Here is a 144,179-nt window from a genome sequence, read left to right as displayed (position 1 = left end):
GTTGTTTTCACTAACCATTTTCACAATGTCAGTCTCCGGATCGGCTGTGAAAGTGCATGTTCTTCCTCCACGTCGTGGTTCTCTTTCAGTCCTGCAAAATACAAATTAAGTGAGCACACTGTATTCTATTGATATCCAATATTTCAGTACACAAGGCAAATACAATTCATACCCGTACTCCATTCTAAAGTTTCTAATGATGGCAGCAACTGTGAAGCGACTGAGATTTGGTTGGACCCTCCGGCCAGCCTTCCTCATGCTCAAACCATGGTTGAGCACATGGTCAACCACGGTGGCCCGAATCTCAGTAGAGATCACCGTTCTCTTTCTTTCTCCTCCACCTCCTTCTTCTTCTCCCCTTCCTCCTCCTCCTCCTCCTCCTTGTCATCCTCTTCCTTGTCCTCTTCCTTGTCTTCTTCCTTGTTCTTTTCCTTGTCCTCCTCTTCCTCCTCTCACTCTTACCCCTCTCCTTCTCTGGTTGTTGATATGTTCTAAGTTCTCCATTGTTCACCAAACAAAATAGAGGCTCAAGGCCCTTTTTAAACTGCAGTCCTGATCGAAAATTGCTCACCAGACCTGAGTGTTTAGAGATTTGAGTAGTTGTGTGTTGTAGGTTGATGCTTTGAGACTTTACTGGAGAAGTGTGTGCAACAACTGAACATTGTGTGTGTTTTGACAACAAGGTGATGTGTAATTGACATAATTGTGTAAAAAAGGAAAGTCAGAGTATAATGCAGATAAGGGAGTGTAAAGTAGTGATAAATTGGGTCGAGCTATTGGTACATGACGTTAAGGTTGTGAAAATTGTGCCAAAGTTTTGCTTTTTGTGTGTTAGCAATTGTGAAAAACTGTAAGTGTTGATACTGATGCCACATAGAGAAACCCACTCCATTCTACGATGAATTCAGTAGTTAAACTGGAGTACACAGTAGTGGATGGAGTATTCAGTTGTATTATATCTTGGGCCTTATTAGATCAAAATGAAAGACAATAAAGATTGCTGTTCACAGTATTAAGCAGAAGTGCAGTGAAGAAAAAAGAGAACCCATAAATATCTTAATGCCTCCAGATTTTAACACAAGCCCAGCTTTGCATACACAACTGGTTACATCAGTAGCGTAGGCCTGCACAGCTCTTGTCTGTCAGCCCTAAACAGGAGGTGCAGCACTTAATATGTTCAGCATGGCAAAGTTATTCAGCATTATTTGCTTAGGCACATACTCACACTGACAGCTGCCAGAGTCCATCTAGTTCTGGTCTCTTAATGCCACTGAGAGGATGGAGGCACATAGGAAATATTAACAGTGACCTGTGTATACTGTAAAGGTTCACTCCAAGATTTTGAAAATTAAACTTGTTTCTGCATACTGGGAGTGTCGCATACACATGCTGAGAGTGTGTCAGGCTTTAACCTAGTTAACATTCACAGCCTTACAGAGTACATGGAAGAAGAGAGCATTTATTCCAAACAAGTTTGTTTTTCTTTGTAGTTTTACAACACAACTTTGGAAGTCTGTCATTGGAATCTAGGAATCTGAGAGAACATATTTTACACAAAAGGGAACATTAGATCAGTTCACCCTCTTCGCAATCAAAATTAGATGGACTGTTTTGATACTCATGTATAAAAATGCATACATGGTTGCATTGATATTATGATGTTAATGCAAAATAGGTGTGTGGTATTGGAAACCTTAGTTCTGTCATCATTATTTAATCATGTGTGTACATTGAGGGGTGTATGAAAATGCTGCAACTGAAAGTTCTATGCAGCACATAAATCTTCTCACAAAGTATTACACAGCTCTCTCCCTCCTTGCAGCTAATGCTAACTGGAGTCTGAAAGACCTCCATCCTCCAAACTCATATAAAGGGCAATATCCCGGAGAGACCTTTTGAATATGACTGACACTTATTAATACTATTAGTTGTATGTTGTATGTCTACATCTATAAAAACAATTGTACATGCAATATAAACACATAGCCAATCTTTATTGATGATAGGATGCTGTTACACAAAGCAGTACAACAGGAGGCAGGCTGGGTGTCCAGCTCCCTCTTGGTTCAGAGATATTGATGCGAGTGCCAACCAATCATAGTCGAATCACATAAACCACAGCTAAGCCCCAGCCAAGAGTAAAAGAGAGTGAAACTGAGCCCACCAAATGGTTGCTTTATGAATATAACGCTAGTTCACTGAATTTCAATGCAAATCTATCACAGGCTGATGTTTTATATTGTGAAATTCCCATATTATATTGCTTCATTTACATAAGGTTCCTGTTATATGGTCTTTGGCAAAAGAACGTTTTCATAAACATTTAATTATTGCTCTGTCTGGTACCAAATTCTACTTTAAATATTTTTAGGCTTATGTGGCAATGGCCAACAATCAAGCTAAATACAGATTCAAGCTTATCTGAGGCCACACAAATGACTTCTTATTCATTCCTAACTTTTGGTGCTGTTTCAAGAGTCTGGAAAGCTTATCTGAAGGGGTGCTGCCTGTAATGAATACATCTGCAGTCTACTAGTTCCCTCTTAACAAGAGCAGCCTTTGGCTCAGCATAGATATATTTCAGACAACAACTTTAAACCCCTTTTTACAGAAAAAGTCTTCATCTACATTTCTCTGACAAAGGATGAACACACCCATTATCTGACAAATAAATTACAAATGTGTTTTACATTACATTACATTTAGTCATTTAGCAGACACTCTTATCCAGAGCGACTAACAGTAAGTACAGGGACATTCTCCCCGAGGCAAGTAGGGTGAAGTGCCTTGCCCAAGGACACAACGTCATTTCAGCCAGGAATCGAACCAACAACCCTCTGATTAATAGCCCGACTCCCTAACCGCTCAGGCATCTGACCCCCCTAATTTTAAATTACATTTAGTTCAACGCTTATCAATTGTATTACTGTAACTTCAAGTTTGTTGGATATTGTTAAGACACATCTGTTGTGTAGTGTGTGAGTTATTTTCGATTGTGGTAAAAAAAGCCACAATAGACGATTTAAAATGAGTCAGTTGAGGGAAACTAACCCAGAATGCACACGTTAGCCCGTGTTGTGTCTCTGTTGTCTTTTATGAAAGGTGTTTTGTCATTTGTCAAAAGGGAGATTTGTCATTACATTACAAAACCAAGACACAATGTCACAATGATAGCAAATCCTAAATGTTAACTTCCCGCAAAAAGAGAAATATAGGTCCACACGCCACCTGATCTATTATCACACATTGTATTTTATACTGATAAACTGTTATTCCAAAAAAGAAAAAATCAATAGTTATCTTGTTTGTGTTATATATATTTTAACTTTAATATAGTTGAAGAACATGTGATACAGATCCATCCCTGTTATCATGGGCTGCGTATGCTACTGACTGGGTTTGCCACATCAACAGAAAACAGGCGCAATGACAGTGAATTGACCCATTGACCCAGTAAACATAAGTGTAAAGAATATTTTACTTATATTTACAGTACGATTTCATGCCTCTGTTTGAATAAAGCCCGTTGTGGATGAATAGAAGGCATGTGTTCTGTTAGAGTGAGTCACTATAATTGCGCTGTCTTGACAAAAGTCTGACAGAGTGGTTTAGGAGCAGGACTCCATGTGCCCAGCCAGTGTTGACATAACCACAAGCCTTTCACTTTACCAGGTTAGTTCTCACCCTCCGCTAAACAAACATGGATCTCCATCATGACTTCCATTGCTGTTAGCTGGATCCCAAGGAGACCATTATTCTGACCTCATGGTATTTCCTCTTGAATCTGCCCCTCCACATTCCTCTCATAATATTGTAATGGTTAATCTGGAAGCAATAAGGTATTTTTAGGGTGTGTTTTACTGCCATTACTAAACTTAAGGAGGGTCAGTGTTGTGGTAATTTGAAACACTAATGCCAACCATTAGAAAATTAAAAGTAACTTTAGAAGAAAAATAGGAGTAACTCTGATCTTGTGAACAATTAGCTTCTACATCATAATTCTGTGGTTCCAGAACACAGTTCTGTGTTTGTGATAAATATACCAATGTAATAATTGTTGTGTAAGAAAGATGTGTCAAAGGTTATGTTTTTCATACAAACTGTACTTCTGGACACTGTTTGCCTGAAAATAATGATAAACTCTACAGCTATATTACATTACAGAATACAATATTACAACAGTAAATAGTAAACGTAAAATATATAAACAATCATGATGATTCAAGTACATGACAATACTGATGTATTGACGCACCTTATTCCTAGCCGACATATGCTAAGAGTTGTGTACTTAATTGTTGAAATAACCGTCATAGATTACTTTATGTGTATAGTACCCTCAAGCAATTATTGTAGGTAGAGTGGTAATTTGCCAAAGGCTAAACATAGCTGAAGTCAGATTGAAGTCAAGTCAGTCAGTCAAATAAACTGCAGTAGGCGCAATAATGAGCCTTTGAGTGGATGCAGAATAACCAAACAGGCTGATGTCAACAGCAGAGGCACAGAGGAGCCCCGGCATGCTGATTGTTACAGCTTGAATAATGTGCTCCACTTGTCATGAGGGCTCATCTAACGTGGGCTTTTTACAAAAGCAGATTCCTGAGAAATTGCTACAATATCCCCAAAGAATGGATGTGGCCACAAATACCAGTAAGGGATGATGTCTTCTGAGGAGAAAAGACGGTGTCAGCGATCATTGTTCCAGAGTGGTTTGGGATTAAGGGTGGATTGACTGGGGGATGAATGATTATTTTTCACAGCTACAGTCGCAGGCACCTTACATTAGCTCTCCTCTCCAGTCCAAGACTTGTTTCACATTCAAGTACCAAACTACAAAACAAAGCATAGTCTACATTACTACAATCTGTCAAAGCTTCTGTTTAAATAAAGGATTGAAATTAGTTTACTCGTCAACACATACCAGAAATTGGATTGAAATTATGAGGTAGAATGTTCTCAGTTTCAGAGAATTACGATTTCAACCGGGTAATTTATTTATCCCAATTGCATTTTTCTTAGCTTCTCATCAACTTTGGTCATACTGGACCAAGGGAATTGAAACATGATGACAGATATAATCCTCACATTGTCACAAAAATTTCACATTTAAGGGAATTGGAAAACAAACAAACATACTCTTTCTTGCATACTTTTACTCTACTGTAATAAAAAGAAAACAATGAAGACTATTCCTGATAAGACAATATTGTATTTACTAAAGCATTTTAAAACATTTAATTAAACTATAAATAAAGTAACATATGGTCAGGTGTTCTGTGGTCTGGCATTCAGCCCAACTGCTTGCTATTCCCTTGGGTGTGTGTCCTTCTGCTTTACACTCTCTCATCTCTCACCAGCCCATTAGTTCCTGATCATTGCAAACGTGCAAGAATAACAATGGTTTTACATCTATGGTACAATTTATAGTGTTGGCTCCAAGCTGCAAACGCAGAATTCTTGGGATTGTTTATTTATCTTTTCACATCGTCAATTCTGTTCACCTCAACGTCACTAACAATGAGATAAAAAGAAAGATTTGTATTTCCACAAGGAAAACCCTGGTACCCAGACAATTTATACAATCTTTTTTTCCTAAATGTTTTTTCTACTTTTCGAAACTGTACTATGAAATAAAAAGATACTCACAGTTTATGTATGTATTTTTTTTTCAACCTTTCGAAAGAGGGAAGAGGAGAAGAAGCCTAAAACAGAGTACAGTAAAGCAGAGTAGAGTACAGTATAGTAGATACTCATCAAGTACTCATCAATGATGCAAATCATTTTAACTATCTGTACTGTCAACCGAGATCTAAATAGATGCTTGAAGTGCTTGTCTTTTTGTATGCAGGGCTCTCTTGCATAGCTTCTAACCTTGTTGGGCTCCTGCTGAAATAAAGGTGCTTGAAAATAAGAAATGGGGTAAGGAGTGTGAGCTTGCGAACTAAAAAAGCAATATGTTATAGTTCCGTGTTGCAAATCAAGACATGTTCTTGGTCCACCTTGTGCAATGTCTGAGTAGACTGTTTATTGCGAAATGCATTTGAGGGAGGGAGGGAACTGCTTCCACCACTATTGTTTTATCTTACATGAGGTTCTGATGATCCACATTATGCCACATCAATGGAATGTACAATGTTAATGATGTATTGTGTAAACCATGTTGGTATGCATTTATGTATGTACATTAAGTGTGTGTATACTGGTAGATCCCCAGAGTCAGAACCCCCCAGCCCCCCAGGCCCCCCCCAGCTCCCCCAGGCCTGCCTCAGGCCCCCCCCCCCAGCTCCCCCCAGGCCCCCCCAGCTCCCCCAGGCCCCCGGGGACAGTGGCCCGGGGACAGCGGCCCAGAGGGAGGGCGCAAGTGGGCGTCAAGCAACGGCACAAATACGATCATCCACTGATGTGAAGGATGGTTTGTGTGCCTCACCACAGACATGAGTGGCCCACCCACATGGAGTGAGGCTCCCCAGAAAATTCGCTTTTTGTTCATTGTTACTTCAGGTTCAATCAAAGAAGTTCACTTTCACTAGGCTCTGTCTCAGGCCCCACCTCAGCCGTCTGAAGCAATGTGGTTGCACAGTATGGATGCATGTAAGTATGGACATTTTATATTCACAACAGGAGTTGACAGATCGGACTTGAACCTCAACTGATTTAGTTGCATCATTTCACAATGAAGCAATATTTGGTACAGCCAAAAAATATATATTTTCACAACGTTTCACGAGGCAAAAAAATAATAATATTTAGTGTCAGACTTTTTTATTTTATACATTCTACTAAATTAAGATCCGTAAATGTTTTTTGTATGCACATTCCTGCCACAGTAAATTCGATGTTTGTGTAAACTTACATGGCAAAAAATCAAATTCTGATTTACCACAATGCTTTTCACATTAACATAATAATTGTTTTGTCTAGCTCACAAAGTAATCATTTCATCTTGACACCTTGAGTGAAGGAGTAAGAAACACACAGAGCGATGGGGGATGTTTGGCTAAAGTTACCAAAGCTGCTCTTGGAAAGAGATCAAAACTAAGTTCTGCAGCCCAAGTGGTCTTCATCATCATTCCTCTTCATCGTCATTCCTCCTCCCTGCTGCTGTTGTTATGGTTAGCTTTTAGATAAACTCCCATTTTGGAAGATGATCGGTTGCACTGGTTTAGTTTTATTTTCTCTCACATTTTTGAAAAGTAAAAAACTCTAAAGAGGCAGTGTGTAGATGAGTCAGGGTTAGGATTTGGATGAGTAATGGCGTACCACCATGGTGTACCACCCTAACCCTTTAGCTCATCCTCTAAAGAGGCAGTGTGTAGGTGAGTTTAGAGGTAGTGAAAACTTGTCATCCAGTGGTCCTGAAAGTAAAAAGAAAATAGTCATTGGAAGAAATGACTAGGGGGTTGAGGGGTCAGATGCCTGAGCGGTTAGGGAGTTGGGCTATTAATCAGAAGGTTGCCGGTTCGAATCCTGCCTGCGCAATGACATTGTGCCCTTGGGCAAGGCACTTCACCCTATCTGCCTCGGGGAGAATGTCCCTGTACTTACTGTAAGTCGCTCTGGATAGGAGCGTCTGCCAAATGACTAAATCTGAACATCTGCAGCTACACATTTACATTTAGTCATTGTGCTATGTGCCCTAGCTAACCCTAGCTATGTGCAGTGATCACAGTTCATGTGCTAAACCTACCCCTTCCTACCACCTGTACATGTGGCTTTGTGGAACAAAATAATCATCTTCCATCAAGCTAAGCATTGTGTTACAAAACTGCCAAGTCTTAAAATGAAGATTATATCCGATTGTTTGGGAAAGGCTCAGACTTAATCTGAGGTACAAATAATCACATTCCCCCACATTTGGAGTCCTCTGTCATTTAGAAGTAGGCATTGCATTCCAAATTATCATTGACCATATGCAATGTATACAGTCAAATGCAAGTTGGTTAATAATGAGACAGTTCTCTCATTCAGTACAGCAGTGTATGTGTCCACACTGTAAAAAGACTGCGATTTACACTTGTGTCAAGTGTCTGAAAAGACAGTTCTATCAAGGATTAAACATTATTTCAAACGTACATGTTCTACTCTGTGAAAGATCTACATATATTGAGGGTGATTTCAAGATTGATCTAAATGTATTTTTTATTTTTTAAATAGTAAAACTGTAAGTAGAAATATTTATTTATATTTATTCTGTAAGTGTCAAATTTGGCAGGACATCAGAAAATGTTAATTTAACTCGGCTGTAACTTTAATTTACAAACATGTGCTTCCCATTCAATTGACAAAAAATGCTAAACCATTTGAAACACAATGTCTCTGTGGGTCAAGAGTGCCATTTTAAAGATGATTGCCTGCTCCGTGCATTCCTTTCCCCAATCCATCCATTATGTAGTTAGCGTGTAAAAGGGCCAAAGTGAAACAGCGTGTTAGGGACAGCTTACAAACCATCATAGCATCTCATCATTCCAAAGGGTTCATACTCTATATATGTCTATATCTGTATTTATTTGTTGCTGTGTTATTTTAGAAGTTCTAGGTGTAGCCTAATGGTTGTTAAACGTGTTTATTATACGTTCATTTCTCAAGTTTGTAGCCAAGTCAAAGAGATGTATTTGTCATATGCACTGTATAATACAGGTCATTCTAGGTCTTGAAATTCTTATGACAAGGCAAGGCAACAGTCACGTAGTAAGTACAAAATATATATATCATAAAGTGTTGGAGTACCAATGGATATGTACATGAAGTAGGTTTGAAGTTTATGGTTGAGAAGCCTGATAGCCTGGGGGGGAAAAACTATTTGTGAGTCTGGCTGTCCAGAGATGCTTTTCTCGGACATTGTGTGTGGTAGATGCCTTGCACAGAGGGAACTGGCATGATGCGCTCATAACCAGGAAGTGATGCAGCCAGTGAGAATACTCACCTGTAGAAGTGGGAGAGACTTTTGACATGCCATGAGTCTCCTCAAGAAGTAGGGTAGTAATTTGGGCATATTTTACTGCCACCTTCGAATGCTTTGACTAGGAGAGGTCATCACTGATAAACACAACAAGGGACTTGAAGCAGAATTAACATTAATACAGGACAAAGTCTTCTTCTACAAGGATAAGTTGGAAGCTTCAGGCTCAGAATGGGCCAAACCCTAACCCCCAGGATAGTGGTTCCATTTCCCAAAGGTTCATAATGAAACGTTTTTCTATTTGAACAACCAGCAGGAGACTCCTTGGCCTCTGTTTTTGCAACAGCATATGTGTTTGTGGAGCCAAATATTGGAAATTTTGATACCACATCTCCTTCAATCCTGATATCTATTCATTTTGGCAGGAGTGCAAGGATTCTGAGGATGCTTTCCCGCATGTTTCTGAGTTCCTTCCAGCCACTGGTCTCAATGTTTTCTCTTGTGGGGGGGGTCACAGGGAAGACATTGTAATGCTCAGAGTGAAAGCCCCATCTCAAGTGTCTCAGAGGTTTTCAGAGAAAACATTACTCGGCTCTCTTTATTTGCAGGATTATCTCTCTCTGGCTACTCTTTGACTAATATGCAGTGGTCATGCACACTGTCTCCCATGGTCTGTATGTGCATGCCCCATGTTATCTCTGCTTCCCGCTAGTGTGAAACATCCCACTATCCTCCTCCAATTGATTTATCTAATGCTTCTCATGAGCTGTTATCTCTTACTGCTCTCTACTGTTCAGCCTCTAGTCCAGCTATACTCTCAACAATACAACATAGCTACTATTCAGTCTCTACCCTAGTTATACTTTCCACAACACAACATTTCTGTCTTCTCTCTCTTTCTAGTCACTCGTATCTGATGTGCAGTGCCTCCTTATGATACCCTCCCTAACTTGAGCTCACGGCTGCACAGAAGGAGAAGCAAACAAGTTGCAGAACAAATAAATGCCACAGACTATTTGCATTCAAACTTTCTGTGAATATTTTGTGTGTTAGGTGTCACAGTATATATCTGGCTGTGAGTCTGTATGTGCATTTCCCTCTGCATTCCATGTGTATATTTGCTTTGAGTGACCCCCCATTCTTGGCTCCCCGTTTCTTATCTCGTGGCTGGTGGCCTAATTAGATTTGAACCAGGCAAGCAACAGAAGCAAGGCAATCAATCACCCTGCATCATATGTCTCAAAATGAGAACTTTGCAGTTGTCCCCCCAGCTGCTCCCCTTGAACAGGCCAGTGGAAGCAGTAGGGGGGCCGTCCCTGCACCCCAGTGAAGCAGTAGGGGGCCGTCCCTGCACCCCAGTGGAAGCAGTAGGGGGGCCGTCCCTGCACCCCAGTGAAAGCAGTAGGGGGGTCGTCCCTGCACCCCAGTGAAGCAGTAGGGGGGTCGTCCCTGCACCCCAGTGGAAGCAGTAGGGGGGCCGTCCCTGCACCCCAGTGGAAGCAGTAGGGGGGTCGTCACTGCACCCCAGTGAAGCAGTAGGGGGGTCGTCCCTGCACCCCAGTGAAGCAGTAGGGGGGCCGTCCCTGCACCCCAGTGGAAGCAGTAGGGGGGTCGTCCCTGCACCCCGGTGAAGCAGTAGGGGGGTCGTCCCTGCACCCCAGTGGAAGCAGTAGGGGGGCCGTCCCTGCACCCCAGTGAAGCAGTAGGGGGGCCGTCCCTGCACCCCAGTGAAGCAGTAGGGGGGTCGTCCCTAACCCTAACCCTCCTGGAAGTTTCTCACCTATCCAGTCTGCTGTTTGTCCGACCTCAACCAACACAGCAGAGGACTTTGGTTTTCAAAGGGTCCTGCTGGGATAGACTGCAGATATTTTCCTCATAGTTAGGGCTTTTATTCTGTGACTATTCAAGAGAAGTATGAAAATAGATCAGTGATCATCTGTTGATATTTTTGGATGAATTTATGTATGTTAACAAATATTTGTTGGAATATGTGCAGTCAAACACAATTTAGCCAACATACTTCATGTAAGCAACAAATAACTTGTGAACTCTTTTGACATAGAAGCATCCCACTGACAACCCAAACATGGTCTCCTTGCAAGCCATTTGTATTGTGTTTTTTAGCAAAGTTGCAGCAGAACAGTTGGACAGTTTTAAGTCAATATGGCATCATCATCATAACACAATTATGAGGAGAAATAATATTGTTGCCTTGCCAGAAACTCACACACACACAGTAGGGTCCAATCACTAGGGTCCACCATAACCAACTGGTTTAATTTAATAATTTATGTAAAATGAGTTAAATATTGTAATCAGTTGATATGTAATACATTACTGATTACTGATTAACACTGAGACAAATAAAATTGTAGATACCTTTAGTTAAATCTTTGTGTCTCTGGGTAGGGCATGTAACATGCTGACTGACGCACACATGCAGCGTCTCTGGCTTGACTAATTTCTGCATGCTTTCCAGTCTCTTTCTCCCATACATGTACTGTCTATCTTTTAACTGTCACTGTCCAAAAAGGCAAAAAATATGTCTTTAAAAAGGAAATTTACAGCATATATCATTTCTGGTTCCTTTAGGGCTTTTACTACTTTAAGGACCTTTGAAAAAGCACATCAGTTGAAACTTTGCATGTCTTTTTCACACTTTTACATACAATGACCAGAAATGGTACATATACTTCATTACTATACTTCAGTAGATTTTCAGTGCTTTACTTTTTCTGACAACTTTTTACTTTCACTCCCAAAATTTATTACACAAATATCGGTACTTTCTACTTCTTACAAACCAGGCTCATTACTTTGGTCTGAATCTGTGTTTGGTGGCATGATCAATATTATTTACATTTACATTTATGCATTTAGCAAACACTTTTATCCAAAGCGAAATCCAAAGGAGAGCTATACAAAAATGCAGAGGTCACTGATCAAAACAACGAGATATCCCCAAACATTGCGGGTAGCCAAAACATGAAGCATACACTGTGAAAACTAATAAGTCCTAAAGGGAAGAACCATAACAGCAAGTTACAATTAAACAAATTAACAACATGAACCTCAAAAAAGAGCAAGGGTGTACTTGTGGAAAAAAGCAAGCAGCAAAAGTATGATACACAGCAAGTACAGTAGTTTTAAGTCAGTTACAACTAACCAACAAGAGCAACAAGTCTCTCAATAAGAGTCATTGTGATCCCGGAGGAAACATAAGGTCCAGCTTTTCATTCCTAAGTACCGTTGTACTCCCGGAACAAGTGCGTCTTGAGCCTTTTCTTGAAGGTGGGGAGACAGTCAGTGTCTCTGATGGAGGTGGGGAGTTGATTCCACCATTGGGTGCCAGACAGGAGAAGAGCTTGTGTTGGGACCGGGCGCTCTTGAGCGGTGGGACCACCAGACGGTTGTCAGAAGAAGACCGAAGGTGGTGGGTGGGGGAGTAAGGCTGAAACATAGACTTGATGTAGTCGGGTGCAGTCCCTTTCACCGCTCGGAAGGTCAGTACCAGGGTCTTGAATCCGATACGGGCCGTGATGGGTAGCCAGTGCAGGGAGATGAGGAGCGGGGTAACATGTGAGCGTCTGGGCAGATTGAAGACCAGGCGGGCTGCCGCATTCTGAATCCTCTGGAGATGGCGGGTTGCGCTGGCTGGGAGACCGGCGAGCACGAGTTACAGTAGTCCAACTTGGAGAGGACAAGTGCTTGGACTAGCAGCTGGGTGGAATGCTCAGACAGGTATCTCCTGATCTTCCGGATGTTGTAGAGGGTGAATCTACACGACTGGGAGACTGCAGCAATGTGGGCTGTGAAGGAGAGCATCATCATCCATGGTCATCCCGAGGTTCCTGGCAGAGGATGAGGGGGTCACCATCACAGATCCCAGGGTGATTGAGAGATCGTGGGAGATGTAGGGTTTGGCCGGGATGATAAAGAGTTCTGTTTTGGTCAGATTCAGCTGGAGGTGGTACTTGGTCATCCAGGCGTAGATGTCTGTGAGGCAGGCCTCGATCCTAACTAAGATCCCCGGATCATTCGGGGGGAACGACGGGTACAGCTGCGTGTCGTCAGCGTAGCAGTGGTAGGAGAAGCCATGGGAGGTGATGATTGGTCCAAGCGAATTGGTGTACAGGGAGAAGAGGAGGGGACCAAGGACGGAGCCCTGTGGAACACCAGTGGAGAGCAGGGGCCTGACACTTTGCCTCCCCAGGAAACCTGGTAGGATGAGACCCACTGAAGTGCAGTGCCAGTGATGCCCACCTCAGAAAGTTTGGCGAGCAGGATTTGATGGTTAACCGTATCAAGTGCTGCAGAAAGGTCCAGCAGAATGATGACGGATGACCTCGAAGCCGCTCTGGCAGACTGGAGGGCAGTGCTGACTGACAGGAGGGCGGTTTCTGTGGAGTGGCCAGTCTTGAAGCCCGATTGGTTGGGGTCAAGCAGGTTGTTCTGAGAGAGAAAGTTTTACAGTTGGTTAGATACAGCGCGTTCAATTGTTTTAGAAAAGAAGGGTAGAAGTGATCCGGTCTGTAGTTCTGGAGGGTTAGGGTTAGCTAACAGCTGGGTTAAGTGAGGCTTTTTTGGGTAGAGGACTAACTCTGGCCTGTTTGAAGGCAGAGGGAAAAGTGTCGGAAGTAAGAGAAGAGTTTAAGACATGGAAAAGAAATGTTATGATGGAGGGAGAGATGGTTTGAAAGAGAGGGGAGGGGACTGGGTCAAGGGGACAGGAAGTGGGGCGATGAGAGAGAATGAGGTCAGAGATCTCTGCCTCTGACAGGGGAGAGAAAGAGTTTAGACATTTAGTTGGGTCAGCCATAGAGGGTGAGTGGGTAGGAAAGGTGGGTTCAGGGAACCGACTGCTAATGTCAGCAACTTTTTTTCTCAAAGAAGGAGGAGACGTTGTCTCCTGTCAGGGTGGAGGGGGGTGGGATTGGGGAGGGGAGGGGGGTTAAGAAGGGTGGAGAAGGTGGAGAAAAGTTTGTGAGGGTTTGAGGCAGAGTTAATTTTTTTCAGAAAGTAGTGTGTTTCAGCATAGTTTCCTGTCATTGCGTGCCTTTTCCTATTTCCTGGCTACCACGCACAACAAACGTGAACCAGTCTATGAAGCTACCATGGAGCAAGGCAGAAGGCAACAATAAGAATGGCTAATGTTATGCAGGGCTCTCTTGTCACCGTGACACTTGCATTTCAACCACTTCTCACACTTACTGAGATGATAGCTGTCTCGAGTAATACAGAGTTAAATGGCAATCAGAAAACATCACAACACCACACTTTATTTTGGTAGTGATATACACAATTGTCATTGATGGGCAACCTACTTCTTAAAGCCATCCGATGCCAGGAAACCTTTTTGGGTCATAAGGTTAAACTGCTTAAACTGTTAAAATGTAAACTGTTGTACTTGCTGCGAAACATTTCATTTTAGGTTATCTTATTTTTTACTGTTGCTTGCTTTTCTACAGGTACACTTGCACTTATAGCGATTTATGTTGTTTGATTGTAACTTGCTTAACTTCATGCTCTTATGGTTCTTCCCTTTGGCACTTATTTTGGTTGTTCACAATATGTGCTTCATGTTTTGGCTACCCACAATGTTTTGGGGCTATCTTGTTGTTATCAGTGACCTATGCACTTGGTAAATCTATCTCTTGGAAGTCGCTTTGGATAAAAGCATCTGCTAAATGAATAAATGTAAATGTAAGGTGAATCAGCTCTTGGGAATTTTTGAATTCTACAGAATTAAATAATAAGAGTTTGGTCACAGCATTTTTGGAAACAGATTAGTGTGCACCCAAAGCTCCTTGAACACTGTGATGGAAATGTGAACAAGCAGCCATGTGCCTTTCTTTGCTTGCTCTCTCCATCTTCTGACTAAAAGCAGACTTGTCCAAGCTCTTAACTTGATGAAAAAAGAGGGTGGGAGAGGACTACCTCCTGACTCATATTATAGTATGAGGGTTAGGTGTGTGCCGTGACCAGAGATGGCAAAAGTACACACATCCTTCACTCAAGTAGAAGTACAGACTCTAAAATGTTTTCCAATTAAAGTAAAGAAGTTTGGGCTCTGACATATACTTAAGTAAAAAGTACCCATTACTACTACATGTTTTCATGTCATGCTGGTAACTGATGTTTTTTGTTTTTCTTTTGAAAAAAAAATCACACACAGTGAAAGAAGAGGAGAGAGGAGAACATTTCCATTTATTCATTTAGCAGACGCTTTTATCCAAAGCGACTTCCAAGAGAGAGCTTTACAAAAGTGCATAGGTCAATGATCATAAATCAAATCAAATCAAATTTATTTGTATAGCCCTTTTTACACGCAAGCATGTCACAGAGGGCTTCACATGCGCCCATAGAACTGCCCCTCAACCAACCTAAACCCTCAAGGAAGACAAGGAAAAACTCCCAGAAAAACTCCCACCGGGAGAAAAAATGGAAGAAACCTTGGGAGGAGCAATTCAGAGAGGGATCCCCTCCTCCAGAGACGGTTGGTAAGAGAGAGGAGCAGAACACAAGCTAAACATAGTCATACAGTGTCAATGGGTTTTGAAACACCAAAATCCATTGTTCGGCTTTATAGACGTTGGATGGGACCGGGAAACTCGCTGTTGGCCGTCATGGAGACTGGATTCCGGGTGACGACCTGGTTCAGCGTTGGCAGACCGACGACCAAGCAGGTCCTGACAGCTCAAACCCCCCACACCACAGGGAATGTGTGGGGGGGGGACAGAGAGGAGAGCAGGGATTAGAGAATGCCAGGAGCAGCTAACAGTTACAGTCAAAATAGAATGAGATCCCCACCGGTCAAGTGTGGACTAGTGCAGCAATTTAACAGAGCAAAAAGGGTATTTGATGCAGCCCCACACACCAAAACAACGACAGCCCCCCTCAGTTGGAACATGAAATCTGTTCCAGGGGAAAGAACTCTAAAGTAGGTTATACTTATACGAATAAGGATGAAAACAGCCAGTCCCCCGTTGTCTCCAACTAGTAATAAAAACTATAACAGTAACAATATACAGCAACGGAACTATAATAATAATAATACTAACAATATACAGTAACAGGTTTACTTTATTTGTAACATCTAGCTGGGCAATGTGAACATAAGCTATAATTAAAATTTAAAAGTTACATGTGATACACACATAGGCAAGCACACATCCCAGGTTTACATAGAAAGTACACACATACTTCCCTTTAACATCATAGAATTGACTAAACAAGAACGTTTTTAATCTAGTTTTAAATGTCGAGACAGTATCAGCTTCCTTAATTGAGATGGGTAATTTGTTCCAAAGAAGAGGTGCTCTATATGAGAACGCCCTACCTCCAGCAGTTTTTTTCTTAACTTTGGGTATTACCAGATAGCCGGCATTTTGAGATCTTAGAGACCTTGCGGGGCAATAGGGTGCAAGGAGACCGGAGAGGTACAGTGGTGCCAATCCATGCAGAGATTTGTAAGTTAGTAGTAGAACTTTGAAATCAGCTCTGGCTTGGATAGGGAGCCAGTGTAAAGAGGTAAGAGTCGATGTTATATGATCAAACTTTCTAGTTTTAGTCAATAGTCTAGCAGCAGCATTTTGCACCCGCTGTAAGTTTTTTAGGTAGGTAATTGGGAGGCCAGAGAACAACACATTGCAGTAGTCCAATCGGGACGTAACAAAAGCATGTATTAGTTTTTCAGCATCATCCTTTGAGAGGAATTTTCGTATTTTGGCAATATTACGTAGATGGAAAAATGCTGTTCTGGTGATTTGCTTAATATGGTACTCAAACGAAAGGTCTGGGTCCATTGTGACTCCCAGATTTTTTACCAGCTGGCTTTGAGATACTTTGACGCCGTCTAAGTCTAAGGTTAGATGGGATAAATTATTTCGGTGTTTTTTCGGACCAAAAATTTGAACCTCGGTTTTATCCGAATTAAGAAGAAGGAAATTTGCAGTCATCCAAGTTTTCAACCCGGAAACACAGGTTTCCATAGCATGTGGAAATTCTCCCGGCTTTATAGACATGTATAGCTGAGTATCATCTGCATAGCAGTGAAAATCTACCCCAAAACTTCTAATTATGTTTCCTAAAGGCAACATATAGAGTGAAAATAACAGAGGGCCTAAAACTGAACCCTGTGGTACTCCGTATTTTACAATGGAGCTCCTGGATGAGCAACCATCATAGTGGACATATTGTGATCTATCAGATAGATACGATCTGAACCACTGAAGTGAAGTACCAGAAATCCCAACATAGTTCTCCATACGTTCCAGGAGAATCTCATGATCTACAGTGTCAAAAGCTGCACTTAGGTCTAGAAGAACAAGGACAGAGCTAAAGCCCGCGTCAGAGGCTAATAATAGATCATTGACTACCTTGGCTAATGCAGTTTCAGTGCTGTGGTGAAGACGAAATCCAGACTGGAGAGGTTCATAGAGCTGATTTGAGGAGAGGTGCTCAGTGAGCTGTTTTGCCACAGCTTTTTCCAAAATTTTGGAGAGAGATGGCAAATTTGAAATGGGCCTGTAATTGCTAAGACAACCTGGATCCAGGTTTGGTTTTTTAAGAAGGGGCTTGATAATAGCTTGTTTGAAATCGTCAGGGACTTGTCCAGTTACAAGAGATTCATTAATAATACTAAGCATGGGCGGTCCAATAATATGGAGAAGTTCCCTACAAAGTTTGGCAGGGAGGGGATCGAGAAGGCAGCTAGTGGGTTTCGAGGAATCTATCAGCTTGATGAATGCTTCCATAGAAATAGGGTTAAAGTGAGTGAGAGTCTCAACATGCAGAATGCTGGGTACAGAGGGAAAATCAGTGTTGATGGCCACTCCTCCAGGACTAGTCTGTAGTTTGTCCCTTATTGCATAGATTTTTTGGTCAAAGAAATCTAAGAAATCATTGGGAGAGAGATCTGAACTAACACAGAGTGTACTTTTCTTAGTGAGTTTTGCAACAGTATCAAATAGGAACTTAGTGTTGTGTTTGTTCTTACTAATCAACTTAGAGAAATATTCTGATCTGGACCTGATGAGGACTTGCTTGTACTCTATTTGGCTGTCCTTCCAGGCCAGGCGGAAAACCTCCAATTTAGTGGTACGCCACTTACGCTCTAATTTTCTAGTGGACCTCTTGAGAGTGCGGGTTTCCTCTGAATACCATGGAGCCAGTTTCTTGTCTATTATTTTCCTTGGTTTGAGTGGAGCAACAGAATCTAGGGATTGCTGAAGAACCAAATTCAGATCCCTTGTTTTAGCATTTAATGATTTATTCGGGACATCAAGTGCTTCTAGTGCAGCGGGTAGAATACTAGCCAGTTCCAGAGCTGTATTTGGGGTTAAGCAGCGGCTAATAGAAATATTCTGGGTGCCTCCAAGGCTCTGGCAGAGATCCATTTTAAAGGTTACCAGGCAGTGGTCTGATAATATAGGATTGTGGGTATGAACAATGACATCACTAATCTTGATTCCCCGCGTGAGAACTAAATCCAATGTATGCGAGTGAAGATGGGTAGGTTTAGAAACCACCTGAGTGAGACCTGTGGAATCCATAAGAGCAGTAAAGGCCTTACTTAGAGGATCTTTTGGGTCATCGACATGAATGTTAAAATCACCCATAATTAAGATATTGTCAGTGTATGTCACAAGATCAGCACTAAAATCAGCAAATTCCTCAAGGAAGAGGGAGTATGGGCCAGGGGGCCGGTATAGAGTAACTATACAAAACGAAGGAGGGGGGGCAACAGTAGTAGAATTAGTCCTTTTTAAAGTAGTTGGTGGTTTCATACAAATTATCTCAAATGATTTAAAGGTATTGACAGATTTTAGGCTGAGGTTGAAGCTAGCTTTATATAACATAGCAACACCACCACCTTTCTTTGAAACACGAGGGATGTGTGAATACGCAAAATCAGGAGGCGAAGCTTCATTCAGGGGGAAATATTCATCAGGTTTTAGCCAGGTTTCGGTGAAACCAATCAGGTCCAGGCTGCAGTCAGACATCAGATCATTAATCAAAACGGCCTTTGTGGATAGAGATCTGATGTTTAGGAGCCCAACATTCCAGTATGGGTTTTTGGCAGCTTTAGACGTAGATAATACTTCTGAAAAGGTGGCACTGTTATCAAGAAACTGAGTTGGAAGAGCAACGGGTGAGCAAGGCTGAATATATATTAAATTGGTATAATTCCTAATAATTGAGGGCCGGAATTTGGAAAAAGGGCGGGGGGCCGACACCGTCTCAATGGGAAAAACAACATCAGCAACCACCCTGGCTACACTACAAGCTGAGCTATCGGGGCCCCAACAGCTCACAGCATGCCTATCAACATACCTATCAGACTCTCTAAGAGACTGTAGCCCGGCTTGTTCTAGTGAGTGTCAGGTCTGCTTTAGAATAGCTTCAATATTCCTAGACAAAAGAAAAGCACCTCTCCAGCTAGGATGGAGCCCGTCACTTTTCAACAAGCCAGGTTTGGCCCAGAAACGAGACCAATTATCTACAAATCCTAAACCCTGTTCTGAGCAAAAGCGAGCCAACCAGCGGTTGAGAGAGACAAGCCTGCTGTAGATCTCGTCAGTCCCCCTAGCAGGTAGTGGGCCAGAGACTATTACTCGATGCCGACTCATCTTTTGAGCAAGGTCACATGCCCGAGCAATATTAACCTTCGTGACCTCTGACTGCCTCAGCCTAACATCATTGGTGCCGACATGAATGACAATATTCTCATACCTATCATCAGTGCGTGCGCCATGTGCCTTAGCTTGGGCATTTGCCTTAGCCCTAGTGCTAGCCAGCACCCTAAGATTAGCTTCTATGTCGGTAGCTCTGGCCCCAGGTACACAGTAAACTGTCGCTGGTCCCTCCAATCTAATGTTACGAGTGATGGAGTCACCGATCACTAACGTCTGCGGAGTCCCACTCCCACCATGCTGCAAAGGTGAAACCGGTGGGGCTAAACTTGAGTCCTCACTCACGCTAGGACTCCCTGTCTGTGATGTTGCGCCAGTCGCATCTAAAGTTACTAGCATACGTTCTTCCTCAAGCGACTGAACGCGACTCTCTAATAGAGTCAACTTTTCGAACAAAATGACACATGTAGGACAATGTGAGTGGGTGTGAGACATTATAATTAACTTACGTTAATAGTTTATGCCAGCCAAGATAATTCGTCAGAACGTTGAATTGGCTAGTTCAACAGGAACAGTAGCGTCGAGCTCCAAGGAAAAAAGCCGTGCCGAGTAAACAAACGACGATCATAAACAACGAGATAGCCCCAAAAACATTGCGGGTAGCCAAAACATGAAGCACACATTGTGAAAAGCAAATAAGTGCCAATGGGAAGACACATAAGAGCATGTAGTTAAACAGATTACAAATTAAGCAACATGAACCTCAAAAGTGCAAGAGTGTACCTGTAGGAAATCCAGGAACCCTGGTCTTTAACTGAGGGTCAATTGCTCACTTCAGTGAGTTACCATACACACTCCCCATACAAAAAGTTTAGGTTTACATGTTTTTGCATACAGATGTTTCCCATTTAATGTGAGGGCCATTTGCAGAACGATATGTCTTGTTATGGTATATTGAATTGCAGTCCATGGTAGTGATTTTAAACCTTTCCTACCAGTCTATCAACAATCCTACCATACTTTTATTAATATCATATAAGTGATGGTGGAAGGTTGTTGCACCTAATACAGGTTTCTTTGTGTAGAATTGGTGTTAGGTAGGAACCAAAACAGTTTGTTCAGCTTTTTAATTTCCCAGCAAATAACAAATAGGCATCATCAAAGCACTGCCATGAAGGCTGGAAAACTGATTTATGAAATGGATTAAGAGCATATTAAAAATGATTGCCATTTTAGCCTTTGAAAGGTGTCCTATAAAAGTAATATATAGTAGATACATTTGAGCTCATTTGTCAAGTCAGTAATATTTGTTTTGAGCTGCACAACATCAACATGCACTAGTGGTTTTCATGCAGGCTGTGGCAGGGTAGGAGGGTGGCTGGGAGGATGAATAGGTGATCCTTACCTTTAACACATCCATGGACATCCATGCCCACCTCTGGCTGCAGGTGAGAAATGTCTTTCGGCCATTGTGTTTCTCTGAGACCCTCTAAGTTGAATGCCACGGAAGTGATTTTCATCAAGCTCTAAATTTACCTTCCTGGCTGGACCGAGCTCTGTTCTGTATTGGGGGATAAAGGGCATATTTGAGTGTCACACCAGTTTCCCTTTTCCGTGTAAGAGGAAACCAGGGCGGAGGTGACATGGTGGATGTGGTCCCTCTCGGCTCTGTGTCTGTCAGTCTATCATCCGCTCATCCTGCCGCCCTCTACCGCCCTCAGGCCACAAACACTCAACATGTTAGCATTTCCCCTACCGTCTACAGCATGTGACTTACACCTTCTCTCGCTGACCTCTACCTGACCTATCCCGAACCTCTCCCTAACTCCTCTCTGACCCCACGTACCAACCCCAGAGGAACATCCACTTAATCACACCATTTCGACAGAAGTTATGTATGACATCTCGCTTGGACATAGAGGATGTGACTGCTCACATATTACAATAATTTATTCGATTGTTCAGTTGGATGGCTGACGTCATGTTCTTTAAGGAAATGGTATTATTAAACATGACCTGATTAAGGTTACTTTCACTTTGGTAGAGGGTTTATAGGTTTGGAAAGAACAGTGTCAACAGTGTAGTCCAGTCTTTTGTTAAGATAATAAATCATGAATTGGGACGTCACAGTCAGTGTATTCAAGTTTCTTTCATTAAATAATTAACTCACGATAATATTGGCACAGAGTTAAATCGGTTTTAATTCCGGAGGGTACTAATGTGCATGGTTAGAAAGGACTCTTGTGTCGTCCTTGTACTCTCACATGCAGGTCACAGCAAACTGGCCAGCTGTCTCACACTGTCCGTGTCCCGGACAATCCCAGTGGAGCCAGGGAGATGTTGATGGACAGATGAGTTCCTGGCTTCTAGAGGAACGGTGAGCAACAAGGCTCTCCATCCTGTGAACTCTCTTTCCCCCTGGACGCTCTGTGGCCTTCCTACTGCAAAATTACTCAGATGACAAAATCCTGATAGTTGGAAGGATGTATTGTGACTACTTATTCTGCAAAGCCTAAATTACTATCAATCTCATCATCAGTTCTTCATTAGAAATGTCAGACAACAATGATGAGAAGTTCAACAGTTGTATGAATACAAAACCATGACAACAGACACTTGGCAAAATAAAGTGTGACACTTAAACAACTGACCCAAATGAATCTGTCCCAACACAGTTATGACACACTAGCACACTGTCATACACTTGCCAGCTTATACACGCATTAATTCAGACAGACCACAACTTAAAAAATGTCCTTGGCATCCCTTTTTGTAGACAGAAGGGAAATGGTCAGCAGGCCACCTTGACCTTGACCCTGCATGACCTTGCCAGAGTCTGCTTCACAGCTGTCTGGTCTCTGTGCTAGCCTCTACCACAATACGATATCACAACAACAGGTTATACATAACCTGTCAGTAGATTATATAAAGAGTGTCAAGTAGACCAAGGATTTGTGAGAGAGACAGTGTTTATAGCCATGTTGAAGCCTCTACAGTAATATTTGTTTTCAATTCAAAATGTAAATTGTGAAAAGGCCCACAGGTTCAATTGCATAATACCAATTAACCACAGCAAAATATTTACATTGCCACATGACAGACCATTACATCATATAAAAATACTTTTTTTGCGTGATAAGATAGGTGATGTAGAGCAAATATTTATGTAAAAACTAGAATGCAATTGTAGAATCGGTTTAGGGTCAAGATTGGTTAAATTGTATAGGGGTTTATAAAGAATAGGCGAGCATCTCCTACATACAAATTATTGTAGTTATATTAAATCTTTCATGTTGTTACAAGCATCAATTTGATGGTTTGGTTGTATGGTTTGGATGTATGCTACTTTACACTAGCCTGTCTAAAATGAATACACAAATATAAAAATATATATGCTAGAATAAATAACCTGGAGAAAACTGGGTAAAAAGCTTTCTGTGTAAATGGACCTACCTCTGTTGACTGACTTGTGTGACGTAGGTCAAGTTTATTAGACCGATGCCAGACATTGATTGACCACATGAATTGCAACTGCACATAGGGCTCCACACGTTGTTTCCCCACAGTGATGACCACAGCATCATGTTGAGTCTTCCTGATCAATAGCTTGTGAAACTATGAAATAGTGGGAAATTACGTAGGTACAGTGTGAAGAGTATAAATTCACCATTTTTTTATGGACACACAGGACACCCATTTCCTAACTACTGCATGTTGAAAACGTCTATATATATTTTTATCCAGCACACAGCTGTTAACCTGTTACAGCACAATGTAGCTATATTTATGCTTACATCATATACTCACCGTTGGAAAGTCTTCCCAGAAAAGAGAAGGCAGAGTGGAATGAGAGGTTCAACAAGCAGGTGTTTGTATACTGAATGCAGTCCACAAACTGTTGGCCACACAGTGTATCTTTCTCACATGCTTTCACATACAGGACACTTAACACTTCTGAAATGTCACAAAAACTTTCAAGCAAGGGATCCATATCAGCAAAATGTTTTTAATAATAAAATAAGGACATTTTTATTTTTGCTAATAAATCACAATTTAAAATATAACATGTATTTTGTTTAGAAAATGACTATTTATTTTTAAAATAAGGAATCCAGTGATATATGTAGATAATGAGTAATCAGCTTAAAGTGCAAAAATATAATTATGAAAAGATATCTGTACAAAAGTATCATTGGAATGTTTTTAGGAAGAAAAGGCAACTATGCCTGCATGGCTTTAACCGTTTTTTGTGCTGTTTACAAAAAATGCGTAAGACTTGACCATCTCTTTATGTTTGGATCAACACTTAGAATAAGCAGCTACAATAGTTCAATGGAGTTAAATGTTGTGTATAAGCAATAGATCCAGGGTTTTCCAAAGTCCATAAATAAGAACATCTTACAGGTGAGACACAGTGGTGTTCTTTTCACTGTAACATATTTTAGCATCACACTCTGTGTTGGAAAGATACTGTATTTAGAAGACTTCTGACACTTGAGCTTGAAAACATCTTCAGTTGTGTTCTGATTTGGTCCTTCACAGTGCCTCCTGTTATTTGTCTTATTTATTTAATCCTGGGGGGTTTCATTTGAACTTTGGTGTCTTTAATTCTTTGACCTGCATGTGTAATGTTTTGTGGACAGCCAGAGTCCTTGACTGACAAAATCCCTTTCCACACTCTTGACACTTAAAGGGTTTCTCTTTGGAGTGAATGTACCTAGGAGAGACAGAGACAGAGAGAGACAAAGATATAGCAGCACATTTAAATCTAAAACATCCCTTCGCAAGTAAAATGAAATCACCCTATTATGTCATCCAATAAAAAAACGACTTGAATTCAGAAACATTCAGTGTTATTACCAGATAACTTCTGATCTCTTTAAAGGTTGTCTCACACATACCACCGCTATGGGGTATGTGTGTCTACATAACTGGAAACTGCAGCACATGTTTCCAAGTTACTATACAGTACAATACTATTTATAGTACTTTGCTATTAGTTTTGAGATTGTCTTGTATATAGGACTGTCTGTTAGGCTACGTGAAGGTTTTTAAGAACTAAAGATTATACGGAATAACCCGTATTGTTGTCCATGCACAACTAAATTCCAAATATTTTTAAACTGCATAAAAATACAGCATTTCTTATTGAAGAATGAATCCTCCCACCTGTGATCCCGGAGATGGTCCTGCCTCCGGAAGGCTTTGTGGCAGATGTCGCAGGTGTAGGGCCTCTCGTCGGTGTGTGTTCGCTCGTGGATCAGCAGATTGTAAGACTTGGTGAAGTGTCGGCCACAGAACTTGCACACAAACTCCTTTTTCGTCTTTGATGGCAGCCGTCCTCGACTGGGCTTGCGCTCAGGGGAGCAGAGCTTGGCTGCATCCAGGAGACAGCCCCCTGCAGCCGCATGGCCAGGCGATGCTGCCAACACCCCGGTAAGGCTCAGGTCCTTAAGAGGGTCTTCCTGGGTGGCAGCTGTTGCCAGGTTGGCAAAGTCAAAGCGAGGCTTGTTCTTCAAGCCCTGAAGCAAACCCACTGTTGTTGTGGCAGAGGCATAGTCCAGCTTGGGATGGAGCAGGTGGGGGAAGATGGGAATGGGGGATAAACAGCCATCCATGAGGGCAGGCAGCTTGGAGAAAGTGCCACGGGGCAGGGTGAAGGGCTGGTAGCCTAGAGTCCATTGATGGAGGTGGATGGCATGAAGGGCACTGAAGCTGTAGATGCCAGGGGTCTGCTCCATGGGGAGCTGGATGCCAGTGGAGGACTGGAGAAAGGAGTAGTTGGCCAGCTGTAGGGGGGGGTGGAGCGGGACTGGGGATGGAAGAGTCTTGCTTCCCATGGTTGGTTGCCCCTGGAATATGAAAGAAAATAATCAGAATCAGAATCAGAATGGGATTTATTCGCCATGAAAGTTTGCACAGACAAGGAATTTACTTTGCCAGTTTACTAAGTTTAAAGTTGAGTAAAAACAAACTAACATGTTTATCATGCAACTCCTATTTTTTATGTTGTATGCTGCTGTTGTGAAGACACTTACACACAATTACACTTTGAATGTGATTAGCTAATGCTAATGTCATCCCCCAATACACATATGGACACACATTCCATGCCACACCTCAATTCACAAAAAGTCAATACACAAGAAGTCCAGCTAGATGATCAAGAGACCTCATTATCAACAGATTAAAGTGGTGCATGTCCCCCACCAAAAGCACTACTGTAGACAACAAAGGAATACATTTATCTCAGGAGCTGATTTTGTCAGAGCTTTGTTGCATCTGAGAGTGTTAAAATGTGCCTCCACCAGTCATTTCTGCCATTGGAGCCTCCAGCTCACAGCACTGGCCCTGATGACACAATGGAATTAAATACACACGATGAACGACATGACATGACAAGTGTGTATGTGTGTGTGTGTGTGTGTATGCGTGTGTGTGTCAAGCATGTGTCAGGGAATGCACACACAAATCAATCCACAGTACTGACACATCCAGACACAGACAGACTCAAACCCATACAACCCTTGTGTTTGGTGTGGGTGTTTCCTCTTCCCAGAAAACATGCCTGGGACTGCTCATCTCAGGTGAATATAATGACACCATTCACAGAGCAAAATACCTCCATGACTGTTTGATAAGAGAAAAAGACAATGAACAATAATGCCTCTTTGTTTTACAATACTTAGGATGGATAGGATCCATGGCAGTCATATCTTCCGTCACAGTTTAATCACATGACCAATGCCACACCTAAGGAGTGTGACACAATTTGGAAGTCAATAGAAAAAGCATTAGCGGTAATCCATTTTGTTAGTCTTTGTTTGGTTATATATGTGTCATAAGATGCAAGTCATCTTAGGTTTTTCAAATAAAACTGTCATAACCTCACTGCTGGTTTATACTTTATTATGGAAACCTAGACTGACAGCAGTTTGAACTTATAATAATAATAATAATAATAGTATTTGTAATGCACTTTATATTTAGCTAAATCTCAAAGTGCTATAGGTTAAAAACAAGAAAGGGCGCAAATAAAACATATATATCTTCCTATCCCAAAATGAAATAAAACATGATAGTAATAATGCAACTTGAAGACTATAGTATCCTACTATTCATCACACTGAAGAAATGCATGAACTTCGGGTGGATAAAATTTGGTTCTGTAGAGTGAGAACTGGCCTGAAGCAGTACATGAAGTTAAAATGGTCTAATTACAACGGCTGAAGCTCAAAACCTCCCCTGTGGATCGCTCCTTTCTGATCATGACGCAGAAGTAATTGACTTTTACTTAGGAGGTCATTAGGGGAGATCAGCGGTTACTCCCGAGCAGTCTCGTATCCTTAACCCTTTGATGTCAACATACCGTCACAACGACTCAACAATCAAGCGACACTACTGCCTCCCGCTCTTTTGGTGTCAGCTGTCAGACTCCACACCTCAGAAAGCCAATGTGTGGAATGAGACGCCGCTTAATTTAGTTAATTGTCTAATTACTTTACAGTGAGGAAACAAGTGCTTCGTTTATCTGGAAATGTTTCAAAACATTTGCGATCAAATTATGGTTCAATTTAACATATTGTGCTCTGTGCCATTAGATAGGCTACATTAATTACACACTGCAATGTTACAGCATTTTGCATAAGCTTTAGCAAAAAGTCAAATCCATTTCAATTTTGGGGAAGGTCTACTCACAAAATATTATTTTGTTCATCTTAGAAGAGTTGCTGAAAAAGGTTAGGGGGGTGCCTTTGTTTTGTAATTAGTTTTCTTTAAATTGGTTTAGGACCTATTTATGTCTGTTCTTCTAATCATTTGAGATTAGCTTGTAACATTGTGTTGTCTTGTAAATAGGTACAGAATTGTACAGCACATCATGCATTCAATCAAAAGGGTTTACTGGGTTATTGGACCCAATAAAAAATGCAATGCCAAAATATTACTTCAATTCATTTGTTTGAATCTGATCCTTGAACTTGCACATGGATTACAGTACAGAGTACTCTATACTCTGAAAAATGTAAAAGATATAGGCACTTATTTAGCGACATTAGAATGTTAAGTAATGTGTGCCTTCACTTTTTCCCTCATTTGTCAAGAAAAATATGTTTAATAACTAGAGTACTAGACTATATTTCCTTAAGAAAGTTAGGCCTACAGTTCTACCAATGTGCAATAAGGATCTGCGCAAAAACGACTTATTTTAGCATTATACAATAAAGAGAAATCGAATACTGATGTCACCTAACAAACCTCGAAAAGCATGATTCATTGAATATTTTGAAAATTCTTAAAAATAAAGATAATATTATAGAAAATAACAGATAATAAATGTTGGATGTGTCATGACAAAATAGTTTTCCATGACATTGAATAATCTTAAACGATCAAAGGTTGAGCCAACCTTGATATCCTGAATGGTAAGGTGCAAACTACTGTAGAAAATTGCAAGGCATGCCAAATATTAAAATTGTTAAGTCTTAATAATAAAGTCTCGATTTAGCTATAGTATAAATAGTAGGCCTACGCTATTTTTCTTTTGAATTTTGGTCAGTGTTTTATCAAATGGTCACTCATTTATAAAATCCCTTTCCATCATAGAGAAACAATTACCAAACCGTGTATTTGTGATGATATTTGCATATCATTTTTGTTGTTGTTAAGTCAACAGTAAGCAACAAAAAACTATCAATCGAATTTAAACCATTCTAAATGATACAAAGAAAGATCCCACCTGTCGCCCGCCCGCGCAAGACACAGAACTCACTGGACCATTTGGACCATTTTACACAAATGTTATACTTTTCCAGTTTTAGTTATCCAAGTGTGTAAGGGTAGATGGCATTTCTGTTCATTTTAATTTTGAAAAAACGCGAGGCTATGCTAGATTATCAGAAATGTTGCGAATAAAAAGCTATCTCACTATTTTGTCATTAGGGTCTGCATTCTGCGTTTTTAGCGAAAGAACTTCCAGATCCTCTCTTGCAAGTGACGTCTATACTGCTTTCCCACATAGCTATACAGTAAAATAACGTAAAATAATATAATTTACCTGGTCAAATGTAAGGTCAGTCCTTCAGAATTCCAAGAGATCCTGTAGAAAGGTCTGCGAACTGATACAATATGACAGAAAGTGTGTAGGCTAAGAGTTTAGAAATAGTTTCGGCAGTGATACTACACCTTAGTTAACATGTTCACTTCAGCTTTACTAAGTAGGTGTACGCATACAGAATTCTATAACTTCTGTCTCAAACCACCGTGGCACGCGTTCTGAAATCAACTAGTTGAGACGTCTTCAGTAACTTCAGTCTGTGGTCTGCATTCAAACCACCTCTTATTGCAGCCAAACCTCCTCTTATTGCAGCCAAACCCTTTACATCAAACCGTTCGCACATGCGCGCCATATAGCCAACCCCTTTATATCCACTCTACATTAATTAGTTGTCTTGTGGATATAGCTGAGTTTTAAACGTGCCTGAGTTAATGAGCTTACACTTCATTAGCAATTAAACAGTCATCAAATCCACTAAACATTTAGATGTTTTGTAAAATTTGAACAGATTTGTTCAGACTGACCGTACCTATAGTTTACTAACTCCCAATTTCAAATCGAATTAAACTTTCTTAATGAATGGTTTGTATATATGTTTGTGTTTTTCAAACATATCTATATTCTACATTTTCACCATCAAGAAATCATATTAGTTCAAATTGGAAATTAAACCTTTACATTCATCTGAGTTTGGTATCAGGTGAGAAAACAAAGACAATCGCCGCGTTTCCCAAGAATATCACATCTTTCGAAAATAGATCAACAACTCAGCAGATCACAATTTGAGATTAGGAGTTAATGGAGAGGCACATGTAAAGATCCATTTATCCCTGCAGCGATGGTTAATAAGACAGTCCTACAGCCTGTATTTAATTATTACAAGACCTATTAAATGGTCATAAGAAACTAGGTGAGGGTTTTGTAACAATATAGTCTCAACCTGGATCAGAAAGTTTATTCATTTAGAACATTAAAGTGATTTGGGCAGCTGAGAAAAAACACAACAATAATAACTAAATGTCATATTTAAAACATATTTTTTCCTGAAAGTGTAAACGTAGTAGTGTGTATGCCAACATAATAGTATAATATATAAAATGAACATCTATGGTTTCTTTTCATAAAAGCTTTCTTGTTGGAATATCCAAACTTTATCTGACCCTATAATATTATATTGCACTCTGCTGCACTTGTTCACATGATTGTTAATCTGTGTTCTCAACAGTGCATAGTTACATTAACAGAGATGTTAGATCAGCAGTGCATAGTTACAGTAACAGAGATAATAGTTCAACAATGCATAGTTACAGTAACAGAGATGTTAGTTCAACAGCAACTTGTGACTGAAACAGAGTTCCAGTCTAACCTGCCACCTAGTGGATACCTTTTTTTCTGAAGTTCTCTATGTTCCTATGGAATGGGATTTCTTTGCCATGAAAGTTTGCACAGACAAGGAATTTGCTTTGGCAGGAAGGTGCATACAGTAAACATATAGGAATCTTAAATTTAAATATGTGGTCTAACTATACTAAGGATACATAAACTAGCAATACTAAGTGGAATACAATTAAAATAAAATATACAATAAGTAAAATATAAGTTGCCAATGTACAATATAAAATACAATAGTTTTTTTTTTTTTTTTTTTTTTTCTTTTTTTGTGTATTAGGGTTAGTATAGCGTACTATTTATTGTTATCTGTAATTTAGGAAGTTTTAGTGTTAGGGTTAGTATAGTCGTTTATTTATTGCTATCTGTATATTTAGGAAGTTCACTTATCTAAGCTCAGCATAGATGTAAATTTGTTCTGTGTACTTATATGTTATGTTATGCCAAGTGCTTGCGTTGTCTTGTCTTAAGAATTTCAGTGCCCAGTCTAACCTTGTGTTGCTCTGTGCACCTGACAAATAAAAGACTTGAACAACATAAAATACAAATGACAATGACAATATAAAACCAATGTCACCTTACAGTAATTCATTTTGAGTGTCAGTGTTTGAAAAGGAAATGTCAAACAGAGCGAAGATTCAATTTCCTAGATTCAACTCAATAATATAAGGAAGGCGGACAGAGGGTTAAACATTTGGCAGCGCAAGGTACTGTATATACACACTGTTTATACTCTCTCAAAACTTTAATACACTTAAAACTTACATCCATTACACTGATGGACATGTTGACAAATACTGTTTTATGACACAACTGCAGAGTAGATGTTAGAGTACCTCCAACAGCCTTCAGGTCACCTAAATCAGAACCAGTTAAAACACCAGGAAACATTAAACTCAACTCTTGATCACCTCTGTTTTCCAGTTATATGAAGGTCAATTCTCCTTGCGGTCCAAATGCAATGAACAGTCCTTACTTGTAAGAGTTAATTATAATTAAGTAGCTTTTGTTTTTTGATAACTACTGAAGTGTTCTTAAATGCCTGTAGTTCTATACTGATTAATCTAATGTCCACACCCATTTCCAGGAGTTGTGTAGCAAGTTACATTCACTAAATATAGTATTTCAACTTCATTAAAAGTGTCTATCATCGGCTATTGGTATAAGACCAAGATTCTTTACTGAAATGTAATCTTTTTAGCAATATATTTGTTTGTGTTCTAACATCATTGTACCATGTCATGTTAGTGTCAGTTGGTCCCATGCTACAGCCAATCATCAGAGGGCCTTCAAGACATTTGTTCTGAGAGAGATTGTCCCCTCTGATCAACAGTCAAGCTATATCACAACAACAGATTACTGGAACTATAGATAGTGCATAGTGCCCATGATAGAATTGGTGGCACATATACACAGATTCCTAAATTATAGATTATATAATTATAGATAGGGCACAATGCCAGCGATTATGTCGGCGACACACACAGATTTCTGGAATGAAAGATAGATAGTGCAGTGCTCATGATGCAGTGATGACAGTTCTTCTCAGTGGTTTTGGTACCTATATTTCTCAGATCACAATTGAAGTTCTTGAAGTACTTGTTCAACCTCCACATCGTCTATTCTAGTCAAATTGCCAATGCAGTGTTAGCCTACAATCATGCAAATGATTATGTAGCCTTCATTTGTCTGCTGTTTCCTAAGTAATAAATTGCTTATGTTATGTTAATCAAAATGTTTGTTCTCTGTTAAATTGTCTTGCAACCACAAACATGTAAACATTTAGTTAATAACAGAAGTCATTACATGCACAATGGTTGAGCCAGTTGTCATAATTGTAGGCTTAATTCACCAGACAGTGCTTGCAGCAGCAGCTTCCTCCACAGGCTCTAAGCTGATGGCAACAAAGTGCATTGGCTGTTTCTAAAATGTCCCAGTGTGAAATAAAATTCGAAAGCAAAAACCAGCGTGTACACAAATCACAAATATATGACTTTCAAAGAACAGTCTACACGCACACAAAAATCATGACAACATGCAGTGCTACCGCAGTGCAAAATAATACTTTTAAAGGCTGGCTGTGGTCGCAGGTTAGGCACTGTCTTCATTTAAATTCTGAAAATACAGGAAATAAAGGGGGAGGGGCATTCCATGACTGACTGTGACGAACCCTTCCACTGTGCAGGGGAAACCCCATTTATTGCATCATTACTTGAAATATTCAGTTAATACTAATCACTCAGTCAAACTTATAACAGTCCAAAATATTGTTCTAAAATGCCATCATTTCTTCATTCAGATTACAATACTTAAGGTTCCAGAAGATTGTGGGAGGATTTTCTATTTTTTGGAGGCATATGACTATACTACATTTACATTTACATTTATTCATTTAGCCGACGCTTTTATCCAAAGCGACTTCCAAGAGAGAGCTTTACAAAAGTGGTCGGGTGCAGTCCCATTCACCACTCGAAAGGTCAGTACCAGGGTCTTGAATCTGATACCGGCTGTGATGGGTAGCCAGTGGAGGGAGATGAGGAGCGGGGTAACATGGGAGCGTCTGGGTAGGTTGAAAACCAGGCGGGCTGCTGCATTCTGAATCCTCTGGAGAGGGTGGGTTGCTCATGCGGAATGCCCAGACAGGTATTTCCTGATGTTACGGATGTTGTAGAGGGTGAATCTACACGACCGGGAGACTGCAGCAATGTGGGCTGTGAGGGAGAACTCGTCATCCATGGTAACCCCCAGGTTCCTGGCAGAGGATGAAGGGGTCACAGTCGCAGATCCCAGGGTGATTGAGAGATCGTGGGAGATGGAGGGTTAGGCCGGGATGATGAGAAGTTCACATATAGTTCTTCAATTTAGATGAAAAAGTGTTACCAAGCGCCTGACTACCCATCGCTAAAGACATGCATTCAGGATCAGATTTATTCTATTTCTGTTTTTGTAAAATAAAAAAATCTTTCTTTAAAACTTTTACAAAGTATTTTTAAAGAATATTTAAACTCTTTTAAAGGAATAGCCATGTTAAAGAATGGATTTGGCCTAATGTGCTGATGACAATATTCAGCTATCTCAAGAGAACTGAGAGCCCCATATAGTTTGCCAGAGAGTAACCCTAACCCAGAGAGTACTGTTAGTCTGCCAGAGAGTACTGTTAGGGTTAGGGTTTGTACTGTTAGGTGAGGTTCAATCTGTTGTACTGTTGGATGAGGTTCCATGGGTTGTACTGTTGGCTGAGGTTCGATCTAATCAGAGTTTTGACATCTCTAAATGATGTTTTAGTAGAGGTGGGCTTTTAGAGGCATTTACTTCTTGAAATGTAACATTTCAACAACAGATTTCTCTCAGGGGTGACTACACAATAAGTAACATGACGTCATGCAGGCTCTTTACAAAGACACATGTTCGATCATACTTTAGCTATCAATTAACAGAATGATGTTTAATTGTGAGGTATCCAATGGTGCCATTGCATCAAATAAGAAATGTCTTATTTTGGCAAAAATAAATAAAAATAACTTTGGGGTTTGGAACCACATGAAGCTGATTCATGTGCCACATTAGAAGAGCTGCAGATATATGTTTTTATGATATTGTAGCATATTTCTATATCTGCAACAATGCAAGCAATAAAGCGTTCAGATAAAACCCTTGAAGACGCTTGTGAAACCGTGTCAAGAATGAAGGAATGGATGTCAGTTATCCCTGGCCAAGATCCACCAGGAGCAGTTCAAATGAGCTATACTGTATCTCTGTGCAATAGATGTATTAATAAAGCAATAGTAACCTGGAGGTGGAGAAAGGATGGGGGGTAGAAGGAGGGGTGTGAGGAGGAGAGGCAATATTTTCACCTCCCGAACCTCAGGTAATGCCTTTATGTTGTTGATATTTCACTGCAATGATATTTAACAATGATTTTAGAGCACTTGTGTTGATATATGCCAACGCTCGATGATGGAATGTATGATTTTATGGCCATATGAAAGCATAAAAGGTGTTTGGCAGTAGACTGGTACCCTCACATAAGAAGTATTTGTGGTCGGGTCTGTTTTTAATTAGAAAACTAATAGTTCTGCATGCAGGTGCGTACACACAAACAAAATACACACTCACAAAAAGTTCCCCTGAGCTCACTGGAACCCCCATTGAGACCAAATACAGGCTGTAAATGAAACAGCAGGACCAGTATGCCATGTGAGACTGTTAACCGTAAATTTATGAGCACATCTGACAAGATGGTAATGGTACACACACTGCTTTTAACAGCTGAGAAGGAATGAATCATGAGTTGTCTGATAGATGTTGTGCAATAATGTTCTGATGAAGAAGCATGGACAGTGCATTTACTTGAGTTTACAAATCTCCAGGACAATTAAGTCATTCAACAACAGTCATAGTCAACAACAACAGTCATAGTGCAGACTGCTAGACAAAATATGACAGAAAACCCCACAAAAAATTCATGTGAATCATCCTTCAACTATGAGGTTGAAAGACTCATTGCACAAACTATATTTGCCAAAACTTAATACCCTAAAACATACAAAGCTCCTAAAGCCTCAAAAGTAAAACTCAAAGGTATATCATGAAATTAATCACACGCTTTACAGTTTGTCTGAGAGGCTTTTCATGGGGAACATAATAAATGATTAGTGTTCAACCATAGCAGGTATTATAAATTATGAAGAGCCTGGATGCACTGTGTCTTGTTACCAGACCAAGAAATGAAAGTATGGGGGCTCGGTGATATATCAAGTTTGGCCTTAAGTCTTGGATTGGCTGACTTTCTCCTACCCAGTCAGCCTATCCCTGTTCTCCTTCTGCCTTGAATAAAAGCTATACAACTACAATGTACCAGACAGAAGCATTGGGCTACAATGGACAACGTGTACTACTTATGTTTCCCTATAATATTTCCCCAGTCAGGTAATGAAATCCACATGTGAAGAGGGGCTTCAGTAGTAGCTAAGCCTAAGTCAAGATTGAGTTAGCCAGTCATGTAAGAACATAATTAAAAGTGTGTGTATGAGTGACTTTCAAGCGCCTATGTGAATATGTTTCCTCACAAAAGAGAATATGGATCAGAAACTCTAAAGTGGTCATATATGTTTGAAATGGGCCACATCATTATTCCTTGACTTGAGTGATTCTTCCCTGCACAGAAGCAGTGTGTCGAACATAGGGTGATTGCTTCTGGAAAGAGAGATTTCTTTAATATTTATTCAACATACCTCTGTCAAGACCAGACATTTGCAAATATGAAAATGACAATAATTTAGAAGGACTTTTAAATTTATTATCTGTGAACTGCAACGTACCCAGAGCCAATTCAAGCCAATGCAATAAGTAGCAGCTAACATAAACAGTTTGATACCACATGGGCTCTGAAGAGATGACTGATGGCTACAACGATCCACTGAAACATTCTTGGTTTATGCAGAAGCCCAAGAGAACCATATTCATGCTGAACGCATTCCAATGCAGCCACGCATCCCAGCACCAAATACATGTATCCAAAACAGTCTCCACCCGTGGTCTCTAAGTCCTGCTTCTACTCACATTGCTACTTGTATCCATTTCTGAAAAGTTCATGTACTGTGTGTTGTGACCCTACACACAGGCATGCATGTATGCACACACACACACACACACACAGCTACAAATCTGCTTCTAAAAAGTATCTACATGTCCCAATGTGGCAGGTGCCCATTTTGAGTCCCCTGACATCTATTATAACTCAAGGATGGGTTAGTTGTGCCCCATATCCTCCATGTACAATTCACACTCAGTACTGGATGATATAACATCTTCCCCTTCCATAAAATATATTATGGGCAATATCTGTTTTTCTTCAGCCAAGCCTTGTAAATGTTTTTTGGACATGGGAAAAGACAAGGTTTTTACACGGCAAATAAATATGCATAACCCTAGTGCAAAACACATGATTCATATTTTGGCACTTTTTGGTTTGGAATCCTCAAATGCTTTCATTTCTAGGGAAAAATGGGACCGCTGAAACGTTTATCATTGGCGTGGTCTGTCCAAAGCATTGGTTAAGAAATGTCTGAATATCTGCAGTGAATCACTACACCCTTTACTACTGTTCCTTGGGCAGAAGTCCAGTCTTGTGCAAGAGGTTACATATTGTCCTGTGAAATTGAGAACAGATGTAACAAATTCTGCTGCTGAATCTTTTGTTTTAAATTCTTTACAAAGTTAGGTCATAGATAATGTTGGTAATGCATCCTCAATTTGTGTGTGGCAGAACATTTCACACTAAGTGCTTCTAAAGGATTGTCTGATTGCTACATACTGTATGTATTGTGTAAAGAGCTTGTTTTATTGATGTGTATACAGTAAACACTGCAATGGGGAACATTTACATGATATAAGTTATTGTTGAGTGTTTGAAGATACGCTGTGTGTGAGGTTAAGCAGCACATGTATGTTCATAGGATGGCATGTGCTGGATGTAGTACATGGATAGGTCGGCAGGGCTTGTAATCCATAGGTTCCAGTTAAGGAACTAGACATGTAAACGAAATACACATGTTTGAATAGCTTAAGAATTCAAACATTTTGCTCATGCTGGCATTTCAATGTATGTTGATAAACAAAAGTACTTGCATTCCAGTGTTGTGCTTTATCAGTAGCATTTAAAATGACCGGTAAAATCAAAGCAGCTATAAATGGTCAGTTGTTTCTTGTATGCACATTAAATGACTAAATGTAAATGTATGCCTACTCACGTACAGCCTAAGAACAGCCAATGCTTTCTCAACAGTGCTGCATTGAGCGAAACAAGAGCAAAAATAAGTCATATCTTTATTTATGAGCCTTTCCTGTTGGATCCATATGTTTTCAGTTGCACTTGGCAGAGATATTGTGGATTCCCAACTCTGGTAATAAGAAAGACTTATGTAAACAGCATTAAGATGCAACTTTCACTATTGCACAGTACACACACCTGATCAGGCCCAGCATGGAAAGATAGAACCACTGTCAGCAAACTAATTGTTGAGTTGACAAATTCTCACTGTTGTCTTTCATACCTTTTCCACTTTAATTTTAGCTCTGATGACCTGCCTGTAAGAATGTTTGTCAGGAATGTGTTTTAATTTTTCTCTGAAATTACCAACTTCTCCAAATATTTTTGTCATACATTTTAAGTTATTGTGTCATGACAGTATTATGAAATCTTATTCTTGAAAATAACAGCATGCATGCTGTTTGTTCTAGATCTCTCTGGGATGAATACAAATGTCCAATATGTGCTGAAGATCTTCTTCAATGTCACACATCAGAGGTGAAATCAGTTTAGATTTTTTAAATATAAACATAGTAAAGTTACATCAAAAGCTTTATAATGGATGTCTAAGATATTCCCCTGAAAAGGGAGGTTGAAGAAAGGGTCATGTCAAGACATAGTTATCAAGCATTGCTCAAGACAGATCATAAAACTATTATCCATTCCATGTGAATTTGGTGGTGCCAGGAAATTCCTGTACATAATATGCTGTCCAGAATGTGTCAACGGCTACCGTGGGAGGTTGTGACACAGTAAGTTGTCTCATCTTTGTCAATTAGCAGATCTAGACTGTCAATTGTCATTGTCCCACAAGACATATTTAATCACTGACATTTTAAATTGCTGGTTTAGCAAGTTTCTGTCGACCTTTTAACTGTTGCAGGTGGTCTGGCTTGAGAAGCGTAGTCAGGAAACTCCAAAGCATGCATGTGAAAACTGGTACACAGACAAGTCAACCAGTTCCAAGCCAGCTGGGTTTGGGATCTGTGTGCATAAAGCAGAGCAGAGGAGTTTTTTTGAGATATAATACCTCAGAGGAGAGAACAAGAAAATCTGTTAAGAAGGAGGACTGTGTTGCATTCGTGATACAGACTGTGTTGCATTAAGGCTCCCAAACACAAGTCCAAACACCCCAGACCCAAGTGGTAATTTTTTTCTTTATTGTTTTCTCACTAGTTACCTGCCATATCAACATGATTGTGTATCTTAAAGGCCATATAGCAGGTTTATTTTTCCAACGAATTTCCGCTATTTGCTTGTTGGTAATAAACATTTAAAACTGTTATCCATTGTATTTGATGTTGTTGGGTGTCACAAAATGGAATATAACACAAAAAAGTGGCTACTTTTTGCAATGATTCTTCTTTCCCCCACAATGCATTGCATGATGTCACGTTGGGGAGACGACAGACCAAAGCCCGCTTAGAGACCATTGAAATCAATTAGAGATAAACACTAGGCTAGTACCAGAGAATGTCTAAAATGGTCTCTGCTAGTACCATCAAAACGTGGGACATCTAATTGGAAATGCGTTTACAACGTCAGGGAAAATATTTAATTAGGGATGATCTCGGGGGATTTCTAGGTGGGACTGCCAAGTTAGCCCATAGCTAGCCCATAGCTAGGATGATGTCTTCTATTTCTAGATCTAGATAGTTAAGTTTACCGGTAGTACTAGTGTACTTATCTGAACTACAGCTAACAATATGAAGTGTCTGGGACAAGTGGATTTTTTGTAGGGCAAGTGGAAGAGAAATGTACTTGCCCCACTGGACAAGTTTAAACAAGGGTTAGTGGAATGTAAGGCACAATCTTAACCGGATGTGACTTTAGTGCATGGAAAAGTGAAGCGTAAATGTAGGCTACTTGGCTCCAATGGACAAGTGCCTCAAAAAGTTAATGTAAGGCCCTGAATGATCACTGTCACTATTTATAAAGAAAACATTGACTTTCACTTGGTGCTATACACTGACAGTAAAAAATAATAATTGTATATGTGCACTACTGTTCGTAGACTAGCTCCAGAGCTTGTTGCTGCTAAATGATAGCAACTCACCAGGACACTTCACCAACTCTCCGCTCATTCTCCCATCCATTTAAATGGCTTTGACGGCCATCAGGTCTCGGCAATTCCTTATTTGCCCTCTCATGTCTACTTGGTTAAAAATTATAGGGCATAATACACATAGGTGGTTTTTGCTTCCTCTTCTTCATCCCAGTCAGTCGCCATAGTTCTAGTACTAGGCTGAGGCTACTCACCTCCACGACTCCCCAACGTGACTTCATCTCCAAATTGCTAATGCTAACACCAAAAACGACTAAAACTGGTCTTTAACACCATTTGGGGACACCATTTTGAGATATTTTTAATTGTATACATATCTTGAGGGCTTCATGTACCCATTCAGGGCCGGCCCAAGGCATAAGCCAACTAAGCAGCTGCTTAGGGCCCCTGTGGCTACCAGAGGGCCCCCAAGAGCAAATGAAATTACAGTTTAATGTATTATGTAAAAATGTATCAGGGCTGCCAAATTTTTCAAAAACTTTGGCATGAGATTTGGTAGCACCCCCCCCCCCCCCGGGGCGACCTTTCGCAAGCTTCACCCCCCCCCCCCCCCCCCCCCCCCCCCGACGAGGTTTTGCGAGCTTCACTCCCCCCAAAGGCGAGTTTACACGGCTGTTTGCGCGTCAATGTTGCTTCACTCGGTTAACCTGCGTGTCATCCGTTACTGTTTACAATGTTTGCTTGTCTACTTGTTTGGCATTGCCTTTTCAGCGTGAGATACACAAGGTGTGGCGTGAGAGCGTGAGAAATGGTTGAAATGCGTGTCACACGGCGAAACCGTGAGAGTTGGCAGCTCTGATGTATATATATTCTTTTTTTTTTCGGGAACGATAAGCTAAGCGACGCCGAGGGGCACCCAAATACATTTTGCTTAAGGCCCCATAAAGGCTTGGGCCGGCCCTGTACCCATTTATCAACGGTAGTGTTTAACCTGCCATATGGGGAGTCAGGTGGCTGAGCGGTTAGGGAATCGGGCCAGTAATCAGAAGGTTGCTGGTTCGATTCTCGGCTGTGCCAAATAACGTTGTGTCCTTGGGCAAGGCACTTCATTCTACTTGCCTCAGGGGAAATGTCCCTGTACTTACTGTAAGTCGCTCTGGATAAGAGTGTCTGCTAAATGTAAATATGGCCTTTAACAGTAATACTTGATCTTGTCCAATATGCTCTGATAATGCTCATTATTGTTACTGTGGACATCTTACAACATGCAACATCTTGCAACTTCACATGAGTCAATCACATGAGACCAATACTTGTATTATCAGTTAACAATCAGTTTAGGCATGCATAGCAATGGGTTAGGATTAGGCATGATAATTATTTTACAAAACTTTGCATTGAGGTTACATTAATTACCATAACTACCATAGTAACTGATTCACTCTATCATGGTTTAACGATATGGAAGAGGCACCTCCCCCAGAACAAAGTTTATAGACATGTGATATTAAATAACTGTCCAGACATCCAATAGATGTGTACGGGGTTAAATATTGGCCAAACAACCTTAACTTATTCCCCTATGGTTTAAAGGAAGATGGGAAACTGAACAGTGTATTAGCAAATTATGCCAATACCAAAGGAGTAACAGTTATTTGACTCTATGGGTTATCAGAGCGAAAATAATCAAAGTAAGGTTAAAATGAAATATACATTTACATTTAGTAATTTACATTTAATAACATTGCCAATGAATGAAATCAATTACAAGGCAAACATGTTACAAAATGAAGGTTAACTCTTACATACTCTACCATGATTATTGTAAATCAGAGAGACAGCAAGAGGTGAGCAAGGAAAATGAGTACAAGGACAAGCCACAGCTGAGGAGAAGTTCTCAGGAGATCAAGAATCCCCAGAACAATGCATCACAATTCCTTTTATATACAAGAACAACCAATCAGACCACATCTTGACCCTTACTTATCAAGATATAACTAGCAATGCTACAGTTAATTACACAATGGGGTGTGAGAGCCATCAAGTTCAGACCCTGTCGAGCAACTCCCAGATTTTAGTATATGAGAGGTGGGGGCAGGTTGACACCCAGCCTTACAGATGTAACCATCGCATCCATCAAACAACTTTGCATCCATAAAAGTACATAATTTCAGCATAATGTTGCACAAAATATTATGCCTATAAAACATCAATAAATAGATACATCCCCAAACATGAACCTGAGTGTGTGCACAGAAGAGAGAAGTTATATTTTAATCATGCAGCTGAGGAAAGGAGGTGGAGCCCCAATGATGTCATTTCCTGAGTGGAGCTCAAAGAGTAATGATTGTCCAACACAGCATGAAGGTCCAAAAACATTTGTGGTGAGTAGAACCACCTCTGGTTTTAAATGAACCCAGTAGGATAAACTGTATGTATGTTCCATGTGTGTGGGTTGCGTGTGTGTGTGCTGTATATATGTACGTGTGTGTATGTATGTGTGTGTGTGGTGGGAGTCGGACAAAGCTCTAAGGCTTACCTGACATCATGCATCAGGACAACAGGAGACCACCAGCATTATGAATCATGAATATATAGTGTTTATCAGAATTTTCTAAGAAAGTAAAATATACTTGTTTGAACTCTTGGTAGTTCTAATGTGATGTGTAAGCCTAAGAATTCCTATACATTTGGTGGCTGGCAGGCACACATTACATTTGGCTTCTATCTGTGTTTGGAAAGGGGCTGGTCGACTGGTCGTAACAATTGTTCAATTTTAGCCAACTCATTCTCACTGCCCCTTCCTGTCAGTTATGTGAAGTTAAACGGGCTCACATTATAGTATGAGCATGGTGACCATTTATGTTGAAATCCATGCAGCGTGATGAACAACTTCCTTTTCCTGCCGGCTCGCAGCTGCAACTTGGGTCCGCAGCTCCTCAGGGCCGTAAATCAGGGCTTTTCTACTCCACAAGGATTCAATCAGCCACAGGTGTGGGCTCTGGCTGGGACTGCCTGGGATTAGCTAGTCTTGCTCAGGATATATTAGACACTGCAGAGCAGAGAGCCGGCCACTGAGAGAAGGGACCAGAGAGAAAGTGAAGGACAAGAGAAGGAGGATGGGGGAGCCATGCAGGGTTGGGGGTAGAGGGGGCGGGAGCAGAACAGAGGTCAGGTCCAGATGTGGCGAAGCCTCCTTGTTGGAAGCCTGTGAGGGAAAAAACACTGATGAAATGTGGCACAGGCCCATGGAATGCAATTTCAAGCTTCCACATCTGCAGGAAAGAAGAAACCAGGTTCCTAATTTTACAATGATGATGTCAGAGATATTACATGACAGTGAGAAGTTGAAGAGCCAAGTTTATTTTCTTTCCTCCCTTTTTTCCTTTCTTCACTGATACTTTGTGGTTTTAAGTATTTTGATAAAAGACTGTGTAGCTGTATTGTAGCATACGGTTCTCCGTCCTTCCAACTCACCAGGGAGTACATTGCCTGTGTTGTCATTCAGGGAGTGATTACAATTTAAATGGGAAATGACATCAACACTTTACATTAAGGTTACAGTAACTACCACATAGAAATACCCACATTGATAACATTGTAGTTATAGGAGGAACTGCTTGTAGTAACACATCTTTATGCTTTAGTATAGGAGAGTTTGTCAACAACGGACGGATCCTCTTGATGTTGCATAGAGAACACAGGTCTGCATTGTGTGATGTTGCATAAAGAGCACAGGTCCGCATTGTGTGATGTTGCATAGAGAGCACAGGTCTGCATTGTGTGAGCAATGTATTTTTTGAAATTGTCAGCATAGCAGTGCTAAAAGAACATGATATTAGATGATAAAGCCAAGTGTTCTGGTGTACATGCGGACCCAAACCCCTGAAGGAGTCCTGTTACCCTAACCCTGTAGTGAGGGGGCAAGGGTCTGGCACCTCTCCAGTGGACCTGGACAGACCTGAACCAGGAGACAAAGTTTCAGCGATGTCCGCAATGCTTGAATATTATATTATATTATAGAGTCTGCAGGCGTGGTGGAGAGGAGGTGGGGGAGGGGTGTTGGAGTAGAGAGAGCCAAGGAAGAGGGGGAGAGAGTACAGAGGTTCCGTCTGTTTCTGGAGGGTCAGGAGGGTCCCTGTGGATGTGGTGGGGGGGTGAGGGGGTAAGGTGTCTTTGTGGAGGGAAGTGTGTGTGATTGACACACATAAGGGATCTGACACATGGGGGGTCACCGTGACATCAGCAGTTCTTGGTGAACACAAGGTCTAGTTGGACTTTTTTGATCCAGGTCTTATTGTTGAGAAAGCAAATGATTGTAGACGTCTAGTTATTTTTTTAACTGGCTTGGTCCACCTGTTGGGTTTAAATTACCACACGTTAACGAACATTGCCCCAAAATATTCAAATTATTTTTTATTTACAAAAGATTGATACACTCAAACCTTCAAATCATTTGAATTTATCAAAGTGTAGAAGTGCTGTTGCATGCAATAAAAAAGTGTATTTGGTCGGTCAGAGCATTGTAACCTCACCACACATTTTTGTGTGGAAAGCCTAAAGAGAATGGGCTTTAACTTCTGATGTACAAGATTTTCTACCAAACACCTATAATACCTGTTAACATTACTGTAGCAATGATACCTGTTAACATTACTGTAGCTATGATACCTTTTAACATTACTGTAGCTATAAAACCTTTTAACATTACTGTAGCTAAGATGGTGTACTGTACTTCAATCATGTACTCACCACTGGTTATTTAGTTCATATTTCAGTTTATTTGGCTGTTACATTTGTTATAGTAACATTATGGTTTGGATGACTGCCGTTTTACTGCCCTCTATTGGTTTGCCATGGCCTGTGCAGATGTTGACGATTGCAAGTGTAACTGGTAGCAACAGCAAGACGTGACCCAAACCAAGGAATTATTTAATTATTGGTTTGATAGATCTATAACAATACAAAGTTAAACACTAATTTAGGTACTGCTCTGACTAACAGTATGACACATCTGACACAGATTTTTTTTTTTGCAGGTTTGTTTAATCATTGATGCCAGTGTTTTCATCTGACACCACAGGAGATCAAACCAACAGAACCTTAAGAATACAGGAGCTGACTGAGGGCCAGGGAGGAGGCCAGAGAGGAGGCCAGGGAGGAGGCCAGGGAGGAGGCCAGGGAGGAGGCCAGAGAGGAGGCCAGGGAGGAGGCCAGGGAGGAGGCCAGGGAGGAGGCCAGAGAGGAGGCCAGATAGGAGGCCAGGGAGGAGGCCAGAGAGGAGGCCAGGGAGGAGGCCAGGGAGGAGGCCAGAGAGGAGGCCAGAGAGGAAGCCAGGGAGGAGGCCAGGGAGGAGGCCAGAGAGGAGGCCAGGGAGGAGGCCAGAGAGGAGGCCAGGGAGGAAGCCAGAGAGGAGGCCAGAGAGGAGGCCAGGGAGGAGGCCAGAGAGGAGGCCAGGGAGGAAGCCAGAGAGGAGGCCAGGGAGGAGGCCAGGGAAGATGCCAGAGAGGAGGCCAGGGAGGAGGCCAGGGAGGAGGCCAGGGAGGAGGCCAGAGAGGAGGCCAGGGAGGAGGCCAGGGAGGAGGCCAGAGAGGAGGCCAGAGAGGAGGCCAGGGAGGAGGCTAGGGAGGAGGCCAGGGAGGAGGCCAGAGAGGAAGCCAGAGAGGAGGCCAGGGAGGAGGCCAGGGAGGAGGCCAGGGAGGAGGCCAGGGAGGAGGCCAGGGAGGAGGCCAGAGAGAAGGCCAGGGAGGAGGCCAGAGAGGAGGCCAGGGAGGAGGCCAGGGAGGAGGCCAGGGAGGAGGCCAGGGAGGAGGCCAGGGAGCTTACTGACTGGGTGCCTGTCTGTCTGCCTGTCTACCTGCTTACTTGTCTGTCTTACTGACTGAGGGTGCCTTTGATGGAAAAAGCGACCTGAGGAGGAACTGTCTCTGAAAAAAATGCATTTGTGTAAAAGGTAGAACACACATCTAATTATGCCCATTCTTCAGGAACTGTATTGCAGTGGAAGATATAAACCATGTAAAATGTTCCACAGTTTCTGAAATCACAGTATTTTGTTGCATGTGTAACAGACGTGGCCGCGCCCCCGTCTGAGGTACACTCGGCCCACGTTCGCCACACCTTGGATCGAACCCGCCACCTCCGATTTTCCAAGTGTGACCACTACCAGCTATGCCAACGAAAAACTAGCTATTTGCTGGCCCGGGTGGCCTGTTACATACCTGAGAGGTGAGTTTAACTGATCTACACTGGCCACACATGGATGTTTGTATATATGTCATAAAGGGTTTTATATGTTATAAGGTTTTTAACAAGTATGGAGTATCTTGCTGAATATCTAAAAACTGCGTAAGAAAAGAGAACATGTAGGCCTGCATGGTCTTCTCCCTCCTGCCTGTGGCTTACGGATGTTATTCGTGAAGAACTGTCCACCCTCCGGGCATCTGAGAAGAGATGGCGCAAGTCCAAAGATAGTCTGGACCTTGATAAGTATCACTCCCTCCTTAAATCCTTCTCTTCTCACATAACTGGTGCTAAAACCTTCTACTTTCTGAACAAAATTAACTCTGCTTCAAACCCCCACAAACTTTTGTTACCTTCTCCACCCTTCTTAACCCACCTCCCCCACCCCCTCCCTCCACCCTAACAGCAGACGACTTCTCCTCCTTTGAGAAAAAAGTCGCCGACATTAGCAGTCGGTTCCCTAAACCCACCTTTCCTTCCCCCTCACCCTCCATGACTGACCCAACTAAATGTCTAAACTCTTTCTCTCCCCTGTCCGAGGCAGAGATCTCTGACCTCATTCTCTCTCATCGCCCCACCTCCTGTCCCCTTGATCCTATACCCTCCCCTCTCTTTCAAACCATCTCCCCCTCCATCTTAACTTTTCTTCTCCATGTCCTAAACTCCTCTCTTACCTCCGGCACCTTTCCCCTTCAAACAGGCCAGAGTCTACTCAAAAAACCCTCCCTTAACCCTGCCGTCCTCCAGAACTACAGACTGGTATAACTGCTACACTTCTTTTCGAAAACAATTGAACGTGCTCTATCTAACCAACTGTCAAACTTTCTCTCTCAGAACAACTTGCTTGACCCCAACCAATCGGGCTTCAAGACTGGCCACTCCACAGAGACTGCCCTCCTGTCAATCACCACTGCCCTCCAGTCTGCCAGAGCGGCTTCCAGGTCATCCGTCATCATTCTGCTGGACCTTTCTGCAGCGTTTGATACGGTTAACCACCAGGAGTCTCATTTATAAAGCTTGCGTACGCACAAAACGGGACTGAAAATGTGCGTACGCCACTTTCCACGCAAAGGTTGTGATTTATAAAAAACAAACTTGACGGTAGAATGTGCGGTCCTCCACGCAAACTCTGACCCTCCCGTAGGCCTACGCACATTTTCGAAACTGTTGGAATTGGCGACGCAGATGACCATACTGTAGTCAGACAGACTGCATAAAGTAAATGTGGGAAGAACGATTCTACTCGTAATATTTATATATTTTGTTTGCGTCAAACTAGTTTTTTTCACTCGATTTCATCATTATCATGAAGATTAAATCCAGCAGTGTTATTTGCGCTTGTACTGAGTGATAATTGTTCCATAAAAACCTTGTACAATCCAACTCAAATTTGAAATCAAAATTCAGCGCTGTTTACCATCAGATTGTCCACTATGGGAGTGCAGGAGGGGGAGATTCCCCGACTGCATGGAATACAGGATAACATCACATATCCTACCTTTAGATAACTGCAGAACACAGTGTATAACTAAATATATTTTTTTAATATTGTGCATTTATCATCATATGTCAAAAACTGGAAATAAAGTCGTTAAGCTCCCTGCGCAATAGCGACTCTACGTCCTCGTTATCAGTCCATAATTACTGTTCATAACACAACGCTTTTGTTTCCAATGTTTATCCCGATTCGCGGTATCACTGGCACAGTTGAAGCCACTCGCACAGTTTTTTTTATTGGTGATCCACCGGCCACCAAATAATGTGGTTTTCGGGCCTCCGCCAATAGGCTTACAGTGTCTGAAAAGTTGTCATGCGCCATGATTCACCGTAAAAAACAATCGCATGCCAGGATCATCAACATACTGGATTAGCATTCAAGAGGTGCTTTGCATTGACCATTTTTGGTTGAAAATGGGCGTGTCAGGGCGGGGTAAAATGCAGATTCACGTACGCACACTTGTAGGTAATCTGTGATTTATAAAGGGAACATTGCGTACAGGTGTGTGTACACACGGTTTTATAAATCTGAATTTTTTGGTGCGTACGCCATTTTAGGCTTTTGGGCGTACGTACACTTTTAGTAAGAGTCCTACGCACAGTTTTATAAATGAGACCCCAGATCCTGCTCTCCAGAGCTTTCTGAGATGGGCATCACTGGCACTGCACTCCAGTGGATCTCATCCTACCTGTCGGGAAGATCCTACCAGGTCTTCTGGGGAGGCAAACTGTCAGGCCCTCGCCAGCTCTCCACTAGTGTCCGACAGGGCTCCGTCCTTGGACCCCTCCTCTTCTCTCTGTACACCACCTCACTTGGACCAATTATCACCTCCCATGGCTTCTACTACCACTGCTACGCTGACGACGTACCTGTTGTTCCCCCGACTGATCCGGGGATCTCAGCTAGGATTGAGGCCTGCCTCACAGACATCTCCGCCTGGATGACCGAGCACCACCTCCAGCTGAACCTCGCCAAAACAGAACTTCTCATCATCCCGGCCAAACCCTCCATCTCCCACGATCTCTCAATCACCCCGGGATCTGCGACGGTGACCCCCTTCATCCTCTGCCAGGTACCTTGGGGTCATCATGGATGACGAGCTCTCCCTCATGGCCCACATTGCTGCACTCTCCCGGTCGTGTAGATTCACCCTCTACAACATCCAGAAGATCAGGAGATACCTGTCTGAGCACTCCACCCAGCTGCTAGTCCAAGCACTTGTCCTCTCCAAGTTGTACTACTGCAACTCGCTGCTCGCTGGTCTCCCAGCATGCGCAACCCGCCCTCTTCAGATAATTCAGAACGCAGCGGCCCGCCTGGTCTACAATCTACCCAGACGCTCCCATGTTACCCCACTCCTCATCTCTCTCCACTGGCCACCCATCACGGCCCGTGTCAGATTCAAGACCCGGGTACGACCCTCCGAGCAGTGAATGGGACTGCCCCTGACTACATCTAGTCTCTCCTGCAGCTTTACACCCCCACCCGCCACCTACGGTCTTCTTCATACAACCGCCTGGTGGTCCCACCGCTGACACTGCCTGTCTCTCAACCTTTAAGAAAAGGCTCAAGACGCACTTGTTCCGGGAGTACAACAGTACTTAGGAATGGTTTGCTTGATCCGATTGTTAGTTTCCTCAAGGATCACAATGACTTGTTGCTCTTGTGGTTAGTGGTAACTGAGTAAAATTTTTGTACTCGCTGTGATATATTGTTTTTATTGTTGCTTGTTTTTTGGGGCTATCTTGTTGTTATTATCAGTGAGTGACCTATGCACTTTGTAAAGCTCTCTCTTGGAAGTCGCTTTGGATAAAAGCGTCTGCTAAATGAATAAATGTAAATGTATCTTCCGTCATAGACCTCCAGATCTTTACTTTCTTTTACATTTACATATTGGTCACATGCCAGTAGGACTGCACCCTAACCATTAGATTCATTAGTGTGCTGTTTTTGATTTTGCTATCTAGATGTTCAATGCAGAATGTTTCATATCATGAATGAATGTCTCCTACCATGAGTGAATGTATCCAATTGTACCATACAGAAAGGGAGCTCTGGGGTATCTAGTTTATTTAAAGATTAAATTATAGCAGTCTGTATTTAATGTTGTTTAATTGTTCCCTGAAAGACAATTATTAATCTTCAATGCAACTACTGTAATTGTAGATAATTTGTCACAAGACAATGAGTGATTTTCACATGACAATAGCACTTAAGACTACATTTTGTCAGCAGGATGAAGAAAAAGCCATTTGTTTTTCAAAATAAACTGAGACAAAAATCAAACTTGTCTGCTGAAAATCCATATGCTGTCATGATGACAGCACATGGAGGGCATCACTGATTACTTACGTATTATTGCACTGTGTGTAAAATTTAAATACATAGGCCAGCAACAACAACGGCAGCGACAGCGGCACACCACACCACACTCTTTAAGACGAGGCCTCATGTGGAGAGAAGCCTCGTTACTGGGTCAGTTTACTGCACACTTGCCTTCATAAACAAAATAACAAAGGTGGTTTTAATTAACTACAGTTGACAGTCCTCATGCATGCTGCTTATCTTCTTCCAGGACCGTAGCTGTGGTGCATTTATTAAAGAGAAAACATAACTGCTCATGGTGTCATTGAAAATATGACTGTAATTATTAGTTTGTATAACAACATCCAAACAATTTGACCTACTAAATATCTATGCATTGAGAGATATATATATATCTCATAACTACATTTTTAATATATGTGGAGTACAAAAGTGTGAACAGCAGCTGGGTTTGGAGAGGTGGATAAAAAAAACTCATCAAATGACTAATGTTGAAAGAGTTCCTAACAAACACAATGTTTACCCTGGGAATGACCAGTTGTACATGTTTTAGTTAGTAACCTCAACAGTGAGCCGAGTAAAATTTTTATAGGGAATTAATAGATCTTTTCAGACATCTTGAAACGCTTATTATACCATGTGTGAATCGCCATGTCATATCCAGAGGCAAAATAACAATTGGTGTTAGTGCTGCACTGAACACCGACTATCTTTCCTTCATAAAACGCTGGAACAGTTTTTGCATTAATTCACAAACACAACACATTTCTGCATACATACTGTATATGGCATATGTATGTTAAGGGCTCCAGACTAACTTTTTTTACTAGGAGCACAGTAGCCCCTCCACATTTATTTGTTGCTTAATCTGTGATTTAGAACACCATACTGTTCTAAGAACATTTAATGTAGCGAACTAACACATTAGCATGCTAGCTAGCGCAGCTAACCTAGAATACCGTAGCCCTATTTCTTTGATTGAACCCTGCCCTGGAATAAACGGCGCACCAAAAATTATGAAAAAAATGATGTCCAATAATTGTAATCAAAGAAATACGGTAATTAAGAAAGAAAAATTATAGGTTACTTGGCGACGCCGAGGGGCCCCCAAATAAATTCTGCTTAAGGCCCCATAAAGGCTTGGGTGGGCCCTGCTAAACCGTCAAACATAACGTTCGCGCAAATACAAGCAACTCAATCAGGACCAAGACGAACATTTTGACACTGACGATGTCTATGTAGTGCAAGTATTCAAGTTTTTTTAGGGGTCAGATGGCTCAGTGGTTAGGTAGTCGGGTTATTAATCAGAAGGTTGTTGGTTCGATTCCTGGCCGTGCCAAATAATGTTGTGTCCTTGGGCAAGGCACTTCACCCTACTTGCCTCGGGGAGAATGTCCCTGTACTTACTGTAAGTCGCTCTGGATACGAGCGTCTGCTAAATGACTGAATTAAATAGTTCATCAGCTGGAGATAATTTTTAAGTGATCCCAATGACATAATTCCACTAAATAGCTGTCTTTATTGTTGTGTGGACTCTGCTATTGTTTTGAATATAGAACGATTCTTAAAACTGTATCTTTATAGTTATCGTTATCGTCCTTGGTGTAAAATCGCCTTACAGCATACCGTACATAGTCTACTGTATGTAATGTATATTAATACAACACTGATTTTTAACCAATGTGCCGCTGCACACCAGTGTGCCGTGAAAGATTGTCAGGTGTGCCGTGGGAAAATTTTAAATTTCACTTAATTGGTTACAAAAAATATGATTTAGTTGCTGCAAATAATATGCCATTGTTGAGCATCTGAGCCTGCAATGTAGTGGCTTGATAAGTAAATAAATACTCTTCCATGCCACTGGGTGGCAGTAGGTAGCGCTATAATTGCATTTACATTTATTACATTTAGTCATTTAGCAGACGCTCTTATCCAAAGAGAACTTCCAAAAGAGAGCTTTACAAAAAAGCATAGGTCACTGATTATAACAACGAGGTAGCCCCAAACATTGCAAGCAGCCAAAACATGAAGCATACATTGTGGAAAACCAAATAACATAGATTCAAACCTAGATAATCTTAGTGTGAGTGGTGTTCAAACCTAGATTATCCTAGTGTGAGTGGTGTTCAAACCTAGATTATCCTAGTGTGAGTGGTGTTCAAACCTAGATAAGCCTAGTGTGAGTGGTGTTCAAACCTAGATAAGCCTAGTGTGAGTGGTGTTCAAACCTAGATTATCCTAGTGTGAGTGGTGTTCAAATGAAAGAAGAAACGGAGAGCGATCAACAAATTGAAAGACTTGTCATTAAATTGTCTGAATCTATATGCTGTATTAGCATACATACTGTAGCCTATGTGGAATAGTTTCTGTTTTTGTGGAATAGTTCTTGTAGATATGCTTGATACAATACTTGATACAATATTTAAGATATTCTCCAAATTCGAATGAACTAGAACTACAATGAACTATGCAGCCATGTAGGAAAGCATGTTTTTCTTTTAGGGTAGATACACATGCTTCCACAATTATACAAGGACAGGGCTTCACTTTACATTAAGGTTAATTTAATAACTATAATGTATCTGATTAGCAATACCCAAAAATAAAAAAACACAGTATTTACATAGGAACTGGTAGGAGGTTACACTTTATTATAGTTTAACGGTAAAAGTTCTCACACAAGTAGAACTTGGTATGGTGGACCTTTGCATGACTGTTAAATAAACCAAACTGCTGCACGTCAGTCATGCAATGTGAGCTATTTCATATCAATCGACTGCAAGATTTCCTTGCTTGAAGAGTTTTAAGATGCTATACAGAATATACATATGTATGCATGTATTTATGTATACGTATGTAAGCACATAGGGTATATCTTAATAATATACCAATAACAGAATGTTCTAAATATGAAAGTATGACACTTTTTGTTATTATATTTGTTTTTTATTTGTTTGTTATCATACAACTACATGTATGCAGTTGATTCTGAAAAAAGGCACAAAGTTTTGATGAAACTATCGATGAAATTGATGCATTAGTCTTTTAATTTGAAGTTTGCACCTGCACGGTTTGTCAGTCTGGTCACTGTAACAATTGCTAATCTTTTGAAAACATTTATAAATATCTACAGTATATGTGGAATGAAAAAATCCGGAAGATCAGGAGATACCTGTCTGAGCACTCCACCCAGCTGCTTGTCCAAGCATTTGTTCTCTCCAAGTTGGACTAATGCAACTTGCTGCTCGCCGGTCTCCCAGCATGCTCGACCCGCTCTTTTCAGAGGATTCAGAACACAGCGGCCCGTCTGGTCTACAATCTACCCAGACGCTCCCATGTTACCCCGCTCCTCATCTCCCTCCACTGGCTACCCATCAAAGCCCGCATCAGATTCAAAACCCTGGTACTGACCTGCCGAGCAGTGAATGGGACTGCACCCGACGACATCAAGTCTCTCCTGCAGCCTTACACCCCCACCCGCCACCTACGGTCTTCTTCAGACAACCGCCTGGTGGTCCCCCTGCTCAAGACCGCCCTGTCCCAACACATTTTATCTTATTTTTTACTGTTGCTTGCTTTTCTACAGGTACACTTGCACTTATAGCGGTTCATGTTGTTTAATTGTAACTTGTTTAACTACATGCCCTTATGGTTCTTCCCTTTGGCACTTATTTTTGGTTGTTCACAATATATGCTTCGTGTTTTGGCTACCCGCAATGTTTTGGGCCTATCGTGTTGTTATTATCTGTGACCTATGCAATTTGTAAAGCTCTTTCTTGGAAGTCGCTTTGGATAAAAGTGTCTGCTAAATGAATAAATGTAAATGTCATGTAAAATGGCACATCATTCCTGTTGGCCGCAAATGTTGTTAACAAAATGACCAAGCTGATTTTTATGAAACAATTGATACAAGGTTTTTAAAAGGTACTGAGGTCATTTCGTTGGTGTAGCAAACATTCCGAATGTCTTTCATGTGTTTTGCACTGAATATCTAAAATCAATGAATTATTGTCTGAATTATATTCAGCCTTTATCTTAACTCCAAATAAATACAAAAACAAGCAAATGGTAAGAATCTTGGTGTACCCTTTTATTGCCTTCCCTGCTGTCCTGTGATGCAGAATCCTGCTCTCGGTGTTTCCACCACCCTCAGGGAGTCCCAGATGCATCAGATCCCCCTGCCAGTCACCAGGTGCAGCTGCCAGTTGCCCTTGGTGGTGGGCACACACAGAGGAAAGGATCTGCACAATACCTTTTTACATGTTGCCATTTGCTCTGGTTAGTCTTTAGTGAGTTATTGTAGCCATGAAATACAAAGTGCATAGCTGTTGTCAATTACTACCCATAGGGGGGTACCAAGGGTGTGTGCGATGGGGGTAGATCAGTGCCTAATAATAACATATTATTGTGGAAAATCCACCCTCATCGCTGTTGTTTAAGAGGTATGTAGTTTTCACCTCCCTTGCACCTGTTTTCTGAGAAGTAAACAACACTTTAAAAAATTGCCTGACTCATTACCGTCAATTCTTTAGGCCTTAAACATTAACAAGGGACCATATGTGTCCATTTAAAAGCTTGATAAGTCATCTGTATTGCTGTGTCTCACATTCTATCTATTTATCTATCTATCTATCTATCTATCTATCTATCTATCTATCTATCTATCTATCTATACAGACACTATAATAATAGTAGTAATGGACAGGTAGTAATGGTGGGTCACGCTCGGTCACAAACTGATGCCATGTAATCAGTTGCCATACAGAGTTCTAACGCAACGAGTGGCACCCAATTTTGCTAATGACATTTTGAGCAAAATCGCAATCGAGTCACAATCCCATTAATAAATTATGGACCGATCAACTCTTTATGTACCTATTTTTAGTCTTGTCATATCATGGCATGTAAGACCTGCACAAGGTCCTTTCATTTCTCATTGTTATTGACTTTATACATAAGAACGCTTCAAAAATGTTGTCATGTGGCAATGACACTAGCTGTTGTCATCCGGTTTAACTTTTCGAACCATGTCAGTGTGACGGGTATGTAACAGCTGTAGCCACGTCCCGTCCTAACCCTAACCCTATGTAACAGCTGTAGCCATACCCGGTCCTAACCCTAACCCTAACCCTATGTAACAGCTGTAGCCACGCCCGGTCCTAACCCTAACCCTAAGTAACAGCTGTAGCCACGCTCCGTCCTAACCCTAACCGCTCCGTCACGACAAGGCTCGTTTGCCGCTCACTGGGCTCGAACGCACAACCTCCGACTTGCCAAGCGTGACCACCACTACCAGCTACGCCAAAGAAAAGCTAGCTCTTCGTTGACGCGGGTGGCCTGTTACATACCTGAGGAGCGAGTTTCGCGGTTCTAACTCCGTTACATCAGATTACCCTCCCTGATTACTAGGCCCCTGCTGGCCAATATATCAATGGGTGAGAGTTCCAATCCACTTCAAGCCCTAGGAGAGCCTTTCTGATGGCCCACATCCACTTATGGTTTGATTTTTCATTTTTTTCCTAGTCAGTTAGTAGGGGGTGCATTTCTTGGCACAACACTAAAGCCCTGCCCTGAAATGCCCCCCCCCCCCCCCCCCCCCCCCCCCCATGTTATTTCTGTTCTGTATAGGGTCATGCATTTGGCACCTTCCTAGTCAGTTAGCTGGGAGTATAAAAAAAAGGTAGGAAGTCAGGTAAGAAAGGTATCCTTCTTGATTAATAGCTCCTTGGGGGCCAAAATGTCAAGTGGGGAGGCTTCCAATCCACTTACAGACCTAGGGGGTCATTCTGATGTCCGCTAACCAATTCTTTGTTGTGTAAACTACTTTGCGGTTAAAACATATTCTGATTCCAGACCAATTGTAAGACTATGGACACCTGAACAGACCTCAAACCAGGCCAAAGCTCATGTGAAAGAAAAGTCTACATGACTTACAGCCATCCACCCCTGATCAACGTACTCCCCAACAATCCACTCTTGATCACACCGTACTCCCCAGCCATCCACTGTTGATCTGTACTCCCCAGCCATCCACTCTTTATCATGCGGTACGTATTTAGACTATTGTATATTTTCTAATTTTATATTTAAGATCCGTATATGTTTATTGTATGCACTTTCCTGCCACAGCAAATTCCTTGTTGTATTCTGATTCTCCCAGCATAGTTTCTTTCATGAATTCCACGTCACATTCACATGTAAGAACACACACAACACTATCATAATTAACTTAAACATTGATAACGTTAGTACTTTCAAGCTAGCATGTGCTAAATCCAACCATTTGTCTTTTAACTGTGAAATCTGGAACTGGATTTATTACCTGCTCTTTCTCCACCATTCTTGTGTATCTATTTGTGTGTCCGGTTGATTAGAATACCTCTGCCTAACCTGGTTGAAAACTACAGTAACGCGCATTGAGTGCAGGGGCAGAGTGCCCACAGACAGACAAACAGACAGACAGACAGACAGACAGATAGACAGACAGACAGACAGACAGACAGACAGACAGACAGACAGACAGACAGACAGACAGACAGACAGACAGACACACAGACAGACAGACATACAGACAGACAGAAAGGTAGCCTGTCCAATCATTAGTCTCGGAACGGTCTTCATTATTTCTCCTGTTTATTACAGGCCTGCGACTCCAACATATACGTCTGATTGATTTCAGATTACTGTCAAACCTTTAGATGTATTGGTTGCTATCAAGATGTGAAGTGTATCTTGTAAAATAGCCTGACAAAAACTGCTTTTCAACAACATTCCACCATCTTAAACTGGCATTTTGATTGGGGCTTTTAATTTGAACAGCGATTTTATTGTCAGTGATGTATTCCTAAATAGTTGTGAATCAGAATCAGAATAGTGTTTAATCGCCAAGCAAGTGGTCACAAACAAAGAATTTTCTTTGGTGGGCAGGTGCATACAGTAAACATAATAAACAAGATAAATTATGTTTACTGTGTGCACCTGCCCACCAAATTACGTCTTTATGCAATACATCCACATCAACCTTCAAAGGTAGGCCTACGTTACATCCCCCCCCCCCCCCTTTCCGAGGGTCTAAATACAAAATCCCCAATTTCCGGGAGATTGTATACCATTTGCAGTCATCTCGGCGTCAGGGTGCCGCTATTGAAATGCGGGAGACTCCCGGAACTTCCGGGAGACATGGGATATACGTTATAATGGTAAATGTGTGAAAAGGTAGTCTATGTCATATGACCTACAGAGGCCCGTGAGTGATGTACTGGATCCGACTTTCGTTGGATACCATATGCTTCGCAAGCGCCTTGAGCGTTTTGGTCGTGTCTGTGCGGTAGTTAGTTAGGTAGCTAGCTAGCTAGCTAGCTTTATTACAGGTGATGCAACGGGTGCGGCAGCTCTGGATCGTTCACCATTCTCAAGACTTAAACACAGGAAAAATAATGCAAGGTACGTTATTGTTTGTTTGGAGCCTATAGCCTACAATAGAAAGCATATATGCCTTCTCATTTTAGAAGAGTAAGTTGGCTGCTGACTGATTTTCTGAGATGCTTCGCAGCTAGTTGGCTAGCTATAAGTTATAGGAGTTAGCATCTGTAGTACAGTACTCGGCATGTCAAACAAACTCCTAGCTTAGATGGCAAGTGCAACCACACGTAGCTGCACATGTAAAACAGAAAGTGTGCAACGTTCATTATTTAAATGTAGGCTAGTCTAACACTAAACAATTTACGTTAAGCTAGGCTACTTCCCTGACATTTCCGGGGCAACCTCAATTTTCCAACACGTTGTCTTATACAGCGAACAATTGCATGGCACTTTGTCTTTGAAGAGCGTCTGTCAATTCGCTCATCATGGGTCTATGATTGCCTCGTAAATATGCTGAGCAAATTCATTAAGCGTTGACTATCAACGCGCACAGGCACATCAGACGAGTGCAATATCGTACCAGGTTGCCAAAGTGTTTGTCCAAGGGAGTTTTGGCTTCTGACAAATCTCTGTTAATAGCTTAATATTTGTGTATTATAGTGACATAAACAAAGTTATACCACAGGAGAACTTGATACATTCTGTTCCTCTTTTTCATGAGTTTAAGAAGGGTTTTGGGCACTAAAAGAAAATCGAGGAAGTTGTCTTAGTCACTGTCTGCCTTAGTCTTTTCAGTTTTGCTTTAGTTTTTATACATGGCCTGAACATTTATGCTACAAGGGTGTAATCTAAATCTAATTTTTCAGACTTCTTTCAACAAAAATAAATGATGTCCTTAACCGTACACCTATCTTTTAATAGAAAACATTAGTCATGTTAACCCCTTAGGTGTTTTCTGGTTGTCATGCATCACTTATTATGAGACATAGAACAAACACTTTACATGTTGTTTATATTTTGAAGTGATTAAATAATATTATATTTGTCTTAGTGTAGATGGGAGTATCAATGGCTTTTCACATGGTGAATTAAAATGTAGTGACTGTTCTACAAACAGGAAGGAAATAACTAATAGTTGTTCTGATAATATGTATGTTTTGTACTCCAGTACTTTCAGAGGCCTTCTTGTACCAACATATTTTTTCTCAACAGGATGATGGACCAGTGAGAAGCAACACAGGGCAACGGAGCAGCATCTTGCCAGCGTGCAGACGGAGATCAGGGGAGACAGACACACCCCTGCCAGTCCTTGTGCTTGGTGTCCGCTGCTCATGTAGCTGCTCACTGTGGTAATGGAGCAGATCCACTGGGTCAGACACCGCTGGCAGCAGCTGGTTTCTGCTGATTCTGGGCGAGGCTGGTACTCTTCCCCTGAAGCTGTGCGGACCAAGAGCTCTCCTGAAGCCCACATGCTGACACACGATCGTTTCACTGGTAAACGCAGAGTGGTTGTTGCCCGTCACGGACCTCTTCAGTCGGAATACAAACTCATTTCCAAGGGATGCAAGGGCAACGGCATCCGTACTACCAAGTACAACTTGCTGAGTTTTATTCCTATGAATTTGTTCCAACAGTTCCACAGGTGCGAGGAAATTATGTTTGATTTTCTCAAGATTGTCATTGCATCACTCAGTGATATAACAACCATACCTACCCAATAATGTATCTTTTGCCAAAACATTCTTTGTGATTTGTCAGCTCAATTTTCAGTCCTAGCCTATTTCATAGCATCAGTTCTATCATGAGAGAATGTACAATTTTATAGTAATATTATAGCTTTTTTCTTAGTAATTGTTTGGTTGGCACTAGGGCTGTCAAAATTGCTCAAAAATGACATTCGAATATTCCCTTAAAAAAACACATACATTTCTGGTTGCGCATTAGGTACGTCAATAACAGGACAAATTAATACAACAAAACATAACTACTTGTATACTGTAGGTAGGCCTAAGTAGTTTTTTAAGTTTAAACATTTGACAAATAACCTACACAGGGGTGGGCACGGGCGGACCGGGCAGCCCGTGCCTTTTTTCATATCACGTGGGGGGCGCACAAGCAAAAAAATAAATCTCTGCTCGTTTTTCTCTTATCTATTATTTCACTTTGTGGGGAATTGGCATATTGGTGCCCCCTTCAGGTAGCCTGATGTTGTCATACTCATAATTCTAGTCAGAATATGAGTCTGATAACTCTCTGTTGGGCTGTGACTATGGGGCGTGTTTCAACCGAACTCGTAAAACAAATGCCTCTTCGCTCAATTGGATAGACCTACAACCAATCAGAGCAACGTAATATGTTGTTTGTTGAAAACAAATTCAACCCAAGTGCTCTTTGGTGACGTTGTTGATTACGTTACTGTACCTTAATTGTCAGAAATGACGCTCAGGCGCGCACCCACCCGCAAAGCAGACAGACGTGCTGCCGTTGTGTTTTTTTTATTTTTTTACATTTGAATATTAATTCACATTTGAAATTCGATTTTTAACCACTATTCGAATATATATAATCAAATTTAGAATATTTGTTGACAGCCCTAGTTGACACACCATTGAAAATCCAAACATACAGCTAATTAGTAACTCAGATTGCTATCCATACTGCCACATTGAGGCCGTCACGGCAGTCCCATTGAAAATGAATGACACATTTATGTACTCAGTCATCTCAATAAAAGGAGAAGAAGTCCAATACCAAGATCTCTTCTTCCCTGTCTTCTGTCTTAGGGCAGCAAACCTGTACTTCCTGTTCATAGTGATGCTGAACTGGATACCGGTGGTGGAGGCCTTTCAGAAGGAAATCACCATGATCCCCCTGGTGGTGGTCCTTATTGTCATCGCATTCAAAGACGCCCTGGAGGACTACAGACGCTACCCCGCTTTGATAAGATGGTCAACAACAACATTGTCAGCGTCTACAGCGGGTGAGTTATACGAATGCTGTGTCTATATCAAGAAATTGTCTAGGAAAATCGTATACATTTGATTCACTATGACTAGTTTCTAATATACAGATTTTCTTAACAAATTGCATACGTTCACAACCAGGGATGGACTGGGAGTAAAAATAGGCCCTGGACTTTGATCCAGATCCGGCCACCGTATACGCCACCACAGCTGCCCTGCCAATGCATGTACATTCTGTATTTGATGTGATGCTAGTTCGGGAGTTCTACACAAAATGCAAGCGCGCATTGCGCTCGAGCAACATTTTGGGGCTTTTATTTGAGTGCAAAATAGTTTATTGAGCTTTATGTAAAATAAACAGCAGTTTTTCAATTGGTAAAACCTTGTCTAGGGAAGGTGATGTCTTTTTATCTCTTAATTTTTTTGCCCCACCCTTACGTTTCTTAGTCTGGTTTTCCATCATTACTAGCTAGCTTTCGATCTGTCAGTGTCACTGTCGTGTGTAAGCGAGACAAAGGGGGCGGGGCTAAGGGCTGCATAGATGTTCATTTGGAATAGACCAACCGGCCTGGGGGAAAGGGGGGGCCGGCCAACCGTGTAGTACTATCTTCTGCCAGCATTTTTATTTATAGTTAAAAAAAAAGTTTAAAAAGGCAAGCGGCCCCCCAGCTCAGAAGTGTTTCAGCCCAGCAGGAATTCTCCCGGTGCTCCCAATGGCCAGTCCGCTACCGCTCACAACGTATTCAAAACTACAAATGTCTACAGTTATTAAATTATATATTTGAAATGAGTTCAAAATTAAATTTTAGTTTGTTTTGACTTTGATCTGTCCTATAAATGCCGAAGCCTCTGTGATTGATTACATTTACATTTATGCATTTAGCGGACGCTTTTATCAAAAGTGACTTCCAAGAGAGAGCTTTACAAAAGAGCATGAGTCACTGATCATAACAACGAGGTAGTCCCAAACATTGCAAGCAGCCAAAACATGAAGCATACATTGTGATACATTGTGATTAGTCCACTGTAGGTAGCACTTATTGGGCATTACGCAGATATGGACTAGCAGGGGCTTGGAGATCATGGGACTACAGTAGTACTCCTATAGATCTTATGCAAGAACACCAACCACCAAGCCTAACAGATGGTGGCACAAATATCCAGCTTCTTATTGACCGTCCCGGTTGGCCTCTCCTCAATGTTGCAATACGTTTTTGAAGGAAGTTGTAAAGTTCAAGTTTGTTTATGACATGAGGGAGTGTGACCCTTCAAAGGAGTGGCTTCACATTCTGTCTCTAATGTAACTAGATGTAGTGCTAGAGAAGAGTTCTTCGAAGCTCTACGACTTAAGGATGACTTATTCTAAAAAGATTTGCAATTGAACATCAAAATGGACAAAGACGCTAGAAGAAAATCTACATGTATCTTGGAAGTAAGAGCTTGGAGTGGCCTACAGAGGAATACAAGGGTTGAATTACAACAAACTGTAGTGGTGGGTAACTACTTCCTACTAACAACATAACCGTGAAGACACAAACAGGCACATGTACTGAACATTTTTTTTCTGGACCAATGAACAAATTTAAGCTCTTCCCCTGGTCTTGTTCCCCCAAATATGGACTGGGGATGAGGAGGAGGACAGTTGTTGCTTCCTGTACAGAGGACAAAGAACTGAAGGAACTCCTTGAATCCTATAGCAACAACAAAATCTCAACCACGAAGTACTCTCTGTTCTCCTTCATCCCTAAGAATCTGTTTGAGCAACTTCACAGATTTGCCAACATTTATTTCATTTTCTTGGCGGCTTTGAACTTTGTGCCTGTGGTCAATGCCTTCCAGGCAGAAGTCAGTGTGATTCCCATTGTCTTGGTGTTGGCGGTTAATGCGATGAAGGACCTCTTTGAAGACTACCGAAGACTCAAGTCAGACAATTTAATCAATGGACTCATCTGTGAGGTTTACAGCAGGTACACATTCCTTTTTTTTTATGTTTGTGTGTCAAATGCTGACAATAATTTACAACTAGTCCAACTAAATATATTGCAGTGCATGTTATGTTTTTAGTGAATTCCTCCCACTAGGGAGGAATATGTGAGGCATTTGGCTGAACAATGTCACACCTCTATTTGTGGATACTGTGTTACAGGTTGTTTCAACAGTTTGCTGGTGAATTTGTGTGTCTACAATAGTGTGTATACTAAAGCTATATTGAAGGCAGTGGAATTTAAAGTGGGTAGTGCTCTTTTTTTTAGGATTATAATATTTTCATTGAGCTAAATAGTTATGCCTATTCACCCATGTTTGTGTCTACTTTGTCTTGTCTGTTGAAAGAAATTCTCTCTCTGGCTGTGCGTTGCCAATGTGTCTGACGTAGGTTTATCTTTTGTTCTTGTTTTATGAGTGTAGGAGGAGACTCAAGATAATTTGCCAGCAGGCTTTTGGAAATAAAGTTATGGTATTGTCTCAGTGATAGCCCCACTCATAATGAGTTGTGGCAGTTTCTAGTTGTGTATATGTACATTTGGGCTGCAACTAACAAATTATTTTAGTAATTGATTAATCTGTCGATAATTTTTTCGATTAATCGATGAATCGGATAAAAAAACAAAAAAGCAACCAACCCTTTATTCACCCTTTCCAACCCTTTATTCAAAAACAGAACAGACAGTGCAAAAATCTTTAGAATGTGCACAAACAGGCACACAATTTAAAAAAAGATATTAATATTAGCTTGGATTTAATGCTATTTTCAGAGATGAGCAATTTATTTGAGTTGAATTGAAAGGTTGTGGGAATAGGCCAGGCTTTATTAGAATAATCTGGTGTATATGTAAGATTCTTTTACACAATTTAAAAAAAGTTCAGATTTGCCAGGATTAAGCTATTTTCAAGATTGAAAATGAAACTTAACTTCACCTCGGTCAATTAACACACCTTTTCGACGTATTTAGTGTAAAATGCTCTCACACCTTGGAAGACTTAAGTCGTACTAAATTCTCCACCATGTGTTTCACAACAACGTTACTCAAAAACGTCTCTCCGATGCGGGGGAGGATCCTAAAATTTAGCCTTGCCACCCCAGCTGCCACCCCAGTTGGCAGCTTTGAAAACAGAAAAGTTGTGGCTCATCGGACATCTGCGAGAGCGAATGTCTAATATCCGACTGCAAGCGAATGCCGCACGAGACAACTCCACCCAGGGGCGTCTTAATAGCACTTGAGGCCCCTGGGTTATGGACTTGTTTTGTCATTGTTTGAGGCCCCCCGCTCGCTAATCGCAAATGTTAAAAGTTTCAGCTTGGTAGCGATTGAGTTGCTTGTATTTTTATTTACGTTCCGTTGCACAGTTTAGGATGAAATTCAGTTTTTGTGGCAAAAAGTGCCTTGTGTCAACGAAGGGAACTGTGCTAGCCTACGTCACAACGTCAGCACACGTTAGCAACGACGCATGGATACAACGTGCATTGCTGTTGCACTCAATGTCAATGGTTGCACTCACAGCAAGTATTGTATCGTGTCATGGTGTAGCAGCATTATACATTTAAGCAATTCAAGACTTGCATGTACAGTAAGTAATGTCACATGAAATAATGTATTTAAAGTCAAGCTTCTGTGGTGCTTCACTGTCTTCAATGCCACTGCGTAAAATGTAGCTAAGTCAAAAGAAACTTTTAAAATTTCCGGCGCATTCAAACAATCTCCTCGGTGTAGTTTGGTTAGCAACAGCAGCTAGGCTAGTTTGCTCGTTGCACAATTCAGCTTCTCCACGCAGGGCTCTAGACTGACTGAGATCAAAAAGTCGCATTTAGGGGCATATTGTCAGTTAGCAGATGGTAGCTACTGTTTGAATCGCGATTCCATCTGAAAAATACTGCTGGTGGTGACAACGTTGTTAAAATAGCTTGTCTCAAAGGGGGTTCAGCTTGTTTCATAAATGGACTCATATGCAACCGACGCAAGCAAGCACACTCTGCCCTCTATAGTTTTTGTTACATTTTGTTTAGATAAGGGGGAGGGGGGCCTCCCTCCACATCCACCACCGGATGCCACTGTAAAGCAAAGTAATGACACGACGTGTCACGACGTAAATAAGGACGTTTATCATCATTAATATTTTCTATTATTATTAAGATGCCCCTCATTGGTCGAGGACCCGGGCTTAAGCCCAGGTAAGCCCGTGCATTAAGGCGCCACTGACTCTACCCACCCTCCCCACTCAGCTGAGTTAGACATTTGCAAAAGAGCATTTCTAACATCCCACTGCAAGTGAATGCAGCAGTAGATGACTCCAAGCTCCCTCCCCCGAGTTGGACATTTGCGAGAGCAAATTTCGAATACACACGCCCAAACTAAATCTGCAGATTTTTTTTCAAATTTTCTGCGGTTATTTATCCTTCCTGTTCTTGTATCTGAGCAACCGAAGATGTTCCACAACAGTTTGAAGCCAAATATGGTCGACTGAATGTTGACAGACTTTGCAGAAAAGTATTGATCTATCGTCATAAAGATCGCCTGAAAACTCCCTGGCCCTGTCTATTCCTGTAATTTTGGTGGATAGGTGTTTCCGTGTCAATTCTTCAGGGCTGAATCTGGGCATTTTTTACCTAACGTTTTAATATTAGCTACAGTAGCCAGTCTAACGTTTCTGTATCAATTTCAGGGTTGACAGACTTCCTTTGATTGCGATCACAGACCTACTATAGCCTGATGTTGTCATACTCATAATTCTAGTCAGAATATGAGTCTGATAACTCTCCAATGGGCTGTGACTATGGGGCGTGTTTCAACCGAACCTGGAAAACAAATGCCTCTTCGCTCAATTGGATAGACCTACATCCAATCAGAGCAACGTAATATGTTGTTTGTTGAAAACGAATTCAACCCAAGCTACTTCGGTGACGTTATTGATTACGTTATTGTTGATCATCTGTCCATCATCGTAAAGCCCGGCCTGGCAAATTCATTGGTCCGACCAGCTCCTGGCTGTATATAGTTGGTCCCCAATACCATAGACATATATACATGTATATATTTCTATGCCCAATACGAGCCCCTCCAGACCCAACTTCCCGACCAAATTTCTTTGTGGGCGGGGCTAAATTGGGCTGGTAGCCAGGCTAGACCTACTACCTACACTGGTGGCAATGGGCTCTGTTCACAGGTTAAATATTTCGAAGGAATAGAGACGTAATGAATTGACATGTCTATTTAAATTCAGCCTCAGACCAATGCATTCGATTTGAAATTCTGCGGGTTTTCGTCGGAATTCTGCGCTTGCGAATTACGTTTGGGCCACTTATCCCACTGTAAGTGAATGCAACACTAGACGACTCCAACCACCCTTCTCAATGCGCCGAGACCAAGGTGAAATCTGTTTTATATTCGAGAGTCAACAAACATTCATAGTCGTATCTCCATTCAGGCTCCGTGTCATATTTAAGGACCGGGGTAAAAGAGTAGACAGTCTGAATGCCGAAAAACCTATTATACATTTGAATACACACAATTTTCAGTGTTTCTTCAATATCTTTGTCAAAATCGACCATACTAACCCTAAGTTGTTGCACATTCTTCTACTACTAGCTGACCAAGTTGTCCAACCTTTGGTTTGGTGATACAGTTTATTATTGATTAACCAATAGCCAATAAATCAATGAAAACACTTTTGAAACACATTTACAGTGTTTCCTCTATCTTTGATTTATGGCTTTAATAATGTGCCATAATAATATAGCCTAATGTTTTTGAGTTAAAATATCTTTATTTGGGGGCATTCCAAATAAACATTGATTAATAATATGACTGCAATTAAATCAGCATATATACTTCTGCCACGGGGGTGTCACCCCTCAAAATCTCCTGCCACCCTCTTGCCACACCATGAATATTTTTCTAGATCCGTCCCTGCTCCGATGGCCTTTCCTCTACCTCCGCTCTGCTCCACGCTCAACTAAACTTTTTTTTTATATATATACTCATACATTTTCGTGACTTGTTGAGTGGCGTAATAATCGCGCGAAACAAAGAATCGATAATGAAATTCGTTACCAACGCTTTTAATAATCGATTTTAATCGATTGGTTGTTGCAGCCCTAATGTACATGTTGACTTGGCACAGTAAGTTGGCGCAGCAACTCTTGTCATTGTAAAGAAAACCTTAGACTATTCACTCTTTCATTAATAAGCAATTGTAGAAACTCATAATGGAAAGTCATTTGTCCTGGGTTATCTATGTACATTTATTGATGCAATTCTTCTTAGTCATGTGTTTTACGGTACCTTTTGGCTCTGTCATTGCCAGAAAAGGTTGAATAATTAACTAGCTGTTGTATTCACTCTGTGTGGTGTAAAGCTTTCAAGTGTCTATTGACTGTCAGAATTTTTTTTAAGTGTGTTAACGTTCATGTAATTGACTCCTTCCCTCCCTAACATGAGAAACATTAGGGGTTGGTTGATGCACTATCAAAGAAACAATACCTATGCATACATGATCATGCAGAAAAGATTAACACTCATCTGTCACAATGCACAATTATGCCAAGATGTGGATAAAGAGACTGGTCTCCAAGCTTGTGGACCCGGGACTAAGCATCTCCCTCTGCAAGTGGATCTTCCACTTCCTGACGGGGAGGCCACAGGTGATGAGAATCGGTGACCGCACCTCATCTGTACTAATCACCAACACAGGCACCCCCCAGGGCTGTGTGCTCAGCCCTCTCCTGTTCTCCTTGTTCACCCACGACTGTGCGGCAACGCACAGCTCCAACCTCCTCGTTAAGTTTGCTGACGACACAACCATCGTGGGCCTCATCTCTGACAGTGACGAGTCAGCCTACCGAGAGGAGGTTGACACCCTGACATCATGGTGTCAGGACAACAACCTCTCTCTTAACATCAGCAAGACCAAGAAGATGATTGTGGACTATAGGAGGCAGCGGGAGGAGGAGCATGCACCCCTATTCATTAATGGATCGGAAGTGGAGAAGGTCAGCTGCTTCAAGTTCCTCGGGGTGAACATCAGCAATGACCTCACCTGGTCTGTTCACACGGACAAGGTGGTCAAAGCGGCCCGTAAGCCCCTCTTCTTCCTGAGGAGACTGAAGAAGTTTGGTATGGACTCAGTCATCCTCACTAACCTTTACAGATGCACTATAGAGAGCATTCTGACTGGTTGTATCACAGTGTGGAATGGGAGCTGCACAGACCGGGACCGCAAGGCCCTACGAAGTGTGGTCCGTTCTGCTGAGTTCATCATCGGCAGGAAGCTCCCAGCCCTACAGGACACCTGCCACACACGTTGCCTAAGGAAAGCCAGCAGGATTCTAAGAGACTGTTCCCACGTGTCTTTACCCCGTTGCCTTCTGGCAGGTGTTACCGCAGCATCCGGTCGCGCAAACGCAGACTGGACAACAGTTTCTACCCAAGGGTCATCAGGCTTCTCAATGGACACTGATATGGACATTTTACTGCACACTAGTCACTTATACACTGTCACTTTCAGCTACTGGTTGCTCTTCAGTAACATTGCACTACTGTACCTCACTGTACCTCGCTACCAGGCTCCTGTTTGGTCATTGACATAGTCACTGATCTGTAAATTTGCACTATTGCACTGTACTCCACTTAGGTTAGAATAGGTTATAGGGTTGAAACAGGTTTTTTTGTGCATTAGGGTTAGTATAGCGTACTATTTATTGTTATCTGTAATATAGGAAGTTTTAGTGTAAGGGTTAGTATAGTCGTTTATTTATTGCTATCTGTATATTTAGGAAGTTCACTTATCTAAGCTCAGCATAGATGTAAATTTGTTCCCTGTTCTTATATGTTATGTTATGCCAGGTGCTTGCATTGTCTTAAGAATTTCAGTGCCCAGTCTAACCTTGTGTTGTTCTGTGCATCTGACAAATAAAAGACTTGAACTTGAACTAAAACACTTTTGCATGCATAAGGTGTCAATTCTAAATAGTATTGGGTTTTCTGGATTGAGTTTATCAGGTTATTTCATTCAAGAATTAAAGATGTAGCAAAACAGTTCACATCTTTATTTAATCTTGATGTAAACACAGATTGTATGCAATTCTCCAGATTATCAAGCTCCTATGTCTGTAAGGACCTCCCTAGAGAAGAACATTGTTATTCATGCTGTCCTCTCATAGCCAGATACCACTAGCCTCAAATGTGCATGGACTTAAACTAGACCTATTATTGGTGGGAATCTTTTGGTAAAAAAATATTTTTTATTTACATTTTTCTATAAATGATTTTTTACATTTGTGAATCGATGTGAATTGCTAAAAGACTTAATCGCGATTCAAATGTGAATCTATTTTTTCCCCCACCCGTAATACCTATTGCATTTGCTGGAATTGCTAAATGCCTTTGCCTGAACTGTTTGTTACATTTACTCAATATCGTTTTTTTTGTGCTTCAGGAGGAAACAGGCATATGTAGACCAACGATGGCGGGATGTTCGTGTGGGTGACTTTGTCCATCTGTCTTGTAATGAGATCATCCCTGCTGACATGCTGCTCCTATACTCATCGGATCCCCATGGGGTGTGCTACATCGAGACTGCTAACCTAGATGGGGAGACAAACCTTAAGCAAAGACAGGTGGTCAGAGATCTCCTGCAACAGGTGTGATAGCATTTTAATATCAACATAAGCAGGATTTCCATTCAGTGTTGTTTTCAGTGGTATCAATGTGGACCCTTATCGAGACCAACAAATGACATGTCATTCATCTATGTAGAGTAAAGTGTGTATGAAGTAAATGACACAGTAAACTGGAATACCTTAAGGGTTTGGGATGAGAAGGGGTCGGGATGAGAAGGCATTGCAATTGAAAAGTACAGTTGTAGCAATGCACTGTTGACTTTTTGTCTTTTTGTTTGTAGGGATCCGAGTTGGCTCCAGAGAGTTTCAACAGCCGTATTGAGTGTGAAATTCCCAACAACAACCTTGGCAGGTTCCGAGGTTACATGTGAGGCTCTTGTACCCTATGTAACATATTGTTCCTGTGACAGTGTTGAAATTACATGTGGCACTACTGCCTGTATGTTAGTGTTGTAGAATTTGTTTAAAAAAAAATTCTTTCAAAATCAAGGGATGATGTGTTTACTCAGCAATGCGGCAGCAGTACAATAAGACTGGACATCCCCCTATATCGTCTAATTGAGGAAAATTCCCCGCCCTGCACGCTGCGATTTCACAACCTTTTAGAAGGTTTTTCCCATGTTTTGGCTAAGGCCATCCTGTCCTTGATGACCCCAACATGCATGCACACTCACTATCTCTAATGTCCACTCAAAACCATTCCCATTTGTCCTGAGACCCAAGTTAATCCCATACTTCCTGATCAACCCACGTCCTCCTTAAGGAGACCCACATCCTTCTCTCACCACTTTCCTGGTTAGGTCAGCTTGACCTGCCACTCTCGCCTCCTATTCCCTCCTTCTGGGGCTTCATCGATCCCAGATTTTAAGGCTACTCCTCCATTCCCCCTTCAAACTTAAGTCTTCTCAGCTGCTAACCCTCGGAAGCTTCCATGTTTCTCTTTCACTAAACCGATGTTATTCACTCTTAGCCTCATAACAACTCCTTTAGAGTTGTTTCCAGAAGAGAGCATTCCTTTCTGTACTGTTCTTACTACAGTTTAATACTTTAGGCCTTTTCCCCTATGTACCACGCAAGCCTTTTACTCTGCCCCATTAATCAATAATCCACAACATTAGTTAGCATGCAACTAAAGCTATACACTTACTTACTAATTACAATGCCTAATTTCTGTGCTGATGTACAACTTTATATTATTATTTACTAACATGATGTTGCATCCATGTCACTTCTGGAGCTGTGTACTCGTTGGTACTAACAAGAACAATGTTTACAAAAACAGCTCAGTTTGTTGTTACTAAAACCCCAAGCAAGGTGTTATTAACTTTTTTACTAAATATTTGTACTTACATTTGATGTTTGATGTTTAGTAGCTGACTTTGTTGTTCCAAAGGGAGCTCCCTAATAAGGCTCGGGTGGGCTTGCACAATAGCAACCTTCTCCTGCGAAGCTGCACCATTCGCAATACAGAGACTGTGGTTGGCATTGTGGTCTATGCAGGTAAGGTCATATAATTATCCATCATACTCTCTGGTTTACTTGTTGTCTACAGTTGTGTAAATTGGTTTACCATTCATATGTTGTGTATTAAATGTGAAAGTGCCTTTTTACACAATCATACCATGGCTTGATATTAAACGTTTAGGCTTATGCAACATCAAATCTATCTAAATTACCCCAATAGAATGATAATAGCTACGTAAATGGTTGTGTAATATTGTATCTAAACTCTTATGTCTTGATTCAGTTTTTTTTCACATGTTTTCACGTGGCTGGAAACATTGCTGCTCTCTCTTTACCATTACTTTGATTGATTTGATCCATATTTGACCTTTCGGGCTGCTTATGAACAGCATGCCTAGCAATTATCTTGACCACTGTACAAGAACCTGTCTTGAATAAGTCAGATTTTGTGAACTTGAATGGATCTAGAACTAGAATTCGACCTTGTTAGCCCCTACTGATTTGTTAGATTCAGTCAAGTCATGTTTTCAACTTTAATCCCCACTTTTTTTAGCGCATTTTATGGAACAGCCCCTGGTCTGTCTATTGTTTGTGGCAAAAAGCAGGGTCTGTTTGAGTGCTGCATGGAGGTAGTTTAGGGCTACTTTTGTTTTTTTTGGTATGTGTGACCCGGTCCTGGTTCTAATGCCAAGTTGATACCATCAACTCCAGGTAGTTGCTGAGGTATGTGTAACACCAATGACCTGTTGCTTATCTGTACGATCATATGCCGGTGAACACCTCCCCTACTTCCTGTTTGCTTTGTTATTACTAAATTCACTACAGAACAAACTTGTTTGGTCAGTCAGGGAATTTAAACTATTAAATCTGACCTGAACTGCTGCAAAAGGAAATGTATTTTTTATGTGTCTTTAACATATTTTTGGGTGCATTATGTCTGCATTATCTTCTTATAACATGAAATGTCTTTTTGAGTTGCTGTTAGTGTAACTAGGCCTGTAACAGTTATTTCATAATTGGTAAACTGCAATTGTTTGACATTATGGCGGTTTCTTTGTTGAACTGCGGTTAAAGCAATTTAGTTTAATGAGATGGGTTAAAGCATGTTCACACTATCTTTTGCAATCATCAGCTACGTTGCCAATGCTCGCAAACTCAGTAGGTCCTTTACTAGGTATTGTTTTACATGATGTTTCCAAACAGGGCACGAGACTAAAGCCATGATGAATAACAGCGGCCCGCGGTACAAGCGTAGTAAACTGGAGCGGAGACTTAATGTGGATGTGATGTGGTGTGTCCTGCTCCTCATTGTTATGTGCGTAACTGGGGCTGTAGGTACGTATCTCAAAATGTATCTGATTATTTTGTGACTAATTGCAGTTTTATCTATCCAGCACAATGGCGTCATGCTGGGTCATGCCACTTGACCACACATGTGGACAAACACACTGTTGTTTTACAGGGGCTACCAGTCTTTCCCTTGTGAACATTACCAGCCATATCTACAAATAACAACTAATTCACCAATAACCAGATATTGCTTTATTGAGATTGTATACAAAAAAAAAGACTTGTTTACGTGTTGACAGACGGAAATGACTTTGTCTGTCGTCTACTGACGTGTGCGGGGATTTTCCACACCAAGCAAGGAGATCCCATATGTGGGAACAAACATACGTGGTCTGTTTTACTGGGTTAGAGCTAACTTAAAGTACAAAGTCAATTGCACAACAATGTTTTTTCCCTTTACTTTTAACCACTGTATCCTGTAACGTGTGGCCATGCATCTGCATTCATACACACATTAATTTACAGGAAATGTGCACTTGCTAATACCACGTAGCAGTAAATGTGTTGTTGCTTAAACCGTGGAATGTGTTGAGCACACCTCCTACCCTGTGGTTCAGGTGTATCATATTGGGGCATCTCACAGTCATGATGTTTTGTTTGGCAGCCTACTCAGGCTCTTTGTTTATTTAATTGTTTGGACTTCAGTAGATTGTTAAAAGAACACGTTTTGTGCCTTCAGGTCATGGTCTTTGGCTCCAAAACTTGAAGGATTCTCCGTACTTGATCCCTGACCATACCTCTCCAGCCTTGGCTGGTTTTTACCTCTTCTGGACATTGATTATAGTGCTACAGGTAGTACCAATTATATTTAAATTAGGGCTGTCAAGCGATTAAAATATTTTATCGCGATTAATCGCATTATTTCATATGATTAATCACGATTAATCATAAATCAATTACATGTATTTAATATGTTCAAATTTTACCCCACAATTTGTTTTTTGTGAAATTACATTAAAAGGGTGTGCTTAAAAACTTTAAATAAGGTGTGGGCATTGCTTGCTGGCATTCTGTAGGAGGAGATTTACATTACATTTACATTTAGTCATTTAGCAGACACTCTTATACAGAGCGATTTACAGTAAGTACAGGGACATTCCCCAAAGGCAAGTAGGGTGAAATGCCTTGCTCAAGGACACAACATAATTTGGCATGGCCAGGAATCGAACCAGGAACCTTCTGATTAATAGCCCGATTCCCTAACCACTCAGCCATCTGACCCCCCCCCCCCCCCCCCCCCACAGATGCCCCCACAGCAACCAGTGCAAACAGCAACGTCTGAACCTCCACAGAAAAAGCAGCTCTCTTAGCTACTTATGATTCTGAATCTGATGAGGAGGAGGACTGTATTGAAAAATCTATAGAGGGCTATAGAGCCAAGCCTGTCAACAGCATGGAGGATTGTCCCTTAGTGGTGGTCCAAACATGCTGGGGCACACAACAAGTTAGCCTGCCTTGCTCGCAAGTACTTGGCAACATCTGCCACATCAGTACCATGTGAGACCCGGAGGTTGATGCGTGCATTGATTTTTGTCTAACATTGCTGAGTTTTGTCTGCCGTAGGCCTATACTACCGAACGCTGCTTCTGCTGCTACCGCTGTTGCTGCTAGCTGTGTTTTTTGCTTTGCATATGATATTTAAGGCTGGAAGTACTCCGGTGTTAACTTAACTCAGCCTGACAATCAATACAAACAACCTTGGTTTTGTCAACTGAGCCGTCTGGCAACTTTTTAAAATGAAACTTCCCATTTAAAATCCCTCTCTCCATCATTCATTATCATTAAGTCAAAGTTATATGAGGACAGGTGATTCCCAGGGTCAAAAAGAAACCTGCATTAACGACACTATTTTTTAAAATCGCGTTAAACTGAGATTGCGTTAAGACGTTAACTTCGACAGCCCTAATTTAAATATGACAATAATTTGTCAATATTCCTTGGATGGTTCACAACAAGCATTGCTGCATTTTAGAGACTTGCCAAATTTCATGTCTTCTGCAAAATACAACACATCGTTCATTGGAACCAAGTTAGAAGGGGGAGAGTTTTAGGGTATAGCTCAGTGGAGCATTAGACTGCACATCAAGAGCTTGCAGGTTCAAAACCCCCACTGTACATCACTGGATAAAAGTGTCTGCTTAATGAATACATACATGTCCCTTTCCCTCAATGACAGGTGCTGATCCCCATCTCATTGTATGTGTCCATTGAGATTGTCAAACTGGGCCAGGTTTTCTTCATCCAGAATGACATGGATTTCTACAATGACCATCTGGACTCAAGAATCCAGTGCCGAGCCCTGAACATCACAGAGGACCTGGGACAGGTCCAGTATGTGTTCTCTGATAAGACTGGAACGCTGACTGAGAACAAGATGGTGTTCCGCCGTTGCACCATCTTTGGAGTAGAGTACCCCCATGAAGAAAATGGTGAGATACAAGAGGACTGTTTTCTTATTGAACTTTCTTACCTTACTGGCATTGTACAATATTTGATTTGAAAATTGATTTCAAGGCTGAGGGCTTTGCTCTATGTTGAGCTGAGCTGTTGATTTTGTTGTTGTCTGTTTTTCTCTTTGTTTCTCTGCCCCCCTCCCCCTACCTCCATCATTGCTCACCCCACATCCATCTCTGCCCCCCCATATCTCTATTCTTCCCCATCATCTCTGCTCCCCCATCTCTGCCAGCAAAGAGATTGGAGTTGTATGAGCCAGAAGAGGGTGAGGTGGGCCACTTGCTCACTCTGAAGTCCTGCAGCAGTGCAAAGTCTCTGAGCCGGCGCTCTCTCAGCTGCAAGATCACAGGCCACGCTGAAGAGGAGGGTACGGACCAGCCCCCCAGCCCCACCATGCCCTGCCACAGTGCCTTCAGTAGTCGTATGGTCAGTCTCTCTCACATACATCATGTTATTTCTTTTTCTGTGTGGAGGAACCTTTAGCGGTAGGTTTTGAAATAGTAAGACACAATATTGAGTGGACACTTTATTCTGACTCTTTGTGACTCAGGCAAAAGATGTGATCCCAGACCCTCTGCTCGTTCAGAAGCTTAACTGCCTGTCCGTGTCCCCCCTGAGAGACTGCTCATCCCCCAGCCAAGAGCTCACCTACATCGTGGATTTCTTCCTGGCTCTGGCTATCTGCAACACTGTTGTGGTGTCTTCTCCCACTCAACCACGCCATATGGTGAGTAAAGCTATGCAAGAAAATACATGTTACATTTACATTACATTTATTCATTTAGCAGACGCTTTTATCCAAAGCGACTTCCAAGAGAGAGGTTTACAAAGTGCATAGGTCACTGATAATAACAACAAGATAGCCCCAAAGCATTGCGGGTAGCCAAAACAAGCACACATTGTGAACATCCAAAAAATAAGTGCCAAAGGGCAAAACCATAAGAGCATGTAGTTAGCAAGTTACAATTTAAACAACATGAATCTGTAAGTGCAAGTGTACCTGTAGAAAAAACAAGCAACAGTAAAATTAAAATATAAGATTAAGTTATAAAAATTGAATACAACAGTTTAAATCAGCTACCAACAAGAGCAACAAGTCTCTAATGTTTGTGTTAAAGGTGTTAAAGAGCTACTTAAACCCAACCCTTACCATTGATATTCCCCTGGAACTCAATTGTGGTCCAGTCTGTAATGATCCACATACAGTATATAATATAACAGTCTTCTAATCCCCCCCCCCCTGCACCTTGGGTACTACCTGGACTGTTTTCTCACAGTAGAACAAGGAATTTATGCCATTTCTAATGGGATTCTATTCACAGGTGCGGGTACCTGAAATATCCCACACCCCACTCACATCTCTGGAGGACATCAAGCTCATGTTTCAGCGCTTTGGTCGTTCCCGCTTTTCTACTGCCTCATCTCCCCAGGCCTCAGGTAGCCCCCGCGGCCTGGCCAGCAGGCTGTTTGCCAGGGGCAAGGCTGGGTCCACTCCCAGAGAAGACAGCAACCCAGATCAGGAGCCAGACCTACTAGGACACAAGCCAGGGGTGGATAGAACCTCTGGAGAGGAGGAGGACGAGGAAGGTGATGGGAACACAGAGAACAAGGAAGGTGAACAGGAATTATCAATGGTGTACAATAACTTGTTGGTAAACCGGGGAGAGGGAAGGGACAGTCTGGAAGGCTGCACCGGAGGTCATAATCAACCCAAAGAGCATGGCGTTGAAGACAACACTGTAGTGTACGAGGCCGAGAGTCCGGATGAGGCTGCGCTGGTGCACGCTGCCAGAGCCTACCGCTGTACCCTGCAGGGACGCTCTCTAGAGCGCCTCCTGGTGGATTTACCGGGGGTGGGCAGTTTAGATGTGCATCTGCTCCACATCCTGCCCTTCGATTCCACACGCAAGAGGATGTCAGTGGTGGTCCAGCACCCACTCACAGGCCAGGTAGTGGTCTATACTAAAGGAGCTGACTCTGTCATCATGGACCTGGCTGAGTTGACTACAGGTGAATGTAATGTAGTGGATTGTGTCTGGTCGTCACTGTTCAGATTAGTTACTTTAGACAGTACTCAAATTTTCTGTTGCTGTTAAATAGCTTGGTTTATTGTAATAACTTGAGCTGATGGCTTCCTAAATAACATTGGAAAAAAACAATTGCCAACAAATAAGAAATATAAGAATGATAAATTAGATCAATTCCATCCTGGTGTGAGTGTGGTTAGGGTTAGGATTAGTTCGACTACTAGCTGACAGAACAGATTACTGAGCTTTAAATGACTTTTTGACTTTTTGTCAAAGAAATTGTGTACATTCATATACACTCCTATCCAACAACGGTAACACTATAATAACTAAACAATATGGAGTATTTGTATAAAAATAAAGTTTTCTTAAAAATAAAAAAATATATATATTGATACATATTTAAAACATTTCTCGGTTAACCTTTGCTCTTGCTTTACAACTGGTTTGTAACTATTAAAATATTTAAGTCAGGTGGCTGAGCGGTTAGGGAATTGGTCTAGTAATCAGAAGGTTGCTGGTTTGATTCTTGGCCGTGCGAAATGACGTTGTGTCCTTGGGCAAGGCACTACTTGCCTCGGGGGAATGTCACTGTACTTGCTGTAAGTCGCTCTGGATAAGTGTTTGCTAAATGACTAAAATGTAAACTTAACTTAACCATAATTAAGGTATAGTTAACAATTTATAGCATGTAAGTATGTAAATCCAGGTTCATTCAACATCTTGATGGACCTATTAATCAAAAAAGTATAATTTTTAACTGTATCAATGCATAGCATAATGTTTACATTTGCTTTTGTTATCTTTTATCATATTAAATTGTTTTATAAAATATAAAGTAGCCTACGTACTTCTTTACTAATTCTTCTTATTGTGTGTTACTGCGTAACTTATTTCACTTTTTGTATTATTTATTATACATATAATACAAATTGGTGTTGCCATGACTTTACAACTTTATACTCCCATAGCAGGGATAGTCTAACAGCATTCTTATATCCCGGACCTAATAGGATATTTGATCCTCTATCCCAGTGCCACCTCCATGTCACCCTCTTCCATCTCTCCTGCAGATGCAGAGCAGGCAGACAGCAGGCAGGGCCACATCAGAGATCAAACTCAGAAGCACCTGGACAGCTATGCAAGAGAAGGACTCCGCACACTCTGCATTGCAAAAAGGGTGACAACAATTTGATGCTTAAAATAGCTAGCTGTTTCTGGTAACACTTCTCAAAGGCTCATTTAGCATAAAATGTGCTTTGTCGGAAACAGAGATTTTATTCTGTTTTTTTCCTAATAAGAACGTTAACATAACAATAATTCATTGAACGTGTACCAAATGCACTGAAAAGATAACCAGAGCATTTCTTCATCAGGTTCTGGAGGAAGAGGAGTATGATAATTGGTTAAAGCATCAGCGTTTTGCGGAGACTAGCATAGAAAACCGAGAGGAACTACTACTGGAATCTGCCCAGAGACTGGAATGCAAACTCACACTTTTGGGTAGATACTACTTGTTTCTAATTACATTGGATCAGTATATTGATTATTGTACTGACATCATGTTGAAATAGTTCTACTGTTATCCAATATTGGTCTTTGGAGAAGATATACAGATGGACATGCAGATGGTTGAGTGTGCTTGTTCTTTCTGTATCCAGGGGCAACTGGAATTGTGGACAGACTCCAGGAGGAGGTCCCAGAGACCATTGAGGCACTTCAGAAGGCAGGGGTCAGAATATGGGTCCTCACAGGGGACAAACAAGAGACTGCTATAAATATTGCTTGCGCCTGCAAACTGTTGAGGCCCAGCGACCAACTGCTGACAGCTAACTGTGGTAGTAAAGTAAGTTTGGAAAGTGTGATTGAGACAAAATTCATCCCATTTAAATAGTTACTCTACTGCATATGGCAATAAAGATTTGTTGCTAAAACTAAAAGGGAAGTGCATTATCATCTCTCCCCCTGTAATGGTATTGAAGCCATAGTAATGAAGATAGATATTTGACTGTTAACTAATTAATTTAATCTATCGCTAAATATTTTCCAGGAGGCATGTGAGGCTTTGTTCCAAGAATTGCTTGCGGAGGTTGAACACAATCAGCTAACATCAGAGGCGACTGGCTTCACATTGGTCATCAATGGGTACACTCTAGATTTGGTTCTGCAGGGCAAGCTAAAAGAGGAATTCCTGGAACTCAGTAGGCATTGCAAGGCTGTCATCTGTTGCCGCTCCACCCCCTTGCAGAAGAGTCAGGTGGTACAACTCGTGAGGGACCAGCTGGGTGTCATGACCCTAGCCATAGGTAAATATTACAGGGGGTACAGGGCCTAGCCATAAGTAAATATTACAGGATGTACAGTATAACAATTGCTTGTTATACTTAACACTTTGGTTTTTGCCTTGATTTATCATTTTGATTTCTTGTTTTTGAGAAACTGGATTGTCTGCCCTGATTTATCTACAGGTATTTTAGTTGCTGTATCTTTGCTTTTATCTGGTGCACTATGTAAAGTCTGCTTCCTTGTGTCTTCAGAGCTGGAAGCTCATGTTACAACTAGACTGGGTGTTTAAATAGATTCAAGTGGATCCTTTTCTTAACCAGGTGATGGAGCCAATGACGTCAGCATGATCCAGGTGGCAGATGTGGGTGTTGGAATATCTGGCCAGGAGGGCATGCAGGTACAGAGATAGAGATAATATGCTGGTACAGTCCTCCTTGTGATGGTGGGCTGATTATTAATCAATCAGTTAGTCAGTGAATTGTTTAAAAGTTTCAAAAGTTCAAAAAAAAAAATAGTTAAAATTAAGTATGTGCTATTATTTACTTCTGGAAACTCCCATCAACCCATCCTGAAGTTATTCTAAGTAATGTGAATTAAAAAACTTGTCAAGAGCTAGGCTATGTTTCCTAGATGCACCTAACTTTGTAATACAGCTTTTTGAACACACCCTGCTCTGTTAATATTTTTCTTGTAACCCGACATGAATTTACCAACATCATTTATTATTTTCTCACTCTCTCTTACTGAAACGCTTCCCCTTCTTGCTGTCCAGGCTGTTATGTCCAGTGACTTTGCAATCTCCAGGTTCAAGCATCTTCGTAAACTGATGCTGGTTCATGGCCACTGGTGCTACACACGCCTGGCCAACATGGTCCTTTACTTTTTCTATAAGAATGTGGTAAGTTTTCCCCTTCAGTCTGTCCAGGATTTAGGGCCATCATGAAGATCTGCCTTATGTATGACTCTTTCTCTCCTATTTTTCCCTCCACCCTTGTCTAGATGTACGTCAACTTGCTGTTCTACTACCAATTCTTCTGTGGCTTTTCTGGAAGTGTCATGACCAACTCCTGGGTCCTCATCTTCTTCAACCTCCTCTTCACCTCAGCCCCTCCACTGCTGTACGGCATCCTGGACAGGGATGTGACTGCCAGCACCCTCATCAAGTTACCACAACTTTACAAGTTCGGAAATAATTCCATGGTGTGTATTAAGGCGAAAATAACATCAACATAGAATGTAACATAAAACATTTGTCCATTGAATATGTTTCTGTATGAATGTTGTTTCTCTCTAGGCCTACCAGTCTTCTACCTTCTGGCTCACAATCCTGGATGCTTTCTACCAAAGCCTTGTTTGCTTCTTTGTGCCTTACTTTGTAAGTAGATTGACATTGAAGGGAACGTTTCGATTAGTAAGGTATCTGACTTATGTTTAGGACTTTTATCACTTTGCCAAATAAGCAAAAATATATCATGCTCTAAGACGGTACCTGGCTATGGGTCTTTAAGCCATGATTTTTGTATCTCTTTTAAATATAGAAAATACATACAAAAAACTAAACCTCTAGCCTGATAATGATGTGTTGTTTCTGGGCAGGCATATGCAGGGTCAGATGTAGACATCCTTTCCTTTGGATCACCCATCAATGCCTCTGCCCTCCTCATCATCTTGCTGCATCAAGTACTCGAGAGCCACACACTGGTAATACACAAACTTACTCAAATTACATTATGTTACAAGACAAATACAATTCTTTGCTAATGAGTGAATTTGACAAAACAATTTGGCACCTGGGAGATGCGTAGTGGGCCAATGCCTGCTATAGGATGTTTGTGAGGTTTGTTGTTTGGATGTGGCTGTGAGACAAACAAGCATTTCCTACTCATATTTTTCAAGATTTATTTACTGCACAATGTCTTACCATTCTGTGTCTGCTAACCTGGTATTTTGTGTGCATTTACTGTTTGTTTTGTTTTAGAACTGTTTTTATATTTGCTCTTTCCCCAGACATGGTTACATGGGTTGGTGCTATTGGGCAGTGGTCTCTTCTATTTCGGCTTCACCTTGGTCTTTAGCTGCCTGTGTGTGACGTGCAGTCCACCGACCAACCCCCTGGGAGTCGAAACGCTGCAAATGTCCCAACCCCTTTTTTATGCTGTGTGTACCCTCACCACAGTCCTTGCACTGCTACCAAGGTATGACACTCACTTATCTCACACACTTATACCAGGGTTAGGCTGGGTTACTACCTGGTGAGGGTAATACAAACACTCAGCAGGACAAACTAGGCATGGCTGCATTCTAGAGCACCTGTCTGATGCACATCAGAGGCTACCCAGAATTTTTACCACATATTTCAATTTATTTTACACTGTAAACAGTTAGGCCTATGTTCCCACCAGGCATGTAAAAAGCAAGAATGTTTTTCAAAATTATTTACAATATCTCTGATACAAAAACAAATGTCTTCTCCAATCTTTAAAAATAGATTGTCCCAAATCCATGACCAATAGTTCATGCTTTTGCCCCCTGTAATACCTCTCACCAAAGTGCTTTTAGTTTGTCATCTGCCAGTTTTAATTTGAAACGCTTAACTACACTGTGGGCTAACTTATAGCTCTCAGAAACACTGTTGTGAAAACAGTGCCCATTCATCCCCGCCCATTTCGACATCTCCTTTTATTACCTGTCAGCTTTTCACCTGTCACTTGCCCCCAAATGATTATGTTTATCTGCTTTACAAAAAATATTTGCTTTATACCATTGTAAATTATCCTATTGTTGCCATGCAAAAATAATGTCATGCCATTATTTGACAATTGAACATACCATACTCACACAAAATTTGCTATGCTGTATCTTGGCCAGGTCGCAGTTGTAAATGAGAACTTGTTCTCAACTAGCCTACCTGGCTAAATAAAGGTGAAATAAAAATAAAATAAAAAATGTAGCCCATATGAAACAAAAATGTCCGTCATAGTTTATTCAATAAAATAATTGTTAAATAGTATTTATACATGCTATACATAAGCTTTGCTTCAAATATATGGAGCTAGAAAGCTGACAAAAGTATCTGAATTTGAATATGAAAGATCTGAAATATTTCTGTGTCGAATTTCATAAAACTGTTTTGAAAACTGTGTTCATTTTGCTGTTAAATAGGCCTGTATAAAATCTGAATCATTTATATGCCGAATTTAATAAAACGGAACTATTTTGATCCAGAAATACAAATTTCTAAAATTCAGATTCTTGAAATTCTGATTTTTGAAATTCAGATTCTTGAAATTCAGATTGCGGAAATTCAGATTGTGGAAATTCAGATTTTGTCTGAAATAGGCCAAAGGTGAAACAGCTTGCTTTCACAGGAAAAAGTAGACGATTTCAGAACGACCGAACTTTACCTCAGAACTAACTGAGTTGCTAGTTGGAGGAAGACCCAGATCACACATACCTATCTGGGATAGCACACATACGTCCCGATGTGTAAAAGATACATCGGCAAGATCTAGTATGGAGATCGTTGGCATTTGATCGAAACTGACTTCCAGACGATGTGTGGACGATGAATCAAATCACACCTGGCCGCACTACAGATATCCTGTTAACCATAGATAACTCCTTATATCTATGCTGTCAAATACTATGTCCGATCTCTCAGACAGCAAATATTTCACTATCCATAACCGATCTGAAATGTCACTTAGCAAATGAACATAGCCTATAGGCTGAACATTGCCTTTGATAGTAATAAGGAGACAATGAAAAATATGCTTGACCATCCAAAATTGGCAATACATTAGCTAGCTAGCGTGACTTGATTCAACCTGGATTTTCTGTGTGGGTATTATAATTAAGAGACACAATTGAAGTTCATGATTTTATATCAGGCTGGATGTTGATGCCATCAAGCTCTTAAAAGAACTCCAACACAGAAAAGAGAACAACGGAACATAAAAATATAGGCTAAAGCTTTGCCAGTTGTTCCGCGTCTTCCATCGGTCTCCGCTGCCCTCCGACTCTGTCTCGACTCACTTGGTAACAGTAACTGCTAATTTTGGCAGAGGAGAAGACAACAGTTTTTACAAGTTTCATAAGCACTTGCTCTATACTCTTCCTCCAACGAGCAACTCTTAACTTTTGTTCTGAGGTAAAATTCGGTCACAGAATGTCTAGATTCGGTCGTTCTGAAATCGTCTACTTTTCCCTGTGAAAGCAAGCTGTTTCACCTTTGGCCTAGTTCAGGCAAAATCTGAATTTTAAGAATCTGAATTCACGCCATCTGAATTTTAGAAATGTGTATTTCTGGATCAAAATAATTCAGTTGTGTTAAATTCGGCATACAAATAATTCAGATAGTATATATTCAACAGTAAAATATTTCAGTTTTATGAAATTCGACACACAAATATTTAAGATTTTTCACATTCATATTCAGATACTTTTGTCAGCTTTCTAGCTCCATACAAATATAGCCTGAATCCTATACACATCTGAATGACAGAAAACTTGTGTGAGGGAGGGAGCCTCTTGTGACATCTGCTGAGAGAAAAGAGAATCACAAACTTGGAAGGCAGGAAACAAATTGACTAATGTGAGGTTGGCAGAAATTTCACAGAAATAGGTGCAACATTGCTTTAAACTAGCTCATCCTTATGGGATTTTGAAAATGTAAGGATACTGGGTTATAAAACTGCCAAATTGGGGAAAAGTCATTAAAGGAGGATCCTGTAATTTGATTGAATGCAGAATTATTTTTTGTCTTTCCCCCACTGCGGTCGAATGACTTTACACTCTGGTGTTAATGGGGTGCTGGTTAGCAGGTGGCTGTATTTCTTTTGAACTTCCCAAAATGAGTGAGCAATCAAATATCTCCATGTTTCTTACTGGTTTGTTCTCCCTCTCTGCTTTAGAATGTTGCTCCATGCCTTGCACAACACAATATCTCCCTCCAGTGCACTGGCTGCTGCTCAGTGGGACAAACTGAACCCAGAAGAATACTGGAAAAGGATGCAGCGCTGGAACCACACCCAGGCCAAGGCCAGAAGCCTTCATGTGGACGACATGGTCCTTCAGAACCCTGATGCGGAACTCATTACCCAGGATCTTCAAGAGTGCAACACAAATACTGGCCCAGTTGTCTCTTGATGTCTTTGCCTTTGGCAAGGAGTGCAAAGCCTCTACATTTCAGACATTAAAATTGTCCTTTCTCTAAGATTGTCTGTTTGTTATCACTGTGAAAGCACATTGATTATATACTGTGTTTCAATGTGTCCATGTATCAAACCCTAAGAAGGTCCCTTTTGCTGCACTTTATCGGATATTTTCTAATCAGTTTTGGGTACCAGTTACCAAAGGCTTGGGTACAAGGCCTTGCTACAAATAACTAGCTGGGATGCCAGCTAGGATGAGAAGCTTGTGAGTGTGGGAGAACATGTAGAGGCTATTCAGTACTGAGTTTCTTTTTCTCTCCAGATTGGTTGCTGTGTAATAATTTGTGTTGAATTTAACTCGTTTGAAATAATCTGTGGCTGGCCATGGAAACAACATAATAGCACTCCACCTTCTCCCAGTCACTTCCTTCAGTTGGCTGTTCATGGAATTCTCCACTGCTGGGCTTAAACACAGTTACTGGTGCCTGTTAAACCATAAATCACAGATGCTGTTAATTATACTGAAGTTACAAAGGATCACTTAAAGCAATACATTTTTATGAAATTTTTCTTTTGTTTTTACTGTATTCAAATGATATCGGGTGTCCAAATTGTGATGTAATTGGGGAAAACACTGACACTTGTATGACATGAACAAATTCAACTCCATAAAGAGCTGGGTTAACTCCATAGGCCATTTATGAAAGCTATTCTAACAGACTGAGGAAGGGGGTCTTCTAAACCTCTAATTTGCACTGTTCTGAACATGTTGCATTGTTTGCAAAGTGTTTACATTCCTTGAAATGTGTACAATGTATCTACTTGCTGTACAAGTTGTCATGAGTATAGCTTTCATATAGATTTTTTTCCACAACATTGCATCTAAATGTGCTGAACTGTACTATTATGCATTGTATGTGCTCTGGCATTATGCTGAAAGAAAAAAAAACATCTGTACAAGAACAGTATTGTCAAGTTGACAGTGGTGTGATGACATTAAACAGTTTCTAAATCCATTACTAAAGCTGCAAGTATCATCACCCTGATATAATCTTTAACCCAGAGAAGTAGGCCTATGCTACATGAATACCAGTTTAACGATCATTCCAGTCTAGAACTATTAACTCCATATGTCAATTGAAAATTGCTATTAGGCTAGCATGCACGATACGAATACAGAAAATTGACTTGGCACAAGTCAATTTGTATGGGGTTACTATAACAATGTAAACATGTAAAGTAGCCTAGTGAGAAGTAAGAAAAATGATGTAGGAGGATACTGAATTCAGAGTGAGGAACGATACGGCACGAACTGTCGCAACGCATTGAAAGGATTATGTATTACATATTTACAGTAACCTATTTCCTTCATTGTGCGTGTGTGCGGGCGTGTCCTCTCGCTGCTGAAACCTATTTTAATCCACTGCCGGCTGTGTCAGCGCCTTACGGTAGTTCTAAAACTACAGGTGCATTTCGCCGGTATTGATCCACCTCTAGCTTCTAGAATTAGGCTTAGTGTTGTGGATATGGACGATGAACTGGAGACATTGGGGTAAGAGGAAATGAAGAGCCGTGTGTAATATTAGAAACAGATATAAATAATTTATTGGAGTACAAGGTACAGTATAATTGTAATATTGGTGCGACCGTGGAAAGGGAGAAAGTGATATAAAGGCTATGCTCTCGGCTTCATATTTGGACACGTGCCATACTATCATGCCCTACAGGTTGAGGTTAAACTATAGCCTATAGTTGATACTTTTTTACATTCAATTGTGCAGTAGAAGATCAAAGATCAGACCACAGCGTTTCGGTGGTCCGAGTCAAAGAATAGTCTGTATTTCCCAGTCAGATAGCAAAGTAATCACACCTGACGTGGTGAATCAAAATAAAGAAGACTATGTAGTCATCTAAATCCCCTAAATATAATGCAACCATAACATCTTGATGAGCATCAGCTAATGTGTTTTATTTTGTCATGCCCCATGTTGACACTGGTACTACTTGAGAAATACATTTTCAAACTTTTATAAAACAACTTGAGAAAAGAGGTTGGTGGTTTTAAAATTGACAGTTAATAGTTACGTTGCAACACCAAAATACCTAAAAATCTGTTATTACTTTTAACGTCGCACTTATTTCCTGAAACTTTATGTGGCATGAACCCTGTAAATTAGTGCAAGTCAGAACCAGAAAGTCAATTACATGACACCCTTTCACATTACTTATTTATATGTAGGTAGACAAACCTAGATAGATAACATATAAACCTACATTATACTCCGCAGGGTACTTATCAAAAACTGCTTATTTCGTTTAGCAGCACTCAGCAATGCAAATAGCACAACTTTCACATCCCTATCAATGCCTCTTGCATCTGCAGCTTGTTTTCCTCTGCTAACCCTAAAACACAGTAGTACTGACAAACATGCCTCAACCACATTGAATCTGTGTCCAGGAAACCAACCATACTATTGTAGTATTTGATAGTTTTAGATTGATATTGGAAATAAGGCTACTTATTTTATTTTAATCCAATCAATCACTCATTCCGAAATTGCTTTACTACATCAGTACAACAGGGTCAACACAATCGCAGGAATGGAATCTGAATCCAATCATTCCAATGTATATTTTTTACAGATGGCAAATTAATTTACAACTTTATTTCAGATATGTTTTGGGTTATAAGGAATAACTTTCACAACAAATTGGAGTGTGTTGGTATTGTGGTGAATGTGTACATACTAAATATCTGTGCATAAGACTTGCACTAAAAAAGGATCTGAACGGGATGCCCTGGTCTGAACAACCTAGCATGCTGCTGCTAGTGACATGTTTTACACCTCCTAGGTGGTACCACTTGGGCCTGTCCCGTCACACGGCCGAAGCTCTTCTGTTGTCCAATGGCACGGATGGCAGCTACCTCCTGAGGAACAGCAATGATGGTCCTGGCTGCTTCGCTCTATCTGTCAGGTTGATGCTCCCATCCTTCAAACTTGAGCCCCCTACTTAATCCCCCACCTCCATCTAATATGCAGTTTTACATAGCCTTTGATTCTGTTTTGACCTCTTTTACAGGGCTAAAGACTCAGTTAAACATTTCCATGTGACACGAACAAGCAATGGTTACACCTTTGGATTCAATGAATTTCCATCTCTCCAAGATTTTGTCCAACATTTTGCCAACCAACCACTGCTGGGCAGTGACACAGGTGTATTTGGAATCACTTTCTCACGTTGAAATGTGTGACATTTTATAATACGTTTTTCTTCAAAAGACATTCTCGGCCTTTGGGATAGTCTTGTACTTACCGTCATTATAAAATACCACAAAACTTCTGTCTTACCTCTTTTTGACCCAGGTACACTCATTGTCCTTAAAGTCCCATATCCTTTGCAAGTGGAAGAGCCGTCCATCTATGAGTCTGTGCGGGTTCATACTGCCATGCAGACAGGGAGGACAGAAAAAGACCTGGTGGCAAACGCTCCATCGGTATGACTGCTCGGCTCTTTCCAAACTGCAAAATCTTTTTGTTTTGTTTTTAGTTTGTAAAACGCTTTTTATAAACTAAATCCTCGCATCAGCCGACCCCACGGGTGAGTGACCCTTATAGTAATGCAGTGGAACATTCCACAGCTTGGCACCAAGGAAGGCTATTTGGTGAAGCAAGGAGCCATCATAAAGGTGAGTGAGTGAGAAGGTATTTTAGTTAATCCTTATTCCATGTGAACGAAAATTTGACAGGGTGGAATTATTGAGCACACAGGTAGAAAATGTATATTGTGTGTTCATTTTCTACAGAATTGGAAACAGAGATGGTTTACATTAAACAGATATGAACTTAAATACTTCAAAGACAAAATGGTGAGTCTTGCCAGATTCTCAGCAACACCCTCCAGTACTGCTGTTCGTGTCTATGATTTTAGTCCCTGAATTGCACATAGTTATCATTGCCATAGTCCATGTAGTGATATTCGGTGATATCAATATAGCTACTAAACATTAGATGGTGTGTGACCATGGATCAATAACACTATAACGTAAATGCTGTACTGTAACCCTAACCCAAGACACACTGGGGTTGCTACATTATTGTATTTAAAATGTTTACAACAAATAAACAGCTGTCTCTCTGATGTGGGTGTCTTCCTGTAGTTGGACGAGCCCATTCGCATCCTGGACCTGACAGTCTGCTCTGCGGTCCAGTTTGACTACACGCAGGACAGAGTGAACTGCTTTTGGTGAGTGGGAAGAGCTTAGTATGTTCTGTGTTAACTGGTGAGATTTAAATAACTAGAATGACTGAATGTTTCCATAGTTCCATATTGGTGTAGATCATTGGCAATACATTTCCAAAGGTGAGTAGCCTACATTGGGGTCGGTTTTATTCAGCATTGAAGACCTGGGGCCGCATGTATAAACGTTGGGTACGCACAAAAAGGTTGCGTACGCTGGTTTTCACGCATACTTTGTGATGTATAAAGATTTACTTGACGTGAGAATGTGCGGGCCATCACGGAAACCTTTGAGCAGACGTGAGAATGTGCGGACGGTCCGTAAAGTCTTGTCTGGCTCTTTAACGTGGCAAATTCGAACTGAAAAGGGCCGAAACTCACCAAATATTCCAGAATAAAGTTTCCACTACTACGTTTATGACGTTCACTATTCAAAAAACATAAAAATTAAAGTTTGATCATTAATGCGGATGATAAAATCAAAATGCCAAAACCCAAAAAGCTATGTAGCCTTCTGTTTAATCCGCCACCATTTAATAACTTCTGTTAAACTTGAGGGTGTCAAACAAACGACAACATGACTCAGGAAATGCATGTCATGCTAACCCCATAGCTGCTATGCTGTTATGATGCGCCACCACTCGTTTCTTAATTTAAAGTTTTACATCGGACCATTTCTTCTTAATATCTGCCATGGTCCGGTTCACTGAACCCACAGCATTTATGGCCCTATAATGATAGTAATAATTGTATTTCTAATGCACTTTACATTTAGCTAAATCTCAAAGTGATACAGGTTAAAAACAAGAAAGGGCGCAAATAATGACAGTTTTCCACTCCGCCGACTTTCTTTTGTCGCCAATACCTGATGACAGGCCGCAAAATAGGACACATTTTCTCGCCTCCACACTCGGTTGTCTACAAGTTTTCTATTTACTGGTTTTGTTTCTAAACATTATGTGTAATAGAGCTATAAGCACTGTGGATGGGGGGGGGGGGGGTGGCAGAGGGTGTACAAAGTGTCACTTGGGTCCCAAATAATATCAGAAAGCAACCTTTTGATATCATAGTAAACATTCAGTTTAAGGTCTTTAATAGAGACTTAATATATAGTATAATTAAGTAATAAAGGCTTATTAAATGTAAATAAACCATTTTTAACCAAAGTGACATGGAACAATAGTCTGACCATTGTCAACAGATTCTGTGTACGGTACATCCAATAATTATAATTAAGTTTCAGACTGTATTTATATGAACCAGCTTTCTACACAGGTCAGTTGTTTTCACTTCCTCTGGGAGAAAGATGAAATATTGACAGTAGCAGAAAAAAATGAGAAGTGTCACTAACAGATCAAATAAACAAACGCCCTACTCTTCCGAGATGCTTTTTGTTATAACAATAATTAGTTATTCAAGCCATGGTGCAATAATTAAAGCATATAACATATAGGTTATTTAACATAACATAAGTAAGAGTATGTTTACCCAGTCCACTTGCATGCTTGTTTTCTAATTTAATGCCAAGTGCAATGTAAACCAAGAACTGTTAAAAAGTTTGGAATTGCCTGGATGACATTGCTACAGTTAATTTATGCCTAACACAATTACTTGATTGCCTCAAGCCATCTTACTACACCAGCGACTTATCTGATATTTATATTCCCAGTTTTGGGTTGCTGAAATGGGTTAGTTGCCAATCAGTACTAATACTGTGTCTTCTTAGTCTAGTGTTCCCAGAAAGGATATTTTATCTGTGTGCCAAGACTGGTGTGGAGGCAGATGAATGGATCAAGATATTACAATGGAAACTGGTGAGTTGAGACTGGTGAGAATCTGTAGACTGGCTACAATGCAAGCACATCATCTGGTGTTGTCTCCTTAATTGTACAGAACTTACATTCTGATGGTGACAAATACAACATTACCGTAACAAACAAAATGGCTTATAAAGCAATCTACTACCATTTGTTTTCAGTCACAAATTAGAAAAGGACGATGACAGTGGGAAGAGAAGAAGCAGAATATTCCTGTACTGCAAGTTTGAAATTGAAGATAGCAACTTGACTTCAGGCTATATTAATAGTTAATTTGGCTGGTATTGTGACATTATGAATTGTATTAGTATATCATTAAATGTGACTATACCATGACTAGAACAGACATCCAGCAGGGCTGTGAGGACTGTTTTGCAGAGCTAGCATAAATTTGATATTTTACGGTTTCTAAGTAACCTTGCTTTCTGTAGGGCACTTGGCTGAATACATTTCGTCTTAGTACTTGGCTGTGTTATTATTTTAATACAATAATTAAATGATGACATTTCTGTTTTCTGAATATTGTTTGAATGAATACACAAGTATAATCACAACATTTATTAATCTAAAATAGCAAGAGAGGAGCATCTTTCATTCATAAAAGATGAAGGAAATTAAACTACAATAATGATACAGCATGTTACGAGAGAAAAGCCTCTTTAAACAGTCTTGCTTTTGGGTGTTTGTGCTGGGTGTGGAACAGAGTTTCAGGAATATTATTCATGATGTACTCCAGTCTTGATTCTGCGATGGGCGATGACAATGGTGACCTTAAGCAACCTCCACTACTTGTCTCAACTCTTCAATGAGTGGCACAAGGTCATTCTCCAGGGTGATTATCAAACCTGCATCAAAGATGTAAAGGTTCAAGCGTTGCATCCCCAGACATGTTCCTCTCAAATCAATCCAGAGCAGTCATGTACTGATGTTGTTAATACTTCATCTCTGTTTCAGCTTCTGGGACAATGCCATAAGGCCTAAAAATATACAATTATTTTGTACAGAAGCTCAAACTCTACAGTGCTTCAGAAGCACATACAATCTATAAATAATACATCGGGCAAGTCTTTATACTAGGTTACAACTAAATGTTACATTTGACCCTGCTCTGCCGACTGAAAAAGCAGTAGGAAATATCCAGGTTAATGTCTTGTCAAGGAGCATTTTGGTATATGTATAATCACAGGTAGACATTCATGCCTCCCAGCCACAGAAATCAGTCACCAGAGTACTGAGTGCGCTCTCTGACACACACCTGCACGTTACAACAAATAGGTTCTCGTGAAGTTTGATCTCACCTGTGTTGGCACTACTACATGCAATGAAACTGATAACCAGTGGTAGTCGATTGAACTGCACAATCTGAGAGAAAACAACAAAATTGGACAATGTATTGGATTAATGTGGGCACTAGCCACAAAACCATGTTAAATAGTAAAGTAACAGAATTGTGTGTCCAAGAGAGGGGACCTCACCTGATATGTGCTGTAGTAGCAGATGATGCTCTTGTTTTTGGATAGGCCCAGCTTGCTACCCTGATCAGTGGCCAGGGCAAATGTGGAGAGAAACCCGGGCCGGAGTGCATATTCGGGAGCGTTGTCATTTGCAACTGCCAGACACACATCAATATTTGTTAATGACAGCTTCTCAAGTTGTTGATCTGATTCACTGCCCAACACAATTATTTTTTTTTTTCGTAATGGACAGTCAGTTATACTGAGCAAGGAATTTAGCATGGTGACATATTTAAGGCTGTCTGTATTTTAAATATACTGAGAAAAGCATAGTAATTGACCAGTGCTCTACTGAATTATTAGTGCAACAACACAAGACATATTACCTTTAATAACTGGGACACCGTCCCTGTCTGTCACCACTATTGCATGAAGACCTTCCACACTGAATGGAAAAACACAAGAGGGTTTCTCAGTTGTCACAGTGCTAAATGGAAAACAGTAAATTTGACAGGGGATTTGGTTAACTCAACCGTATTGGAATAGTCTAATTCAACATAAAAAATAAATTGAAGAGCTACAGTACCATCCGGTTTACTCCAACCCCAGTGCTAACTAACTTGCTTAATTTAATCTGATTCCTGATTATTATAATGCAAACAAGCAGCAGTGGAATGTCCTACTAGGCCAGTGGCATTAAAAGAGCCGCGTCGATGAGTGGACAGAATAATGACATTTTCTGAACCAATGTTTACAATACCCACACTTTTGGGGACATTATTGGTTTACATACTTTGAATCTGCATTAGACACGAATACCATGACAGTAAACATTTTTCTGTTTGACATATAATTGGTCTAAGCATTGCAAGACTTTAGTAACAAACCTTGGTAACTGTTTGTACAGGTATCTCTTCAAATCCTGCAACAAATGTACGTACATTTTTTACATAAAGCACTAAAGCCTTAAGAACGTCAAAATAGTCTAATGACAACGCAAATGATAGCTACTGTACTAGCAAGCTTGCAAGCAAACAATAATATTAGCATGGCGTACATCAGCTAGTGCTAGCTTGTACAAGTGCCCAAATACTCAAATACTTTAATCAGAATCAGAATTGTGTTTATTCGTGTGTTCATAAACAAGAAATTTGCTGTGGTGGGCAAGTGCATACAGTTAACATACAATAAACATATTGAATCTTAGTAGAGCTAAATATTCAATATAGAATAATGTCAAAGATTATAAATTCATGACTACTTACATCAGCCAAAGCCATTTTGGGGTTTCTTCGCCGTCCGTTGCTAGCTAAGAAATGTTTTGAAAAGCTGAGCTAGTTGTTTTAAGCTATTTATTCAATTAAACATGCATAAAAAGTCCTTCGTTTTAAACAATTAGCCAGCCTAGCAGCACTATCTAGTTTCGTGAGTGGCTACAGTAGCTCTAACATTGGCTAGAACTGTTGTCAACAGTTAGGCTAGCTGGGTAGCTAGTCTAACATTAGCTTGCTCAACTCCACAGATTCCCCAAAAACCTTATCTAAAATAATTCTAGACTAAATACATTTTACTGTATCTTTTACTGTTTACTTCGTACAAAGGTTCAAACGTTGATAAAGTTAAAATGTTCCTTGGGTGGTTGCGAGAAGGCCACAGTCAGCAAGTGAAGATTCTCGAGACTAAGGTCACGTGATAAATATTTCCGGAAAGAAGAAGTTAAGATTCTAGTGCAGTGTAATCTGCTCTTGTTTCAAAAAACTAACTTTTATGTGCCAAGTTTTGATTTAAGAAATAACACACAAATCTATATAATAACCACCACAACTGCGGTATTCTGAAATTCCGGTACAATTATGTGAATGTACCAATACAAATGGAGCTTATCAACGCCTCGCTTCGGTTGGGAAAAAACACGTGATTATCCGAACAAAGCTTCATTACGTCAGGCAAGAAGCTGACTACGTCGAGCTACTTGAACTGGCTTCTAACCCTGAACCTGTATAGCCTTCTATCAATTGAGGTTAGGAAAAATTGCAACCATAAGGTGCATCGCGTGATCGAGGCGCACTCCAACGACTATATACAGGAGTCGCCATTGGTTAAATTGAAGGTACCCTTTTCCACTATCGTTCAATGGAGGTTTTGGAGGAAGAATACAATAACAAATCTGACGATATAACGTAGCTGTAAGCCCGAGCCAACGAGCCATTTTAGAGTAAACAAAGACGCCTCTCGTGGGAAGTTTGATCTGTGTTCTCAAGTAGATGGTTGACCCAGCGAAAATTACATCTAAGGGAACAAAAGGTAATAGTTTTTCAGGTGGTCGTCACAGACAATTGCTCTTTCCTTTTCCTTTCTGGCTGATTCTCCTATAGTTTTACATTTTACTAGTGCCCTTTTCACTACTGGTAGCATGAGGCGGTAAATGCAGCCCATTCAGGTTGCACAGGTAGTCCAGCTCTTCGAGGATGGCACATCCATACCTGCCGTCGCTAGAAGGTTTGCTGTGTCCCTAATACAGTGTATTGTGTGGCTCAAGTAGTGACTAGTCCTCCATGCCAGGCATCCAGATAGGGAACCATACAACCCTAATCCTGTTAATTTGGTTGTATTTTACACATTTTAGTGGGCACACGTCTTTACCACATTTGTATGCTTCTGCTTCACAGCAAGTTAATGCCGTATGACCCTTAAAGAAGCTCAGTTCTGGAGAATGCTTTGGGCAAAGGATTATTGTCTTTGGAAACTTCTTTTGAATCTTTTTCTGTGATCCAAGTTCGTAAAGCTAAGATAAGCACAAAAGATCTCCATGTAAACGGCACTTAGGAATGCTTGGCTGGACCTGTTGTTAGTTTCCTCCAGGATCACAATGACTCTTATTGAGTGACTTGTTGCTCTTGCCGGTTAGTTATAACGAAGTTAAGTCTTGTAATCGCTGTGAAATATTTTACTATTGCTTGTTCTTCTACAGGTACAGTCCTGCACTTTTTTGTGGTTCATGTTGTTTTAATTTGTAACTTGTATAACTGCATGCTCTTATGGGTCTTGCCTTTTGGCACTTGTTTAGTTTTTTCACAATGAATGCTTCATGTTTTGGCTGCTTGCAATGTTTGGGACTACCTCGTTGTTATGATCAGTGACCTACCTCTTTTGTGAAGCTCTCTCTTGGAAGTCGCTTTGGATAAAAGCGTCTGCTAAATGCATAAATGTAAATGTAAACAGGTGTCCCTCAAAGTCATGGGCAACATCAGGGCAGAAACATGGAAATGGGAGTTTTTGTGACATAATACACTCCTTTACATCGTAATAGCATGTATTGGTCTGACATAGCATTGTTAGTGGCAGCTTCTCAAGTGCAAATGGTCTGCAGATTCAATGTGAAATGTGTGTGCTGATATGCGAGTATGTATGTGTGTCTTGTTTTTGTATTTGTATATCTGCACTTCCAAACTACATGTCTTTTATAATGCCCAGGTCACAGCACCAGAGATCTCAAAGGGTCTCACACTGATTGCCGTATACCATACTGCTGTACCCGAAAAGACTCAATTCTAGCCTCTTATCTGGGTAATGTAACATTTTAAATCAAACATTAAAGGGAATGAAAGTCAGAGTAAATTACAGTATTGTATGAATGAATGTATAAAGTATTATATTTAATGAATATTTAAAGTTAAGTGAAAGAAAATCTCTGCATTTTTACTTTAATTGCCCCCGGTCATGAAATTGTGGGCTTATTGAAAAAATGCTACACAAAGCTGTGAATGTTGCGTAGCCATCCATTAAGTCATTTCGATGGTGCTAATTTACATTTCACACAAGGTTTAAAACGCAGTGATGCAGTTTTGGTCATTCAAAGCAAATGTAATATAAGTACATGGACGCCATCATTGCTCCCCACCACTACTCCATTGAAACAAGTTGACACCAAACTATGTCTAGAGTCAACATGCATCATAAATACAAAAATACATCAATTTTTATGACATTGTGTTTTAATTGCAATTAATATTGATCCTAAATGCAACTTTTTAAAGAAACATATCGTATTTTCTATACAGCGACAGTGTCGGCATGGAGCGCGAAGAGACAGAAAAGCTCTACCTCGTATAAACGGCTCTTTAAACTACTTCCTGTGGTCATACACACCTAATTTGAATGTAAGTAAAATAAAAAAGCCGTCTTTTGGAAGTTTCCCAATTTAAAATGATGGAATTGTGTCAGTTTTTTATATGTGGATATAGAAAACAATCTTGGTAAACTAATATTGGACATTGCGTTATATCTAACCAGAGAATGGCTTATATGGGGAGAACTGCCACTCTCGGGAAACTTCCGGGTTCAGAGAGTTGACTGATATACCGTCACAAGCTTTTCTCGCAAGCAGCCGAATATGAGCTCTGCCCTAGCCCAGTTGCCCACATGAGTATTGTTAGTTGTGCATTGACTGAGAGTCTGGAAAGAGATCAACTCAAGAAGAGTGTAATATCCTATGAAAAGTTAATACTCAGCCCTTACTAATTATAAAATTGCAGCAGATGGTGTGTAGCAGAGAGGCTACAGAGACTGACTTGTTACCTTAAGCTCATGAGTTCAAATCCTCGTTCAGCCTATTGTTGTTGGCCAAACATTTACATTTAGTCTTTTAGCAGACGCTCTTATCCAGAGATCCAACATAATTTGGCACGGCTGGGAATTGAACTGACTCCCTTGAAACATGAAGTCATTTTGCTCTCTTGTTGTTCAAGTCTCGATCTTCTACAGTGTACATATTTGTAATATTTTGCCATTTTGCGGAGGAACCCGCATCGCTGCTTGCAGCTATATTTTTTTATGCGTTTCTCCTAAATCGGCATGTTAGGAGCTACTTTTAGCCTTAAGATGTTTTGTGAATACGGCCCCAAATCTGTAACATTTGCCTATCGTAAGTAACTGTTCCATGCGCTTTTGTGATGTGAACAAGTTGTCATCAGTGCGCTTGTGAGAGGCCTACGGTCTGGTCATGACTCAACAGTGTTTGAACTTTAGTAATTTTACATTTTATGTAGTTCACAGTAAAATTTGCATAGCTACTTAAGTATTTACTATAGTTACTGACCCTAACCCATTAGAAGAAAGTGATTCTTGGTAATAATAAAGATTCTCTTCTCATAGCGCAAACTCCAACAAGCGTTTGCAACCTATATAACCGTTATAGTATAAGCGATATTGCCTGTTAAGAAAAAAATAAGACATTTATAAATTACTCAGCTGGGTATATTTCTTAAGAGTAGGTAACAATTTTGAAATCCCTTTTCATGCAGCATCTCTGAAAGGCAATACATTTTACAAGACAACAATAATACAGAAAACAGTTGATAATATGGGACCTGATGTAACAGTACTCTCTCTGTTGATGTAGGTGCCGGTCGCGATGGGCCGCAGCAGCCCAGCCCGCAGTGTACCAGTGGTGTTGCTGTGCCTCGGTGCTCTGCTCTTTGGGAATGTGTTAATCTACATATACATTGACTCACTGCACCAAACTGGCAACCATCCAATGCAGCCCCATGGCCCTTGCCTGCCTCGCCATTTCAAGATTTCATCTATGAAGAACTGCTCCCCATGGTTGCTGTGTCAACAAATGAGCACAGAAGTTCGCAAGTTAAAGCTGATCGGCCAGGGGGCTGTAAAGAAGGTAAGCCACCTCAAACGACAACACAGGTTCCAGTTACAACACGATGCACGGTAGGGTTTGTGTCTTTCAACTACTTGAGGGAAGTTAAACTGTGAAGTTTTACCTATTCTTTTGAGGGCTCTGACCAGTGGCATTGTAATGAATGTGGGACTGTTAGCCAACATTACTTAAAGACATACACTTGAATATCTAGAATATTTTCACCTTTTTTGCAGATTTATCTCTCTGAGTGGAAAGGTAACAAGGTTGCCCTCTCGCGGCTCTCGTCCGCTGAGTTCCAGCAGGACCTTCTGCACGGCCTCTCCATGCTACAAGTCCTGCAGGGGCCCCAGGTGGTCCAGCTGGTGGGGCTGTGCCCTGAGGAGTTCAGCCTTGTCACAGAATACCACCCACTGGGCTCCCTGCTCAACCTGGACACCGTACTGGCCAGTGAAAGGCATCGCACTCTGGACACCTGGCAGACCCGGCTGCAGCTAGCTCTGGACTATGTTTCCATCCTACATTTCCTTCATACCAGTCCTGCCGGGACACGCGTCATGTGCGATTCAAACAATCTAGAGAAAACACTGTCACAGTTCCTGCTTACCAGTGACTTTCACCTTGTGGTCAATGATTTAGATGCCTTGCCTCTGGCAGACAAGGAAAGGGGCCTATTGGTGAAATGTGGTCATAGAGAGCTCATGGGGGACTTTGTGGCTCCAGAGCAGCTGTGGCCCCATGGCAATGGGCAGCCATTTACAGATGAGCTCATGCCAGGGTATGATGAAAGAACTGATATTTGGAAAATTCCTGATGTGACACGTTATTTAATGGGCAGGGTACCTGGGGGGGATGTAGTCCACTTTCATCTCTTTCACATTCACGGAGAATGTAAGGGGAGAGACCCTCAGTTCCGGCCCTCTGCCTCGGACGTGTTGAGTGTGTACAGATCTGTGTATTCCAACATGGTGCGGGACACCCTCAGCCCCAACTCCAGAGACATGCTTTAGTCTCAGACCTTGTGGAATTGAATATACTTTTCAGTGGTGGAAAAATAAAAAACACACTTTAAACTGTTTCTCATTGTTAACTATTTCAATTGATCTGTGATATAATTGATAATAATGCATTGCATTTTGCAGGTGCCTTTTCAGATGATTTGCACAAAATCATGACTTATTTTGGGGTTTTGTGGAAAAAAGTATGCTGCATTGGAAATAGCTGAAATGAGGTGCAACAGGCCTTAAAAAGATGGCAAATAAATTAACCAAAATTACGTTTTTGAAAAGTATAAATATATAACAAACAAATCATGTTTGGTGTTGAGAATTTCACATACACATGGTAAAGACAGGAAAGCACAGTATTGTCATGGATATGATGTTATGACAGATTGCAGTATTTATTATGATTGCTAGGAAAGGTAGTGCTTTAAAAACTTTACAGTCAACAAGATTACTTTATACACTATAACAGATCAAAACAAAATAATAAATTGCTACATCCGAAAGCTGAATGTAATCCTTGACAAGCTAGTGCTGCTTGTAATTAAGAGACATTGAATTACATTTCTGCCTTGCTGCTTCATAATCAGTTAAGAAAACATTAATACTGCAGTTTAAGAACCACCTTTACAGGTTGCTGATGTGATAGCTCAACACCAGTGATCCTCCCTGCTGCCATCTCTTTCTCTGACCAGCCTTCATGTCCTGGGACGTGGCGTTTCTGTGGCTTCTTCTACTCATTGTTTATAGCTTTTACTAAACAATCGTGAGATTGGGCCTGCACTATCTTCAATCAACTCATCTTTAAAGATTGTTTGCAATTAGTTATAATTAGTATAAATCGGAGTGCGGTATAATTATTTCAGCCTATTAAAACTTTTACCCCACGGCAACACTAGAGCATGTGTGACTGCTTTGGAAAATACTCAGCTGATTACTTATCACTAGGATACAAAACCAATGTGGAATGTAACCACACTTAGCACAGCTGTAAGCCCACTTGTGATGACTAAATATGAATGTATTGATATGGTATTGACTATTCATTTTATAGGCAGGGAAACTTCAGATGACAAGTTTACATCAGGTTACGACAACAATTATGAAGATAATTAAAATGTAAAATAAATCTATATTTAGGTAAATGTGGGGATGCATTTTAGACCCCCGTGGCGGGAATTTCTCTACTAAAGGCTCACAAATCAGTGTCTTCAGTTTAATTATGCTTGCAAGCAGTTACATAGAACCATCAACAGTCTCTAATTGAATGAAGAGCCTTCCACTTTGCGCCCATGTTCATCTTATTGACTTGATGCTGCTATTTTCTATATGGAAGACCATAAGAGGACCCTATACAGACTGGACATCTAGTCCAGTCCGTATGACGAGCGCAGATCCCCGCTGAAGACACTTAGTTCAGAGCTGGGACAACTATTATGAAAACAAGAACCGCATTAAGAAATTGAGAACAACACTGTCAGCCATTTCTGAAAACAATAGGTAAGGTATTTTAATATATATATTATTAAATGGTGAAGCATTCATACAGTATATTATTATTATATCATATATTATTAAATGGTGAAGCATTCTGGGAAATTCCTTCATATTACATTCAGGAGCTTAATGTCTGGAATGCGCAACTGCGGAAACTCACATTGGAGGTAAATATAATGTCATGTAATGTAATATAAATATAAGGAATGTCCATGAGTATTGTTCTTGCCACTATCAATCAATACAACAGCTCCAATCAGCATATCGAGTTAATATTGAACATTAAAACAGATATTAAAACAGTTCCAGATCATTAGCAGCAGTCGACTCATTCTCTTGGATGTATTTTAAAACGTCCATTTGATCCTTTAACTGATCTACAATCAGAGATTGACCTCCACTAGAGATACACGTTTCTGGCTTCTTAAGCAGTGCTGGTTTTGGATTTGTCTTTGGTACTGAGGTTAGCTCATTTTTGATACATTTCTTGATTTGGAGAAGTTTGTCAAAGTCATCCTCTATCCTGGAAAATACACACAGTAATGATGTTGAGGTAAATTAAGTATTAAGGTGTTTCTCTGTCAAAATTGAATACTATGTGTAACACCACCTCCATGATACTTCCCTATATTGTGTAATTTGCACAAAAGTAATTGTCATAATATTATTTGGGGCATAAATGACAATATAATTTAGCACACAATGAGGCAACTGGAAGGAAATGCCATTTGAGCAGTTTTAGTGGGATGCATTATTAACATAACCCGTTTGTCAATATAGCTGGCATATTTACCTGAATAGTTCATTTGCATCATCCTCCGCACCACAACCAGCAGATGCCCCTGCTGGGGGTAGCAGAGAAGCCCCTAGTGGGGGCAGCAGAGAAGCCCCCAGCTCTGGCTCCTCAAGCAGCTTCACATCACCTACAATAATACGCAATATGTTATTTCAAATATTTAGTTTAGTGATAACAACAGTGACTATAACAGGGGTTTACCCAACTATCATGAGCAATTCTTGCCTTTAACATATATAAACAGTGTCTGTATGAACAGTTCATACTATATGAACATTAGTTCCTGTGGTGTTCCAGACAAACATTGTTATAAACAAGGAAAGTATCTCGAACAATATGGTTTCTACAAGTCAATTAATTCGCTTTTTTCTCTCCTGATGATAAATAAAAGTGACACTTATTGAGAATTCCGATGTTCATAATGTTTTACAGTTAAGATATATATGCCAAGTATTGTATGTTTTGCAATTTATGATATTCCTTATGATGTAATTTTAACGGACAAGTGAAGTACTCACTGCTGTTTCCTTCTGGAAGCACGTTCTTCCGGCTACGGTGCCTAGAGAAGTGAATTATTCTCCATCATATTGCTTTACAAGAATCTACAATATTTATTTTTTGTAAAGATAGCATTCATGTTGTCTTTGGACATATTACAATGAATTTCCTATAAATACTACACCCAATCCTTCAAGACATCCCTCTCTTAATTTTTTGGGACGTTTTAATCTTTTAAAAATGTATTTTCCTATATAAGTCTTACTTGACATTCCCCTGCTCTGTGGAGTCTTGTTCATCCCCATTAATAAGCTTCATCTCACTTCTATCTTCTCTTGGAATACCAGTGGAGGTTTCTTCTTTTTGAAAGAAACTGACCTCGTTGTTTTCTGAGTCTTCCTCAATAGCAAAATTCCTGTTACTAAAATCACTTCCATTCATTTTGGCACCTACAAGAAAAATGCTGTGTTAAATTTTGTGAAAGAGTTAAACACAAAACATTTGTTTAGTAAAATGTATGCAATGTACAGCAAATTTTGAATGTCTGTTCTGGTATTTTCAGTAATGGAAATAGGCCAGTAACTCAAAGCAATGCTTGAATGTTATTGGCAGTTGCCAGCTGACATGCACAAATATAGGCATACAGGAATGCTCACTATCACTGTTTTACAGATATGGATGTAACAATACACTCAACTTGTGATTCAATACATTTCATGATCTTGGGTTCATGATGAGATTTGTGTGTGTATCGTCACATATTTGTGACAATTTAACCATCTTGCGATGTATCATTACATTCATCGTTACACATGTACAGTATACACCATTAGTCAGGGAGTAAACACACATGAGCTCATCGTAAACCTCTTTAACTCATGGCGCTTGAGCCAAAATTTATTTTAATTTTTATTCAATACATTGTTTGAATGAATGCCTGAAATCTATTGTAAATGGTTTTATTAGAACATGACAGTTGTATAAGATAGGGTTTGCCTAGCCCTAACCCAAGGCAATCAACAGCTGCATGTAAAAGGAATTTTCACATGAAATGTAAAAAATATACTTTTTTAGGTGTTGTCTTACATCACCTAAGAACTCCAGTAGCTCTGGACATGCAGCAAGTGTTGAGTTCTTGGAGATGAACTTGACTAGCGCATCAAAGGCCAACCTGCGTTCACGGATGTCTGCCTCACTGACAAATAGAACTTTCCGAGGCATTGCAGGCAAGGATATACTTGAATATTGGGCATAAAGTCGGTTGTAAAATTCATTGAATTCACTGTACTTCTTTGAAACCTGCAAAACATATTGGCTGAATTATATACTCCATTTACAAAATAATTTATAGGGATTTACCGCATGATATATTAATCTTACAGTTGAATGCATAATTCAAGTATAGGGTGGCATAGGATAGGCATTCAAATGGGTGGCACATGCCCTGTTAAAATGTGCTAATGAAAGAAGCTTTCTTTGCAATCCTAATTTGCATCCCATCCGACAAGGCTTTGGCACTGCTTATCTAAGCAATACAGAATTATATTAACACTGTGCAAGATGAGAACAATAATCAATATCACTCAGAAAGACTAATTACCCACCAGGAGCTGTATAGTATCTTCTTGTTTATGTTTTGGAGACTTGAAGGCAGCCAACCGTGTCACCACAATGATCTGGTATTCAACATGGCCTGTCATCATGGTTCCCCGGACCTCATTGTAAAGAGGGACCTGAAGGTCTATGCCAGTTACCTCATTCTGCAATGACCTGGGATTAAAAATTGAGGAATATTTATTATGATGTGGACAGGACACATCATTTCAAGAAAGGAATTTTAGTATGACAAAAATCAGAGTTTCACTATGTTGTGCAAATCATGCAATTTACTCAATTTCAGGTAGCTGTTCAGTTAAATACTACATATACAGTGAATAACATTAGTCCTCTTGAGCTATGAACCACACCATTACCTATCCAAGCAATAAGTAGGGAAAACTGCCTTGTGTTCTAGTGTTATCCATTCTTGCCACCACCAATGCCATTTTATCAACCTCAAATGCTGTACCACTGAGCTATACCCCCTATGTGAAGACCAAGTTAAAATGAAACGAGGAGAAGGTGTAGAGATAATATCTGACTACAACATTTTTAGAAGACTTGAAATCTTCTTCTAAAGCATTGAAAACGTTGACATCGTCAGTCAGGCTTTAGGAAAAAACAAAGCACTACTACAGCTGCTCTGAAAGTGGTAAATTACATTTCTGTTGCTCTTGACAAAAAGCAACATTGTGCGTCACTGTTTATTGATCTGTCTAAAGCATTTGATACAGTTGACCATGATGTTTTGAGGCTAAGGCTCCTCAACTCAGAGCTCTCGGAGCAAGCAGTACCTTGGTTCACGAGCTACCTTGAAAATAGATCACAGTGCATCAGATATGATGGACTATGCTCTGTCTGCCAAGGTGTGCCACAAGGCTCGGTATCAGGTCCACTTTGATTTACTATTTATATAAATAATCTGGGTCAAAATGTGTTGGACGCTAAATTTAATTTCTATGCTGATGACACTGTGATATATTGCTGTGCGTCAACTCTTGTGCAGGCAATTGATCTCATGCAAAATGCTTTCAATGTTGTTGAAAATACCCTTTTCCAACAGAAACTTGTTCTGAATACAGATAAGACAAAACGTATGTTATTTTCAAAGTCTCGGAGAGGGCCACAGAATATCCCCTCGGTGGTCCCTCTTGAAGGAAGTGAAATAGAGGTTGTTGACTCATAAATATCTGGGTATTTTGATTGATGACTCCCTCAGCTTTAAGCCACATGTGCATTACCTGGTGAAAAAGTTGAGGTTAAAATTTAATGTAAAAAAGCGATTAGTTGCCGCTACATTTTTACCTGTGTTGGACTATGGTGATCTTTTATATACTGTATGCATGCCTCTACTACATTTACATTTACATTTATGCATTTAGCAGACGCTTTTATCCAAAGCAACTTCCAAGAGAGAGCTTTACAAAAGAGCATAGGTCACTGATCATAACAACAAGGTAGTCCCAAACATTGCAAGCAGCCAAAACATGAAGCATACATTGTGAAAAACTAAACAAGTGTCAAGGGAAGACCCATAAGAGCATGCAGTTATACAAGTTACAAATTAAAACAACATGAACCCCAAAAAGTGTAAGACTGTACCTGTAGAAGAACAATCAACAGTAAAATACCCCGCTCCTCATCTCTCTCCACTGGCTACCCATCAATGCATGTATCAGATGCACTTTTTGGGGTTCAAGTTGTTTTAATTTGTAACTTGTAAAACAAAATTACGTTCTGGTGTAGGTCTTCCTTTGCCAATTAACTCCAACTTCTCATTAAAAGTTAACCTTGAAAACGGCGCATGTAACAAATGTGAAACAATGTCCTCCTCACTAGTGGGAATGATACTCGCGGCGTCTATTGTGAAGTGAACTAACAAGCTGACATCCAAGCCCACCCATTAAGAGGGAAGATATGATTGGTAAACTTTACTGTCAATGGAAATGAGTTTTTCATTGAATTACCATTAATTGCCCCGCTGTAAATTCATAGCTGGACCACCAATCACAGAGTTGCATAGCATTTTCCTCCCAACAATGGAGACAGCAAAATTCTGATAGGGTGACACAAGGGGAATTTTTCACTTAACTGTTCACATTCCACCACAAACTCAATAGGCAGGATTGAAGGGTCTATTTCAGAAACATTGTCTCTAGATAATAAATAAATTTGTTCGGGAAATTGGGTCTGGAGGGTCTCGTATTGGGGACCAACTACAGAAAACCAGAATCTGGGCGAACCAATGAAATTGCCAGGGCGGGCTTTATATGATGATGGACAGATGATCAACAGTAACGTAATCACCCACGTCACAAAAGAGCGCTTAAGTTGAATTTGTTTTGAACAAACATGGCTTCCGCTGGAGATCTGGGATGTTGTGATTCTGCTATTGAGTCTGTTTTAGAAGACATCGACAGCGCATTAATTTTGAAAGAGGAACAGAGAGACGCAATCAAGGCATTTGTCGATGGAAAATATGTTTTTGCCGTCCTTCCTACGGGATTCGGTAAAAGTTTAATTTATCAGCTGGCCCCGATGGAGTTGTAATCCTAAACGGAGAACTTCGTATATGCATTGCCCTATATTGTTTCGCTCAAAAAGGTTGACCGTGTGAACAAGTACTCTCCCTACCCTTAAATTAATTTTACAACACCGGCAAAAATCGTTTGTATTCATTCTTCAAGCATACTTCAAGTCTGCTTGTAGTTTAGTTCTGTTGACAACAACTATGCGGTGCTTAACATACGTCACATACTCTGTTGCTCTGATTGGTTGTAGATCTATCCAATTGAGCGAAGAGGCATTTGTTTTCCAGGCTCGTTTGAAACATGCCCTGTAGTCAAAGCCCAACGGAGAGTTCTCAGACTCATATTCTGACTAGAATTTTGAGTATGACAACGTCAGGCTATTTATGAAATACAATTAGAACAGATTACTTTTAAAATATATATTTTTAGAATATAGAGGGCCCTGACAGTTCCCCCTGATTGGTTGCTATCAAGATCTGAGGTTACCCTCTGGAAATATGACAAAGTGCTTCTCAACAACGTTGCCTACCCTGCCTTTAAGTGAACATGCATGTGTTGGGCGGCCGAAAACATATTAGAGCCATGCAAGTGTGCGGCAAAGTGGAAAAGGTTGGGAATGGCTGATCTAGCTAACTATATGGATGTGATTTTTTTCAGTTTCTAACCACCTGGAACCACCTGTTTTTCTTACAGCAACTGAAAAAAATCACATCCATGTAGTTAGCTCCAGCCCACTTACAACATGGTATCTCCTGGGATTGGTACCACTGAGCTGTTTCTTTTACCTACCTTTTAGTTACAAGTCCGCCAAACATCGTCCAAACTGTATCTTCTTAATTAAAAACAAGACAGCGCATGAAAAACGTTGAACAGAGTTTTGTAGCCTCTCTTTCCCTTTTCCTCCGCTGCTGCAAATCACGTGAAACAATAAAGAGGTAACTACGTGTTCGATGGCTGTCATAGACATCTTGGCTTTTGTAATTGTACTTTCGATAAGTTAACTCAAATTGCTTGAATTGCCTTAAAAGAAAAACGTATTCCACTTGTGCTACGTCCCTTGAATGCCAGTCTTTCAATTTGTCCACTGTTTAGTTTCAATCCGCCTGTATGTGAATATATTTACTTAAGCGAAATGGTAAAGGTGGCAGATTCGTCGATTTCGATCTGTAAGAGATTTACCATTTGCAAAGTCTTTAAAGTTCCAATATACCTCCTATACAATATACCAATGTTGAATTAGCTGGTCTCCAGTAAGCCAAAGTAAATCTGCTGGTAGTGATGGTGCCTTCGATCCCTATAGATCAATCGATGAATACAAATGTTGTAGTTGAGATGTTTCTGGACTGTGGCTGGTAAACTTAGGTTAGAATAGGTTATATGGTTGAAACAGGTTTTATGTGCATTTAGGGTTAGTATAGTGTACTATTTATTGTTATCTGTAATTTAGGAAGTTTTAGTATTAGGGTTAGTATAGTCGATTATTTATTGCTATCTGTATATTTAGGAAGTTTCACTTATTTAAGCTCAGCGTAGATGTAAATTATGTTCCGTGTATTTATATGTTATGCCAGGTGCTTGCGTTGTCTTGTCTTAAGAAATGTCAGTGCCCAGTCTAACCTTGTGTTGTTCTGTGTACCTGACAAATAAAAGACTTGAACTTGAACTAAAAGATGACCATTCCTTGGTTCTAACCACTAAACTACAGCTGGAACTCTGGTCCTTGATGTTGTTGCTGTACTTCCTGCACTATTTGTCTCTTTGAATGAAAATCTCTGAAGCAAATAAAATAGCCTAGATATAATATAATGCATTTCAATTCTTACAATAATAAATGTGTTATTACAAAACACATTATGTCATTTACCATTTTAAATAATTTAAATTAACTTTATTTCTGAAATATTTAAATATGAAGAAATAGCATATCTGAGGCTTGAACCTGGAACCATTAAATAGTTTTTAGTAAATATACAGTATGTTTTGTATCACCCAGCAACAGTAGTAGACCCTGGACTGTGTTCATTAGAATAAATAAAGGAAAACTGACACTACACTGATAGTGAAGGGATGATGGTATAACTTGGGTATACAGTAACTCATGAACTTTGGATTGGCTTTAGAACATTGATTGCTCTTTATCTATATTTGGGACTACTGTGGGAGGAGCTAGATTTAAAGTAAGGTATACTTATAAAAGAGAGAGTCCGAAAACGTATATATTTGCATGAAGTTAAGTTGAGAGAGCTCAACAATACTGTTAAAGGCTAAAGTGCCTTTTTGCCTCCCACCATGGGTGACATTAAACTCTGTCTGTTACTACTGGTGAGCAGTTACTCCTGGGCTCGTAAGTGTGTTTTCTTGGTAGCTAAGGTGCTTCTCGGAGTGTGCATTAAGTTCCTGTGTACCATGCATTTTTTATATGATTTCGTGTTTTTTATGTTGTTTTTTTATGACAATTGTTATGATAACAATGAATGTTCTTTGTTGTACATGTCTTTCTTAACGTTTAAATGATTTTATATAACTTCTTTCTGCACCATTCTGTATTCACTTTGCAGAACAAAATGACAATGTTGATGACCAGACACCGACATGCCTGTGTAAGTTTGTCTCATTATCCTACTGACAGGAGATACAAAATCTTTAGTAACACTTTGCATTACTTTTAGCAAAACATATATTGAAAACTATGTATTTATATAGGAACTGTTATGCAATTCCATGGTGTTATAGTTTAGGTTATAAGACATACCTTGGTCCTATGTACATCTAATACATGCAGACCATGTGTGATGGGAATCTCCAGATCAGTGAAAATTTAAGGGAAAGAGCAATTATTTTAAATGTTTTTAAATGTATTAATTAAGTAGATACTTTTATCCAAAAGTACTTGCAAATAATACAGAAAGTACAACAGAAAATCAAAGGATCAGAAGTGCCTCGTTCATTTATTAAGTGCAAGCCTTCAGGAAACAGATGCACCACTCAATACATTTTGTAAAGAATAAATTCAAGTGGGAATTTATTTTGGTATCAGTTACAATTACAGTGGCAATTTATGTCCATGTCAAGCATATCAAAGTTTGTTGCAAGTATGCACTGTTTGTTTGTTGACCTCAGAATGGATCAATGACATCTGGTCATGACCTGCTTTTGAGAGATAACAGATTTGGACCCTTGCTCCATGGTGTTCAGCATGATTCAGTAAAATTGATGTTATTGACTGAGCACATTGTTAGTGTTAGTTAAGGCTCCAAAGGTCTCCTGTGATGATGTGGACGTTTGACTGTGGACCCAGAATGTGAGAAAACAATTACCACAGCCTGTGGGCATCAACCAAGTTTCAAATGTGAAACTTGAGAGTTATACTAGGTTCATGTCATATTATGTTTGTCTTTTTATGTTTGTATCTGTAGTGGCAACAAGGTTTAGGACCTTCAAGAAATATGTCTACCAGTATACAACAGAAAGTCGAAATGGGGTGACCGGCACAGCCAACCTCAGAAATGGTCCCAAAGTCACTTGTCAGGTACGTCGGTGTGATTGTGAATCCCCCTCTCTCAGTTTCACTGATCATGTTGTATGATTGACTTCCGGTGTGTTTTACCATGTTCATGTTGTATGATTGACTTCCTGTGTCTTTTACCATGAACATGTTGGATGATGACTTCTGTGTCTTTTACCATGATCATGTTACCTCAGGTGGAGATTGAAGTCCCACAGACATGCAGCTTCCTCATGCACACCAGGGACTGTGTTCTCAGCGAGGTGTCAGTCATAGACCCTCAGGGTCAGCCAGTCTACCGACAGGCCACTGGGGCAGAGGCCTTTCAGGCTGCTATGGAAATGTTTGTATAACCATCATATATACATACAATGCCATAGATTATGTTTTAAACTGTTTTATTCTATAATAGAATAATCTGTTTTATACCATTCTAACTTCACCAGTTTAATACTAGACTAAAATAATCTATTTCATACTATACTAACAAAGGTTTTGTCTCACTGCTATAAAACATCAGTGGTGTGGTTATTCTGTGCCTGATCACCAGCATGTCATATGAATTCGAGTCACAAATTAACTCTGTTGTGTTAGAGAAGATGTAAAACATGTATGATAAACAAGTGTGCCTTTACAGTGGGTTTATCATTTTAACATGCATTGTGAGAATATTGAATGTTTGATAGTCTTGTTTCTCAGACCCATCTCTTTGCAGGAACTCTTTAAAATTCACGGTGAAAGAGGCCACTGATGTGAAGCTCTTCCCGCAACCAGATGAGCCTGTAAACATTGTGAACATCAAGAGGGGTATAATTTCTGCCCTCATGGTCCCAGTTCAAGAGGAAGAGCACTACTCATACATGGTAAGTATCTCCCCAGAACAACATACTCTCACAAGTATGAAATACAGAAACTGTAATATCTAGAAATAATATTGGTATAGGAAACCATGAATACAACTATTACATTGTAAAATAACATTTTGCAATCATGATCTAACACATTGGAGGTGGTTTCCCCTCTAAATTCAGGATTGTATTTTTTGCTCAATTTGGAAGATTTGTACTTCAGAAAAAAAGATGAAGGAAGAAAAAATAAAATAAAATTAAGATGACGTTTTTATACCCTTGTCATGTCAAATCTTTTACCTTTATTTCAGAACACAGTGCACGGCCTTTGCAAGAGTAAATTAACGGTCAATGCTAGAAAGGACATTGTCACAGATGTGACCGTGTTGAGAGATCTTTCAGAGTGTGACCACTTCTACAGCAGGAGGTTGCCACACAGTCCACTTGCACTTCTCCAAGGCTGGGTAAGATCTCCAATCCACTGTAACATTACCACAGTAACTTTTCACCTATATAGACCCTCAATTTAGACACATTGCTCTCAGTTCGAATATTTACCACAATATGTGTTGCGATTAGACTATGATAAGATGATTAGCAATGTGAGAATGTTTTTCAGCTTTTCAATAAAGTGTATTTGTACTTTTTCAGAATGTGCCAATGTCTAGGCTCATCACTAGTTCGCAAGATTGCAACTATCAGTTTGATAACAGGAGAAAGCACATGACTACTGCTAAATGCACGGAAAAACACCTTTACCTTCCCTTCTCACATGAGTTAGTATTTTCTTTCAATATGTGTTTTGAATGTGTGCATGTCTGCCTATTTGCACAGTTTTAAAGGCTCTTCAATAAAAATCATATGAAATACAATATTATTTAATTTATCTTGTTTGCTATCTACAGGAATAATGGCATTTCCACTGTGGTCACACAGACTCTGACCTTGCAAGACTCAGCAAAGATCAACAACAAATATTTTGGTAAGGATTTATTTACTAACACAAAACACATGAATTAATAATTGACACAATATTATTATTCTGACATCATGTCACTTAGAACAATCAAGTAACAGTATATAAATATTGAGTAGTTTGAGATGACAATAATGACAATTCATAATTGCCAATTTTCTGTAAATAGAGGTTGACCCCCGTCACAGTAAACCTCTCTACATGGAGCAACCAGAAGACAAGGCCCCTGTTCAGACCAAAGATGCTACAATCAGCACTCTGCAAGATCTGAAAGGTCTCTCCAACACTGACCAGGGCCAGAGGAGGGCCAGCCTGTTCCACAAGCTGGTCTCAGGTCTTCGCACCCTGAGGAACGAGACCCTTAGCCAGACTGTGGACGACATGATGGAGTTGTCTGGCATGCTCAGCTGGCAGGCTCTGGCTCAGTGTGGAACGCCTGAATGTACCAGCGCCATCCTCCAAGTCATCAGACCCAAGGATGGTGCGGCTCTGGAGCGGGATGCGTTTGTCTATGCCCTTGGTCTCCAGTCCCACCCAGACTCCCACCGTGTCAGGGACATGCTCAGTATGGCAGAGTACAAGCAAAGCAAGGCCATCATGTATGCTCTTGCAAGCACCGTCAGGAGGTGAGTCACATGCCTTGCTGGTCTATCATCAGGACCAAAATTACACATTTACAATTAGCAGATGCTCTTATCCAGAAAGACTTACAGTAAGTACAGGAACATCCCCCCGAGGCAAGTATGGTGAACGCCTTGCCCAGGAAACCACTAACCACTCAGTCATCTGACCCTATTTTCCTCCATTGCATCTGAAAATACAGGACATATCAGTCCTTTGGAATATGACTAGGACATTTTTGAATACTTGCTGCCCAACACAATTTTATTATTAAGAACTGATCAAGAACGTTATTCTCTGCAGGTTTCATGATGGACAGGTCACTCCAGAGGTCACTGAGGTGGCCATGTTCATGAAATACATGCTAGGAGACTGCTTGGAGGATCAAGATGTGACGTTCCTGACACTAAGGGTCTGTTCTGGGAAATAATGTAGAACCCAAAGAAGCTGCATGACGTGATACTTATGTATATTGTTCTTATGTATATTGTTATATTGGGGGTTAAGGCTGACCATTGATTCACTTCAAACGAAAATTTTTGACTGAATGACTTACTCAATATTAAACTAGGCTGCATATTTAATATAATTGTTTACATTTTAGGTTATTGGTGTTATGGGTAAAGCCATGCAGGATGTCGACCCATCAATAAAATCACCACTCCTCATGTGCATGCGGCAGTCAGCTGCTTCTCTCTCTGTCCAAAAGGCAGCAATTCAGGCTTTCAGACTGATGAGCATTGATGAAGATGTGAGTATGCACAACACAAGGTTTGCTAACCAAACTTTTCCATGATACCGTTCACTGGTATCACAGATATACAAGATGTATCAATAATTTAGTATTGTTAATTTAAGTGACTTTAGGCAATAGATATCATGTAAGTTTCACAATGTATGCTTCATGTTTGGCTACCCGCAATGTTTGGGGCTATCTCGTTGTTATGATCAGTGACCTGACCTATGCACTTTTGTAAAACTCTCTCGCGTCTGCTAAATACAGAAATGTAAATGTTATGTAATAAGTTATGTAACCCTTCAAACATCAATAGAATTTGAGAACCTGCCGCTAATTTTTGTTGTTTTTGCACATTTCCCTTATATGTCTAGAACAAATATCAATTCCAAGTTCCAACATCTTTTTTTTTTTTTTCAGCATTAGAAATAACTTAATGAGTAGAGTAGGGTGGTGCATACCTGTCCCCATATGTACCTGTGCCAGTTTCATAAATGGATACTTTTCTAGATATCTTTATTTTTATAATGGTTTAGGCGTACAAAAAATCTTTATTTATCTGTTCATTATTTTGCGGAACAGGTTAAAATTGCACTCTTGGAGATATACCAGGATACAGGGAGCTCAGTGCAGAAACGTGTGGCAGCTTACCTGATGCTGATGAAGAGTCCAGACCAAGCACTTGTTACAGAGGTGGTCAATACACTGAAACTTGAGCAGGAGCCACACCTCAGGAACTTTGTGGCTTCCCACCTAGACAACATCTTTCGCTCTGAGGATCCCAACATTCTGGAGTGAGGGATCATTTCTATACTCCAGTATCTACCATTAGAATTATACAGTGAAAATTACTCAGACATTTTACATTACATTTTTTTATATGATTAACTGTGTCTTTATATTGCATCCCAAAGTACGAGACAGTACATTATAGAAGCTTTACAAAACCATGTATCACCAGCCAGCATGGGCTTCTTCACTGGGTCCAGCAACTACAGGATGGACAACCCCCTAGTGTCCACACAGGGAAACATCGTCTTCGATTCCAATGAGTCTATGCCAAAAGAAATCATGCTGAAGACCACTCTGAAAGCATTTGGGTTCAATGTAGACATTTTGGAGGTAAATCTATTTGTCTTAAATGGATTTGGCAAGGATGGAAATACATTTTCTAAAGTATTTTCTCCTCACTTTTCAAGGTTGGTATTGAAGGAAATGGATTTGAACCAAGTCTTGAAGCCCTGTTTGGGAAAAGAGGTTTCTTTCCTGATTCTGCTTCCAAGGCCATTTACTGGACCAATGAAAACATTCCAGGCTCACTAAAAGAGGTTTTGGAAAATTGGATTGCTCCAACGCAGAGTGAGAGAATGAAAAGACAGGTAAAAAGCCAAATGTATGGATTTCTTGTCCATATTAAGAATTCCAGTGTCTGTTTGGGGTTTGAGAGGGAGCTACACCACTACTGTTCAGTATAGAGCACAACGATGTCAAGGGGCATCGCCATCTCACAGGCTGGTTGATCTACAATTTTCTAAACCCTTTACTATGAATATGGCTTATGATATACAAAATAAAGAAGGAAATATTGTTCTATTTAAGCTTACAGAATGAATGTAACGTTTAAGTGTATGCATGAAAACAGAATGGTTAAGAATACTGTCACTTTGTGCTTTAAGTAAAAGTGAGTTTCCAGCTTCACAGATAAATAATCCATGAACAATATAAAGTTGCAGGAATTGATTTCTTAAATAATTACAACCAAAAATATGATGGCTATAGCCAAAGAGCTTTACGCAGCTGTTACAGAATAAAAGTGTTGTTTTGTATCATCATCACAGGCTCCACAAGACCTTTTCAATTACCTTGGTGAAAACTTCCAGAAGCTTGTTGTGGACTTGAGCTCTAAAAATTCCCCGGAAGCTATGGCCTACCTAAGGTTTCTGGGAAATGAATTAGGATATATCAAGTCCAGCGAGATGCAGGAAATGGCCCATTCTCTTTCCACGTACTACAATGCTTTCTTCAGAGTCCTGCCAACCAAGGTAAACACTGAATATTTATCTGGTTCTGAGGCAACATAAAAAACCCAACTAAGATCTTATGAATTAGTCTTACATTTTATACATTTTATATCAACCTTTGCGCAGGCCATGGCCGCACTTCTGTCTAGCACTGACAGTGAGCTGTATGCTCAATACATCTTCTTGGAAAATGCCTTTTCCCTGCCGTCGGCATCTGGCCTTCCTCTGAAATTTTCCTTGACTGGTGTTTTTGCTGCCGGCGCCAAAGGAGGCTTCAGCTTCTCCCCTGGCATGGTAAGGTACTGGAAAATGTATGTCAAGACAGGTTACACCCAACAAACATTTTACCACAGAGTAGGTTGAACATCTAATGGGGTACCGTCAGTGACGGAATGTCATTAGCGCATAGTTAATTTATACACATATTTTTTTTACATATAGACATGGAGACAATTCTCAAAATTATTTACTTATATTTCAGGTGTAAATCTATTTTCTTTGCACATCCATCTTACAAATGCTTCTCAACACTAGGTTATTAAGACCATAGTTTTAACGCCACTAAAAATCTCCAAACAGATTACTTTTCATTCATATAACTTTCAGGCAGCTATCACCTAATAGCATGCTACAATAAATGTCATGATTGTCACCTTAATGGTGAAGAATCTTTCACCATTAAAGTTACATCTTTGTTTTATTAAAAATTTAAAGTTCAACATATCATGGTTTTTGACAAAGAATGTAATGGCCTGTAGGAATGATAGTGAAACCTGATTATTCCTGAACAGCTGAAGGAATGTACACACAGCATATTGATTTTAGACTGATGGGAGTTTTAGCAGTGTAGTATATCTTCATTTGACCATTCATCTAGCAAATGCAAACTCAGAATTAATTTAGCTACTGAAGCTCGGTGTTTTACTCCTAATTCGTTTATTTAAAAAAATTAATTATTAATAAAAGACAACTTTCTGATGTTTCCAATGTGTAATATGCAGTTTTTTGTAATTGTAGCAACTGTCTTTCATGCCATCTGTTGGTGTGGAATTCATTACACAAATGGGTATACACGTTCCTGAATTTGTGGTATCTGGGGTTGAGATGCACACCAATGTGTATCACGAGAGTGCTGTGAATTCCAAGATCACTGTAAGCAGCAACCAGATCAAGCTGTCCATCCCCGTCCCCAAAGGACACACACAGCTCCTCAGTGTAAGGTGGGTTTCTGAAGTTGTTTTTGCTTAACCTTTATTTAAGCAGGGTATGCCATGGAGAAAAATATATATTTTACTACAATACACATAAAATATAGAGACATGCAAAACATTTAAGCAAAAACCAACATCGTGTCCTAGTTTTTGTTTTGTGCTGTTAATTAAGATTTGATTTAGTTCTATATTTCAAGACCAGTTACACTCAACTTGAACTTCTTGTCCACATTTTAAGTGTATGATCAAATATCCTTCTCTAATGCCAATATTTGAGGAAAGAAAAAGTGGGTATTCTGTTGAGGGAAATCAAGTTTTCACTATAATCTTCCTGTTTATAATGATGTATATGCACCACCAACTTGGTGTGTGTTCTGTGTTTCTCTCACTTGGGTGTCAACACACACTACAGCGCACACCCCATGTTGAACTAAGCTTAAATGTTGCCTTTTTCTTTACTGCTTTAATGATAAAGCAACCAACTGCTATCAGTCGCCAGCCAGACCAAAATAGTACCATCTATGGTGGAAGACAGAACAGATTCCTCTGAATGTCATCCACTCTTTACCGGTTTGAAATACTGCACAATACTGCGATACTCCAATGCCAGCTCAACCAATGATGCTCCTTACTACCCTCTGACAGGAGAGACCAAGTGAGCAATGTTTTGTATATATTTTTTGAATACATACATTTTTTACCTTGTAGACAGTTTCCTGTAAAAGAGTTGGATGTTTGTTTAGTTTTTTCTCAATGTATGCTTCATGTTTTGACTGCTTGCAATGTTTGGGACTACCTCGTTGTTATGATCAGTGACCTATGCTCTTTTGTAAAGCTCTCTCTTGGAAGTTGCTTTGGATGAAAGCGTCTGCTAAATGCATACATGTAAATGTTTGACAGGTTTGCAGTTGAGATCCAACCCACAGGCGAGGTTTCAGAATATTCCGCTGTCATTACCTCTGAAACTCTAAGAGACGAGGAAGGACGTCGGGAAATGGAAACTCTGAAGCTGACCTTGAAGGCTGAAGGTATTGGTGTTGAAGAAATACACATTTACAAAGAGATGCAATTCATATCCTTTTAGTATTTCACAGCCTAGCCAGAACACACAAGAAACACCCACATGACAACTGTGCATCTCCCTGTTAAAAGTAAATCTTCTCCACATATTGAAACACAAAAATACAGAGAGTTTCTCTGTTGCTCAAAACCATTTCACAATCATAATGTTTCATTCATGCTGTAGGACTATTGAGGCTGTCAAATGATTCACAAATACAAAACTGTTGTGCACAAATATCAGGGGCTGAACCCACAGAGGCAAGTGCAACACTGAAGTACAACAGAAACACTTTTGACACCGCAATTAATATCCCTGATTTTGACTTGGAGGCCGGGATTAAGCTTGCGGTCACAGACAGTATGGTCAAAGGAACGAAGATGCGTGGCATCACAGTAGATGTCACTAACAAGAATATTCCACAGTTCACCCTGATTGGACGTGTCAGGTAAAAAAAGCATAAAATGTTTGAAAAAAAAAATATATAAATGTGCATAGCCCACAAAAGTGTGAATAAAGTAATGTTTCTTTCATTAGACTAGAGACAATGGATGATGGCATGTTGCAAATCCAAATGGCTATCCCCAGTCTGAGTACGGAAGCCTCTGCTACAGCAGTCCTGAAGAACTCTGAAGGTCTTGTGATGCAATTTAGCACGGCCATCAATATGCCACAGTCCACTTCCCTGCAAAACGTCATAGTCAGATATGGTAACTGTCCTTAGGATTGGCCACTTTGCCCACTTTTATCAACATTGGGGAAACTTCACATTCTGTGTGTATACTGGAGTGTGTTTTACTACTTAACAGATAACAATAAGTTTGAGGTTGAGATGACGTCTGATATCAAATCTGATATCCAAAAACTCATCCCAAACACTGACAACTACCAGAGGCAGCTGCAAGAGCTCATAGACAACATCCTAGACCAGAAGGTGGCAAAGACAGATATGAAATTGCGTCATATCGTTTCTAAAGGCATTGAGGTAAGTGGAAATAGTTGAACAGCAACACCCTATTGTCAAAGGAATGTAGAACCCAGCTCAACCATGATCAATAATTTCACCTCTTTTAAAAATTTAATTGATTTAACTTATCAACTAACAATACATCAAGTTTCAGTATTGCTGTGGAATATGCCATTTTACTATATTATTTTCTTTTAAATGACAATCAAGGAAATTCCTAAAAAGGAATATCCCAGTTCCATTTTATTTCTAGTATGCAGAGCTGATAATATAGTTCTATTGTATCTGTACACAATTAAGTAGTGTTATAATCCACTACTCAAACACACTGGATGCGTCCCTTTTCTAATTGGCTTGTTATTCATGAATTAGCCATTAATTGTATATATTATATTGATAAGATATTGATAATTGTTATGATATTGACATTCTTTCATTGTTTTTAGGCAGGCAAGATTTGGCTAGATAAATTTGGTGTCCCATATGTTGACATTCTCCGAAACAAGAGGGACATTGCTGAGTTCACTCTACCAAAGCTGCCTGAGATGTTGTTTCTGCAATGGTGAGTGCCTTATTTTGTGCTTTGAAGACTGTTGCTGCTTTGGACAACTCTGTTGCTGCTTTTTTTTTACATTGACGCTACATTAACAACCATGTAACTGCATAGCAATACCTACGGTAACAACATGTAGTCACATATGAACTGCTATGGAGTCAGATGGCTGAGCGGTTAGGAAATCATGCTAGTAATCAGAAGGTCGCTGGTTCGATTCCCAGCTGTGCCAAATGACGTTGTATCCTTGGGCAAGGCACTTCACCCTACTTGCTTCGGGGGGAATGTCCCTGTACTTACTATAAGTCGCTCTGGATAAAAGCGTCTACTAAATGTAAATGTAGTAATGTGTTACATTAAGGTTAAACTAGCTACGATAACTGCACTGTAAAAAAACAAAAGATGAGATGATCGTACTTTTTCAGTAAATTGTACGTGTTTTTTCTGTATTTCTGAATTACTGGAAATACAGATCGAAAGACAATGGAAAACTGTAAATTTATAATTTTACATAAAAATGACAGCCAAATGTTTTTACTTAAAAATACACTAAAATGTCTATTTTCTTTTTCACATTTTCACAAAAATGTTCTGTTAAAACACATCATTTCACTTGATCAAAACTAGCTATTTTAACAGTTATTTTGCAGATATTTACTTTAATCCTACGGACAAATAACTTAACAACAACATTTTTGGTTTAGACATAGGAACCTTGAATTGTGAACTGAGCTCAGGTAGTTGATGTCATGCAATCCCAGTCAATATTAAAGACTACAAAAGCCTGCTAAAGCCTTTTTGGGGCTCGTTGTTATCTCGTTGTTTATGATCATTGACCATTGCACTTTTAGTAAAGCTCTCTCTTGGAAGTCGCTTTGGACAAAAGCATCTGCGAAATGAATAAATGTAAAGACTCCAAAGGACTGTTCCACAAAGCGAGTTTACCGAATAAACCAGACTTATGTGAGTTAGTCGGACTCATTTGTAGTTCATTCGGTTCCATAAAGCTAGCTCAACGTAGTTCAAACTCAGTTACTATGGTAACTTATGCTTCGAAACTAGCCTGGTCCGGGTCAGGCTAATTGTCAGGCTTAGACCGTGTTCTTGCTTAACCAGACGTTCCTGTAACACTGACCCAACGGAAAAATGATGATTTACCTACATTTATAGAAAATCAACTTAAATAGCCTACATAGGCTACAACATTTAGCCTAATGCATTAAACAATGATAAACAATGATTTGATACACAATATAGCCACGTTAAGCGTATGGCTGTACTGTGTGGTAGTCAGTGATTTCAAATATTTAGGCATCAGGCATAGGCCTATCTCAATCTAAATTATCCGAGTATAATTATCATTGCGATATAATTGTTAACAGTAGCCTATAATAGCGAAACAAACCTAAATCTATAGGCTACATCTATCCTCCATTTTCCCGACACAACAACCATGTTAAAAAGTTAGGATGCTGGGTAATGTATTGATTAATAGTAGGCTATTTATTTAAAACAATGTCAAAAAAGTCCATCCAGATGTGTTTAGAGGGTGTTTTTTAATCAAGGAAATAAAGGACTAAAAAAGGACCTCGATCTACGTAGCCTATCGTTCATGTCAATCATGACGTGTCATTTTAGTTTGATGAGGCGGGGGATGAGGGAGCTGTCATAGTACACGGCTTAAAGGGAACATTCTTTCAGGAAGAAGTCACATGGCCGTGTGCATTGCTTTTGCCGTGGTGGATTGTATGATCCATGTTTTACCTTTCGGGCTGTTTAAGAATAGGCTGCACGTGCAATTAGCTTGACTACTTAAATCTGACTTGAATTAGTAGGATTGCGTGAGCTGAAATTGGCTTTTATGGAACCGCTTTAGCCCCGCTTGACTAATTAAACAAACTCAAGTCTGGTTTGGGACTTTTAAGTCCAGCTTTTTTGAGCGGCCTTTATGGAACAGGCCTCAGAGTAGGACGACGGGAAGTTGATTAGATAGTTGTGTAGTGGCAACGCTCCTGTTACCCAGAATGCCCTGCTGAAAAGCTATAATGTTAAAGGTTTAAGCTTAGTTAGATAAGCATTGTTTGGAGTTTTGTTGTTGTGTTCGTTTTGTTTAGATATGTGTAATGCGCTGGTCTGTATTTTGGATACATTAAGTGTGACACCCTGAGTGTGAATGTTGTCCGGTTAGATTGCGATCTAATCTGTCTTCTAAAACAAATGCAGTAAGAGTATATATAAAAACTTGTGATTCCTAATATAGGAATCACGAGTTTTGAGCAGGATCTGACCATGCAACACAATGTTACCTCTTACACCTGAGTAACATTCTAATTTCTCTTTTTAATGTTGATCAAAAGTATGGAGACATTCAAAATCCCAAACTAGTACACTTAAAGCCTTTTATCTGTTTTCTTTTAACAGTGACAGCTTTTTCAGGTACCAGTTTAATCAGAACACAATGACCATCTCACTTCCAGTCCCACTCGGAGGGAGTTCTTCCGAAGATCTGAACATTCCCACTACTTTGTCCATTCCACTCATGCGTGTACCTTTAATAGGCATTGAAATACCTGCCAATGACTACCCAGTTCCATCGTTCACCATACCACACACCTTTGATTTTAAACTACCTCTCATTGGCCTTGCTGAGGTATCGACCAAGATTAACAGTAACTTCTACAACTGGGAGGGTTCCATCTCTGGAGGCAACAACACCAAAGATATTCCCAACTACATTGCTCAGTACACAGTCATGGCTCAATCTCCCGTCAACCCACTCTGTTACAAGCTTGAAGGTAAATTCTCTATTCTTTCCAGGATAAAAACTGGTGGAAAATGTCTGCCAAGTGTTTCCTCTGATGCACTGAGCCATCTGGTCTAATCTGTCTAAGACTGTGCTAATACGCAGGTTAAGTGATGAGCTGTGTCACTGTATGATCCCATTGTAGTACTACTTTTCTTAACCTGAACTCATCAATCTGTGAAAACAAATGTATTTTCAGTTTATCATTGTTGCATAATAAGTTGTTCAGAATTATTCCTTGTTTTGACAATGGTTCCATTTCCATTCTGTCATTCATTTAAAGGAACAGGAATGATCTCTGGGAGAGTTGAAGATAATCTGAAATATCTTGTGAATGGCTCCTTCAGCCACAGCCTGTTTGATGCCAGCTTTAGTGTCCTTGAAACCTTAAGTGTGATGGATAATGTGAAGGCAAGGGCCAACTACAAAATGGAAGCCTCAAGTCCTTTAGGTCTACACACTTCTCTGTACTATTCTGCTAAGTCAGCTTCTACTGCGGAGGAAGTCACAGGAGATGGTACTCTGGATGGAAGCATTTGCGTGGGCTCATTTTATACCAACTCAACCTACAGTCATAATTATGTGGTTCGTCCCCTTGAAAGAGAAGGAAGAGGAGAGTCAAACCTGCGTGTGTACTCACCATTGATCCAGGCTCACAACATAATCCAAGGAGTGTACTCAAATTCAGAGTTGTCCGTATTATCTAAAACAAATGTGCAGAATGATGCTTTAAAGCATGTGGCAGAGCTAAAATACAAAAATGCACAACTAACCCTTAAATGTGATGCTGCTTCAACTGCCTTCGACAAAGCATTTCGTCACAAAGTTGAGCTTGGTCTGTCCAGTGAAGTAGCCATTTTAAGAGTTGAGTCACAAGCTGATGATGCAACAAATCGTGCTTACTCTCTTATTACTGGAACACTGAATTACAATGGGCTTGAAGTAAATTCTGAAGGCTCCCTTACCTTCACAGGTGGCCGTGGATTGCACAAGGCCTCTGCAACAGCTAACAGAAATGGCATGGTCACCAGTAGTACCACCAGCTTGCAGTGCAGTCCCGTAACATTTGAGAGCATCTTTAATGGGGTCTTGGATAGCAACGGAGTCTCACTGTCATTCTCGTCTAAAGGAATGGCTGTGGAAAGCAGAGGAGAGTTCACCATAGAGGGTTCTGTTTCAACTGCTGCCGCTTCCTTAAACAGCGTCTTGAAAGGCAATGCTGCTGATGCAAGCCTACGAAACACTGTGGATTTTAAGCTGGACAGGCATGCTTTGAAGTTCTCTAACAATATGATGGGATCTTTGAAGACAATAAAAACTGAGAACATCCACACTTTGACTCTTACCCTTTGGACCCTAGCTCTCCGCTCAAAGGTGGACAATTATATTTGTGAGGATGTTGCCTACAAACATAATATCATGCTTGACATTAAGCCTTTTGTCACCTCCATGAACATGAAAAATCATCTCAAGCTGTTTGATGTCACTCTAAACAATGAGGGCCAAGTCAAAGTTGAGCCGTACAAGACGGACCTGTCAGGAAGTTTCAGAGGAGCTTACGGAGAGGACCAGGAGCTCAGACACACTTATGAAATCCACTATGCAGACCTCACTGGCACACTAAAGTGCAGCACAACTGGAAATCTAATGGATGCACAATATCATCAGAACTGTGAACTTGAGTTTGCAGGACTTGCGTCTAAGTCTAACTGTGAGGCACGCATTGATTCAAAATCCCTTCGTTTTGACAGCACTATTCGCACCTTGGCAGTGCCATTCAGCCTGACCATTGATGCCATCATCAACAGTGACAGTGAGATGAATCTTTATGGGCAGCACACTGGGCAGCTCTATAGCAAGTTGCTTGTTAAAGCAGAGCCCCTGGCGCTAGCATACTCACATAATTGCAGGGCCTCAACCTCACACCTACTGGAAGGAAGTAAATATGATACACACCTGGATAACAAGTGTGATAGTTTTGTTACACCCAGTGAACAATCATTGACCTGGAAGACTAAATCCAAGCTTAACAACCATGCTTACAACCAAGACATTAACACTTACAACAATCCTGAGAAACTTGGTCTAGAATTTTCTGGGTTAATGTCCACAGACTTTTTCAGCAAAACCAGAGAAGGTAGAGATAGAAGGTCTGAGAAAGATAATGCAGAATTCAGTGTATCTGGCTTCTTGAAGTATGATAAGAACAGTGACTCACATATAATTGAGCTTCCTTTTCTTGAAAGCCTTCCTGTTGCATTTGATCAGTTTAAAATAACCATTGTAAATGCCTTGGAATCCATGAACCAATATATTAAAAGTTTAAACATTGACCAATTAATACGTGAATTTAGGTCCAATTTAAACCAATTGCCTCACCAAGTAAGTGACTTCATGGAAGAGATAGACTTGGAGAGCAAGGTAAAAGAGATCAAAAATACACTTAATTATCTGACACAAGAGTATGCCTTAACACTGGATGATTTAGAGAACTCAGTGGAAAATCTAAGGATAAACCTTGAACAAACTTTGATAAATGTTGCAACCCAAATAACCAATATAATAGCTTCTGTTAAGGAATACATTGACAATGGTGATTTATCTACCACTCTTTCAAATGTCCTCTCTCAGATTGGAGATGAACTTAGGTCCTTTGATGACAGGTATGAGTTCAGACAGACTATTGTCAGAGCAATTGATGCAGCTGAAGATATAATCAGACAAATGGATGTCAGCAAGCTCCAAGATAGCAGTGTAGCCTGGTTTCAGGATCTTGATGCTAAATATAGAATTTTAGCCAAGCTTCAAGAGAAACTGGCCGGATTAAAACAAGTTATTGACACCTTTGATGTCACCATGTTTTTACAGGACCTGAAGGATTATATTCTCTCAATACATTTTTCTAAATATATTGAGCATCTTAACTTTCAAATTTCATCTGAGGAGATGACTGGAGTTCTAGAGTCCGCTAAAGATGTAATTGTCAACTGGATTGAAGAATATGCAATAGAGCAAAAAATCAATGCTGTTTATTTTTATGTCAGAGATCTATTTCTTAGGTATGATGTTGATGAGAAAATAGGGGCACTCTTGCAACAAGTTGTAGTGCTTATTCAAGAATTCAGAATTGAACAGACATTGCAAACACTGGTTGATAATTTTAAAACTATCTACTTAGAAGCTTTCTATGACAAGTTTATGGAGTTCTTGGATAGTTTCATACAACAATTGAACGCAATTGACTTCAAGCAAAGCATCGATGGGCTAAATGAACACACATCCTTACTAATTAAGGCCATTAAATCATTTGACTACAATGTGTTTGTTGATGATGCAAACCAGAAAATAATTGACATAACAAACTATGTAAATGAGCAGATCAAAGAGTATGAAATTGCACAAAAGATAGAGGCATCCAGAGAGTTTGTCAGAGAGATCCAGGGATCTATTGTCAATTACTTGGAACAACTGAAAAATACTAAAATAGCAGAAATTGTCAAAATGATGATGGATTTAATTGACACAACAGCCTACAATGATATAAAGATGAAGGCAGAAGAAATCCTTGAAGATATGAGGCAGAGAGTCATTGACATGGACATCCGAGAGGAAATGTATATCTATCTTGGAAGGGCAAGTGAATCCTACAGCAATATGATTGCTTACATTTCTGTCCAGTTTAACAAAGTAATTGAACAGATCCGGAATCTGTCCAAAGACCAAGAGATTGTGAACCAGATCAGTCAGGCAGTTGATGGTGTCCTCAATGCACTAAAGTCAGCAAAGATTGAGATTCCATCTTTTGTTATTCCCATTACTGACCTTGTCATACCCACCTTCGAAATTAACCTGAATAAACTGCAGGATATTAATATCTCTGCTGACATTTCAATCCCTGAGTTCACAATTGTTGGTACTTACACTGTCCCAGCCTTTACCATAGATTTGTATGAAATCAAAGCAAAGATAATTGCACTAATTGATCGCATTCGAGAAATTGATATCTCAATCCCAGAACCTGATCAAATATTTGGAGACTTAAAAGCATTGTATATTCCTAGCTTCCCAGACTTAACGTTCCCAAAAATCACTTTATCAGAGATAAGGTTTCCAGCAATAAATATTCCTAAATTGAATCTTGAAAACTTTGAAATCACAATGCTTCCAATTTCAGAAATCAAGTTGCCAGAGGTCCCTAATGAAGTTCAATTACCAGCTTTCGGCAAGCTCTCTGGTGAACTAAGAATAAACATTCCTCATTACACTCTTGTGACAGCAGTAGCTATAGAGAACTCAACACTTACACCAAAAACCCCACAGTTTACAGCTACCCTCACCTCTCAGGCCAAATCAACCATTGAGTTCCTTGACTACTCTTTGGATGCGACTGCTCGTCTTGAAGCTCCAAGGATGAAAAAATTGGTGTTCATGGAAAGTGTTAAAGCTACACATATGACCTTCACTGTTGATCATGAGGGATCATTAACTCTCAGTGGTCCATCAGCGGAGGCATCAGCAAAGACCACTGCTAAAGCCACTACGAATATGTATGCAGCAGATGCAGTCACTAACTTTGGATTTTCCTTGAAGAGTGGAATATCTGCATCCATGGACACTACCTATAACCACAATTTGAATATCCCAACTAATGACATCTCAAGCCAAGTCACCATGACTCAAACTGCAGCTGCCAGTCTCGAGTCAGGAACTATTTCTGTGACTGTTGGAAACATAGGAAGTGGGAAGTGGTCCTTTCAGGATTACTCTGATGAGGGCACGCACAAAAGTGATATTGAATTCAATATAAATTTTGGCACTGCAAAGTTCGTTTTTGGTGGAGAAACTAACAGCAAGGCTGTTAACATGAAGCAAACTGTGACTGCAGAATCTGTCATCTTCAGCCATATTACTGTTGAAGGAAGAGCTGATACAGAGCTTCCTTTTATCAAAAGCAGCATCATGATTTTAAATGGAGAGGCTCATGTAGGGGATTTGAAAATTGCACTGACTGCCTCCCACAATGCAGAGGTCATTGGAAGAATAAGTGGAAATCTTTCCAACTCTTTGGAACTTTTGGTGAAGCCTTTTGAGATTGTCCTGGATTATAGAAACAAAGTACATTCAAAGACCATTTTCCCCTTGAAACTTACTGGAAAGGTTGATCTCCAACAGGATTATGGGGTCATTCTTAATTCTGAGGTGCAGCGTGTCTGCTGGGCTGGTCTTGCTCGATTTAATCAATATAAGTACAATCACAACTTCAGCCTGGGCAACAATCCTGAAGACATAACCATCCATGCAACAATGAGTGGGGAAGCAAATTTGGAGTTTTTGACTGTTCCCCTCACCATTCCAGAGATGACAATGCCTTATCTTGAAATACAAACACCTGCAATTAAAGATATGTCTCTTTGGGAACATGCTGGTCTGAAGATTCTGCTAACCACTCCACGGCAGTCATTTGACATGAACCTCAAGGTTCAGTATCAGAAGAATCCAGACATGCATGCTATTTATTTTGATCTGGAACCTATCTACAATGCAATTCATGGAAATGCAGATGTTCTTCGGGCACACTTTGAATTAGGTCGAGATACATTGGTAGACCTTCTTACAAATTCTTACAACAAAGCCAAGAAACAGTTAGATAAATACAAGATTTTCACCGCCAAGAATCCTCCTAGAATATTCACTGTCCCTGGTTACAAAATCCCCATGCTGAATATTGAGGTATCTGCTTTCAGGGCAGAGTTACCTGCATTTAGCTTTGTCATCCCCAAGGAGGTTAGTACCCCAAGCTTTAAGGTTCCAACAATGGGATTTTCTGTGCCATCCTATACTTTAGTGTTGCCATCTCTGGAGCTGCCTGTCCTTCACGTTCCTGAGACACTGAGTGAGTTGACTCTTCCCACTTTCACACTACCTGCCATTAAAAACAATATCATGCTTCCAGCCATGGGCAACATTACTTATGATTTCTCATTCAAATCAACTGTGATCACCATGACCACTAATGCAGGCCTTTACAATCAGTCTGACATGGTGGCCAAATTTGGAGCAACCTCAACATCTGTATTTGACATTTTGAATGGGAAGATTAGTGGAACCACCAGTCTGACAAAAAAGAGGGGTATAAAACTGGCTACTGCTGTGACCCTGGAGCACAAGAACATGGAGGGAAGCCATGACTGCTCTATCAGCCTCTCAAGGCGGGGCATTGAAGCTTCAATGGCAAATGTTGCAAAAGTTAATTTGCCATACATTACTATGGAATTAAATCAGGAACTATTTGGGAACACCAAGGCCAAACCTAATGCAGCCTCCAAGATTAGACTGGAATACACGTTTAACATTCCACTAATCGAGGCTGTAGGCAAGGGGATTATTGATCATAACTTGGCATTGGAGGGATTGTCATCTTACTTCTCATTGGAAACCACCACCAAAGGAATGATTAATATAACAGTGATGAATAGTTGCAATGTTGCTGGACGAATAGACAATGACGGTAACTTGTACCTCAATACAAATGGCCTGCGAACAACAGTGAAGACGGATTTAAGGTCAAACATTGATCACAAAACTGAAAACATTTTGTCTTTGGATGTAAATGAAAATCTCGCTCTTGAGGCATCTCTACGACGTGTGTATGCAACATACAATTACACCAGCAATAACAATGCAAACATTGGACCTTTCAGCTCAAAAGGAAAGCACTTTGCTAAAGCAACCCTAGATTTTGTACCGTTAACTACCTTAACAGCACAAGTGGAAATAGACTTCACCCAGCCATGCAGTTCTGGGGATGCTGTAATCATTCAACACATTGACCTTTCCATCACCTCAGACAAGCAAACGTTCAGCTGGAGCAGCAAGGAACAGATCATTTCAGTGATTCATGCTTGTGAGTTACAGCTGACAAATGACGAGGCTGAGGTGCGTCTGGAAGCAACTGGCTCTTTGGAAGCGCACTTGGCTTTTCTTAAGTCTATTAAGCTCCCTGTCTACCAGAAGACGGTCTGGGACATACTCAGGTTTGATCAGGCTACCAGCATAGATAAACTGCAGTTCCTTAATGTGTCATCATCTGTAGTTTATGCAAAGAACATGGATGGAATAACGTTTGCCTTACCAGCAAAATTATTTGAAGATGGAGTCATCTTTAGTATTTCAGAATATACATTTTCTGTTCCTACTTGGATTAAAGAAATACCACAGATCATTAGGAAGATTGACATGCGATTTGAAAATGTTAATTTGCCTGATCAAGTCCCTGTACCACCAGTCATCTCTTTTCCACCTTTTGATGTACCCTTCACTACTCTCCATGTGGCAGCCTTTACAATTGATTTGAAGAATTTAGAAATACCTAAAGTAATAACCACCAAAGCCTTTGACATCATGCTCCCTTATCTGCTAAAAATGGAGGTCCCCAGTTTTGATATTAACACAGAGTATCTTCAAAACAAAATGTCTTTTCTGTCAGTGAAGATACCACAGTATGACATTACCATCTCCTCTCTCACCTTTCCTAAATCCTTGACCATTGGGGAGCGTACAATCCACCTGGATGATATAACAAATTACATTTCCAACTTTGAAATACCAACTGTTACCATCCCTGAGCAAAACATGGAAATCCCTGAAATCACTCTAAACCTGCCTGTGAGTGTTTTTATCCCAGCCTTTGGCACACTCTCCACTACTGTTAAGGTTTCCTCCCCAATTTACAATATTACATCAACTGCAAAGCTGGAAAAGAAGGATTCCAGCCTCGTCACCTCACTTAAGTCCACCTGCACCTCCACTATGATTTTTGCGGAGTACGATCTGGATGGTAAGAATTATTATTATAAAATAACAATAGTATTTTGTTCTTTTGATCTATTTCAGCTTCATTCAATAATGTAATTTTGAAGAATATTATATTCTGCATCTGTCCCTGCAGCCACAACAACCCTTGAGTTTGAGAATGGATTGATCAGTCTAAACGGAACGTGCAACTTGATTCACAGTGATGTAAACGTTGACTGGCAGCATGTTTTTGCACAAAACTTTAGGTATTAAAAATGTCAATTTACGCCACTGCATGACATGCTATGTAAATGTATTTAATTTGTACTTTGTGCATTTAATAACCTATCATTTTATAAGTGTTATTTGCTTCATAATTTTGCCAGGTAGTTTCATTGCAAAATGTTCAGATCTAGAGATTGATTGATGTGTCAGATGGCTGAGGCATGGTGCGTTAGATGCTGTACCCATGCATACTAGATCACTTATTTCAATCACAACAATTTAGTGTTCTTAAGGGAGAGATTGTTTTTAAGTGAAATTAAGAAGTGACACCATAGAACAAGTCCCATAAAACAAGACATAACTGAAATGTAAATCTGGGGTGGTCTTATCTGCATATTACTCAGCAGTGTGAGTTTTAATGTTTAGTGATGTGAAATGATGAACTGTTGACTTCCTCATTGCATTTCAGGATGAAACGTCAAACTTCTCCTGATGTTGTGTAAGTATTTCCAATGCAGGGAAACATTTTCATGAAACTTGGGCCATTTAAGGGAATGGGTCATGATTTTAATACAAATAAAGTAAAGCATTTTCTTTGAACCGTCGCGCTGTCTCAGACCCCCCACAGTGCGAAGGTTAAAAGAAAATGCTTCACATTATTTTAGTATTAGCTAAAGTTGTCGCAACACGACGATGAGTCACAATGACCCGTAGGTTCACAATGACCCAAAGGCAGCACAAGGGTTAAGACGATCACACAGGTTTATCATGTGTTACATTTTTCTAATTTAGCAGACTCTTTATCCAAAGCAACATACAAATAGTCCATGTAGCAAGTTCTGTTATGCAGGTGACCAAACAGTCCACAGTTCAAAATGTATTTTAGTGGTTCTAATTAACTGTCTGTAGTTTAACAGTAAGTATTACATAATTATGATAATACAACTGTTCAACAACATCATCTAAAATAAAATATCAAATAACATTTTTTACAAAACAACTACAAGATCTCAAATAGAAAATACACCCTATGGTCTAATTAGAAATTGTATTTCTGTAAATCATATTGGCAGTCAATGATTTGTTAAATATACTATCCCAGGGCTTTTTCTTTTCTTTCAGTGTCTCCCGTCATACTCTGAAAATAGACCTTACTAGTCCCACCTTTGTTGATGTCATCTTCCGCTATGCATCTCACAAGGACGGCATCACTGCCTCCGTGTCTTCACCATCATCTGGTTTCCTTGGATTCCTTTTTCAGCGGAGATCACCATCACAGGTGTATGGAAAAATATTCAGCCGTTATCTGGTATGTAATATAAATGTCGCACAGTACGTCCTGTATATTTCCATGATTAGAAGTGGTGGTGCTGTAAATAAACATCACCATGCTAACAGTGAGTAAAGAAGGGAGGAAAACAGGCTAGTATGATAGCAAGCTGCTGTGATAACAGGCTGGTGTGATAACAGGCTGGTTTGATAGCAGGCTAATGTGATGGCAGGCTGGTATGATGGCAGGCTGGTGTGATGGCAGGTTGGTGTAGCAGCAGGCTGGTGTGATGGCAGGCTGGTATGATGGCAGGCTGGTGTGATGGCAGGTTGGTGTAGCAGCAGGCTGGTGTGATGACAGGCTGGTGTGAGATATACCTTATCTTACAGATATAACATATATTGGCTATGCAAGTTGGTTAGAACAATGTCACTTCATCCATGCTACAGCTGACTACAAGAGGGTAGGAGAACCGCAGCACCCATAGTTGGCGTCATGCTACTTCATACTCCCATGTGCCACCTGTTGGGTGAAGGGCCAACTTGAAATTCAATGAGCAAGAGAGGAAAATTCTGAATGAACCACTGTCAGAGTCAGTTGCCATAGCCTTAGAAAGAATGATCGGGGAGGTCAGGGGCTGTAGAGTGAGTGCTCAAATACAAAAAATTCCATGTTTTGCAGAGTCCATCGAGAGAAGTAAAATAAATTTCCCTTAGATTGATAACAATGTGGTTGTCTATTATTGTGTCTAACAACATCTAAAGAAGCATTACCCCATTGAAGAATATAGCAACTTCTACTTTCATTAGTACTCCAACATGTCCTTCTAGTCAAGCTCTGAGAGGCTTGAACATTGCTAGAAATTGGTAATCCAACAAGAGCAAAGAGCTGACACAAAACAAGCTACATACAAATTGAATGTTAGAAAATATTATAGGTTTCATTTGGATTTATAGACTGTATGCATTTTTGGCTGATAACATACTTTTATATGTCAGTGCATTATTTCTACCAATGCAAGAAATGATCCCCTCTAACGTACTGCTTTTCTTTCAGTCTACACCTGACAAGGATACTGATATTCTTAGTGTCAAAGCCACTCTAAGAAACTCTGAGAAGTTGAGCCTTCAGACCGCTTGGAACCTGGATGGCCTACATCAAATGATTGAAGGGTCTAAAGAGAGGATTCCTGCCGTGACTGAGGCACTGCTCAAATTCATGAACAAGTATCACACAGCTCACTTTAGTTATGATGTCAGCCGAGCATTCATGAAGCTGAAGAACTCCATCTCTAATGTCATAGAGAGAGCTTATCATGAAGTCCCAATGACTTTTGATACAGTAAAGATTTCAATACAACAGTTCAGTGATCTATTCAGTGACCAGAGTAGAGATATGTACATGAAGATTCTTGACAACATACCCACTGTAAAAATAGAAGATTTTAAAGACTATTTTCTCATGAGAGCTAAGCAAGTTCTACAACACTGTGAGCAGAGCATCAAAATTCTGTTAGATGCCGTGAGTAAGTTTCTGAGTGAAACTAAATTCAGTCTTTATGGATTTAATGAGAAAATTTCTGGACAGGAAATCTACCAGAGTGTCAGTCAATCTTTATCTACAGCCACTGACAGGGCTGGCCAAAGGTTATCAAACCTCATGGAGGCGGTAACTGAAACCACTAAAAGTGGAATTGGAGATACTGAGTTTACAGTCCCCGGCTTAAATGTATTTGTTAGTGGAAAGTTGATACTGGAAAAAGTTAGCTATACAATAGGTGCCATTCAGGATCTCAGGGACAACATGTCCTTAGAGAGGCTCTTCCAGAAAGTAACTGATTTCTTACAGCTATGCATTCAAAAGACAGAGGAGGTTATTGCCTCTTTCAGGGCTGAAAATCGTGAGTTTGTGTCTCACATCGACAGCATCTCTGCAGAAATTCACAACACTCTGCACTCTACAGAGTATCAACTGGAAAAAGCTAGGAAAAGTGCAGCCGAGTATAAAGATCTTGCCAAACTGAAAGTACAGGAAGTCTATAATGGCATGACATTGGACCGTGTCAATAATGACCTTAATTACTTCATTGGTGTCTTCCAATCTCAGTTCTTTGGGATGATCCATGGAATGATTGACCTAACAAGGCAGGCAACACAGAACACAGCTCCGTATGTCAGAGTGAGCAGCAAAAAGATGGACATTGATGTTCCTCTTCCCTTCTTTTGGAAATCTTTCAGTGAATGGCCAGCACAGATAAGGCAGTGAGAAAGGAAAGTACCTCCACTTCATTGGAAATGGCTGTGAACATTGTTATTAGGAAATTAATTTGAATATATTTAAAGTTGTTACTCACCCTCAAGATTTTGTTTTGTTGTTACAGTTTTACATCTCTGTTTAACTGCAAAAAGCAATATACTCTGCAAAACTGAGTTCTGAATAAAATACGTCAGTGCAAGCATTTCCCTATTAACTGAAAATGTTCTTAAAAGTATGATTGACAGTAGAATACTTTGGTTACCTTGAGATAGAAGAAAAATATTACATTTATAATAATTTACATATCATCATTTGGTAACACTTCATTTAATCAATTTCCAAACTTTTTAATGATAATTACAAACATGTTTATTAGTTAGTTGATGTCATGTCATCATCTACCACTTGCCTGGGGGTCGGGTCGCGGAGGCAGCAAACTAAGCAGGGAGGCCCAGACTTCCCTCTCCCCGGCCACTTCCACCAGCTCTTCCTGGGGGACCCCGAGGCGTTCCCAGGCCAGCCGAGAGACATAGTCCCTCCAGCGTGTCCTGGGTCTTCCCCGGGGCCTCTTCCCAGTCAGACGTGCCCAGAACCTCACCAGGGATGCGTCGAGGAAGCATCCTGATCAGATGCCCAAGCCACCTCATCTGGCTCCTCTCGTCGCAGAGGAGCAGTGGTTCTACTCTGAGCCCCTCCCGGATGACCGAGCTTCTCACCCAATCCCTAAGGGAGAGCCCGGACACCCTGCGGGAAAAGCTCATTTCGGCCGCTTGTATTCGCAATTTCGTTCTTTCGGTCATTACCCATAGTTCGTGACCATAGGTGAGGGTAGGAACGTAGATCGACTGGTAAATAGAGAACTACGCCTTTCGACTCAGCTCCTTCTTCACCATGACGGACCAATGCAGAGCCCGCATCACTGTGGACGCCGCACTGATCCGCCTGTCGATCTCGCGCTCCATTCTTCCCTCACTCGTGAACAAGATCCCGAGATACTTGAACTCCTCCGCTTGGGTCAAGATCTCCTCCCCAACCCAGAGATGGCACTCCACCCTTTTCCGGTCGGAGGTGCTGATTCGCATCCCAGCCTACAGCATGCCTATGCGTGCCTAAACATTTGAAATCACAAACTAGCATATAGCCATACGTTTAGCGTAGGCCCAGGTATTTATTAAATCATTGTTCATCATTGTTTAATGCATTAGGCTAAATGTTGTAGCCTATGTATTTAAGTTGATTTTCTATAAATAAAGCCTACATATTGAACTTAGGGAGACTGAGAAGATGACAATATCTGTGGTATATCATCGTTTTCCCATTGGGTCAGTGTTAAAGGAACGTCTGATTAAACAACAACATGGGCTAAGCCTGACAGTTAGCCTGCCCCGGATCAGGCTAGTTTCGAAGCATACGTTGCCATAGTCACTGAGTTTGAACTACGTTGAGCTGGCTTTATGGAACCGAATGAACTAGAAATTAGTCTGACTAATTGACATAAGCCTGGCTTATTCGGTAAACTCGCTTTATGGAACAGGCCTCTGGACACTATCATCTCCCAGGACCTCAAGTAGGAACTAAACATCAGCTCCCTCACAAAGAAGGCACAACAGAGGATGTACTTCCTAAGGCAGCTGAAGAAAGTAAACCTGCCAAACACAATGATGGTGCACTTCTACACAGCCATTATTGAGTCAATCCTCATCTCCTCCATCACATTTATTTACATGTATTCATTTAGCAGTTGCTTTTATCCAAAGCGACTTACAAGAAAGAGCTTTTCAAAAAGTTCATAGGTCAATGTTCATAAACAACGAGATAGCCCCAAAACATTGCGGGTAGCCAAAACATGAAGCATACATTGTGAAAAGCAAATAAATGCCAATGGGTAGAACCAGAAGAGCATGTAGTTTTCCAAATTACAATTAAGCAACATGATCTTCGAAAGTGGTAGAGTGTACCTGGAGGAAAGCAAGCAACAATAAACAAAATTCGAATAAATCGTTAATCTCTGATCTTTGGTTTGTTTTTGTGAACAAACATAGACAGACAAAAAAACTTGAAAAAATGATCCCAGCATCAAATGATTATAACAGCATGTTGAGGGGACTGGTATTATTAACCAGACCAAGTTTGGTGAACATTGGACCTTCCTAGTCAGAGTTATGGGGTGAATAAAGGTGGAAAAATAAAAAATAAATTATGTTTTCTTATTTCGAGTCATCACAGAGCAAGTACTACAGAGGTCACAATATATCTGACAAGTAGCAGCCGTCAGAATATGTGACCTCACTGTAACTACTGAATAAAGCAGTCGAAACTTCAAAATATTGTTTGGGGTAGTTATGTTATCCCTTCACACTAATCTTGACACATGTTTTATTATTTGGAGTCATCACAGAGCCAGTCAGTGCTTTACATTAACATTATTGCTCACCAGCCACTGGGGCTAGTGGTTTTCGTAAATTACTAGCCACTCAGCAATTTCAAAGTTTTTCTTTTGTCTGTGTTTGCCCTCCGGGTTTTCCTACACCTGTTATGTGCCGCCACATCCTTGCCTTGCAATGAGTTTCCAATCCAATGCAAAACACGACCGTAGAGGGGACTCTGATGAACAGACCAGGCCAACTTTGGGACCTCTAGGGCCTTCCTAGGCAGAGTTATGGGCCCTGCAAAAGGGCAAGGCGAATATGGCTCAAAAAAAATCAAAATCCAATGGAAAATATGACCGTAGGGGGGACTCTGATGAACAGGCCAGGCCAACTTTGGGGCCTCTAGGGCCTTCCTAGGCAGAGTTATGGGCCTTGCAAAAGGGCAAGGCGAATATGGCTCAAAAAAAGTCCAAATCCAATGGAAAATGTGACCGTAGGGGGGACTCTGATGAACAGGCCAGGCCAACTTTGGGGCCTCTAGGGCCTTCCTAGGCAGAGTTATGGGCCTTGCAAAGGGGCAAGGCGAATATGGCTCAAAAAAGTCCAAATCCAATGGAAAATATGACCGTAGGGGGGACTCTGATGAACAGGCCAGGCCAACTTTGGGGCCTCTAGGGCCTTCCTAGGCTGAGTTATGGGCCTTGCAAAAGGGCAAGGCGAATATGGCTCAAAAAAAGTCCAAATCCAATGGAAAATGTGACCGTAGGGGGGACTCTGATGAACAGGCCAGGCCAACTTTGGGGCCTCTAGGGCCTTCCTAGGCAGAGTTATGGGCCTTGCAAAGGGGCAAGGCGAATATGGCTCAAAAAAAGTCAAAATCCAATGGAAAATATGACCATAGGGGGGACTCTGATGAACAGGCCAGGCCAACTTTGGGGCCTCTAGGGCCTTCCTAGGCAGAGTTATGGGCCTTGCAAAAGGGCAAGGCGAATATGGCTCAAAAAAAGTCCAAATCCAATGGAAAATATGACCGTAGGGGGGACCCTGATGAACAGGCCAGGCCAACTTTGGGGCCTCTAGGGCCTTCCTAGGCAGAGTTATGGGCCTTGCAAAGGGGCAAGGCGAATATGGCTCAAAAAAAGTCCAAATCCAATGGAAAATATGACCGTAGGGGGGACCCTGATGTACAGGCCAGGCCAACTTTGGGGCCTCTAGGGCCTTCCTAGGCAGAGTTATGGGCCTTGCAAAGGGGCAAGGCGAATATGGCTCAAAAAAAGTCCAAATCCAATGGAAAATATGACCGTAGGGGGGACTCTGATGAACAGGCCAGGCCAACTTTGGGGCCTCTAGGGCCTTCCTAGGCAGAGTTATGGGCCTTGCAAAAGGGCAAGGCGAATATGGCTCAAAAAAAGTCCAAATCCAATGGAAAATGTGACCGTAGGGGGGACTCTGATGAACAGGCCAGGCCAACTTTGGGGCCTCTAGGGCCTTCCTAGGCAGAGTTATGGGCCTTGCAAAAGGGCAAGGCGAATATGGCTCAAAAAAAGTCCAAATCCAATGGAAAATATGACCGTAGGGGGGACCCTGATGTACAGGCCAGGCCAACTTTGGGGCCTCTAGGGCCTTCCTAGGCAGAGTTATGGGCCTTGCAAAAGGGCAAGGCGAATATGGCTCAAAAAAAGTCCAAATCCAATGGAAAATATGACCGTAGGGGGGACCCTGATGAACAGGCCAGGCCAACTTTGGGGCCTCTAGGGCCTTCCTAGGCAGAGTTATGGGCCTTGCAAAAGGGCAAGGCGAATATGGCTCAAAAAAAGTCCAAATCCAATGGAAAATATGACCGTAGGGGGGACTCTGATGAACAGGCCAGGCCAACTTTGGGGCCTCTAGGGCCTTCCTAGGCAGAGTTATGGGCCTTGCAAAAGGGCAAGGCGAATATGGCTCAAAAAAAGTCCAAATCCAATGGAAAATATGACCGTAGGGGGGACTCTGATGAACAGGCCAGGCCAACTTTGGGGCCTCTAGGGCCTTCCTAGGCTGAGTTATGGGCCTTGCAAAAGGGCAAGGCGAATATGTCTAAAAAAAAGTCCAAATCCAATGGAAAATATGACCGTAGGGGGGACTCTGATGAACAGGCCAGGCCAACTTTGGGGCCTCTAGGGCCTTCCTAGGCAGAGTTATGGGCCTTGCAAAAGGGCAAGGCGAATATGGCTCAAAAAAAGTCCAAATCCAATGGAAAATATGACCGTAGGGGGGACCCTGATGAACAGGCCAGGCCAACTTTGGGGCCTCTAGGGCCTTCCTAGGCAGAGTTATGGGCCTTGCAAAGGGGCAAGGCGAATATGGCTCAAAAAAAGTCCAAATCCAATGGAAAATATGACCGTAGGGGGGACCCTGATGAACAGGCCAGGCCAACTTTGGGGCCTCTAGGGCCTTCCTAGTTAGAGTTATGGGCCTTGCAAAGGGGCAAGGCGAATATGGCTCAAAAAAAGTCCAAATCCAATGGAAAATATGACCGTAGGGGGGACCCTGATGAACAGGCCAGGCCAACTTTGGGGCCTCTAGGGCCTTCCTAGGCAGAGTTATGGGCCTTGCAAAGGGGCAAGGCGAATATGGCTCAAAAAAAGTCCAAATCCAATGGAAAATATGACCGTAGGGGGGACCCTGATGTACAGGCCAGGCCAACTTTGGGGCCTCTAGGGCCTTCCTAGGCAGAGTTATGGGCCTTGCAAAAGGGCAAGGCGAATATGGCTCAAAAAAAGTCCAAATCCAATGGAAAATATGACCGTAGGGGGGACCCTGATGAACAGGCCAGGCCAACTTTGGGGCCTCTAGGGCCTTCCTAGGCAGAGTTATGGGCCTTGCAAAAGGGCAAGGCGAATATGGCTCAAAAAAAGTCCAAATCCAATGGAAAATATGACCGTAGGGGGGACCCTGATGAACAGGCCAGGCCAACTTTGGGGCCTCTAGGGCCTTCCTAGGCAGAGTTATGGGCCTTGCAAAAGGGCAAGGCGAATATGGCTCAAAAAAAGTCCAAATCCAATGGAAAATATGACCGTAGGGGGGACTCTGATGAACAGGCCAGGCCAACTTTGGGGCCTCTAGGGCCTTCCTAGGCAGAGTTATGGGCCTTGCAAAAGGGCAAGGCGAATATGGCTCAAAAAAAGTCCAAATCCAATGGAAAATATGACCGTAGGGGGGACCCTGATGTACAGGCCAGGCCAACTTTGGGGCCTCTAGGGCCTTCCTAGGCAGAGTTATGGGCCTTGCAAAAGGGCAAGGCGAATATGGCTCAAAAAAAGTCCAAATCCAATGGAAAATATGACCGTAGGGGGGACCCTGATGAACAGGCCAGGCCAACTTTGGGGCCTCTAGGGCCTTCCTAGGCTGAGTTATGGGCCTTGCAAAAGGGCAAGGCGAATATGGCTCAAAAAAAGTCCAAATCCAATGGAAAATATGACCGTAGGGGGGACTCTGATGAACAGGCCAGGCCAACTTTGGGGCCTCTAGGGCCTTCCTAGGCAGAGTTATGGGCCTTGCAAAAGGGCAAGGCGAATATGGCTCAAAAAAAGTCCAAATCCAATGGAAAATATGACCGTAGGGGGGACTCTGATGAACAGGCCAGGCCAACTTTGGGGCCTCTAGGGCCTTCCTAGGCAGAGTTATGGGCCTTGCAAAAGGGCAAGGCGAATATGGCTCAAAAAAAGTCCAAATCCAATGGAAAATATGACCGTAGGGGGGACTCTGATGAACAGGCCAGGCCAACTTTGGGGCCTCTAGGGCCTTCCTAGGCAGAGTTATGGGCCTTGCAAAAGGGCAAGGCGAATATGGCTCAAAAAAAGTCCAAATCCAATGGAAAATGTGACCGTAGGGGGGACCCTGATGTACAGGCCAGGCCAACTTTGGGGCCTCTAGGGCCTTCCTAGGCAGAGTTATGGGCCTTGCAAAAGGGCAAGGCGAATATGGCTCAAAAAAAGTCCAAATCCAATGGAAAATGTGACCGTAGGGGGGACCCTGATGTACAGGCCAGGCCAACTTTGGGGCCTCTAGGGCCTTCCTAGGCAGAGTTATGGGCCTTGCAAAAGGGCAAGGCGAATATGGCTCAAAAAAAGTCCAAATCCAATGGAAAATATGACCGTAGGGGGGACCCTGATGTACAGGCCAGGCCAACTTTGGGGCCTCTAGGGCCTTCCTAGGCAGAGTTATGGGCCTTGCAAAAGGGCAAGGCGAATATGGCTCAAAAAAAGTCCAAATCCAATGGAAAATATGACCGTAGGGGGGACCCTGATGAACAGGCCAGGCCAACTTTGGGGCCTCTAGGGCCTTCCTAGGCAGAGTTATGGGCCTTGCAAAAGGGCAAGGCGAATATGGCTCAAAAAAAGTCCAAATCCAATGGAAAATATGACCGTAGGGGGGACTCTGATGAACAGGCCAGGCCAACTTTGGGGCCTCTAGGGCCTTCCTAGGCAGAGTTATGGGCCTTGCAAAAGGGCAAGGCGAATATGGCTCAAAAAAAGTCCAAATCCAATGGAAAATATGACCGTAGGGGGGACCCTGATGAACAGGCCAGGCCAACTTTGGGGCCTCTAGGGCCTTCCTAGTTAGAGTTATGGGCCTTGCAAAAGGGCAAGGCGAATATGGCTCAAAAAAAGTCCAAATCCAATGGAAAATATGACCGTAGGGGGGACCCTGATGAACAGGCCAGGCCAACTTTGGGGCCTCTAGGGCCTTCCTAGGCAGAGTTATGGGCCTTGCAAAAGGGCAAGGCGAATATGGCTCAAAAAAAGTCCAAATCCAATGGAAAATATGACCGTAGGGGGGACCCTGATGAACAGGCCAGGCCAACTTTGGGGCCTCTAGGGCCTTCCTAGGCAGAGTTATGGGCCTTGCAAAGGGGCAAGGCGAATATGGCTCAAAAAAAGTCCAAATCCAATGGAAAATATGACCGTAGGGGGGACCCTGATGAACAGGCCAGGCCAACTTTGGGGCCTCTAGGGCCTTCCTAGTTAGAGTTATGGGCCTTGCAAAGGGGCAAGGCGAATATGGCTCAAAAAAAGTCCAAATCCAATGGAAAATATGACCGTAGGGGGGACCCTGATGAACAGGCCAGGCCAACTTTGGGGCCTCTAGGGCCTTCCTAGGCAGAGTTATGGGCCTTGCAAAGGGGCAAGGCGAATATGGCTCAAAAAAAGTCCAAATCCAATGGAAAATATGACCGTAGGGGGGACCCTGATGAACAGGCCAGGCCAACTTTGGGGCCTCTAGGGCCTTCCTAGGCAGAGTTATGGGCCTTGCAAAAGGGCAAGGCGAATATGGCTCAAAAAAAGTCCAAATCCAATGGAAAATATGACCGTAGGGGGGACCCTGATGAACAGGCCAGGCCAACTTTGGGGCCTCTAGGGCCTTCCTAGGCAGAGTTATGGGCCTTGCAAAGGGGCAAGGCGAATATGGCTCAAAAAAAGTCCAAATCCAATGGAAAATATGACCGTAGGGGGGACCCTGATGTACAGGCCAGGCCAACTTTGGGGCCTCTAGGGCCTTCCTAGGCAGAGTTATGGGCCTTGCAAAAGGGCAAGGCGAATATGGCTCAAAAAAAGTCCAAATCCAATGGAAAATATGACCGTAGGGGGGACCCTGATGAACAGGCCAGGCCAACTTTGGGGCCTCTAGGGCCTTCCTAGGCAGAGTTATGGGCCTTGCAAAAGGGCAAGGCGAATATGGCTCAAAAAAAGTCCAAATCCAATGGAAAATGTGACCGTAGGGGGGACCCTGATGTACAGGCCAGGCCAACTTTGGGGCCTCTAGGGCCTTCCTAGGCAGAGTTATGGGCCTTGCAAAAGGGCAAGGCGAATATGGCTCAAAAAAAGTCAAAATCCAATGGAAAATGTGACCGTAGGGGGGACCCTGATGTACAGGCCAGGCCAACTTTGGGGCCTCTAGGGCCTTCCTAGGCAGAGTTATGGGCCTTGCAAAAGGGCAAGGCGAATATGGCTCAAAAAAAGTCCAAATCCAATGGAAAATATGACCGTAGGGGGGACCCTGATGAACAGGCCAGGCCAACTTTGGGGCCTCTAGGGCCTTCCTAGGCAGAGTTATGGGCCTTGCAAAAGGGCAAGGCGAATATGGCTCAAAAAAAGTCCAAATCCAATGGAAAATATGACCGTAGGGGGGACCCTGATGAACAGGCCAGGCCAACTTTGGGGCCTCTAGGGCCTTCCTAGGCAGAGTTATGGGCCTTGCAAAAGGGCAAGGCGAATATGGCTCAAAAAAAGTCCAAATCCAATGGAAAATATGACCGTAGGGGGGACCCTGATGAACAGGCCAGGCCAACTTTGGGGCCTCTAGGGCCTTCCTAGGCAGAGTTATGGGCCTTGCAAAAGGGCAAGGCGAATATGGCTCAAAAAAAGTCCAAATCCAATGGAAAATATGACCGTAGGGGGGACTCTGATGAACAGGCCAGGCCAACTTTGGGGCCTCTAGGGCCTTCCTAGGCAGAGTTATGGGCCTTGCAAAAGGGCAAGGCGAATATGGCTCAAAAAAAGTCCAAATCCAATGGAAAATATGACCGTAGGGGGGACCCTGATGAACAGGCCAGGCCAACTTTGGGGCCTCTAGGGCCTTCCTAGGCAGAGTTATGGGCCTTGCAAAAGGGCAAGGCGAATATGGCTCAAAAAAAGTCCAAATCCAATGGAAAATATGACCGTAGGGGGGACCCTGATGAACAGGCCAGGCCAACTTTGGGGCCTCTAGGGCCTTCCTAGGCAGAGTTATGGGCCTTGCAAAAGGGCAAGGCGAATATGGCTCAAAAAAAGTCCAAATCCAATGGAAAATATGACCGTAGGGGGGACCCTGATGAACAGGCCAGGCCAACTTTGGGGCCTCTAGGGCCTTCCTAGGCAGAGTTATGGGCCTTGCAAAGGGGCAAGGCGAATATGGCTCAAAAAAAGTCCAAATCCAATGGAAAATATGACCGTAGGGGGGACCCTGATGAACAGGCCAGGCCAACTTTGGGGCCTCTAGGGCCTTCCTAGGCAGAGTTATGGGCCTTGCAAAAGGGCAAGGCGAATATGGCTCAAAAAAAGTCCAAATCCAATGGAAAATATGACCGTAGGGGGGACCCTGATGTACAGGCCAGGCCAACTTTGGGGCCTCTAGGGCCTTCCTAGGCAGAGTTATGGGCCTTGCAAAAGGGCAAGGCGAATATGGCTCAAAAAAAGTCCAAATCCAATGGAAAATATGACCGTAGGGGGGACCCTGATGAACAGGCCAGGCCAACTTTGGGGCCTCTAGGGCCTTCCTAGGCAGAGTTATGGGCCTTGCAAAAGGGCAAGGCGAATATGGCTCAAAAAAAGTCCAAATCCAATGGAAAATATGACCGTAGGGGGGACTCTGATGAACAGGCCAGGCCAACTTTGGGGCCTCTAGGGCCTTCCTAGGCAGAGTTATGGGCCTTGCAAAAGGGCAAGGCGAATATGGCTCAAAAAAAGTCCAAATCCAATGGAAAATATGACCGTAGGGGGGACCCTGATGAACAGGCCAGGCCAACTTTGGGGCCTCTAGGGCCTTCCTAGGCAGAGTTATGGGCCTTGCAAAAGGGCAAGGCGAATATGGCTCAAAAAAAGTCCAAATCCAATGGAAAATATGACCGTAGGGGGGACCCTGATGAACAGGCCAGGCCAACTTTGGGGCCTCTAGGGCCTTCCTAGGCAGAGTTATGGGCCTTGCAAAAGGGCAAGGCGAATATGGCTCAAAAAAAGTCCAAATCCAATGGAAAATATGACCGTAGGGGGGACCCTGATGAACAGGCCAGGCCAACTTTGGGGCCTCTAGGGCCTTCCTAGGCAGAGTTATGGGCCTTGCAAAGGGGCAAGGCGAATATGGCTCAAAAAAAGTCCAAATCCAATGGAAAATATGACCGTAGGGGGGACCCTGATGAACAGGCCAGGCCAACTTTGGGGCCTCTAGGGCCTTCCTAGGCAGAGTTATGGGCCTTGCAAAAGGGCAAGGCGAATATGGCTCAAAAAAAGTCCAAATCCAATGGAAAATATGACCGTAGGGGGGACCCTGATGAACAGGCCAGGCCAACTTTGGGGCCTCTAGGGCCTTCCTAGGCAGAGTTATGGGCCTTGCAAAAGGGCAAGGCGAATATGGCTCAAAAAAAGTCCAAATCCAATGGAAAATATGACCGTAGGGGGGACCCTGATGAACAGGCCAGGCCAACTTTGGGGCCTCTAGGGCCTTCCTAGGCAGAGTTATGGGCCTTGCAAAAGGGCAAGGCGAATATGGCTCAAAAAAAGTCCAAATCCAATGGAAAATATGACCGTAGGGGGGACCCTGATGTACAGGCCAGGCCAACTTTGGGGCCTCTAGGGCCTTCCTAGGCAGAGTTATGGGCCTTGCAAAAGGGCAAGGCGAATATGGCTCAAAAAAAGTCCAAATCCAATGGAAAATATGACCGTAGGGGGGACCCTGATGAACAGGCCAGGCCAACTTTGGGGCCTCTAGGGCCTTCCTAGGCAGAGTTATGGGCCTTGCAAAAGGGCAAGGCGAATATGGCTCAAAAAAAGTCCAAATCCAATGGAAAATATGACCGTAGGGGGGACCCTGATGAACAGGCCAGGCCAACTTTGGGGCCTCTAGGGCCTTCCTAGGCAGAGTTATGGGCCTTGCAAAAGGGCAAGGCGAATATGGCTCAAAAAAAGTCCAAATCCAATGGAAAATATGACCGTAGGGGGGACCCTGATGAACAGGCCAGGCCAACTTTGGGGCCTCTAGGGCCTTCCTAGGCAGAGTTATGGGCCTTGCAAAGGGGCAAGGCGAATATGGCTCAAAAAAAGTCCAAATCCAATGGAAAATATGACCGTAGGGGGGACCCTGATGAACAGGCCAGGCCAACTTTGGGGCCTCTAGGGCCTTCCTAGGCAGAGTTATGGGCCTTGCAAAAGGGCAAGGCGAATATGGCTCAAAAAAAGTCCAAATCCAATGGAAAATATGACCGTAGGGGGGACCCTGATGAACAGGCCAGGCCAACTTTGGGGCCTCTAGGGCCTTCCTAGGCAGAGTTATGGGCCTTGCAAAGGGGCAAGGCGAATATGGCTCAAAAAAAGTCCAAATCCAATGGAAAATATGACCGTAGGGGGGACTCTGATGAACAGGCCAGGCCAACTTTGGGGCCTCTAGGGCCTTCCTAGGCAGAGTTATGGGCCTTGCAAAGGGGCAAGGCGAATATGGCTCAAAAAAAGTCCAAATCCAATGGAAAATATGACCGTAGGGGGGACCCTGATGAACAGGCCAGGCCAACTTTGGGGCCTCTAGGGCCTTCCTAGGCAGAGTTATGGGCCTTGCAAAAGGGCAAGGCGAATATGGCTCAAAAAAAGTCCAAATCCAATGGAAAATATGACCGTAGGGGGGACCCTGATGTACAGGCCAGGCCAACTTTGGGGCCTCTAGGGCCTTCCTAGGCAGAGTTATGGGCCTTGCAAAAGGGCAAGGCGAATATGGCTCAAAAAAAGTCCAAATCCAATGGAAAATATGACCGTAGGGGGGACTCTGATGAACAGGCCAGGCCAACTTTGGGGCCTCTAGGGCCTTCCTAGGCAGAGTTATGGGCCTTGCAAAAGGGCAAGGCGAATATGGCTCAAAAAAAGTCCAAATCCAATGGAAAATATGACCGTAGGGGGGACCCTGATGAACAGGCCAGGCCAACTTTGGGGCCTCTAGGGCCTTCCTAGGCAGAGTTATGGGCCTTGCAAAAGGGCAAGGCGAATATGGCTCAAAAAAAGTCCAAATCCAATGGAAAATATGACCGTAGGGGGGACCCTGATGAACAGGCCAGGCCAACTTTGGGGCCTCTAGGGCCTTCCTAGGCAGAGTTATGGGCCTTGCAAAAGGGCAAGGCGAATATGGCTCAAAAAAAGTCCAAATCCAATGGAAAATATGACCGTAGGGGGGACCCTGATGAACAGGCCAGGCCAACTTTGGGGCCTCTAGGGCCTTCCTAGGCAGAGTTATGGGCCTTGCAAAAGGGCAAGGCGAATATGGCTCAAAAAAAGTCCAAATCCAATGGAAAATATGACCGTAGGGGGGACCCTGATGTACAGGCCAGGCCAACTTTGGGGCCTCTAGGGCCTTCCTAGGCAGAGTTATGGGCCTTGCAAAAGGGCAAGGCGAATATGGCTCAAAAAAAGTCCAAATCCAATGGAAAATATGACCGTAGGGGGGACCCTGATGAACAGGCCAGGCCAACTTTGGGGCCTCTAGGGCCTTCCTAGGCAGAGTTATGGGCCTTGCAAAAGGGCAAGGCGAATATGGCTCAAAAAAAGTCCAAATCCAATGGAAAATATGACCGTAGGGGGGACCCTGATGAACAGGCCAGGCCAACTTTGGGGCCTCTAGGGCCTTCCTAGGCAGAGTTATGGGCCTTGCAAAAGGGCAAGGCGAATATGGCTCAAAAAAAGTCCAAATCCAATGGAAAATATGACCGTAGGGGGGACCCTGATGAACAGGCCAGGCCAACTTTGGGGCCTCTAGGGCCTTCCTAGGCAGAGTTATGGGCCTTGCAAAAGGGCAAGGCGAATATGGCTCAAAAAAAGTCCAAATCCAATGGAAAATATGACCGTAGGGGGGACTCTGATGAACAGGCCAGGCCAACTTTGGGGCCTCTAGGGCCTTCCTAGGCAGAGTTATGGGCCTTGCAAAAGGGCAAGGCGAATATGGCTCAAAAAAAGTCCAAATCCAATGGAAAATATGACCGTAGGGGGGACCCTGATGTACAGGCCAGGCCAACTTTGGGGCCTCTAGGGCCTTCCTAGGCAGAGTTATGGGCCTTGCAAAAGGGCAAGGCGAATATGGCTCAAAAAAAGTCCAAATCCAATGGAAAATATGACCGTAGGGGGGACCCTGATGAACAGGCCAGGCCAACTTTGGGGCCTCTAGGGCCTTCCTAGGCAGAGTTATGGGCCTTGCAAAAGGGCAAGGCGAATATGGCTCAAAAAAAGTCCAAATCCAATGGAAAATATGACCGTAGGGGGGACCCTGATGAACAGGCCAGGCCAACTTTGGGGCCTCTAGGGCCTTCCTAGGCAGAGTTATGGGCCTTGCAAAAGGGCAAGGCGAATATGGCTCAAAAAAAGTCCAAATCCAATGGAAAATATGACCGTAGGGGGGACCCTGATGTACAGGCCAGGCCAACTTTGGGGCCTCTAGGGCCTTCCTAGGCAGAGTTATGGGCCTTGCAAAAGGGCAAGGCGAATATGGCTCAAAAAAAGTCCAAATCCAATGGAAAATATGACCGTAGGGGGGACCCTGATGAACAGGCCAGGCCAACTTTGGGGCCTCTAGGGCC

General features: G+C 41.2%; 7 protein-coding genes across 10 annotated transcripts; 4 read left to right on the top strand and 3 right to left on the bottom strand.

Moving 5' to 3' along the window:
• Positions 1-23,565: 23,565 nt before the first annotated feature.
• On the bottom strand, positions 23,566-28,879 carry osr1 (odd-skipped related transcription factor 1). The gene is made up of 3 exons (XM_047015510.1): positions 28,589-28,879; positions 24,703-25,385; positions 23,566-24,250 (listed from the first exon to the last, which is right to left on the bottom strand). The coding sequence occupies exons 2-3, from the start codon at positions 25,371-25,373 to the stop codon at positions 24,118-24,120; spliced, it is 804 nt and encodes a 267-aa protein (XP_046871466.1). The 5' UTR covers positions 25,374-25,385; positions 28,589-28,879; the 3' UTR covers positions 23,566-24,117.
• Positions 28,880-55,965: 27,086 nt separating this feature from the next.
• atp10d (ATPase phospholipid transporting 10D) lies at positions 55,966-83,544 on the top strand. Its single transcript, XM_047047541.1, is given in 24 exon segments — positions 55,966-56,302; positions 57,434-57,863; positions 59,005-59,152; positions 59,155-59,201; positions 67,615-67,819; positions 68,080-68,165; positions 69,192-69,298; positions 70,466-70,597; positions 71,292-71,404; positions 72,789-73,041; positions 73,299-73,492; positions 73,617-73,793; positions 74,389-75,076; positions 76,167-76,273; positions 76,470-76,596; positions 76,755-76,939; positions 77,144-77,399; positions 77,700-77,776; positions 78,152-78,277; positions 78,379-78,579; positions 78,674-78,754; positions 78,976-79,080; positions 79,387-79,574; positions 82,293-83,544. Coding segments are annotated over 23 exon segments (4,128 nt in total). The 5' UTR covers positions 55,966-56,302; positions 57,434-57,573; the 3' UTR covers positions 82,528-83,544.
• Positions 83,545-83,902: 358 nt separating this feature from the next.
• Positions 83,903-93,597, top strand: dapp1 (dual adaptor of phosphotyrosine and 3-phosphoinositides). Of its 2 annotated transcripts, none has more exons than XM_047050554.1 (9): positions 83,903-84,084; positions 85,386-85,508; positions 85,614-85,747; positions 85,898-86,028; positions 86,173-86,220; positions 86,338-86,400; positions 86,692-86,777; positions 88,498-88,585; positions 93,517-93,597. In XM_047050554.1, exons 1-9 carry the CDS (start codon positions 84,059-84,061, stop codon positions 93,595-93,597), a joined length of 780 nt encoding a protein of 259 aa, XP_046906510.1. In that variant the 5' UTR covers positions 83,903-84,058. The 2 variants fall into 2 exon arrangements, with proteins under 2 accessions (XP_046906510.1, XP_046906519.1); XM_047050563.1 differs by lacking the exon at positions 93,517-93,597 and adding an exon at positions 88,750-88,841 and having other exon boundaries at positions 83,905-84,084.
• On the bottom strand, positions 88,977-91,947 carry lamtor3 (late endosomal/lysosomal adaptor, MAPK and MTOR activator 3). The gene is made up of 6 exons (XM_047050575.1): positions 91,308-91,947; positions 90,930-90,964; positions 90,429-90,487; positions 90,064-90,197; positions 89,887-89,950; positions 88,977-89,433 (listed from the first exon to the last, which is right to left on the bottom strand). Exons 1-6 carry the CDS (start codon positions 91,320-91,322, stop codon positions 89,360-89,362), a joined length of 381 nt encoding a protein of 126 aa, XP_046906531.1. The 5' UTR covers positions 91,323-91,947; the 3' UTR covers positions 88,977-89,359.
• pomk (protein O-mannose kinase) lies at positions 92,031-96,768 on the top strand. Of its 3 annotated transcripts, none has more exons than XM_047050532.1 (3): positions 92,031-92,152; positions 95,444-95,716; positions 95,932-96,768. In XM_047050532.1, exons 2-3 carry the CDS (start codon positions 95,456-95,458, stop codon positions 96,703-96,705), a joined length of 1,035 nt encoding a protein of 344 aa, XP_046906488.1. In that variant the 5' UTR covers positions 92,031-92,152; positions 95,444-95,455; the 3' UTR covers positions 96,706-96,768. The 3 variants fall into 3 exon arrangements, with proteins under 3 accessions (XP_046906488.1, XP_046906481.1, XP_046906472.1); XM_047050525.1 differs by having other exon boundaries at positions 92,035-92,346; XM_047050516.1 differs by lacking the exon at positions 92,031-92,152 and adding an exon at positions 94,122-94,202.
• A 1,419-nt stretch (positions 96,769-98,187) lies between these two features.
• Positions 98,188-104,735, bottom strand: hs1bp3 (HCLS1 binding protein 3). The gene is made up of 7 exons (XM_047050544.1): positions 104,410-104,735; positions 101,095-101,260; positions 100,582-100,789; positions 99,756-99,939; positions 99,511-99,551; positions 98,990-99,119; positions 98,188-98,719 (listed from the first exon to the last, which is right to left on the bottom strand). Exons 1-7 carry the CDS (start codon positions 104,433-104,435, stop codon positions 98,491-98,493), a joined length of 984 nt encoding a protein of 327 aa, XP_046906500.1. The 5' UTR covers positions 104,436-104,735; the 3' UTR covers positions 98,188-98,490.
• Positions 104,736-105,836: 1,101 nt separating this feature from the next.
• Positions 105,837-130,742, top strand: apoba (apolipoprotein Ba). Its single transcript, XM_047018330.1, has 29 exons — positions 105,837-105,964; positions 106,179-106,220; positions 107,037-107,149; positions 107,323-107,468; positions 107,841-107,988; positions 108,285-108,437; positions 108,625-108,749; positions 108,879-108,955; positions 109,119-109,575; positions 109,874-109,982; positions 110,175-110,321; positions 110,889-111,100; positions 111,221-111,428; positions 111,506-111,685; positions 112,145-112,348; positions 112,454-112,621; positions 113,345-113,547; positions 114,014-114,193; positions 114,439-114,566; positions 114,842-115,046; positions 115,136-115,308; positions 115,408-115,583; positions 116,012-116,127; positions 118,540-118,913; positions 119,205-126,758; positions 126,870-126,981; positions 127,410-127,439; positions 128,063-128,249; positions 129,267-130,742. Exons 1-29 carry the CDS (start codon positions 105,910-105,912, stop codon positions 130,473-130,475), a joined length of 13,191 nt encoding a protein of 4,396 aa, XP_046874286.1. The 5' UTR covers positions 105,837-105,909; the 3' UTR covers positions 130,476-130,742.
• The last annotated feature ends 13,437 nt before the right edge of the window (positions 130,743-144,179 follow it).

Source organism: Hypomesus transpacificus, chromosome 3 (genome assembly GCF_021917145.1).
Source record: "Hypomesus transpacificus isolate Combined female chromosome 3, fHypTra1, whole genome shotgun sequence".
NCBI classification, from domain to species: Eukaryota; Metazoa; Chordata; class Actinopteri; order Osmeriformes; family Osmeridae; genus Hypomesus; species Hypomesus transpacificus.
Note: the sequence above shows the minus strand (reverse complement) of the source record. Positions and strands in the feature narration are given on the sequence as shown.

Excerpts from the sequence above, each read along its gene's own strand:
- pomk (XM_047050532.1), top strand. The coding sequence starts at position 95,456 with ATGGGCCGCAGCAGCCCAGCCCGCAGTGTACCAGTGGTGTTGCTGTGC. Across the intron at positions 95,717-95,931 it reads GCCAGGGGGCTGTAAAGAAG|ATTTATCTCTCTGAGTGGAA; the intron begins GTAAGCCACCTC and ends CCTTTTTTGCAG.
- apoba (XM_047018330.1), top strand. The coding sequence starts at position 105,910 with ATGGGTGACATTAAACTCTGTCTGTTACTACTGGTGAGCAGTTACTCC. Across the intron at positions 107,469-107,840 it reads TTTCAGGCTGCTATGGAAAT|GAACTCTTTAAAATTCACGG; the intron begins GTTTGTATAACC and ends ATCTCTTTGCAG. Across the intron at positions 111,686-112,144 it reads GTGAGAGAATGAAAAGACAG|GCTCCACAAGACCTTTTCAA; the intron begins GTAAAAAGCCAA and ends TCATCATCACAG.
- hs1bp3 (XM_047050544.1), bottom strand. The coding sequence starts at position 104,435 with ATGTTTGGCGGACTTGTAACTAAAAG. Across the intron at positions 100,790-101,094 it reads AAGATACTATACAGCTCCTG|GTTTCAAAGAAGTACAGTGA; the intron begins GTGGGTAATTAG and ends TATGTTTTGCAG. Across the intron at positions 99,552-99,755 it reads ACAGAGCAGGGGAATGTCAA|GCACCGTAGCCGGAAGAACG; the intron begins GTAAGACTTATA and ends TCACTTCTCTAG.
- dapp1 (XM_047050554.1), top strand. The coding sequence starts at position 84,059 with ATGGACGATGAACTGGAGACATTGGG. Across the intron at positions 85,748-85,897 it reads ACTGCTGGGCAGTGACACAG|GTACACTCATTGTCCTTAAA; the intron begins GTGTATTTGGAA and ends TTTTTGACCCAG. Across the intron at positions 88,586-93,516 it reads AGATATTACAATGGAAACTG|GTCACAGCACCAGAGATCTC; the intron begins GTGAGTTGAGAC and ends TATAATGCCCAG.
- osr1 (XM_047015510.1), bottom strand. The coding sequence starts at position 25,373 with ATGGGAAGCAAGACTCTTCCATCCCCAGTCCCGCTCCACCCCCCCCTA. Across the intron at positions 24,251-24,702 it reads GACCATCTCCGGGATCACAG|GTACATTCACTCCAAAGAGA; the intron begins GTGGGAGGATTC and ends TGTCTCTCCTAG.
- lamtor3 (XM_047050575.1), bottom strand. Across the intron at positions 90,198-90,428 it reads CGGTGTCCCAGTTATTAAAG|TTGCAAATGACAACGCTCCC; the intron begins GTAATATGTCTT and ends TGTGTCTGGCAG. Across the intron at positions 89,951-90,063 it reads GCTACTACAGCACATATCAG|ATTGTGCAGTTCAATCGACT; the intron begins GTGAGGTCCCCT and ends GTTTTCTCTCAG.